The sequence below is a fragment of the Cyprinodon tularosa genome, unplaced genomic scaffold, assembly GCF_016077235.1.
Source record: "Cyprinodon tularosa strain WSP-4 unplaced genomic scaffold, ASM1607723v1 ctg437, whole genome shotgun sequence".
Taxonomy (NCBI): domain Eukaryota; kingdom Metazoa; phylum Chordata; class Actinopteri; order Cyprinodontiformes; family Cyprinodontidae; genus Cyprinodon; species Cyprinodon tularosa.
The window spans coordinates 218,865-338,465 of record NW_024039160.1 but is presented as its reverse complement, the minus strand read 5'-3'; the positions used below and the strand labels follow the sequence as shown (position 1 = coordinate 338,465).

At 38.4% G+C, this 119,601-nt stretch overlaps 3 protein-coding genes across 5 annotated transcripts; 1 reads left to right on the top strand and 2 right to left on the bottom strand.

Annotated features, from left to right (window-relative positions):
• Nucleotides 1–9,896: 9,896 nt before the first annotated feature.
• Nucleotides 9,897–31,078, bottom strand: adipor2 (adiponectin receptor 2). The gene is made up of 9 exons (XM_038299830.1): nucleotides 30,937–31,078; nucleotides 20,677–20,748; nucleotides 19,656–19,942; nucleotides 14,607–14,783; nucleotides 13,643–13,814; nucleotides 12,434–12,620; nucleotides 12,158–12,345; nucleotides 11,870–12,063; nucleotides 9,897–11,778 (listed from the first exon to the last, which is right to left on the bottom strand). Exons 3-9 carry the CDS (start codon nucleotides 19,743–19,745, stop codon nucleotides 11,650–11,652), a joined length of 1,137 nt encoding a protein of 378 aa, XP_038155758.1. The 5' UTR covers nucleotides 19,746–19,942; nucleotides 20,677–20,748; nucleotides 30,937–31,078; the 3' UTR covers nucleotides 9,897–11,649.
• Nucleotides 31,079–51,033: 19,955 nt separating this feature from the next.
• wnt5b (wingless-type MMTV integration site family, member 5b) lies at nucleotides 51,034–114,702 on the bottom strand. 3 transcript variants are annotated; one of them, XM_038299840.1, is made up of 7 exons: nucleotides 114,625–114,702; nucleotides 71,396–71,559; nucleotides 70,696–70,783; nucleotides 70,425–70,584; nucleotides 63,518–63,810; nucleotides 52,761–52,919; nucleotides 51,034–52,298 (listed from the first exon to the last, which is right to left on the bottom strand). In XM_038299840.1, the coding sequence occupies exons 2-7, from the start codon at nucleotides 71,509–71,511 to the stop codon at nucleotides 51,999–52,001; spliced, it is 1,116 nt and encodes a 371-aa protein (XP_038155768.1). In that variant the 5' UTR covers nucleotides 71,512–71,559; nucleotides 114,625–114,702; the 3' UTR covers nucleotides 51,034–51,998. The 3 variants fall into 3 exon arrangements, with proteins under 3 accessions (XP_038155768.1, XP_038155767.1, XP_038155766.1); XM_038299839.1 differs by having other exon boundaries at nucleotides 71,396–71,562; nucleotides 114,625–114,698; XM_038299838.1 differs by lacking the exon at nucleotides 114,625–114,702 and having other exon boundaries at nucleotides 71,396–72,042.
• On the top strand, nucleotides 101,369–105,056 carry fbxl14b (F-box and leucine-rich repeat protein 14b). Its single transcript, XM_038299837.1, has one exon. The coding sequence runs from the start codon at nucleotides 102,049–102,051 to the stop codon at nucleotides 103,249–103,251; it is 1,203 nt and encodes a 400-aa protein (XP_038155765.1). The 5' UTR covers nucleotides 101,369–102,048; the 3' UTR covers nucleotides 103,252–105,056.
• Nucleotides 114,703–119,601: the final 4,899 nt, after the last annotated feature.

Below are 119,601 nucleotides of genomic sequence, written 5' to 3'. Positions count from 1 at the left end.
GAAGAATTAAACCAGGATTAATCTAGCATTTAATGAGCCTATTTCGTGTCTGTAACAAACACAGAGGCTAAACAACTGAGCCAGAAAAATCACCGAGCTGAGAATTTACCTCTACAAACCAGACGAGATGTTTAGCAGGATATTTACAACATTGTCCCTACTTCATCATGTAAACAGATGATCCATCAGCAGCAGCCCCATAACTTCAACCCCCCAGCCCCCTCCCTGTCTCAGTGACAGGTGAGCAACACTGTCTTCAGGGACAGGCCAGTTAGCATGAATACAGTCTGTGGGAATTTCCCTCTTATTACCGTTCCAAAAATGTAAATCAAACTTTTTATGTATATATAAAAATTGAAAAAGTTTTTTTTTTATATAATGCTACCTTTAAAATTAATCGCCTCAAGTTTTTCAACACTGTAACCCAGACAGCTGAAGTGCAGCAGCCTGTATTAAAATCTGTGTCAACATTAAAATATATTCAGATTAAATTACAACCATTAAAGCCATCTATAAATGTTGATCATTCTCATGAGCAGCCTGAAGCAGCCACACCAAAAATACATGTTTTCAAATGGCAACAGTATGGCTTTAAGAAACACACAAAAAAAAAAAAAAAAAAATGGGGTGGTCTTGGTCGTCTTTTTTAGACCAAGCAGAGGGGGAAAAAAATGTGGAATCACTCAATTCTGAGGAAAAAATTAGGGAATCACCCTATAATTCCCCAAAACTAAAACCTGCATCAAATTAGACATGATTGTTATTCAGGACATGAATCCCAGCTCCAACACCAGAGATGTCCATTGAGAAAAAGAAGAGGATTAATAAACTCTTAAAAAAGAGTAAATCATCACGAAATGTTGCAAAAGATGTTGGTTCTTCCCAGTTAAAATCTGGGCCAACCACAAACGACAAAGACATGAAAGCATCAAGACAGAAAACTTAAAGCAATATGTTTAAAATCCAAAAACGCACAAATGAGGGTGGAATGGGAGGAAACTGGAGTCAATGTCTGTGACCGAACTGTTAGAAAACGCCTGAAGGAAATGGAATTTACATACAGAAAAGCTAAACGAAAGCCATCAATGACACCTGAAGAGAAAGAACAAGGTTACAATAGCCTAGTGGTGGACATGGATGAAAGTCATATTCAGTGATGAATCTCCAATCTGCATTGGACAAGGTGATGATGCTGGAGCTTTTGTCTGTTGCTGTTCCAATGAGACATATAAAGATGTCTGCCTGAAGAGGAAACGCAAATTTCCACAGCCATAGATGATACGGGGCTGCATGTCAGGTAAAGACACTGCAGAGATGGCTGTTATTACATCTTCCATAAATGTACAAGTTTACATTGAGATTTTGAACGTTTTTCTTATCCCATCAATTGAAAGGATGTTTGGGGATGATTGAATATTTTTTTAAGATGATAATGCATCTTGCCATAGAGCAAAAACTGTGAAAACATGCCTTGAAATAAAGACATAAGGTCCATCTCACGGCCTGCAAATAGCCTGGATTTTAATCCGAAAAAAAAAAAATTGGATTAAAGTTGAAGAAAGTGGTCAGAGACAGAACGCTCCAACCTGCAGAGCTGATCTGGCGACAGCAATCAGAGAAAGTTGGAGCCAGATTGATGAAGAGTTCTGTTTGTCAATCATTAAGTTCATGCCTAAGAGACAGCAAGGCGTTCTAAAAGCAGGTGGTGATGCAACAACTTACCACTAATGTGTTGGAGCGTTCCATTTTTTTCCCTCAGAATTGAGTGATTCCATTTTATTTTTCCGTTTGCTTGGTCTAAAAAAGTAACCGTTAGTGACCACATTTATTTTTAAATGTCTTTTAGTTTTTCCTAAAGCCAGACAGTCGCCATTTTAAATGACTTTAGTTTTGTGTCATATCTATGATCTGCTTTTTTTCTACAAAATTAAACAACTGAATGAAAATCCTCCGAAGCCAGTAATTCCATAAATTGCTAGGGTTTGTAATTTTCAGCTTTACCATTTAAGTACCGTATTTTCCAGACTATAAGTTGCTGCCGCAGGTGCGTCTTATACTCTGGAGCGACTTATGTGTGAAATTATTAAAAAATTATTATATCATTTCACATGTTATTTTCACACTAAACCACAAGAGGGGGCGCTAAGCTTGTGAATATAATTTCAACATTGTGAGTTAACTTATAAAAAACAACTGAGAAGGGCTTAACAAAAATGGCACCAAAAAGAAAATCCTATTCTGCACAATACAAACTGCAAGTAGAAAAATATGCAGCCAAAAAGCAGCAGAAAGAAAGTTTGGATTTAGTGGATTTGTTTAAAAATGACACAGAGGATAAAGATTTCATTGGATTAAGTTATTTGGAGAGACAGGATGGTTTGATAAACTTGTTTGCGTGTTATTTATGCTATGGTGATCTGTACATTCTCAGTTCGTTGTTTATATGTCATGTAACGTTAGAATACCGCACATTATTCAGCCTGTTGTTGCCTCTATTCTATTTTTATTTTAGATTGCCTTTCATGACGACATGTCTGTTCTTGGTGTTGGATTTTATCAAATACATTTCTTTGATAAAATCCAACTTTATTGTGCATTTTATGGCTGGTGCGACTTGTACTCTGCAGCGACTTATAATCCAGAAAATACGGTACTTCTTTTTTTTAAAAAGCATTTAATATTAAGCACCCCTTTGTTTTTACTCTCTTCATTTAATCCAACCTTTCATTTATCCTGTTCTTTTCCCCCTTTCTGCATTTTTCCCCTTTCTGTATTTCTAGCCCATCATGCAAATGAGGACGGGGTGATCTTAACGGGGCAGCTTCTGCCTTGGTGGGAAAGACTGCGTACTCTTCATGCTACCAGGCCAGCCAAAGTCGCGTCAAAGATGGCTGCCCTCCGTGAGGTTTTCAGTTAGCTGAGCTGAGACATTTAGCAGCTTTATTGGAAAACAGGAATTACATTTCTGATTTATTTGTAGTGTGGATGCTCTGACAGAACATGTGTTTCTGTTACCTGCATACATCGACATCTTTAGCTGCATGTTCTCCATCATCCCAACAGAAACTGCAGCCTCTGCTTCAGAAGCGCGCATTCAGCAGGAGGTATTTCAGTCTCCATCTCATTTCTGATGAGATAAAAATAAAAATAGATTAATGCAAAATCAGATTTCCATTCATTTGATTCATTAGGACCTGGGCTTGTTTTACGGGGTCATTACACATGATCCAGCTGCTGATTTCCATCCATTTGTTTCTAATCTCTCAATCTTGTCAAAATGCTATTAAACAAGTACCTTAATAATTGTACGTTTCCACATCGATTATTTTGAACCGTTGAATATTATGGGCCTGATCTTGAGGTTTCCCCGCCTTAAAACCCATGCCACCTTGTTTGTAAGCACAAAGTAGAGCTTCAAAAAAGGTGCAAAGAGATTACGGTGCACAATCTAATGGGCACAACCACAACGCAGCAATCAGTACACAACGGACCATTGACCCAGAAGCTGTGTTTGTCGTAGGGGATTTAAATCATTCAAATTTAAAGTCAGTACTACCAAAATTTCACCAGCATGTTCACTGCCACACCAGAGGAAACAAAACTTTAGACCACGTTTACACAAACAAGGCTGGAGCCTACGTTGCGACACCCCTCCCCCACCTGGTACAGTCAGGTGGGGGGAACAGGAAGATGCGACTCCTATTGAAGACACGCAATTCTGCCTTCAGATCAGGAGATGCACAAGCCTATAGCACAGCCAGAGCAAATCTGAAAAGGGGCATCAAAGAGGCCAAGTACTGCTACGAGCTTAAGATAGAGGGACACTTTTCCAATGCTGACCCCCAACGCATGTGGTAGGGAATTAAGGCCATCAGTGACTACAAACCCAGTCATCCCACCTCTGCAGCCACTGATGTCAATTTCCTGAACGAGCTGAATGACTTTTATGCTCGCTTTGAAAGAGACAACAGTGAAACTGCCACCAAGCTGAAATCCTCAGCCGACCACTTGCCAATCTCACACTCAACCCCAGACGTCTGCAATGCACTGAGCAGGATAAGCATGCACAAGGCAGCTGGACCAGATAACATCCCTGGACGTGTACTCAGGGCATCTGCGGAGCAGCTCGCTGGGGTTTTTACAGACATTTCCAACCTGTCTCTTGCCCAAGCAGCTGTACCAACATGCTTCAAACGCACTTCCATTGTGCCAGTGCCAAAACACTCCAGCCCAAGGTGCCTTAACGACTACCGCACTGTAGCACTCACACCAGTCATAAAGAAGTGTTTTGAGCGGCATGCGACTGCAAGCCCGTGTACGCGTCTAATTCCAACATCAAGTTTGCAGATGACACCACGGTGATTGGTCTCATCAGCAACAACGATGAGTCTGCTTATAGGGAGGAGATCAAGCAATTGGCCACATGGTGCACTGAAAATAACCAGCTCCTCAACACCACCAAAACGAAGGAGCTCATCATAGACTTCAGGAAAGATTCAACAGGCAACCACGATACCATCCACATCAATGGAATAGCTGTTGAACGTGTCTCCAGTTTCAAGTTTCTGGGGACCCACATCTCAGCCAACATGTCCTGGTCATCCAACCCCCTTCTGACTGGTCAAGAAGGCTCATCAGCGCCTCTTCTTCCTAAGAACACTAAGGAACAATCAGCTTCCCTCAACTATCCTGGAGAACTTCTATCGCTGTGCAATAGAAAGCATCCTAACCAACTGTGTAAGCGCAAGGCACTGCAGCGGGTGGCGAAAGCCGCCCAGCACATCACTGGAACTTCACTACCCAACATTGAACACATCCAGAAGAAACGCTGCCTACATCAAGCCCGCAGAGTTCTTAAGGACTCATCCAACAAACTGTTTTCTCTCCTACCCTCCGGCAGGTGTTTCAGGTGCCTCCAGACCAGAACCAGCAGACTAAAGAACAGCTTTTTCCCCAGAGCTGTCTCTTTACTGAACTCTAACCCTCACTGATGGACTATACTCTCCTTCCTCACACCTTCCACCATTTTTCTATTTACCGTATTTTCACGACCATAAGGCGCACCGTACTAAAAGGCGCACTCTCAGTTATGTGTCCCATTTCTGTATTTAACACACACATAAGGCGCACCGGACTATAGGGCGCGTTTTTTATATACAGGTACATGTCCTCTACTACCTTTAAATACCTCTACTGCGTATTTAAAAATAACAGCGGGGGCAAAACTGAGTATGACTGTGCTTTATTCATGTATTTATTACAAAGTATTAATCAAACCTGGCAGCTGGCCGTGAGACAGACACATCACAGATGACAGAGCTGTGATCACTCCTAAATTAACTTAAAATCCTGAAACCTGCCGACGGAATATGTTCGCTTTTATTACCGGTATCCTGGTGCCTGCAGTTTAAATTGTTTAGATGAAAAACACCTGCCAGCCGCCGTGGTGAGGCTGCTGTTGAAGGGATTTACTGTCGGTGCACCGCTGGTATGTGGGGGTCTGAGTGCCTCCGACAGAAATAGTATAGGCACGATAATAATCTGGATGAACTGACTGCAATTATTAAGTTTTCAGGTGGTCTTTCTCACTTAAAAACATATTAAAACTACTTTATTCCCACTGATCACAGCAAATATAGCTGCAAGATTTAGATTATTTAGATGAGAAAACACCTGCCAGCCACCGCGCTGAAGAGGAGGAGACCCGGCCCAGAGGCTGCTGTTATATTAAGTTTTCAGGTAGAAAAATAAAAGGGAGCAAAACTGAGTATGATTGTGCTTTATTAATGTATTTATTACAAAGTATTAATCAAACCCATCAAAGTCATCATCCTCTGTTTCTGAATAAAACAGCTGCGCTAAATCAGACGTGCCAATTTCCCCTTCTTCGCTGTCAGAGTCATTTTCCGTGCAGCGCAGCTCCTCAGAAATAATGCCGGCTTTGAACAACTAAGGGAGCTTGAACAACTAAGCTTGAACAACTAGAGCCAGCAGACACGTTAGTCCAAGCATCTACAATCCATCCGCAAACTGTGGCGTAATCTGCCCGGCGCTGCCTTCTTATCCTGAAACTGTGGTCTCCGTCGGTCATCCATCGCTCCCACGCCGCTCGCAGCCTTACTTTGAACGGCCGCTTCACACCGATGTCGAGCGGTTGAAGTTCCTTTGTCAGACCCCCGGGATAACGGCGAGCACAGCGTTTATTTGATTCACCTTTTTTTCACATCGGCTGTGAGATGGGCACGCAGCGATGGTGATGCGTGGAAAAAAGCACCTGGTCTCCTCACATACACCTGCCTGCATCATCTCCTCATCCATCCAGCCTTTTTCATTTGCGTTAATATCATATGTCATCAGAGCGCTGTGTCTGTCTCGCTGTCAGCTCCCAGATCAGCTTCTCTGATTGGTTGATGCGGCGCGTCCAGCAGCAAAACTTCAATTTTTCCATCTCGAGCAGCAGCAGCGCGACGCGCTGCGCCTGCTGCTCAAAACGCGCTGCGGGACCTTTTGCTGCACCTATACGCGCGTCAACCATTGACTTTGCATGTAAACTCGCTGCTTCTGCTGCACCTGCTGCGTCCGGTTCACACCGATGTCGAGCGGTTGAACAGCGAGCACAGCGTTAATTTGTTTCCCCATGTTTTTCACATCAGCTGTGAGATGGGCACGCATGGAGTTACATATTAACAGCGATGGTGAGGAGTGGAAAAAAAACACCTGGTCTCCTTACATTCAGCCACTCTTTCATCATCTCCTCAATGAGGTGGTCTCAAAAGTCGCAGTTACAACACACATAGGGCGCACCGCACCAAAGGGCGCACCGCACATTTTGAGGGGAAAAAAAGACGTTTAAGTGCGCCTTATAGTCGTGAAAATACGGTAGTTGTTTTACAAGACTGTAATGTTCACCTGCACTCCTGACTGTTACTATTGTAACAACTGTTTACATGCATCTTGCACTACTCACCTTGACTGAACATTGATTTGCACTGCTGACTGCTTATATTTGCACTGCCAACTGTTTATTCACAGTACCAATTGTTTACATATACATTTGCAATAACGTACTTTAACTGTAATATGCATTTACCTTCCACTGCACTTTAATTTAGATAGCTTCTGTCCAAACTTTATTTATTTATTTTATAGTAAAACCCATCTCTATATATGCTATTGTACATAACTGTAAAAACCCTTTTATAGTAATATCCACCTGTATATTAAATTTGGTACATATCCAGCTGTAAATTTAGTTCATAACACTAGTTATCTATATATTATATTCATTATTTATAATAGTATTCATCTCTATACTCATTCAGTAGAAACCCATGTCCTGTATTTATGGAACCATTATTTATCCTGCACTTGCTGCTATTGCACTTCTGGTTAGACCTAAACTGCATTTCGTTACCTTGTACCTGTACCTGTGCAATGACAATAAAGTTTAATCTAATCTAATCTAATCTAATTTTGCATGTGTGCCTTCAACAATATGCAAATATGAACATTTTTATTTCATCTAGGTGCAAAGAGATTTCTTTTTTTTTTTTTATCTGAAACTCAACTGCTGTTGGAAAAAACATCAGTGGAGAAAAAAACATGAATAGTCACAAAGTAATGCAACAGAATGGCGGACAGTCTTAATAAAGTTGAACCAAATTTAAATATTGTCAGGTGTATGATTAACAAAATATTACATCCATCAGAGAACACCATCACAGAGCTGTAGAGGGCCTCAAAGTACAAATCTATTTTTTTCTAGTTCAAAATGATTTCACTTTTAATCCATTTGTTTCTAATGCTCCTGTGCCTCTATAACATGATATGCTTTTTTCAGCTCCACTGGGGTTTATATAAAAGTCCTTAATTTGTCAGGTTTGGCACACAAGCCTTGGGTTTGACTTGAGTGCTCTAAACATGTTATATTTTTTATTGTCTTTTACAGTTAGTTTAAATCCTTGGTAAATGAAAAGCTAACAATAAAACAATTATAATTAGGACAAACTGTAGACTTTTTTTCAGTAAAGAAATATTTATAAAAAGTATATTCTGTACCCCTATAGCCTTGTATAAATACTGTGATTAAAAAATAACTAATTTTGGTGAAAAAGTTGTAGATATGACCTAAGGCTGAACAATTTCTCAATTTAATCAATTATTCAAAGTTTTATGAAGTTTTCAATTTGGAAATCCTGGATTTTTTCTTTCCTCCCGGGCTTCCATAGCTCAGAGTGACATTGATCCATTGCTTTACTCGAATGTTATAAGTGCACATCAATGAACATAAAATGGACTGATGCCACTCAAAGCTATGGAAGCCCATGGAGTGATCTGGAGGAAAAAAATAAAAATAAAATCATAACATAAACATTAAATTTAATTACTCAATAAAAATAAATTACTCATCAAGCCATAATCAGAACTGATAAACCAGATTACAGTATAATAATACCAGTGCTAACATTTATATTAGTTATGTTTACTGTTTGCTACATATGTTTGAAAGCTTGAAACAGGATTGTTTTAGTTTAGCCATACAGAATTCTGAAACTGTACCTTAATCTGACAGCAGATGGCGCTGCTGCCTTCATGTGGCTTAATTTGCTCTCAAAGCACCACACCCTGACACATAGATGATCTTAAAAGTCCATCAGTGAGCTGGCTGGTATCTTTTATGCTCACGAAAATTAAGGAGTTTGTTTTGTTTTCTGACAAGTGGGGTTTAAAATACAGACTGTCAACTATTCTGAAAGCTGTTATGTGAAAATGTTCCAATCAATGTCCTCCATTGTCCATATTGTTACAATATATTAAAATATTGCTACAAAATTATTGTAGTTGTAAAACCAGTGTGGTTACAAGGGATAAAAAAGTAGCAAACCAAAATTAATCATATTATACAGTCGTCATTTGTGCTTAGTTTTGCTCCTCTAAAGAAGCAGTCGCTTGTAAATTTAGCTAACGGCTCGATTAGCTTAATGCTAACTACACCAGGTGCACCGGGTCAACTGCTAACCCAATTAACATAAAATAAATACCTTTTTGGTAAAAGCAACAACGACATACATCCTAAATTCGAAGCATTTAAGGCTCTACAAATACAACTAACGCTAAAAACGCCTAAAAACACTAAATAAGGAAACACTCACCTGGGCCGTTGACTGAGACGCCATCATGGTTCTTACAGCTGTGATTCCGTTATTGACCAAGTGGTGGCGCCCTACTGTCCAACTACTCTACCCATTTGAGGGATTCTCGCGAGAATAAACGGGATCCAACGCGAGTAGAATGGGGAGATCAATATAAATAAGGATTAAATATTACTGAACTTAAATATTACAACTGAAATGACATGTTAGAAACCTATGTTGCAGGAAAGAAACATTGATTGGTCTTCCTGCCTGTAAGTTAAATACGGTATATATATTTTTATTTATCTTGTAAAGAGTGCAGATGCAGAAAAAAGTTTAACTGTTTTTCCTTCAAAATATTTATTCTTTGGTTCTCAAACCTGTGAGCTCCAATCAATATATTCTTGCTGAACACAAACATTTCAGAGCAGCTTCAAAGTGTCCTGCATTGATAGAGAAATATGTTAATTTTGTATGAATAGATTTGGGGGATGGCTAAAAATGGATGAATAGATTGATCTTTTGATGGATTACTGAGCTTTGAAATGACAAATGAGTGGGCATATGGAAGGATGGGATGATGGATGGTGACAGCCACATGACTTGATTAAAGAGTAGATACACAAGACAGGAACATTTGTAATGGGATAGAACATCTGAAAAAAATATATATCTATATATATCTATATCTATCTATCTCTATATCTATATATATTTGCATATTGTACTTCATAGTGATCCATAACAGAAAGACAAAAGGAGTCCAAACAACCTTTTTTATTAGAACCATACAGCAGATATAAAGGTCTATTGCAAATCAAACACTCCCATCAGAATGGAATATGTGCTTTAACAGACAGTATGCTCTCTGCAAGAGAAATAAATTAAGATAGATAAAACAAATAGAAAGTGAAAGTAGGAAAACAATGAAACAAAGCAAGATCATTTTCCTTTGTCACAAAATATATCATGAAAATAAGTGAAAGCAGATCATTCAACTTGCCAATTAAGAACTCGAAGGTCTAAATTTCAAAACAAAAGCAGAAAGAGTCCAGAAAAAAAGAAGCCCAGAATAGATCTTATGCAGAAGTAAAAATTTGGTTTTACCTGAAAAAATTCCCCTTTTATCAATCACAAAGTGTAGTCTACGTATCTGAGTCTAGCCCTTAGATAAACTTTAGTCACAATGTGGTTAAGAAAACAAATACTGTATTTAAAGCCTGCATTAAAGCCATAATAGCAGTGGATAAATAAAAGGCAGAAACAGTGGATTAACCAAAAGCATTTTCAAGAGAAAACCTTCCTCAACCTTTATCTGAAGCAAGACTGGAGGACTAAAAGAAACTATATATTTAAGAAGACTGCAGTTTGATCACAATTATATATATAAAAAATAGATATGATCAAGGCATTGCTTATAAAAATATGTGGAGGAGGTTTAATAGGTTTTTAATAAATCATTTGGGGGGGGGGGGTATAGAAAAAATAAATGTATAAGGTTAGAACAGAAATTATATTTACTTTATATAGACAATTTAACAGTATTTGGACCAATTAAAGCCGCTACATATAAAGATTAAGATTTTATTTGTTGCTGTTAGGCTTGTATTTCTAATTCAAGCTTTTGGATCAGCGCTTGTGGCTTAGACAGATTTTTAGTGGTGTTCTTGTCTATGAGATGTGGCCCTTTAACAGTTGAAAAGAAAAATAAAGAAAAAATATTTTGCAAGTTTTTCTGCAAATCTGCACCAATGAATGAAAACGAAATCCCACCACCGGCGTATTTTTCTCCCCGCCACTGTACGACTACACTACGCTCCTCTTCTTTAGTCAACAACTAATGTATTATTTATTCATCTTTTATAACATGTTTTTTTTGGATTTCTTAAAATAAATTTCATACAAATCTATAACCCCATGTTTAGAAATCTTATTTACATTTTTTTTTTTATTAAAAGAGACTATGAACCTCTTCTCCCATCTTCACTTAAAAAGCTTAAACAGAAAAACCTGAAAGCATTTTTCACTCAATTGTTTTCAATTTATCCTCATCAGAAAGTGAGTCAGAAAACAGCATTCACCAATGTAAGAGAGAAAAAACAAACTACACCCAAAATATTTGTGAAATTGGTTCATTAATCCAAGAATCAGGTGACCAATGCAAACACAAAGAGGAGGTTTGAACTTCCTGACCCTTTCCGATCCAAAAAGGAGTCTTCAATATGCTTAATGGAACAGACTGCCATAGAACAAGTGTTTGAACCCTAGAAACAGAGCCAGAAGTGGTTTGTGAGGAAAAAACTGACAGAAACGAGAGCAGACTCTTGTTTATCAAATAAATAGCGCCCCCTGCAGGTAATCCTATCCACAACAGGGCAAGCCACTGTGGTCTTCGGTTGTAGTAGTGAGATCTGTGTTGGGTTCAGTCTGAAGAGCGAGTGGGCTTCTATGCATATCATTTCAGCCAGTGTTGCCTCGCGTACTGAATGAGTGTCAGACAGTGTTTGTGGGTCTGTTAAAGATTGCCATCCTCGGTGCAGCCGCCTCCTGCTGTGTACCGAAATTCCTGCAGGTTGGAGACGCCGTGAAAATGGACAAAAGCCCCGGCGACCACCAGGATGTGGAACAGCTGATGGGAGTGAAACTGTGACAGAGAGAGGCGAAGAATAAAAGTTGTGTTTGACAAAGCAAGGAGACACTGAAATCCTAATTCAACACAGTAAACAGACACTCACCCAGATGTCACACTTGCCAGGGAAGAACCTCTCTGGAATGCGAGCGGCATACAAACAGGCGCCGGTGATGTAGAGCGTCGCCATGAGCAGCAGCCAGCCCATCTGACCGATAGTGGTGGCTTTGATCAGACCCTCGCTGATGACAAAGTGAAGGGTGGGAACCACGCCGCTCAGACCCAAACCCACAAACACTCCTAAGCAAAGAAACAATTTCCAAACTGAATCACCTTGGAAACGACCCGATTACATCCATGGACATACCTTGCAGGAGCACAACACTCTGTTTACCTGCTCTGACTGCTCTATACTGTGGCGTAGAGAAGAAGTCGCATTGTGATACTATGATGGCAGCCAGTCCCAGGACACACACAACAATCAGGTAGATGAAGCAGGGCTGAGGCGAACAGTAGAAGGAGTAGTACAACCAGGGGACAAAGGAGCCCATGATCAGGAAGGCAATCCCACTGTAGTCCAATCTATACAGAAAAACATAAGCCAGACATTAGAGCCTTTTCCAGCCTTTACTTGCACTGATGCAAAACATCCGACAGTCGAGTCTCTTACTTGGAAAAGATTTTGGACACGCCCTCTGAGTGACAGTAGACTGTGTGGAAGAGCCAGGAGAAGGAGAGGCAGAGGATGGCTCCGAGAAAAAACATCCCAATCACTACCTTCTCCTGGACAGGAGCCACGAAAGACATGTTGGGTCTGAACATGTACATGAGACCCAGGCAGAGGAAGAACAGGCAGCCTGCAGGAGAAAAGAGAGGATTAACGAATGAGGGGAGAGGTCCACAACAAGATCTCTAGTTCAACACTCCTTGTCTTTTAAAATGGATTCTACTTGTTTTTCATTAAAGCTATAATATTGTATATAATATATACATATATATATTTTAGTATTTGAATTGAAAAGCAAATTTTTTATTTCATGCAATATGTCTGCATCTGGCTGCTACAGCAGGGACTCATGTCATGGTAAGAGCTTTCAGAAGCTTCATCAAAAAATAGAATCCAATCATTTTTTTCTTCCACTCAACTTTCCGCTAATAAGTACAACTCTTAAATTTGCTTCTTTAGAAATCTGTTTTCATGCCAGGTTAATGACCATCTGCTAGAAAATGTTGAACCGGTAGCTTTTCCAATTATTATTGAGACCAGAGGGTAAAGTTGCATAATCAAAAATAGTTGTTTTTTTATGCAACGCTTTAATACTCTTAACAACGGAGCTTTGGGTTTTAATCAGCTGTAGGCTTCAAAGATCAAATTTCACAGAAATATTCCACTTTGCATGCGATGGATATATATAGATGATATAAACCTTATAGTTTACGGAAATGAGCAAACATTTATAATTAAGGAGAGCTTTTTTTCTGCAAATTTTAGATGCATTACTGTTAGAAAAGAGATGCATATAAAAGTTGCAGGAGGACTGAATTGAAGGGTACAATAAATCACATCACTAGGGGGAGAGGAGAGCTCCAGAAAGTTGTTTTGCATAAATATTGGACTAAAGTGAAATCCTTGGAATATTGTCACACATGCTTTCAACTCTTTTTAGTTAGCTTGGTAGCCGTTTTATAACAAGAACTGTGTTTTGCAAACAGATTACAGAACAGGCTGTCTAAGTATGAGGATTAAAGAATAAAATAGGGGAAACTTTCTATTTCAGTCCTTATTGTGCTTTAAGCTTATTGTTTTTAATGCATTCTCTGGAAACAAAGATAAGGTTCATGTTTGGATCATAGATTGAGGTTAGGATTAGAGATTGACCTAGCAGATGTGTCCAAATGTTCCCCGTCTCCGTGTGGATTCTAAAGATGCTCTTAAAGCAGGCGCGGAATGAAGGCATTGGTGGTCTGTGGCCGTGGAGCAGGAAGTCGTTGTCTTTCAGCCAATCAGGGAGCACGTCGTGAGGGATAACACGCCACCGACCCTCCCACATCTGTTTGGTGAATAAAAAATTACATGTTTTAATCAACTTTTCCCCCCAGAAGGCAGTTAATGAATAAGACTAAAATGCTGTTTTGTGGGAAACTGGGTACAGCACAGGAAACTAAAGCTGGGTATAATATCTCCAGCGAAGGTTTCAGCATCACATTATCAGATTAGATGTTGCCCAACATAAACAAATGAAGTGAAGCATGAAATTGGAAACATGGCAGACAGAGAGAGGGGTCTCTCCCTGCATCCCTCAGATTAATTCTAGAGATTTACGAGCTGCTGGCTGTGAAAACTTTTATAGATTCACAAAACTCCATCAATATCATCTATAAGTCCGAGCACTTAGAAAAATACTGACGTCATCCAAATGTTGCCTCATTGCAACCACACTAGATGGTAAATAGATTAATAATTATCTACAGCTGCATAAAAAGCACACAATGTCCTGCTACTGTAACTAAGCAGCAATGCATTTTCAGCTCCTCTGTGTGGATTACACCAAAGAAGCAGATTAAACACCAAATTATGCTGCAACTATTACAAGAAAATCATATTTCATTTGTTGGCCTTATTGGGTAATCTTCCATTTTGGCCAATGTCCAAATATGATCTGTTAGACCTGCCATTTACAGCCTGGAGAACCTGAAAGAAGTTTACTTTAGGGCATAAGGTCATTCTAATCTTTATGGTTTTATTGGCTGTTTTTACTGTGTGGCTTTATTTAGTAAAACTACAGCCATCATAACCAGGTAGGAGCATAGAAGAAGAAATGACATAATAAATGTTTTTCTACCTTGTGAACAAACTCTTCCATCCTCTCCATGGCGTGATGGGCCTGCAGCAACGGACTCATTCCCATGAAGCCTTCATCGCTGCTCCTCTCATCCTCGGTCTGATCCTTCTCCTCTCCCTCTCTTCCCCTTTCATCCTCTTCAGTTATCCGTTTCTCTTCCTGGCACTCTGCGGACGACTGAAAGCCAGGAAAATTATGTTATGACAATGGATTTAGTCTTTGACCTACAGAGTTTTAATATATATAGTTTCAATCAAATGTTTTGTTTTTGCTGCTGCTTCTCTTCTAACAATGTAATTTATTAATAAGAGGCTCAACAATCACACGGTGTGGATTTAGTCTAAAAAATCTCTATGCACAGCTGGCTGGTGATAAACATGCAGTCATAACTAGCATATAAACAAACATTGGAACCAAACTCTGACCCATAAGAAGTAATACGCAGGCTGAAACAGCGACGCTTCATGTGGAATCAGTGGAAAATAATTCTAAGGAATGATGCATAAACGACTTTTCATAGCTTTAATCATCCAAAGCTCCCACGACAGACGATACTTTCTTAAGAATGAAGATGAACTGAAAAATCCCCCCTTCTGTTGTTCCTATCGCTCCAAAGGAGGAAGGAAAATGTGGAAATTTGGGAAAAAAGCAATGAGACACCGAAAGACAAAAAGACAGTAATCAGAATGTTGCCTGAACTACAAAACTAATAGTTTTTTTTATTTATTTATATAAAAATCCACTGGAAAAAGCTGATTTTGTCTGTTTTTAGAAGAATGGCTCCTCTAATCAAATGTACTTCTCAGTTCCTGTGGTTTACGGTTTTCTTACATCTGCCATCCATAAAGACTTATTTTAAGCCATCTGCAAAAAAAAAAAAAATATGTAGGACTGAATAAACAGCTCTAAAGTGCTTTTTCATAAATTTATAGTATCAAAGACAATGTAGGGGAGGCAGGAGATGGTAATTACGGGGGTAAGCGTAGCTGTCCATTACTCAGGCCTGTTGTTTCAGTCACCTCCTTTAAATCCACACTCAAAACATTTTACATATTAGCATATCTATTTTTATTTGCAATGAACTCTAACATGGAGCAGAATTATCTCTGGAAGCGGAGGGAGATTTTCAACTTAGCTCTGGACACTCGTAAATGTCTAAAGTTATTCTTATAAAGGTTGCAGATAATAATGTTGCCAATCATTGATGCTTACGCCCTCTGATTTGAGTTGGTCCATAACGCAAAATATTTATGTTGATGACATTAAACCACATTCACATGCAACAAGTGAGTTAACCTATATTAACCTCAGGGATACAGACCATAAGGCTTGGGAGTCACATTTCGCTTCGTTTTAAAGTATCTGCATGTCCGGCCAAAGATTCGACCCACCCCCCCTGGAAGCACCAAGGTTGGCCGCTCATCAAACTTACGCAGTTGTTCCTTACATTGAGTTACTGTCATACTTTAGCAGAAAGCCTTTCCAATTTTTTCCCAGAATTCATTTCATGGAAATTACACCTGAGACACACGGCTAAAGCTTCTAGGAAAGCTTGCTTCTTTTCCTTATATCTAAAGCACATCACTTGCACAGCGCCTTCTGACTTCACAAAATAAAACAGCCTTGATAAACATTTCATTTAAAAAAATAATATAGAATAAAGAACAATTTTTTTTTTAAATCCACAACACTTTACCTGACAAAAACACATTTATATTAAAAATATCAGTTTTTTAAAAGGTTTAGGATACCATCCATCCATAAGGTCTTTAAAAAATAAAAATTAAGTCTATGGAGAGTTTAAGAGAGTTTGAGCTAACTATTCTTCTTGTGCATTGTTTCCATTAACACCACTGCCAAGTCATTTCTACTGAAGCAATATTTAGGGCGTGTGTGCGCACAGATGCTCCAAAAATGTCTGATACAGAGGTAAACGGACTTATCGGTGAAATGCAGGCACACCCTAAGCTAAATTACACAGCGCAATCATTACGCTACTCTATTAGTTTTATTTGAGTAATTTTCCATTGAGGGAGGAAGAGGAAAAGTAGGACAGGACAAAAAGTTTACACCCCTACACTAATCTAAATATTTGTTTCTGTGACAACATAATAAATCTGTTATCTTATTGAGGTTAGATGTACTTTTTTTTTTCCATGGAGGTTGATGATGTAATACTAGAAATTTATGCAAATGTTATTCTAAAACAGAGCTGGTTACCAGATGATGTGTTTACCAAAATGAGTCACACTGGTATAATCAACTTGGTAAGTTTAAGAAAGTTTTAACAAAATTAAAATAAAAAAGCAGTTTGGGGTTTCCATACATAAACATTTTCTTCACTCTCCACATACATATAAGCAGATAAATCTGTCTAAATTGATAAGCAGAGATCAGAAGTCTTCATTCTGAGAAGTAAATCTGGACGTTTTTCTTCAAGGTAACAGAAAAGGCGACTTCTCCTCGACCACAGAAAGCATATATCCAGCTCCACTGAGACTCATTAGCTCCATGATGTTCTTTCTGGTCAATCTCACCTGATTAATGACTAGTTTTATGCAAACACACCTCTAATACACTCGCATTATGAAGTTTATACTGTTCTAGAATTAAATCATGAGTCAGCAGTAGAAGTATGTGATGGGAGGAAAAAATAACTTTAGGAAGCTTCAGAAAAATGCAGCTGAGGGCAGGTTTTAGGAAGCAGTGCAAGCTAACAGGAACACAGAGAGTCTGAGGGTATAACGAGCCAAAGAGGGAAGAGCTCACCCCTGCACACATTAACCTCTGGTCAGGATGGAGGGATTCACCATGTGACTTACACATGTTCACAACTGTCTTGGGATTTTAGAAAAAAGAAACCATGACCCTCAGAAACAGCATGTTCTACAGATAAACTGGAGGAGACTTTGTTTCCCGTTTTGAGCAGGACAGAAGAATCTACATCAGACCTACTTTAATATTTTTAATTTGGAGGACTAAAATCTGCCAATTTACTGTGTTGAATTCCTGAACAACAGGCGGGAATATGTGATTATGCAACAACACAGCTAATTTTCTATCTATTGCATCATAGTGTTTCACCAAGTTTCAACACCTTGCAGCTAACAACAAGATCGCTGTAAGAAACAAGATCCAATATCGTTTTTATTTACTTATCTTAACAAAAACCGAGTTCTGTCCACAAACTTTTGCAAAAAGATTTTAGTACAAGTGTTTAGGTTTACCTAAAAGGTTTTAGATAACACAACAAAACCTGAAATAAAATACAAATGGGCAAACAACGAGGTGAGTAAGTCTTTAAAAGATATGGCTATAGCTCTATTAATTAAAATTTTCATCTTATTTACTAAGTGCATAAAGCTCTGGTATTATAAGTTTAACCCCATTTTTCAGTTTTAGTCACTTTGCACACATGGAAAGTACAAATATCTACCCAATAACACGCTGTGCCATTTTTAACACCCGTTATATCCACATCCCCTTTAATCAGTGTTGTGCAACACAAATCGCTTTGAAGGACTAAAGTTTAGGGTAAGCTACTAGCAAGTTGTTTTTTAGAAGGAGGTATGTTGTAATAGTTGGATATTTCTGTTAGATTAAATAAAACAAGATTACAGGAAGCGTTTTCATAAAGCGAGCAGAGGAAAAGAGAAGTGTAACAGATAAAATTAAATGGTAAACAGGATGTGGAGTACCAGCCTTAAAGCTTCACCACAGGCACACAGACAGACATCACTCTGTAATACAAGGCTGAAATGAGGCTCTGTGATGGCTTCAGACACTCTGCCTTCTGGTGACTCCTTATGCCTTCTCGGGTGTCCGTGTCGTCTTACAGCAGGTAAAAAGGTTAAACCCTAACCCCACGGCGTCTAAAATGAACACAAGGGTTGCCTCAGAGGAAGTCTGTCTGGTACATTTAACTAATTCAGGAGTCTGCCTTCATGAGACGATATCATTAGCACTTCCCTAAGCGATGAAGCTGTTTATGGTCAAAACAAAAAGAAAACATTTATAAAGAATAAGGCCAGGACAGATGGGGGGAAAATAAAAAACACAGAAAGAAAGGACCCGACTTGAAATTTCAGGCAGAGCCAGCTTCATAATGATGCAGCCCCAATTACTATAGCAGTGTGACTCATCCTGAAGGCTGTAGAGCCTTGAAATGGAGCGGCTGTCGATAAGTGGAGGTGGTAAAAACCTTGGACAGAGAGGCTCCTGATCAGAGCAAACAGTTCTCATTTCAAGAAGCTGCTTGTAAAACAAACTGTACCATAATCCCTTATCTTTCAGCAACTATACCTCTATAAAAATATCTACAACCTTGTTAAGTTTCCAGGGATTTCAGTCGCATCTCTTTGTATTTTAGATATAAAAATATATATTTATACATTTAAGTTATTATACCACTTTTAATATTTATTTATTAGTTTTGTAGGGATTAGCCTTTTTAATTAACTTCTAAGGCATATTTAATGGTGACCAAGAAAAATAAGCTTCAGCAAATAAAATCTCCCTTTCAACTATAATTAACATCTTTTGCACTTTTTTTACACTTCTTGAAATAAAGTGTGCACGGACTCAAAGTTTATGCGTTTCTGTAAAGAAATGATAAAGCAAAGTTATTTGAACTCTGCTGTGAACTTTAACATCACATGGCTAAAAGATTACAACAGATGAAAACAACTATAGGATTAAAATTTATTTAAAAGGAGGCACCAAAATCCTCCTTAAAACATAATTTAAAGTCATTCTCTAAATGGCTCTTTAGAAGCAATATTTTCTTACAGGAGTTTTGAACATCGTCACTTCTACATTTCTGGACTTTTAAAATAAAATTTCCTTTAGTGAGAATGCGCAATGATGTTTAATTCTGTTAGCTAGCAGGTCGGCTACGTGCCTAATGAGTCGTCTTTCATTATTAACGTTAGGAGGTGAGGTCTGGTTTTGTTTTACACTCTGACCTAGTAAGCCCACACCATACCACATGCCTCTGAACAAAACCCCAAAGCCCCTGATAGCATGTTAACAGGTGCGTCCTGTACTCACCCCGTGGCGCTCGGGGCACTCTGTGGTGCTGAGGTGATTAGTTGAAGAGCCTGAGGTCGGGGGCATCTCTCCTTTCTCCCGTGGACTCATGGGACCTGCAGGTGAGCAGTTGGTGGCGTTTTCTATGAGGTTAGAGTTTCTGTGTCGCAGCACAAAGGCTGGGCCCTCGGCCCTGTTTGTCTCTCCTTCGTCCAGCTTGAAAGGCTGGACCGTCTTCTACAGTAAAACCTGAAGGATCTCAACTGGACGAGAAGACTGAGGCGTGCAGAAGGAATCTGTGGCACAACCTCAAACATTAAAAGATATTTCAGTGCAAGTTAAACACAAACTAAACATCTCAAATTTGAAACCAGTACTTTTAATATAAACCATTGTGGATTTTTTGTGACAGATCAACACAAAATGGTGCATTGATGTGAACCTGGAGGAAAATTAGCCGCTTTATAGAAATATCTCTGGTTGCGGCTACAGCTGAAGCTTTTGAGTTCTGTGTTTATGAGCTTTGCATAACTAGAGAAATTTTGCTTGTTTTTCAGAAAATAACTGAACCATGGTAAAACTGGATGAAGATCATCTGTAAACATCATATTTCCTGTGTCACCACAGATTAAAGTTTTAATGAATAAATAAACTTTTATCTAAACACTTTAATTTCAGCTCTGCCTAAAGTATATGTAAACAGGAAGCTCTCTACTAAAATAAGGAGCATTACTTTTTGTAATGCTGCCCTATAACTGCTGTGAATAAGGTTCCCTGTTACATAATACTGCCACCACCATGTTTTACTGATGGGATGAGTGTCATATGGTGTGTACGGTGTCCTAGTGGGATGGATTAACTAATAGCTTGATTTCTGCAGATAATTTTATTTAGCTTTATTAGAATAAAGGGATGTGAAAACAAATATAAATAGGTGCTACATGTTTTAGCTTTCTATTGATGAAACATTTTTAAAACCATGCATTACTAGCTGAAAACAAAGTTTTTTTTAGAAGAATCACACTTTGTGAACATTGAATACCTTGACTTCTTTGAACTTGAAGATGGGTTTAAGTTCAGACTTTAAGGGACCAAGCTGGAGAGAAGCTGCACTCTGGGTAGAAATTGGAGAGGGAGAAAAAAGGTTTTAGTCCAAATTCATTCCCAAAAATATTACCATTTAAAGCCAACTTAGAAATGTGAAGACAAACCAAATACCAAATAGGGTAGAGAGCATTTATTAATGAAAGCAAACTGTGCAGACGAAAAACTCATTACTGAATTTAAATCTAAAATATTTTTTTTTATTCTTAGCAAGTCAAACATATCACTTAGTGCATTGAGGGGCTGTATTAATAGCCTAAAGGCTGCATTTAAAGTCTGCAGAAAATTACAAGCTGCCAAGTTGCTCTTGTGGTGAGCTGTTTCACAACGAGAGGCATCAAGGACAGCAACAACACATTCACATACAGGAAGTACAACTATTCCCTGGTGATGTATTGTTTGCAGTGTTAACTGTTAAGAGTCGCCATGGTAAAAAGCTGTGACCCAGTTCTAACCCATCTAAGCTTGTGAAGGGGTACAATAATTAACAGTAAACCCCTAAACTTGTGAAGAATTCTCCAAAAAGTCAATGTTTATTACACTTTTTACAGCTTACATCTAAAGCTTGGCTCTCCTTCCTCACTGTAGCAATGAACAGCTTTATTTGCCCCACAACACATACAGCAGGGATTATACACTGTGGGAATAATAAGTCCTTAGGTAAACAACAGAGTTAGTTCCAAACATTACAGATCTAAAGGATAGATAAGAGAAGATAGTAACACGTACGACTGCTAAAATGTTTTACAGATGAAATGAACCTGTGATGTTATCCAATAAGAAGACTATTTAAGATTAACTGATATGTTGAAATCAAGCATCTGTGCACTCAGGGATGTCTTATCGATCTGTGCCTGTTCTTTTCCTGAGGCCCAGATGTTATCAGAAATAGCCGGTGCGCTTTACTTTGGTGGCTGCACACTCATTTCCTGTCAAGATGAAAAGTTTCCCTTGAAAGCTACTTTTGATGTGTATTTTTGAAGCTGTAGTTCAGCTCCCAGGAGGATAGTGTCACATGTTCTGACTGTGAAACGCACAAATATTCAATATGAAAATAAATACAAACTAAGTAAAAAGGTCTGCATGAGGGGAAAAGCTAAATAACAGAGGCCTAGTCAGCACTTAACTAACAATTTCACTCACATTTAGCTTTCAACACACATTGTAAACTTCTGTTTAAAAAGTTTAATGTTATGAAACTGTTACACTGAGAAAAAGAACAGTACAGACTGGTCTGACCCCAGACAGAGATAAAAAAGGACTTATTTGACGGAACATAAGATATGGAAAGAACACAAAGCAACAACTCCTTCACACACCCAAACCATAACCGGCTTCCAAGTATCTGAACCGCCTCCCAAGTTGTTTTAGCCCTGAGACCAGCTGACACATTATGTCTGTCCACAACAGGATGCAGAATGAGTCATCCAACAGTTTGCTGCTTGGTAGCGATGATCACAGAGGCTCCCAGACGAACAACCAGCTTGACTTTTTCACTGCCAATGCCCCATTTAAGGATCGGTTTCATGTCTCGATTAAGAAACAGTAATTTCCGTCTTTCCCTGCTGGCTGGAACAGGTCCCACTGTACCTCCAAGCTACTGCTCATACATAATGTAAATAAACCATATTATTTTTTTCATAAACATTCTTAAATAAAGTTTAAAAGGTAACCCATTCAGTCATACTTAAGGCATAAATCGCCATAGTTTTAATAATTAAAAGCAGACAAACATAAATAGTTCATCAAATTTATAAATTAATGGCATTTTTAAACTGCATTACAAAATGAAAATTAAAAACATAATGAAGCTCAAGCTTAAATATTACTTCTAGTGAGGAGGTTTGAGGTGAAATCTTACTGCATAACAAACATGGATGAGATTGCAGCCCTGAAATGTCTAAATACACCTAAATCTTAAGCTTATTTCAATACAAGGAACATAGGATGGAAGAATAACACAGGTATTTATGTGCAAGATGTCTCTGATTTTGCCCTTACGGTCTATTCTTAGTACTTTGTCACAAAACTAATTTTATTTGCTATGCCTGTTCCTGCTTGTTTTCTGTCTGACGTACCAAATTCAAAGCATTTTGCTGCTATCCACTTAGAAGAACAGACAGGAACCCACCCCCCACTGTAACAAAGCAGTTTTAAAGCATTCAGGTTGAGCAGATCACAAAGAACTCATGTGAAATGTTGCACGCCATTGCATTACATGCTACATTTATTGCACCTAAAACTGATATATTTTTATTTAGAAAAAAATAAATCTTGATAAGCACATTTTACAAAACCTTAATATAATAACCAGCATGCATGCACACTCACATGTCATATATAGCAGCAGAGCAGCTGACACTGCAACTAAGTAATGTGGAGCCATTTACTGGTGTAGAGTAGCAACTCACCGCAGAAATCAATCACTGTAACCAGCACCAACTTCACAGAACTTAAATGAAAAACTGTTGAAAACTGAATAAAAGGATCAATACAGAATGATTTGTACTTCTATTTCCCATGTATGAAAATAAACTCGCTGTGAAGAGATCACAGCTGAAGAAAAGGGGATATAAAACACAGAAAAATTGTTAAGGTCTCTTCTGCCTCAACATTTAAAGGAGAAGTTCGGTTTTTTACACTACGTACTCCGACGTCGAGGTGCTAACGTCTCTGTTAAACACTTTAAAAAACTCTGAAAATGGAATACGAAAGGTGGATTCTTGATTCTCGACGTCGGAGTACACAGAGTGAAGCGAAAAGACTACAACTGTGTAAACAGGCCCCATTTCCGTTTCCGGTGGCAGCGGAATATTGACTATTCCTACAGAACTCAATGGGATTTACAAAATGCTAAATAAAACACTACAGGAACGTTTTTTCTTCACGAAACTTTTTTTGGAACGTCATTGAACAGCGCTGACGACACGGTGAGTAGCATATTTTAAAAAAAGAACGTTTAAGGTTGTTTTAAGGACATTATCGGACATGCTCTATGCTAGCCATTCTAAAGCAGCCAGGGGTTGATTCTAAATGAGCCAAAAAGCAGAGACAGGACCAATTGTCAAAATTTTGGTGTCCTTCATTCGATTTCATCCTGGACACTACAGAAAATGGGCTTAAAGTGTAAAAAACCGAACTTCTCCTTTAAGTGCAGTTGGAAATTAAGAGTGTCAGGCAGCAATCATTTACTTGAAAATATGCATTAGTAAGAAATAAGCAAACAGAAGGCAAACCAAGTCATAACAACCTTGCAAAAATGTTTGAGCTAACAAATGAGTCATGTAAGAAAAAAAGAGGAAGTTTGGCGAACAGAAGTAGGTCAAATATTTACATGGGCATAAAAAAAAAATGGAAAAAACGTAAATAACGGGAACAGTTTTACAACAAATTCAAAGCTTTAACTTTGCTGGATGGCAGCAGGAAAATGTAGGTTCACTGTAATGACACACAAACATGTAGGTCACAGACAATTTGAAAGTAAGGGTTGTTTTCTTTACTCTCACTCAGTAGGAAGTTAATGTGGGACAAAGGTCAAGCTGTAACACAGCAGTACTTTAGTGGCAGGTCTATGTACTGCAGATACCATAACTGACAGATGGGCTTTTTTTACTTTTAACTAACTGGGTGATGATTAGGAATCCTTCATGTCAAATTAATTAAATATTACGATTAAAAAGAAAAAGGAAAAAGATAAAAACATAATGTAATCCAGATGTCTGTTTCAGGTGAAATTTTACCAAGCAGCAAATTACAACACCAGAATTTCCCCATTGTAGGACAATAAAGGGATTTTCTATTCTATTGAAGGTTCTCCACTAGAAGATAAACAAAGCTACAGAATACGCATCAACTTTACAGCTGAGCAGGTTTAATGAAAGAAAGAAAGATAAAAACAAAAAGTGGTTCATTAAAATAACACTGTACTAAAAAAAATCATCTAAAAGCTGCAATGAATTTCAGATTTGGTATAAACCAAAGAAAAGCAAATATGGGTCACCTTTTAAACAATACATCCCAGTGACCACGGCAATTAATCTTAAATATGGAGATCTATTAAAATCGGACAAAGCATTCCCCAAAACCTGAATGCCTTTTTTGTATCTGCTTTTTTTTTTTTTTTTTCGTTTCTGAGTGTCCAACGGCATGAAATTTCCCCCTCCAAGTGAGCAGGCTGTATGATTCATTTCATCAGACATGGCCTGCTGCCTGCCATTTTCTACGTCATCACTCTCTCCATCTAACACAGCCACTCACCAAAATGTGTAACACCACATACAAACATATTTCCTGGAATTTCTCTACTACATGCCCAGTGCTCAGCCTTTTTTATTTACAACATTACAGACACAGAGGAAGAAACAAGAAGAGGTTATAGTCACCTCATTGCACATTTTTTGCTCTAATGACTATTTTCTTAAAACATCACCAGGTTATGACGTTCTGTTTTTCCCTGTCCTGTTATTCAAGTTATACAAGCTAAACAGATGCTCAAACAACCGGCCAGCAACGCCACGTACCAAACAGGTTACACAAGCCCAACTGCTCAAATTCATCAACATGAACTGACAATCGTCACCACCTTCTCTCCTTTTGCACTAATGTCTTGCAAGCAAGATTTTTTTTACTGTTGAAGATTTGAAGTAAAAAAGTAAAACTAAGTCATTATCACTGAGTTTATGAAGGAAAGATAAATTACTGCACTAATCAGTGCAGCAAAGCTGATAACCAAAGAAGAACGGCAAGAACGTCAGGAACGTTAACCTCGAACTGGAAAGGTCGGACCCGCAGGTAGCTGACACAAGAAAAAACAAGCTTACAAATATGCAATGACTTCAGCTTTTATTTGCAAATTCATTTCAAAATGCAACCAAGATATATAAAAAAAAAAAAATACCAATCTGAAGGTTGGGAATTTGCAAGATTCATATTTATTTCCTAATATTGATTTTCCTATAAGACCTTTAATTAAGGCGTGCTGAAAATAATGCCAGGTCTCAGTTTGATCCACTGAGACAAAAGAGTAAAAAAAGCTCATCACAGGTTGGAGCCAAACAAGCTAAAAAAGGCTAGTTCTGATCTCTGACTGATTGATTGCTAGATTTCTACCCAAACCGGTTACAACAACACAGGCACATTGACCTTTGCCTGTGACACAAAGCTTTCACCATCATTAGATCATAACTTTAAATATACACTATATTGCCAAAAGTATTTGCTCACCTGCCTTGACTCACATATGAGCTTAAGTGACATCCCGTTCCTAATCCATAGGGTTCAATATGACGTCGGTCCACCCTTTGCAGCTAGAACAGCTTCAACTCTTCTGGGAAGGCTGTCCACAAGGTTTAGGAGTGTGTTTATGGGAATTTTTGACCATTCTTCCAGAAGCGCATTTGTGAGGTTGCACACTGATGTTGGACGAGAAGGCCTGGCTCTCAGTCTCCGCTCTAATTCATCCCAAAGGTGTTCTATCGGGTTGAGGTCAGGACTCTGTGCAGGCCAGTCAAGTTCATCCACACCAGACTCTGTCATCCATGTCTTTATGGACCTTGCTTTGTGCACTGGTGCACAGTCATGTTGGAAGAGGAAGGGGCCAGCTCCAAACTGTTCCCACAAAGTTGGGAGCATGGAATTGTCCAAAATGTCTTGGGATGCTGAAGCATTCAGAGTTCCTTTCACTGGAACTAAGGGGCCAAGCCCAGCTCCTGAAAAACAACCCTACACCATAATCCCCTCTCCAACAAACTTTACACTTGGCACAATGCAGTCAGACAAGTACCGTTCTCCTGGCAACCGCCAAACCCAGACCCGTCCATCAGATTGCCAGATGGAGAAGCGCGATTCGTCACTCCAGAGAACGCGTCTCCACTGCTCTAGAGTCCAGTGGCGGCGTGCTTTACACCACCGCATCCGACGCTTTGCATTGCACTTGGTGATGTATGGCTTGGATGCAGCTGCTCGACCATGGAAACCCATTCCATGAAGCTCTCTGCGCACTGTTCTTGAGCTAATCTGAAGGCCACATGAAGTTTGGAGGTCTGTAGTGATTGACTCTGCAGAAAGTTGGCGACCTCTTCGCACTATGCGCGTCAGCATCCGCTGACCCCGCTCCGTCAGTTTACGTGGCCTACCACTTCGTGGCTGAGTTGCTGTCGTTCCCAAACACTTCCATTTTCTTATAATACAGCTGACAGTTGACTGTGGAATATTTAGGAGCGAGGAAATTTCACGACTGGATTTGTTGCACAGGTGGCATCCTATCACAGTTCCACGCTGGAATTCACTGAGCTCCTGAGAGCGACCCATTCTTTCACAAATGTTTGTAAAAACAGTCTGCATGCCTAGGTGCTTGAATTTATACACCTGTGGCCATGGAAGTGATTGGAACACCTGATTCCAATAATTTGGATGGGTGAGCAAATACTTTTGGCAATATAGTGTAGATATAGATAAAAATTCTGACATCATGTTTTGGACAGTGATCTTTGAACATCCCTGATAACTGGAGCCACGGTTCTGTTGGGATTTATTACTTTGAACTCTCACAATTTCCTCCAAATAGTTCCAGTAAACTACAAATATACTACTTTGAGCCCAGTTATTTTTTTTAAAGACAAAGAGCTTTGGAGTCTAGTTAATCTGTAATGGTTTTCCCCTTGCAAAATTTAAATGTTCATTTTGCCTTCTGTAAAGTTTGGCTGCTTTCAGATAAGGAAATGAAACCTACCATTGGTTAATTTGATTTTCTCGAACCCTCTTTAAAAACCCCTGTGGATTAGCTGTAACATATGCTTTGCAGACTTAATTGCCGGTTCTGGTCATTATGCTTTTTGCTGTGTGTTCCTGTGGTTGGGGCTTTCAGACAGGCCTTCCTTAAATGCAGTGATCTAAACCTGCTGCTTAAAGCCACATGAATAGTTTGACTGTTCAATATGACCGAGACACAAGCAGTTAAACACAGGGAACAGAGAAAACTCCATCCAAACTATAATATTACCAAAAATCCCATTTCAACCTCTTTCCACACAAAGCTGCAGGTGTGGTTGGTTATCACCAATAATGGCTAGTTTTGGCCTAATTTTAACTGAACCCTCTTGTGGGTGGGGTTAATCTTTCAAGTAAAAGAATGCTGTATAATTTAAGTGCAGCGCCGACTAGTTCTACAGAGCAAAGTGGGTGTCCCCTGGTGTCCTGATACAGCAGGAACATTCTCATCCAGCTGCCAGGAGTCTTATGATTGAGAGCTAAACAAAGAGGGACAGTGTGACGCGGGCATCAAACACAAAAACACACTCGTTCTCTGTCTCCCTCGACACAAAGCACAGTTATTACCAGAAATAGATTTCTGATAGGCATAGGTAAGAGCGTGGAAATGTTTTAAGGAGTTAAGACAAAAAGAGCAGCTCTAACCTACTAGAAAAGAAAAAAGGAAATTAATAGAGAAGTTTTCCAATAATTTCCTCCCTCTGTTGGAGTCTATTAAGTATATTTCTTTATTTTAATATACAACTCCCTTTTTTAAATAGTTGGTAAACACAATCTTTGATTAAAAAACAAAAATGGATTTAAAGAAAAACTGTAAATACCAACATGTATGAGCTTTGGTCTCACATTTAGTAATAATAATCTTAATATCAAATTAATTTCACTAGAGATGATGAACTTTAAACAACTTATGGCCACAGAAATGAAGTAATTCTAATCACATAAGGCATTTATGAATTTTTTTTGTAGCGCAAATTATTTTAAATACCTTTACTCTTTTCAAACACTGAGTACCTGGTATAAAGCGAACACATAAGGTGTTACTAGCTATAAATTACTATTTATAGCTAATTAAAAAAACAACTCCAACTCAGCATGAAACCAAACCACTACTGACAGAGACAGCACGAAACAGCAGACCACAGCAAGGTTGGTGATCTGTCCCACCTCCTGGTGTAAAAGCCAAATGAAGTAGCTTCAAAGCACTAGGCGGTAATCCAAAAGTGGGTCAAATGAAAATAAGTGGTCTCAAGATAAAAAGAACATAAAGCTATTAAAAATAAATATTTCTTTAATGTGTGCAGAGTGAAACTCAGTAAACCCACAATATTAAGAAGATTTTAAGAGAACCTAATTATGGGTTTTCTACATCCTAACAAGAGGGTGAAATTTAGTGTCTGAATTAGCTCCCCCAGTGTTTTCGAATATGAAAACTTTTGTTGATTAATAGATTTTCTAATTAACATGAAACACTATGAAATATCAGGATATAGTTTTCAATCAGAAAAACTAATTCAAAAATTAACCAGATATCGATTAACACATTCAAAATTGTGTTTTATTCAATACCCAAAGTATATAGCTGTTATATGTTTTAATTACTAAGTGTTAGCAAATAATACATAAAAAAATATTTAAAACATTGTAGATTAAAATCAATCAAATTCAATCATTTAACCTCTAAAGGTGTCTATGGGTTAAGATCATTACTGTACCAGTGGATAAAGTATTAAACTTATAATAAGCTTATTCATCTAGGCTTATGTAAGTGTTGTGTCTGTATACAGTCATTTACACCACATCAGGTTTTTAAGGGTAAATCTGTTTAAACAAAAGGCAAAAACACTCAAACAGCTAAAAATCTGAGCATTGTTGGGGGCAAGAAATAAAAGTGTAAAAGATCAGTAGTGTATAAAAAATAAACAGCAGCTATTCTTCATAGTAATGGATCAAGTATTCTTTGAGCTATTTTTATCTGTTCTCCTGGCTTGCACGCTTTAAAGGACTGACACCGTTACATATCAACTTCACTAGAAAGCTTTACTTTATAATACAAAAAACAGTGACTTTGAGGATAGGATCGCATCATCATGATAGCATCATTACATTTACTAAAAAATGTTGGTGTTTCGTGTCAACAATCCTTCAACAACACATAAATCACTACAGAACTCAAAATGTTGCAGCGGTCCATATTTTTAACTTGCATGTTCTGGCGCATTTCTCTTATGTGTCTCTATTTCTATTATTTCTTTTCTGCAAAAATGTACATAGCTGTATAATGGTTATTTATTCTCCAGGTGCACATTTTTTTATACTGTTGAAACACTTTACAGTGCAGTATTTCATTGTTTATTTTATTGTTTATCTTTATCTCTTCACTATTATGTTATTCTTATTCATTTTTCTAAGGTCCATATTTGTGTGACCCTTTCTTCCCTATAATCTTTTTGCTGCTGTAAACACCAGAACTTCCCATTGATGGACAATAAAGGGATGTTCTATTCTACTCTGTGTAACATACTGTCTGTTTTGATGCATATCATCCTAGCTTATAGTAGTGATGTATTTTAAAATAAAACTATTAAAACAAAATACCGTTATATCCTCAGTATTGCCTGCCACCCACTTTTGCAGACTTAAGTAAACATGAAACATGTATGGAAAGCTTGCATATACAAATTAAATCAGCTGCTTCTTGTCACTTAGTAACTCACTTTTGACTACAAAAGAATAGAAAATTATTGTATTTTGTAAAAAACACCAAAATGAGGGAATAAATCAATAGTCAGAGCTCATAGTCCCCAGGAATCAACACTGCAGAGCAAGACAAAGAAAAGCCAAACTCCAGCCAGTCTACCTTCCACTGACAGCACAAACTTTTACCTATTTAATCAAAAGACATCGACAAAAATACGTTTTTTTCTTAGCATATCCTATCACAAAAAATAAAAAAAAATTTGTATATATATATATATATATATATATATATATGTCTAAAAAAAATAAATAATGCAGCGGACATATTGCAGCTCTTCGTCAGGCTTCGATGATGGTTTGTTTACACCGAGCTAGCGAGCTGGCTAGTCCGCTATCAGCAGCTGCCACGTCCAAGAAAAGCGAAAAAAACTATTTTAGACAAGCGGCATTTTTCTTGACAGCCATCCTCACCCCACTCTACGACTTTCAACATGCCAAATAATATATTCAAACGCCCAACTATGTCTCGTAAAGACAAAGAAAGGCTGGGCTAGCAGCGTTTAACTCCTGTTGTTTTGACAGACAGAATTAGCTGGATAGCTAAGCTGCTACCCAGGGAAACGCTAACCGTTAAATTAAGGAAAGTAAAGGGGGATATTTAACAGCTTTTAATAAAACAGAACAACAACACTGATAACAAACTATGAAAAACGTGACTGTTAATATTCACCTGCTCCGAATGTGCGAGGAGGTATCAGTGCTCTGGGTGATGTTAAATAGTTGACAGAGTTGTAACTGCCAACGAGCACCTCTCCAGCCCGAACGCTTACTAAACGAGCTCTCTTCCAGAGCACACACTCACCTACAGAAGGGAGGCGCCTAATCGTTGACGTTGCTCGCATGACCACAAAATATCCAATCGGATCCCTCTGTGTAAAAACTAACCAATCAGCGACTACCAGGAACAAGTATTTCTTGTTCTATTGTAGTTTTTCACCAAAGCTTCTTGTAAAGGCAGAAATTCAAAATCAAAACACAAACGCGTAAAATAATGATTTTAAACGACCGTATTAACTATATTCTTATATAGTTGGGGAAAAAATAAGTCATGTAAAATTATGTTTTTATAAAACACGTTGTAATGAGAAAAACATTTTATTTTAGACTTAGACAGGTTTATTTTGTTATTTTGTATACACGAGTGTATACAAAAAGAAATTTCGTTTAAAACAGCTCTAGACAATTTCATTTTTTAAAGTGCAGCCTTGAAAACAGTAATAAATACATAAAAAAACAGTAATATAAACATATGACTGTATATTTACAGTTCTAACATATTTTTTATTATTTTATATATATATATATATTATTATATTATTATTTTATTATTTATGATTAACTGATGTCAAAAAAGTATAATCTTTCATAAAATAAACATGATTTTAAAGAGAATATGTCATGATTTTTCAACATGTGGATCTATTAAATCTTTTTAAGCAGCTTGAATCTTGTTAGCGTTATAAATTATACATCTTATCAAACTGGATTTTCTTCAGCTATACTTCACAAAAACTACCACTCTAAAACTATCTGTTTTTCTAACTGCTTTGAGAGATTGGCTGCATATATCTGACATATGTGCCTGTGTGCACTCAGTAAACAGGAATCTAACCAGTAAATACACAGCTAAATCATCTCGCCTGCCACCTCTACAACCCTGGTTTAGGCAACACATGCAGATGTGTGCGAGTTTCATGCCAGAACACACATAATCCCACGCCCAAATGCAGTACAATTACAGGCGGCAGTCACTAAATGATTGTGCAATGAATTGTGATGCAAAGCTCTGGCAGCTGGTGTGATGCTACAAAGTTTTACTTAACTGGCTCACCAGTTTCACCTCTAAACAAGCTAAGCAAGTTCTCTTCTGAATACTCAACTGTTCTCTAAATTGACTTTTTAGTTTTAGAGATGACAAATGTTTATTTATTCCTGTTGATAACGCTATACATCATGGTTGTATTACGGTAGCTGTATGTGACTAACATTATTACTGACTGTAGGACTTCAAAATGGACCTTTACCAATAAGGCATTTTTCTGCTTCAGTCTAATAAGTTTAAGGCCTCTTTATCTTAATGGACGGAGCCTTATGGCTTAAAGACGTCAAAAACCTGACATATTGCCCCCAATCTAGGGAAATTGCAGAAGAGAGTGGTTTAATGAAGTCCCCAAACTGTAGCAGATCTAAGAGCCAATATTCTGAAATGAAGAAAACTGGGAGCAGCATTGAAACATTCTAGGAGACGCCAATCTAGCAAGTTTACTCTAGCAAGTTTAAGTGCATCAGAGACTCATCCAGAAGATAAATTGGAACCCAAAACAACATCTAAAGCACTGCAGGCTTCATTTACCATAGCTAAGATCAAGAAAATGAATGGCCAAATTGATATCTGTTTGAGGGGCAAAAACATTATTTAAAAGACTACAAAGGCATGTTATGTTTCTAGAAGAAGTTGTGTGAATTCCAAAATATATGAAGGAAAATCCTCAGTGGGAGTGACAAGACAAAAGTAGAACTTTATGAAAAGTGTAGACTCTTTTTAACAAGACGGAAAAAAAACATCATATACTGACAGTTAAACATGCTAATGAGATAGTATAGGGGGTTCTTAAGTGCTTCAAAACCTTGACAATTTGCCTTAGCTAAGGAAACTTCAGATTAAGATGGAAAATCTTTAATGGAGTTCAAGCCCACCTTGTTATGAGCAGGATGCTAATATGCCGGTCTTTTTAAAGGGTTTGTTTGAAGTGGCCTAGTTAATGTCTGGACCTAATTGTGACTGGAATGCTGTGTCCAATGTGGCTTAATTTAAACAACAAATCCACAAAGAAAATCAAACCAGAATTTTTGCCAACTGATACAAGATGATCTGAGCCTATTTTAAAAAAAAATAATGAGATTTCTTTTTATTGCATTTTATAAAAGACATGTATATCCCATTGGCATGGAACAGGGGCGCAGATAGGTTTTTGAAACTGTGGGGGACAGTTACTATAGGGCTTGGTCATCGTGACGTAAGCACTTCGCGTCGCCGCCATGTTGAATGCGTCTTTTACAGCAGCTCAGACTACTGCCTATGACTACCGCGTACTGTACTCCCTCTCAGCCGTGTTTTAATTTGATTAATTTCACCTTAACTTGATTTCAACCATGGTAAACCGTTGCTGTATTGTGGGCTGTAACAGCTCAACACATGATCGCCATGGAAACATAGAAAATGGGTTAACTTTCCACCGCTTTCCTGACTGGAGGCGTAACCATGGAGACCAAGCGTCAGAGATAAAGAGTCGTCGGCTAGCTTGGATCGCGGCTGTAAGACGACCGAACATAACTTTCCACAGTATTCCGATGTCAATGAGAGTGTGTTCCCTGCATTTTCATTCTGGTAAGTTAAAGATGCACGGTTTTATTTTATAGCCTACAGTGTTTCTTTCCTTCAAAGTTGGGATCTTTTACGGGAAAATAATCAAATCAGCAGCGGGAAAAGGCTCAAATACGCGAGAAACCCGGAGGGTTTGCAGTTAACGTTACTAAATACACCTTTGAAACACATAGCAGCTAGTTAAAAGTACATTACATGCGTGAGTGGTTGTTAGCCTTAGCGGTTAGCAGTTGCTAAACTAGCAGGTTCCAGAGCCCCTCTGATCACAGCTTACCTTCGTACGGATTACTGTGTTCCCACTGTTTGCTGGCTTTATGATCTGCAGCTCCTGAACCCATCCATTCATGAACTGCACATGAGACTCCAGGGACTTGTAGCTTGGGAACTGTTTTGAAGTATAGGCGCTCACTCATTGGTGCTCCACTCATTGTTTGGAACTTTATATGGATCCAAATGATTAACAATGCTGATTTTGTCACCATACCGGTCCCTGGCTTCTCTATTTAATGTGTCCCGGTAAATTCCAGATCCTTTTCGGGATTTTAACATCTTTTTTCTCTCTACTTCTGTCTCTTCTTTCAACAACAACGTTGTGTCAGAGCTATGCTTACGTTTGCGTAGCAGTCAATATGGCTGCGACGTCCCACAATGCAACGTGGATCCTGAGCCCTATTACTGGCTATTACTCAGCTATGACAACCCATCAATCTTAATTGCCCATCATTGCAAGAAAATAAGATGTATTGGTACCAAGTACTCACCAAACATGCCACATGACGTGTGAAAAAAAAAAGGTTTTATTTAAACATGGACTGACTTTAAGTGCAGGCTGTAAACACACAGAAACACGAACAGCAAAGCCTACATATATACAAAAACAAATTTGTAAATAAGTACTTTACATGGCTTTTCAATAAATGGCCTCAAATGAAGAAAGTTGTGTGTCTACTTTGTCAAGGACTCTGTAGAACTCCACTTTGTGGTACTCCACAGCAGATTCTGGCCTGTGTGCAGGTGCTGGCCCAGAATATCTCTTTGGGGGCCTATGTGTTAGAGACAGCTTCTCAGCCATATCCACTGCTTCCTTAAAGACTGCCTCAAAGTGGGCTGGCTTTCTTTTGTCCCGTAATCTCTCTTGGACAACTGAGACTGCAGAGACCATGCCCTCCAATGTCTGGGTGCTTTTTTGGAGCGATGTATTCAGCACTTCCAGTTCGCTCATTACATCTAAGGCCAGTGAGCCCCAGTAGCCCCAATTTCAGTAAAATCTCAGGCTTTTAAATGTTGTAAAATCACCCATAAGTTTTAGGTGTTTTAGTCCTTTATAATTAAATTTATACATTCAAAAAACATAAGGAAGTTATTATCAACGTCTCACTCTACTTTACAGCTTTGTATTAACATTGCTTTAATGTGTGTTATTGTGTACAGCTGGGGATGTTAAGGGCCATGTTAATTATAGATTAAATAATTTACTGTTCTGTAGTTTAAGCAATTGTCATATTTGTAACATCACTAGTCTTTCCTGTGACATGCACCTTTTATTTATTTATATATACACACACACACATTATATATATATATATATATATATATATATATATATATATATATATATATATATATATATATATATATATATATATATATATGAGAGAGAGATTCTTTCCTACGAGTTACAGTGACATAGACAAACTTGAAGATACATGACATCCTCAAATTTCTATTCTATTAAAATTTCTGTATCTGTATAATGGGTCTGTTCTATATGTTGTCTTCTCAATTCAGAAGGCCCCATGCCTGTCTTTGCCTAGGGCCCAAAATTTCCAAAATCCGCCCCTGTGTAGTGGAATTTGTCTAGCTTTGAAGTTCGTTTTTCTCATGATTCAACCTGTAACAACCTAAACCATTTGGCTTGGCATAAATACGGATTCAAGTAGCCTACTGTAGCCTACATATTTCTGAAAGACCCCCAACAACTCCAGAAAAAGTCGGAACAGTCGATTTAATTATAAATAAATAAATGCCAGTCGATTCCCCCTGCCTCCCGCCTTATGACATTGGCACCTCTCTTCACGCTATTCTCACTGACCGTCTCCACTCTTTTTTCCACGGCGACATCGAACAGACAACCAAAAAAATGCAAGGTGATATGATACCGCAATGAACAGTTTACTTACAGTTGGTGCTTTTCGAAAAAAGGATGCAATTGTTTTCTGTTTTTTCGGTTTGGCTGGCCTCATGTTGATGTCCGGACTCCGGAATTGGGAACTGTCCCGCCACTACTGTCTGTCTGAGTAACCATGGAAACCAGGCTCGAGACGTAAATGCCAGAGACAGGATAACTTTTAGATTTGAATCTCTACGACGCAGGCAGCCTGCAGTTAAACAAAACGATTGCCCGTCTATGATCTGACTGTTTTATGTTGTTTTTGCAAAGCAGTAAATTAGAAAAAGCTTTTTGATTTTCTGTGAGTTTCGCCATATGTTTTTTTTTTTTTTTTATAAAAGTGGGGGGGACGGATTGAGGGTCATTCGAATCTGTGTACGTCAGAACACCCCTGACGTACACGCTATCTGCGCCCTTGGCATGGAAGTAAATAGGTAATGGGTTTGTTATGAAAATTGATCTAAGCTCTCATTTTGGTTATTTAGTTTCTGATGACCTAAAACATTTAGATGTGACAAAAGAGCATAAAAAAGAAGAAATGTGTGTGTTGGGCAAGTATTTTTTTCAGTAATGAAAGTGCAGAAGTTATCGTTGCAACAGGAAGGCCACTATGCTTAAAAAAGATTTAATCTTGACCCGGGCAGCAGACGTGGAAAACATTTTTTTGTCTCACTTTGACAAAGTTCAAACTCACTGGTCGAGAATAGAGACTGACACGGGAGTGGATTTTCACTCCTGTCCTGTCCCACTCCTGCAGAAAAAAATGGTGTCCCGTCCCGATCCCGGGCCAGAGTAGAAATGTAAATCCTGTCCCGTCCCACTCCCATCCCGCTCCCATTCAGAATGACTCCCGCTCCTGCACCACTCCCATTCTTGTTGTTTTTGAGCGCTGGTGAAAAACTCAGAGCGGAAGTTACTATTGGTTTGCTCCCGCTCCCGTCTGCTCCCGTTAATGTTTAATCCTGTACCGTCCCAATCCCGTGATCGTTACTAATACTGACTCCCATCCCACGGGAATCCCACGGGAATCCCGTGACCCGTGGGATTCCCGAAAAAATGTCAGTCTCTAGTCGAGAACCAAATGCACTGAATTTATTGATTTTCTTTGGTAACATTAAATCTTTATAAACTCCACTGCTCCTCTCTTCCTGGAACTAACTGAAAAAAACAAACACAAACCTTATTCCTGCTGTCAGAAAAACACACACATCAACATTTGACTGTATTTGCTTGAAATGCTTTCTCCACTTGAATGTCCTGTTTTTCTTAATATTGTCAAAGTGCATTTTTGATGCAACCGTCTCCCCTTTGTGAAAACATAAAAAAAATGCTGACATGGTCGAAAGGCCTTCAGTGAACTCAGGGTTGGCAAAACCAGTTTGTTTGCACAACCTTAATGTCTCATTGCAAAACCCTTTTGAAAATAAAATCCAAAAAAGTTTGGAAACCACATTTTTTTCCCTTCCCACTTCACATTTATGCTAAATTCTAACAAAAGACTCAGAAGTTTGAAGATACAATACAATGATAATCATAAGATGCATTAAATTATTAATATAAAAAAAAGAATCCCCAGAGAAATCAAGTCTTTCTAAAATATAATAGTATATTTGAGGAAAGGCCATCTGCTGTAAGATGAGAAGGAAAGGTTACAAGTTTAGAAATCACATTTACTACACTAACAAATGAAATAGTCTGCAGAGTTCAGTAACTCTGATAATGAAAACAAAGACATTTGATATGAATGATTTAATCTCTGCAGTGAAATTCTGAAAACATTTAAAAATAATTGGATTGAGCTAAATCAGTTCTGGTGATAATCCCCAAAAATCCGCTAATTAATTATTTCCTTTTAACAGAAATGATCTGTGGGGGATTGAGATTCAGCACAAACTATAATGTGGATTACCATAGGTATTCATCCCTGTCCAGGTTTGTAAAAAAAATGTAAAAAAAGAAAATCATCTAATTATTTTTAGAGACCATTTGAAAGACCATTTGGAACCATTTTAAATCTCTCGCCACCATGCTCACTCAATGATAACGTTTTTACAGGACATCATCCATAGTTTTTCTATTTTTTTTTCATAACTCAAGTTGTTTGAATATTTTTACTGTTCTTTGCTCTAATTTTAAGGGAGCAGCTTTTTTTTTTTTCTTGCAAGCATTTCCTGATTAATGAAGATCTACACACATTAGTCATCCTGAAATGGTGGGAACTCAGATGTAAAATTAAACTTTGAAACTAAATAGTCTTTGTTTGTCTTTATTTTATTGGTGTGTTCGCAAATAATTCTGGCACCGGCATTTTTGTTCAAAGTGTGAGATTTTATAGCAGTAATTTAATAAAGGCATATTAAATGTCCTAATTGTTTCAATCATCAGAGTTCATGAAGTTAAATTGCATCCTTAGATTGGTAAATTTTATTTCTAAAAAGTTCAACTTTCTGTCGGGAGGAGATTCATTAGGCAAAAAGCATCATGAGGAGAAAATTTTCTATTTAAACTATATTTGTTTACATTTTTACTGCAACTTTCTTTTATTTTACCATCAATTTTATAAGTATCTCATTATGTTGATTCTTCTTTTTATCTTTTCATATTTTTAATAATGTATTTACCATTATTCACCGCAATTTACTTTACCGTCTGTTTAGATTTTTCATGTACATCACTTTGAATTGTCTTGCAACTGAAAGTTGTAGAGATTTTAAAGCAGTTGCAGGTTATAAAGCAAGAACTCTAGATTTTCAGCTTTATTAGTGGAAAGTGTTCAGTCTTCCCTGTTGGAAAGGTTATAGTGACTGTAGGATCTACCAAGATGTAGCTGTTCACCTAAACCAGGGGTGTCAAACGGGTTCCAGAAAGGGCCGTGTGGCTGCAGGTTTTCTTTCCAACCAAGCAGTAGCACACCAGACTCCATTCATCTCATCAAGTCATCATGTTCAGATTGGACTCACTTGATGAGATGAATGGAGTCTGGTGTGCTACTGCTTGGTTGGAAAGAAAACCTGCAGCCACACGGCCCTTTCTGGAACCAGTTTCACACCCCTGACTTAAACTAACAAGCCTCGTGGTAACGCTGGAGGAGCTGCACGAATCCATGGTGGTGTGAAGAAAGAAAGAGATCACGGCAGTGGAGGGCTAACTGTATGCTATTTTGGTAAATTACTTCCCTTAAAGACAGGCATAGTGTTGAAGGCATCTTGTTATGGGGAGGATTTTTCAAAGCCAAGGGGGAGGAAATTAAAATCAGTGAAGCAACTTTGCAAAAAAAGTGATCATTTCCAATAACTAAAATATTCAGTTTACTTATAAAGGTAAAAAAGTATTAAAGCCCATTTGGGGACCTTTATAAACAGATTGAAGGTTTGTTGATGTTAATGTAGCTCAGTTCGGAGTCAAATTGTCCCCTAAATCAAATGTTTCCTACTCCCCCCACCAAACATGAAGACGAGCTGGATCGGGTAATTTTCCATTAGCCAGCTGCTGTGTTTGTTAGGGTGTGAGACTGCTTCCAGGATGGTGTTCTCACAGCACAGGCAGGTTACAACCAGTATGCCACACCTGAAAAAAGAGCCACCCTTACAATTTATTAAACTTTAAACAGGTTTTATTTTATTTTATTTTTCTATGCATCTAACGGCTCTTTTTGAGGTTAGGTAACATGTTTTTTTTTTTTTGCTGAGAAAGCAAAAATATTGAGTCCTCACATATGAAGACACGAAGAGCTGAAACAGTGAAGCTATATTCATTCCCAGCCTTGTTAAATAAGACACACAGCGTGGTCACTGAAACCATGATAGGATCAGCCTTGAATATTTAAAAATTAGGTCACTAAACCATGACCTATATTCAACATGCTTACCTGCATGCAGCAGACATGCAGGTACATAGGACGTAATGTTACCACATTCTTTAGCATGCCTGGAAAAACAAAAAAAGCCCCACAGAAAATCCGTTTCTGTCTATGCTAAGTGGAATGCTGTGCAAGTAAGTAATTTCTTTTTAAATCACTGTTGACACTTTGGGTCTCTGAATCAATAAAATGTCTAATTCCATTTATTGAGTAGTATGACCTCATTAATTGGTTTGTGCTAAATACTTAAAGCATCACTTTCTTTCAGCTCTCCCTAAAAGTTATTCAATGCATCACCAGTCTTTAATTTCCAGTTTTTCATTTCTTTTATCAGGATGAGTTTTAGCTGATTAGGAAAGCTTTATTGCATTTCTAAAATATACAAACCCCTAAACTTTTCCATATTCTTTTTTATTACAAATCCAAACTGGATTGCATGAAACTGAATTGCAGTTCGTTTGTTTTATTCTGTGGAGCTGAGTTAGCAAGCGGTGTCAGCAAAAAGCCTGTCATTTCTCTACAAACTAAAATTTAAGCCTCGCAGCTTATATGACCTTAAGACCTGAAGTTTTATGACCAGTTATATTTGTTTTATGTTTAAATGAAAAAGAAAAAGAAACCTTTATATCTAACTTTAGGTTAAAGGACAAAAAAAAAAGATAATTTGTGACATTTTCTTTTCTAAAAAAGTTATACCTATTTAAGAAAAAAACAGAGAAAAACCATCATTTATTGAAAAGATGAAGCTAAGGTATTCCATGCACAGGAAAATGTGGACTACACCGCCAAATGCATGGACAACTGTGCAGGACCTGAAGCCAAAAACAAGCTGGAGACATCTGACCAACACAGAGAAGTGTATGATTGTGATATGTGGTTAGAGGAAATATGGTTGCAGCTTGCAAAAATATACAACACATACTGTTTTATTACTACTTCTATACACTTTATTTGTTGATTGTATGGTTGATTATTTCAGGGTTTATATAGGAATGAATAACTAAAATGTAATGCTTTTTAATGCTCTTAGAAATAATTTTAAAGCCACCAACAGGTACCCGTCGACAGGCTGCATCCATGTCCCAAATTCCTCATTTTCCAGCCACTTTTGTTGAAATGTACTTTTTTCCCCCAATTCTCCAGCTTTTTCTCCGACTCAAGCTTCTTTTCTGAACATACAGCTTTGTGATCAACTGGAAGCAGTTCCAAGCAAATATATCGTGATATAATATGTCTGACGAAATTAAAAACCAGAATTAAAAGGGTTTTAAATGGAACTAATTGCAGGGAAATGACTGAAGAAAACTCTTTAGAAGTTGCTAAGACTTGAGAGCGGATTGCAAATTCCCTTTCAGCAGATATTCAATACAGCCCGAGGAATTAAGGGGAGGGTCACTGAAACCATTGTTTAGCTTCCACTACAGTTATAAATTAATTTGTATAGTAAATAAAATAAAAAAGCAATAAAGTAATTACATTTCTGCTTGATAAAATGCTAAACAAATAAAAAGGTTACATCATTATGGGACATAGATTATTTTCTGAACAAGAAGGCACACCTGCTGCTAAACGCTGTCATGGACACATTCAGTGAAATTAAAATAACATTTTTTTTTACCCTTTTATCCACATATTAAAAAGGTCTATATGACTGATGAACAGGACTGGAGAAATCAATTAAGATGTAAAGAAATGACAGACATCGACGATGACCTTCCAAATCAGAGTGCACTTACCCCATCTGAACAGCCATCCCCAGAAGATTAGATATTCAGCGACTCAACGATCCATTCTGCTTCTACCACAGCTTTTAGAAAGCATATGGATGAATGGGCTTAAGTGGCTGAACATTTGTGTTCGACTATGCCTTCGAATCCTGTTTGTGTTCGAAGCAGCTGAATCAGAAACAAGTTTGGAATCTGGCATGTTGTGTTTTACAGGATTTATGGTGCTTGAAAAAGGGAATGGTTTCCTCACCTTAGCTAATCTAGATCAGACAGATTTCACACAGCATCTGTTGGCTAATCTACAAACATTGTGCAAAATCCCTTTAATACCATTTTCTTTTAATAGTGTTTAAATGTAAAGGAAATGCTCCCTCTTAACATGATAAATGTCCTTTAAAACAGTGGGTACTGATCTGTAAATGCATATATATTTGCTCGGGTTCTATTATCGTTTCAGAAGAAAAAGCAGCTCTTACTCCTGCTTGTACAGAAAACAGCTTGTAGGGATAATAGTGTCATTGCTCAATGTCAAGGAAAGCAAAAACAAGAGAACGAGAAAATAAATACTGTATATATACCAGCAAAAGTGTTTAAATCTAATGATTCCTCCCTGTATTCTGGCATATAGCAACCAAAAGCTTTAGTAGTTACTCACACTGATGTAAAAGCAATGCAATGGCCTCTATTCAACCCTAAAAAGTCAGCACTATGATGGTTTAAGGCAAATATTGCAGAAACGAAACAAGTGTACATAAAAAAAAAAATAATAATTAACATAAAATAACAGCTTTAGGTCTAGTACAGTTTATCATGGAAGAAAAGTACTCGTTAAAATCTGACCTTTTTTAGACATTAAATTGATAACAAACTTTGATTTATACGAAAAAAAAAGTTTAACCAATGCAATTTTTCAATAGATTTTTTTTAGTTCTTTAAATTCACCAACAAAAATTTTACCTGTAAAAATGTATTGCAGCAATTCACATTAAAGAAATCAGCTGCAAAAATTCAACCGCATAAAATCAGCCTTAAAAAAAGTTGTCAGCAGAAATTCACCTCCATAAATTCAAATGTAAAGAAAAAATATATTCAACAATTTAAATGAATTTTTTTCTGGTGAATTTAAAGTAAAACTTCAAATACATAATTGCATAGGTTAAAAATGTATTATAAATGTCTAAAAAATGTCTGACTCTATTTAGACCAGCGGCGTAGGAAGCGGGGGGGACATGTCCCCCCCAATATAAAAGCCAGGTGGATATGTCCCCCCCAAAAATTGTACCGCAAAATATTAGATTTTGACATTTTTTTAACTAGCGTGCTTTTATTTTGAAGGCGCAGCATAGCGTTACGTCACTGTACTCCCCCTCCCCTCTCTGAACTGCTGAGTGTTTGAGCACTCAGTCAGCAGGGAGGGAAACGGCGACACAGAAATCAGAAACTTGTGAAAGAGGTAAAATAGTCTGTCGGGATGCTGCTATGAATATTTCCCATTTATAACGTTTTGTTTTTAGTTCACTTTCATATATAGAAACTGAATCTTTTTGGTTTAGTCATCTTAGTCTTGTACGGAAGAGGATTAGGGCCACTGAAAAAAGTTAACTGATTTTTACATTTTTTTTTTTTAGTTTAACATGGGGAAAAAAGTCAGAATTCTGACTTTTCTCAGAATTCTGACTTTTTTCTTCTGACTTTTTTCTCAGAATTCTGACTTTAATCTCAGAATTCTGACTTTTTTCTCAGAAATCTGACAGATGATTAATATTTCTAATCAATTTACAGTGTTTTTATTTTTTTTCGGGGGGTACTTATACAGATACATAAAAACAAGTAGGTCTAACTAAAAAATAACCAGAATATATGTTTAGAGTAAAGATTGACTAGTGTTTACACAAGCACACAATTTCAAATCTGCTGAGCTTGCTGTGCAAGAAAATGTAAAATATACGTATAAAGAAATATAACAGGAAGTACTGCTAAAACAAACTAAATGTTAAATAATGTAGATATTGGTTTAAAAAATTCTTCAGATTTGGAAATTTGGAAGGAATACATAATTTTGAAATTAATCAACAAATCTGGTAAAAAAAAAAAAAAAAAAAAGATATAAAAAATAAAAGTTGCACTTTTTTACTTGAGGAATTTGTTGAATAACTTCATAATTATGAGTTTAACTAGTTGGAGGTAATGCTACACTTCTCTGCTTCCTGTCCTGCTCATAAAAGGTAAACCCGCCATCCATTTTCTACATTATTTGGAAAACACAACACAAATGTAATATAACAAAAGTATGTTTAAAAACAAACATGTTAGCATCCAGCCATAGCCATGTCTGTTTTAGAGACTAGCTCTCTTCTGCTCCTCTATTAATGAGGGGACCCCTCAGGCACGTAAAAAGTTGCCTAATTCCGTCATTTTCCACCAATGTGTCACTGGCCACCTCAAACAACTCACATCTTTGTCAGTAAAGCTGAGTGCTCCACATCTCTTCCTTCATGGTGACCATCTACATTAAGATCCAAAATTCTGAGATTAAAGTCAGAATTCTGAGAAAAAAAAGTCAGAATTCTGACCTTTTTCCTGTATTAAACTGAAATGAAATTTAAAAATCACTTAACTTTTTTTTTTTTTTCAGTGGCCCTAATCCTCTTCCGTAGTCTTGGGATGATCACTCATCCAATATTTAACTGCTAACTTTCTCTAGACGTTTGCTACGCTAGCCAAAATGTTTTTTTTTTTATATATCTCATTTCAGTACAATGCCACCACCAACTAAAAGGCTGAAACAGCAGTAGGACTTACTCAGATTTTTTTAAAAAGAGAAACGTCAGTGTGAGTTACAGTCACCTAACACAACTTGTGTTGAAATTAGCCCGATCTGGGCGTGCGTTTAACGAGGATTTTTTTATTTTTTGCGTGGTTTTGATTCGCCGAAATTGACAGATGTTATACCTGCCCCGCTCCGGATCGTTAGTTAAAACCACAGGGAGAATTAATTTTAATTCTTAGCAGCGGCGGTCGCATTGGTTGTGCAGCAGTCCACTGCACAACCACTAATTAACCAACTAATTAACTTCTGCACCTTTATTTCCTCAAATAAACTGCTGGCTCCTCTTTTTAGACGATAAACAGATTAACACAACATTGACAACGCTGTAGTTTTCTCTGTTCTGTACTGCAAACTGGAATTAAAGGCGCCATTTCTACCAAAGGTCTTGACAGACTGGCGACCTGTCTAGGGTGGACCCCGCACCAGCACCTCCCGACCCCACTAAGGGACAGGGTGTACAGAAAATGGAAGGATGGATGGATTTCTACCAAAGGTTGATAATGCGTTTTTGAACCAGATGCTTCAAAGCGCCATGTCCATAATTCTTCACCACACTGTCAGCTCCCTCTGTCAGTCAACCTATATAAATTCATTTTTGACCATTATTGCAAGTTTGACAAAATAAAACATATCAAATTTTGCACATGTGTGGCTTAGTGAATTGTTTTTAATCAAACTGAAATACAGGTGCTGGTCATAAAATTAGAATATCATGAAAAAGTAGATTGATTTCAGTAATTCCATTTAAATTGTGAAACTTGTATATTATATTCATACATTACATACAAACTCATATATTTCAGATGTTTATTTTGTTTAATTTTGATGATTACAAATGACAACAAATGAAAATCTCAAATTCATCATATCAGAAAATTAGAATATTGTGAAAAGGTTCAAAATTGATGGCCCCTGGTGCCACACTCTAATCAGCTAATTAACTCAAACCACCTGCAAAAGCCTTTAAATGGTCTTTCAGTCTAGTTCTATAGGCTACACAATCATGGGGAAGACTGCTGACTTGACAGTTGTCCAAAAGACGACCATCGACACCTTGCACAAGGAGGGCAAGACACAAAAGGTCATCGCTAAAGAGGCTGGCTGTTCACAGAGCTCAGTGTCCAAGCACATTAATAGAGAGGCGAAGGGAAGGAAAAGATGTGGTCGAAAAAAGTGTACAAGCAAGAGAGATAACCGCACCCTGGAGAGGATTGTGAAACAAAACCCATTCAAAAATGTGGGGGAGATTCACAAAGAGTGGACTGCAGCTGGAGTGAGTGCTTCAAGAACCACCACACACAGACGTATGAAAGACATGGGTTTCTGCTGTCGCATTCCTTGTGTCAAGCCACTCTTGAACCACAGACAGCGTCAGAAGCGTCTTGCCTGGGCTAAAGAGAAACAGGACTGGACTGCTGGTGAGTGGTCCAAAGTCATGTTCTCTGATGAAAGTAAATTTTGCATTTCCTTTGGAAATCAAGGTCCCAGAGTCTGGAGGAAAAGAAGAGAGGCACTTCATCCACGTTGCTTGAAGTCCAGTGTAAAGTTTCCACAGTCAGTGATGGTTTGGGGTGCCATGTCATCTGCTGGTGTTGGTCCATTGTGTTTTCTGAGGTCCAGGGTCAACGCAGCCACATACCAGGAAGTTTTAGAGCACTTCATGCTTCCTGCAGCTGACCAACTTTTTGGAGATGCAGATTTCATTTTCCAACAGGACTTGGCACCTGCACACAGTGCCAAAGCTACCAGTACCTGGTTGAAGGACCATGGTATCCCTGTTCTTAATTGGCCAGCAAACTCTCCTGACCTTAACCCCATAGAAAATCTATAGGGTATTGTGAAGAAGAAGATGCAATACACCAGACCCAACAATTCAGAAGAGCTAAAAGCCACTATTAGAGCAACCTGGGCTATCATAACACCTGAGCAGTGCCACAGACTGATCGACTCCATGCCACGCCGCATTGCTGCAGTAATACAGGCCAAAGGAGGCCCAACTAAATACTGAGTGCTGTACATGCTCATACTTTTCATGTTCATACTTTTCAGTTGGCCAACATTTCTATAAATCCTTTGTTTTTATTGGTCTTCAGTAATATTCTAATTTTCTGATATGATGAATTTGAGATTTTCATTTGTTGTCATTTGTAATCATCAAAATTAAACAAAATAAACATCTGAAATATATGAGTTTGTATGTAATGTATGAATATAATATACAAGTTTCACTTTTTAAATGGAATTACTGAAATCAATCTACTTTTTCATGATATTCTAATTTTATGACCAGCACCTGTATTTGATTTTCTAGTGTGATGCAGACACTAAATATGCTAAGGGTTGAAGCCCTTGAAAGACACCTCCCTTTGCTTAATAAAAGACTCCAGTCATTTTGTTTGGTGATATGCTCACATCTTATGAACAAATGCATTATGTAAATTTTAAATGCATTATTTTAGGAAGACACATTTATAAAGGAATAAAGTAAAAGATTAAATAGCCTTTTTTTTAAGTAGCGTACTTAAGATATGTTTCTGTTGAATACGAATCTCAGATTTCCGACATGTGTCCCCCCCAATAGTAAACATATTCCTACGCCCTTGATTTAGACTATATTTGTTCCATAGTTTACATGCAAAAAAAACTTTTATACGATTTTTTTTTTACATAATAAAGTGGAAGACATTAATTTTTTTTTCACAAATACCATTTCCTGAATTATCATCCCCCTTTCTCTATACTGTTACTTTACTGCAACTATCTTGGGTTTTAAATCCCAACTCTGGCTTTTTCTGCATGGTTAGCATGTCCTTCCCATGCATGCAAAAAATGGGTTCTCTTTGGGTATCCCAGGTTTCCCCCACATTCCAGAAACATTGTTTTTTAGCTTCTCTTAGGTGCGTTTGTCTCCCTGCGATGTTTGGCAAAGCCTGCTTGATGTGGGCATCAGCTCAATTCACCACCTATGACTGATACATACTTTTAAAGTCACACTATAACATTAGATATTATAACCTTAAAGGGCTAGTGGAGAATCTTTGCTAATTGAAAAGACCCGCCCTCTCCACTTTAAAAAATACATGCACAACCCTGTACCTGCTCCCGAGAGGGAACACCTAGTAATCGTAGGCGAAAGCATGCATGAGCACATTTCTCCTTGTGCAGGCTCTGTTTAAAAGTTGCATCGCTCATAAAAGCTTACTTTACAAAAAAAGATTTGCAATTTTTCCACTATGTCAGACTCACCAGGGGTAAGGGAAAATGGGGACGAACATGTAGGACAGCCTTACCACTTATTTAATTCTCCACTATACCTTTAACCAAAAAAGAAAAAAAAAAAAAAGAAAAAAATCATTGCAGCTTAAAGCTACAGTGTGTAATAATTACAGGGATATAAAGTCAGAAATGTAATATATTATACATAACTATGTTATTTATCATCATCTACGAGCTCAGCCTCTTAACCTTAATATTTGTGTTGCCTTAGAATTCGTTATTTATAATTACATAGGAGCGGGTCTCGCAGCCATGGAGGCAGACATCTTTGCGCTACGGCAGCGCAGAGCCAACAAACTAGCGATTGCGAGATCGCCCATTACGCTCGAAAGTAACTACGGCAAGTTGAGAGATTGAGAGATGAACTGAGACGGTACTGAACAATAGATGGCAGTATTAAAATTATCTATGTAAACAAACCTCATCACTTGAGAAGGTAGGTGATGCGGACGTCGTGGAAGACATTTTGTCCCGTAACGCTCGCCGTACTGTTGGGGGGGAGAAGCGGTGGGGGGGAGATGTTCATGTTGCTGCGGTCTGCAGTCTGACCGCTAGATGTCGCTGAAAATTACACACTGTAGCTTTAAGGTATAAAAGGGTGGAAACTTCAGAGATCGTTTTTCAGTTTGTGAATTCCAAGCTGGCAGTCCTTTGAAAACAGATGGCTGTCAGAAAAGAAGGATCGGAGTAACCTAAGGTTACACTTTCACTTATCTGATCCTTATTACCTTCTAACCTCTACCTTCTATTACCGTTATAGATAATCAGTTATAGATATGAGTGATTATTGTGTTTCCAGCTCCACTGAGCCATGAGGGTTTGTCCACGGTGACAGATGACCCCAGACATGCAGTGTCCTCTGTAAGGTGGGGAGGATTATTCAGACTCAGAGCTCTAGGTCACTTGTCTAATCCCATTACCTGCACGCAGCTTCGACTAATGGGATTGCTAGTAGGGTCAGGGTTCTGACCTGATTAGCCTTGACATTCAGTGCTAAACATTGAAAATAGTTGTTGAATAAAACTGCATGGGCGTTTTTATGAAGTTAAAGAGACAACTAAAAATTAACTTGATATTTTAAAGAATAAAGGTTAGGGATCTGAAGGGTTTACATGCGGATAATCGATGGAGTGGGACAGGAATGTAGAATAAACAAGGAGTTTATAGACAGAGACAAGCTGTTTGGCCATCTGTTGGAATCAAAGGTCTTCAGGGGAAAAGGCTGAGAAAATAATGGGGAAAGCTGAAAGTGGTTTAATCAGAAAACTCTGAGGAAAACTTTTATATTTAAATAAAAAATATATATATTAAATTAAAAAAATTATAAATAGATACACCTTCTTGCACATTGAATCAACTTTGGAGACCAAATAATCCGCTCTAGATCAACATATGTTAAAATGGTTTGTTTACAGGTACAATGTAATTTACATGTGAACTTCTCTATCCGTTAAGTACATGTTTAGTACATGTTCAGTACTAGCTCTAATGCAAGAGCAGATTGTACTTCTTATGGAAGCTCAGGTTCTTCAGCGTTTGCAGCAAGCTTCTGCATATCCAAGTCCATGATGCCATCATTAGCTCAGGAAGCAGCATCAGAGAACTTCTCTAGATCTCCTGGGGATATTTTTTTACCACATGCGATTTTTCATAAATTAAAAAACAGGGACACCTTTGAGCAACTGTGGTACAACAACATTCCTTCATTCAGAGGCTTCTCCAGCTCTGCTGTAAGACAGACCACTACAGAACACACTTCCTACCATCAGCATAGACAAAAGGTCACTGAAGAAATCCCTACAATATGAGTCACAACATTTAATTTCCTTAAGGTTAAAAAACTGAACTGAAATAACCACTGATTTTAGTCTAATTCCATTTGGGTATTTCATCTCTTAAAAAATAAGACAGATCATCATATTTTATCTCACCACAATAATTCTGTCAAATTCCCTTCAGATACATATTGAGGTAAATAGCCATTTAATTACAATAGATTAGAGATGATAGAAAACTGATAATAGTAAGGCCTGATAATAGTAAGGACAGATGATTGGGCCAATGGATGGATAGAATAAAGGAGCCTGACAGATGGAACCAAATTTTAGATAATGTAATAGGGAACAATTTCAGCAAAAACTGATAAAAAGCTATCTTTCAATTTACTTTGTTTTTTTCCACCTCTTACTCAACCGAACATTTCTGTACAGAGTTACACCCTTCACTTTGTTTTTGTTTTTCCAGAGCAGGAATTATTTTTTAAAGGAAAAAAAAGAAGCCACCAGATAAAGGCTTATCTGTAGAGGAGGGAACATGTTGGCCTGGATGAGACTCCAGTAGAAACTGCAGCAAAAAAAAGCCTCTCTTTCAAAATCTACTTTATCAAAAGAATACACAGTGATATGCATGTATAAAACATAGAAAACATCACAAGCTTATAAACACTAACAAAATATAATTTCTTATTGACTTGCTCTTGAAAGTAGCGTGTACAAAGTTTGAGTCCTGTTCTGTTCGTCTTGCACTTATTTTCCACGGCATGTTCAGTCCTCTTCAGCCCACAACTTGCATCACAAACAGAGTTACCAAATGTCGCAGGCAGTCGACAAAACACTCAACACCTTTTGTAAAACGAAAAGGTCCAGGTTACACCGAACGTGTCTCTTTGCACATTTTCATTAAGGCAGATCACACATATTAGTCACTCTAATGGAAGTTTTGTTCACTGAAGGTTATGGAGCTGGGCGGCAAACTGCTTATTTAAACAGCAACAATGTCAAGACGGCTGCAAGCAGCAGGCCTCATTAACCTGCTCACAGGATCATTTGTCAGGTAACAAACAGGGGAGTGCATCCTGTCCTTTTAAGCATGATTATTACTATTTTGCAGATGTTGCTTCAAATGACCCTTAAAAAACCACACTGGAGAAAAAATTGGATACATCTTGTTTTTTGCAGTGCCTTGCAAAAATAGTCAATATCCTTATTCACATCACAGCTACAAATTATAGTGTATTTTATCAGGATTTTATCTAATAAATCAACATAAGGTGGAACATAACTATGAAGAGAAAGATAATGTGGTGTTCTATTTTGTTCTCAAATAAAAAGCAAACCCAGTACACCTGCTGTAAGTAAAACCCAATAAAACAAATTAGATTTCCATCCTCTAATGGTAGATGGAGTCCATCTGTGCATAATTTAATCTGACTACAAAGCGACTGTTCCTTAAAAGCCTCAGAGGTTGGTCATAGACAGACATTAGTGAACAAGCAGCATGAGGAAGAAGACTGCAGACAGATTAAGGTAGAGTTGTGAAGTTTAAAGCAGATTTAGCTTCTAAATCCATCATATAAGCCTTGAACATCATACAGAGCTCTGTTTAATCAATTATTAACATCAGTAGGGAATGATGACGGTGTGGAGATGCTGTTCTTTAGCCAGGACAAAATAAACTGGTTATGCTCTGTCTCCAGTTGGACATAATATCAGAATTTGAAAGAAAATGTTTTTTAGAAGCCAGAAGACTTCAGACTGGTCTGTGCATTCACCTCCAAAGACAACAACCCTAAAGATAAACAAAGAGATAAAATGGAGCGGTTTAGATAAAAAAAAAAGAACTATGTAAACAGCAAAGACTAAATCAAGGATTAGATCAAACTGTATCTTAAAAAATTATTTGGATACTTTAAAATTAATGTTTCAAATATTCTTCATCCAGTCTGATTGAAAAGAAAATGTTTTTCTGTCTCCAAATGTTCAAGGCTGGTGGATCCACACCCTCTAGTGGACATTCTTGAATACATATAACATATACATATAACAGCAGTATCAAATCCACATATCCAAAACTCCTTGTACCAAATATTGCAGCAAAAATATTGAAACCATCTTTTCAATGCATAGTTATGCTCTACTTTCTGTTTGTCTCATAAATTTGACTACTTCCATCTTAATTTGATTGGGTGTGAATACTTTAACAAGGCACCAAAGGTTAATTTCTATGACGTTGAATTGTTCTCTTCCCGATGGCTGTATTTTAGGCCGTTTCTTTGCTCCTGCTGTGAAGATGGGAGTGCCTATGGTGATGTTAGCAGTGCTCTTGCATTTAGAAAGCAGCGGGCAAAGAGAGGAGTCAGGCTGCTTTAAAGTTAGAAACAAATTGAAGTCTCTTTAAATTAAAATGTATAAGTTGTAGATTTATTTTTCATTTACTTATATATTTATTTAATCTCTTCAGCTCACAGGTCTGTGTCCCACTGCAAGGCTTCAAGCTTGGTCCTTTTTTTTCCCCGACTCCTTTCTTCCTCACTTGTGCATCGTTTGTGCTCTTTTGTTCTTTCATCCTTCCAATCAGGAGTGTTGTCAGGATAATGGACATCTTTTTTTTTAATACACCAGTCCATCAATCAGCTCTTTATATTAAAAAGGACATCATCAATCTCCAACATTTTCTCCCTTCTTTAGGCCAGAGCTCCCCCGCATGTTATTTGCATACAAACTGGTCCACGAGCGTCGTGCAACGCTTGCATTTGACGTAGCAGCACCAGTGGAATTTGCAGTGGCAGCGCTCGTGCTTGTAGGTCTTGAACTGGTCGTACCCTCTGCCGCAGCACATCAGCTCGCAGCCATCCATGCCCTCTGAGGTTTTGTTGCAGTAACGCCCATGCGTTCCTAGCGAGCCCGTGGTCTCGTTTCGGAGGCAGTAGTCGGGGCTTGTGTCAATGTAGACCATGTCCTCAGGTGTTGGGTTGTTGAAGCGCTTGTCTTTGAGCTCTAGCTTTCCCTGGCGGGACAAAATGGAAGAAGTTTGAGAAAGAAACTTGGACAAGTCTGTTTCAGGAAAACTTACATTGGTCCAGATTTTAAATAAAATATCTATTGTTCATTAATTTTTGGGTATTGTTTCTCAGTTCAGAAACAACCTGTCAGAAGTTGAAACTTTCAAGGACTTAGACATCCAGTTATTTAAAAGGAGATGTATGTTTCACACATATTTCTATACATTAATCTTTATGTAAATGTAGGACCCATCATGAATTATTGTATTATTTCACATAATTAATTTCTACATCAGAAGAATAAAGCTTAACGAATGAGCTGATTATTCACCTCAGTGCCATAAAGCATGGGATCAGTTGGAATTTAACCACAGCCTCTTATACAAAAACTATCTAATAAAAAAGTTAGCGTATATAAACGGTACAATCTTAAGGTATTTTTGGTAACTACATATTGCACAGTTTACCTTGCGTCCGATCTGCATGGCTGCAGCACTGTCGTATTTCTCTTTTAGAAATTCTCCGACTCGTCTGAAATCTGCCAGCTGAAGCCAACAGGTTTTCAAACTGCAGGAACCGGAGACTCCATGACACTTACAGGCAACATGGGCTTGGTTGTAGACCGCCTGATGAAAGACAGATATACATAAACATTAAAACTAAAACCTGTATAATATGCTGATGAAGGTTCTCAGTCATCCAGGTCAAAGTCATTCCGTAAAAATTCAAAAAATATCCACTGGACTTGGTTTTCAAGATTTGAAGACGTTTCGCCACCTCTCCAAGAAGCTTTCTCAATTCAAATGTCTGGATCCGCAGTGAGTTTGAGTCTTATATAGACAACGCCTTGTATCGCTTGGAAACAAGCAATGGTAACCGATGAATGGGTCGTTAGTTCCATCGTTAGCCTGTAATATCTGAACCTGTCTATGATTCTAGGGGTTGGTCGTTAAAGGGGGGATTGCCATTAAGGGGGGGGATTGTCTCCTGTAATACCTGAAACCTGTCTATGACTTGTTCCTCTGTGATGGGGTGGGGGGTTTGGTGATATCTGGAAGGGATCATGTCTATGATTGAATTGTATGTTTTTGGAAGCTGGAATCTGAGTCCACCACCTCTGTTTAAAGTTGGTTTTTCTCTCTTAACATAGATGGCTTCCTTCACGCCCCTCTCAAACCACCTATTTTCTTTATCCAGAATATGGACATTCTGGTCCTCAAAAGAATGTCCTTTGTCCACAAGGTGTAGGTGTACTGCGGAGTCTTGTCCAGAGGCGGCCGCTCTTCTGTGTTGGGCCATGCGTCTGTGGAGAGGTTGTTTTGTTTCGCCAATATAAAGATCAGAGCATTCCTCGCTGCACTGAACAGCATATACCATTCCGCTCATATTCGGTCTGGGGGTTTTATCTTTAGGATGCACTAGCCTCTGTTTAAGGGTTTGGTTTGGCTTGAAATGTACTGGGATCTTGTGTTTGGAGAAAATCCTCTTGAGCTTTTCAGACACTCCAGCAACATAAGGGATTGTGATGTTTTTGCGTTTAATTTTCCCATCGCTGTCTTCTGTTGCGTGTCTTTTGGATTTCCTTGCTGATTTGATAAAAGCCCAGTTTGGATATCCACAGTTTCGGAGAGCATCTTTGATGTGTTTCTGTTCTTTTTGCTTCCCATCTGTTTTAGTAGGGACATGTTCTGCCCGGTGTTGTAAGGTCCTGATGACTGAGAGTTTGTGTTCCAGTGGGTGGTGTGAGTCAAAAAGAAGATACTGGTCTGTGTGAGTAGGTTTCCTATACACTTCAATGTTTAGGCTTCCATCCCCTTCCATGCTCACCAGACAGTCCAGAAAGGGTAGTTTGTTGTCCTTGGCATCCTCTCTGGTGAATTTGATGTTACGGTCAACAGAGTTGATGTGTTTGGTGAAAGCTTCCACTTCCTCTAGCTGGATTTTGACGAAAGTGTCATCCACGTATCTAAACCAGTGGCTTGGTGGTATTCCATTGAAAGTGTCTAAAGCTCTCTTTTCCATTTCTTCCATGTAAAGGTTGGCTACAATTGGTGATACTGGAGATCCCATTGCGCAGCCATGCTTCTGTCTGTAAAAATTACCTCTGAATTTGAAATAGGTTGTGGAAAGACAAAGGCCCAGTAGTGTGCAGATCTGGTCCGGAGTGAAATTAGTCCTGTTGTTTAAATCACTATCTTGTTCAAGACGTGTCCTGACTGTTTCCACTGCCTCTGTTATAGGTATGCATGTGAAAAGTGAAGTAACATCAAACGATACCAGGGTTTCTCCTGGAGCCATTCTTAAATGTTTGGCTTTGTTGGCAAGGTCTTTGGAGTTTTCTATGTGATGTGGTGTGTTCCCCACCAAGGGGGCTAAGATATTAGTAAGCTGTTTAGCAATTCCACTCCGGACCAGATCTGCACACTACTGGGCCTTTGTCTTTCCACAACCTATTTCAAAATTCAGAGGTAATTTTTACAGACAGAAGCATGGCTGCGCAATGGGATCTCCAGTATCACCAATTGTAGCCAACCTTTACATGGAAGAAATGGAAAAGAGAGCTTTAGACACTTTCAATGGAATACCACCAAGCCACTGGTTTAGATACGTGGATGACACTTTCGTCAAAATCCAGCTAGAGGACGTGGAAGCTTTCACCAAACACATCAACTCTGTTGACCGTAACATCAAATTCACCAGAGAGGATGCCAAGGACAACAAACTACCCTTTCTGGACTGTCTGGTGAGCATGGAAGGGGATGGAAGCCTAAACATTGAAGTGTATAGGAAACCTACTCACACAGAGCAGTATCTTCTTTTTGACTCACACCACCCACTGGAACACAAACTCTCAGTCATCAGGACCTTACAACACCGGGCAGAACATGTCCCTACTAAAATAGATGGGAAGCAAAAAGAACAGAAACACATCAAAGATGCTCTCCGAAACTGTGGATATCCAAACTGGGCTTTTATCAAATCAGCAAGGAAATCCAAAAGACACGCAACAGAAGACAGCGATGGGAAAATTAAACGCAAAAACATCACAATCCCTTATGTTGCTGGAGTGTCTGAAAAGCTCAAGAGGATTTTCTCCAAACACAAGATCCCAGTACATTTCAAGCCAAACCAAACCCTTAAACAGAGGCTAGTGCATCCTAAAGATAAAACCCCCAGACCGAATATGAGCGGAGTGGTATATGCTGTTCAGTGCAGCGAGGAATGCTCTGATCTTTATATTGGCGAAACAAAACAACCTCTCCACAGACGCATGGCCCAACACAGAAGAGCGGCCGCCTCTGGACAAGACTCCGCAGTACACCTACACCTTGTGGACAAAGGACATTCTTTTGAGGACCAGAATGTCCATATTCTGGATAAAGAAAATAGGTGGTTTGAGAGGGGCGTGAAGGAAGCCATCTATGTTAAGAGAGAAAAACCAACTTTAAACAGAGGTGGTGGACTCAGATTCCAGCTTCCAAAAACATACAATTCAATCATAGACATGATCCCTTCCAGATATCACCAAACCCCCCACCCCATCACAGAGGAACAAGTCATAGACAGGTTTCAGGTATTACAGGAGACAATCCCCCCCCTTAATGGCAATCCCCCCTTTAACGACCGACCCCTAGAATCATAGACAGGTTCAGATATTACAGGCTAACGATGGAACTAACGACCCATTCATCGGTTACCATTGCTTGTTTCCAAGCGATACAAGGCGTTGTCTATATAAGACTCAAACTCACTGCGGATCCAGACATTTGAATTGAGAAAGCTTCCTGGAGAGGTGGCGAAACGTCTTCAAATCTTGAAAACCAAGTCCAGTGGATATTTTTTGAATTTTTACGGAATAACCTGTATAATAATGATAGTTATTATACAGGTTATTTAATAGCAGTCTGCTACCATCTAGTGGTTAAAATGACTAATTACAGGACTTCTACTATTCCACAGAATGTTCCTGACTGTACCACTGTCATAATTTGTGGTACATTTCTTCAAACAGCTCTGATGGATAAGCGATTGGCAACCATTACCATATCTTTTTATATAAATAAATAAATATATATATATATATATATATATATATATATATATATATATATATATAAATAAATAAATAAATAAATATATATATATATATATATATATATATATATATATATATATATATATATATATATATATATATATATATATATATATATATATATATATATATATATATATATATATATATTTATTTTTTTTAATTAAAATTATATTTATTCCAACCTGGAAAATTTTACTTTTCTATATTAGCCATGTTGCATGCAAAATCTTCAATGTATTTTATGGGATTTTATGTAATACTACATCAAGTTATTTAATTTAGTTTAAAAAAAAAAGCAAAAAAACAGCTTAAACATGGTGACAAATTTAATCCATATAGAGTGGTGTACTTTTGTTACCTTGTTTATTTATTAAAACTAAAATATTTTAACCATTTTATTTCCAAATACGAATCTGATTACATGACTTATGTCTAAATAAATCTTAATGCTCAACACCTCTGAGAAACTTTGGACAGCCTTCCTGTAGATCTTGAACAGACGATCCACACAACCAGTGTGTCAGTGTCAGGAAGCAGTGTCCTTTCTATAGTTTGTAAGAAATATCAAATTATCTAGATTTCTTTGAACAATAGATTTAGAGATGTATTTCCAGAAAGAAAAAGAAAAAAAAGAGCACCAAAAGCTGGAGATCTTCATCCCCATCAGGGTTAACAGTGGTTGCTTTTTCGACTTGTGCTCTTCTTGCTTAGTATGTTAATTTAAGTGGACGGTTACATCTTGGTAAGTTTGCAAATGGCCAGTTGTTCATATTTTGGTCGTATTAAGGGGTTTTGATGGAAAAGGGTACCTCCACACTTTTCACTGATCCCCCTAAATACCGAAGGTATCAGGGTTGTAAACAGAAATAAAAAAACAGTCTAACAACTTTTCTCCACTTCACATTATCCATTCTGAACATGTGGATTTGTTTAAAACAAAAAAACAGAACAGGAAATAGAAGATTTATGATCTCTGCAGCAGTAAACCCCGCAGCTTTACCAGGTCACAAAAACAACTTTTAATAAACAAGACGCATAAAAACACCTCCATCCAAAACACCTACATAAATTACATGCTCTCCTTTATGGAGCCTTGCACTGTGTTTTGGATGCACATCAATGCCAAAGAGACGCAGTGCCACACACTTACTTAATGAATCATTTACCTCCGATTCCTAATTTCCCTTGACGCAAATGAAACCAATCATTCTACCTCCTCATGTTGCCTGATCTCAATTACCTTCTCACCTCCGTTAACCTCTGCATCCCAAACTCCCCTGACCCCTGTGTCTCACCTCCCACCCCCTGCTCTCAATCCTCCATTTTACTACCCAGCAGGCATAGCACTCGGCACCCTGCAATCCTGTGATCTGACCCCCGCGACCCCCTTAGACAGGCAAGGGAAACAAGGGGACAATGGCATTTGTTTTTAAGGCTACACACTTAAGAGGGTTTCACTTGAAGATATAACGACAACTTATTCCTTCTGTGATCTCATGCATTCAAAAACCTTTATCACCAAATATTAGCTGCCAGGAACCCCATTTTGTCCAATCAGGGCATGCATTTGTTTGTCTAACACCACAGTGAGGTATTTGGTGGGTTATGCCTGCTGGGCACAGTGACTCTGGACCTTCATGGCCAGTCATCCATGGAGGAGACATGCTCTCTGTGTCAAGCACAATAGGTTTTTCTCAGTCAGGGTTAGAGTGAGCATTTGTGTGCATGTGTGTGTGCTTGCTCGTCTCTGAAACAGACAGAAATGGAGAACACAGGGACCCTTTTGTGGAAGGATAAGCTGTGAATACAGTGAGAAGTTAAGAAAAAAACAAACATGTTAATGCTTCGCTGACGTTGCCGTTAGTCTGATTGCTTTTTGAAAAAAAATAAATCAGGCGATTAAATTGCAGTTTTTTTGTCAAATCACCTAATTTTTCCGTTTGCTGGCTAGAAAACAACTAAACACTAGGACATTGTATTTTAAAGGAGCAGAACTTGAGATTTAGTGCCATCTAGTGGTAAAGTGAAACACCTAAGTGTAAACAAACCATTCACTGGTTCAATCCAAATAAAGCAAATTGTAGCTCCTGGCTCCTCGTCCTTCATCTCTTGTGGGTTAAACAGTAAGGACACTATTGTGGGTAGGAAAGGAACTTTGGACTCTTGTACCGTATCTAGACAGGCTTTAGCCCTCTGAACGATATATGTGATGGAAACCCTCATGGATGATGCTTGTCAAATTGGGAATAAAGCCTTTAGAATAGAACAAAACACTCAAGTCACACAAATGTAGTAAATAGCTGATGTTCTTCATTATATAACCCTAAACTGTGGAGGTGTGTTCATTTGCAAAGGTCACATTAAATGCACTCTGTTTTGTTTGAACTCCTAGTTGGAAATAAAAAACAAACTCCTGCTGTTCCAACACTTCTACAGTCCTTAAAGGAATAGTACACCCAAAACATGATTAGCCTTCATTTTCTACTCACCCCCATGCTGAACAACACTCTGGAGTACTTTTTTGATATCTCAAATGCATCTGGAGATCTGGGAGGCTTCTTGTTGTCTGCTGACATTCAAATAATGGAGGTGCCCAGCGCCCGAGACAGAAAGGTCCATAAAAGTCCACAAAAAACGTGTCAATATTCCTCCATACTGCTCGTCCAATGTATTCCAAGTGTCCTGAGTGGGTAGCATCCAGAATTTACTCGAAACGAAGTAATTTAGAATGTTTTTAGAGCATAAACAGTAGTGTATAGGATTTCCTGAAAGCGCGCACATGCGCGTTCACGACGCTACGGAAGCCGGCACACCAAACCAGATGAAAGTGCGCATTCAGCGTCTGCTCTTCCAATAATGCAAGCGTAGAAGAAGAAATGTGCTGTTTACCTGTGCAAAGAAAGAAACAACGAAAGAAAAATATCTGAGGACTTCAGTGTTGAGGAAGAGCATGAGTTCTTTGCCGAGCTGAATGCGCTGGTTTGGTCTGCCGGCTTCCGTAGCGTTGTGAGCGCGTATATGCGCGCTTTCAGGAAATCCTATACACTACTGTTTATGCTCTAAAAACATTCTAAATGACTTCGTTTCGAGTAAATTCTGGATGCTACCCAATCAGGATACTTGGAATACATTGGACGAGCAGTATGGAGGAATATTGACACGTTTTTTGTGGACTTTTATGGACCTTTCTGCCTCGGTCACCATAGACCTCCATTATTTGAATGTCAGCAGACAGCAAGAAGCCTCCCAGATCTCCAGATGCATTTGAGATATCAAAAAAGTACTCCAGAGTGTTGTTCAGCATGGGGGTGAGTGGAAAATGAAGGCTAATCATGTTTTGGGTGTACTATTCCTTTAACAGAAACATATATACAGCATGTATGTTTATCTGGTGTGTTTTGATCAAGTGCTTTTCTAAATTTCTAAAAAACACTTTAAATCTGTGGTTGATATATAAAAAAAAATATATGCTGAGTTTTACAAACATTAAAATATCCCAGATTTTTCTACCTTCAGTCTAATTGTATTATTATTCGGAACGAGTCTTTCATTATCCCTGCTAAAAAAATGCTTTCCACAGCATGATGCTACCACCACCATGTGTCACAGTATGGTTTATTTATGGCAGTGGACAGTGTCAGCGTGAAACCATATATGTTTTCATGGCACTATATCTCCAAACGCATTAAATCTTAAGCATCTTTAAATGTGGCTGTGCATATACAGGTGCTGGTCATAAAATTAGAATATCATGAAAAAGTAGATTGATTTCAGTAATTCCATCTAAAAAGTGAAACTTGTATATTATATTCATACATTACATACAAACTCATATATTTCAGATGTTTTTTTTGTTTAATTTTGATGATTACAAATGACAACAAATGAAAATCCCAAATTCATCATATCAGAAAATTAGAATATTGTGAAAAGGTTCAAAATTGATGGCCCCTGGTGCCACACTCTAATCAGCTAATTAACTCAAACCACCTGCAAAAGCCTTTAAATGGTCTTTCAGTCTAGTTCTATAGGCTACACAATCATGGGGAAGACTGCTGACTTGACAGTTGTCCAAAAGACGACCATCGACACCTTGCACAAGGAGGGCAAGACACAAAAGGTAATCGCTAAAGAGGCTGGCTGTTCACAGAGCTCAGTGTCCAAGCACATTAATAGAGAGGCGAAGGGAAGGAAAAGATGTGGTCGAAAAAAGTGTACAAGCAAGAGAGATAACCGCACCCTGGAGAGGATTGTGAAACAAAACCCCTTCAAAAATGTGGGGGAGATTCACAAAGAGTGGACTGCAGCTGGAGTGAGTGCTTCAAGAACCACCACACACAGACGTATGAAAGACATGGGTTTCTGCTGTCGCATTCCTTGTGTCAAGCCACTCTTGAACCACAGACAGCGTCAGAAGCGTCTTGCCTGGGCTAAAGAGAAACAGGACTGGACTGCTGGTGAGTGGTCCAAAGTCATGTTCTCTGATGAAAGTAAATTTTGCATTTCCTTTGGAAATCAAGGTCCCAGAGTCTGGAGGAAAAGAAGAGAGGCACTTCATCCACGTTGCTTGAAGTCCAGTGTAAAGTTTCCACAGTCAGTGATGGTTTGGGGTGCCATGTCATCTGCTGGTGTTGGTCCATTGTGTTTTCTGAGGTCCAGGGTCAACGCAGCCACATACCAGGAAGTTTTAGAGCACTTCATGCTTCCTGCAGCTGACCAACTTTTTGGAGATGCAGATTTCATTTTCCAACAGGACTTGGCACCTGCACACAGTGCCAAAGCTACCAGTACCTGGTTGAAGGACCATGGTATCCCTGTTCTTAATTGGCCAGCAAACTCTCCTGACCTTAACCCCATAGAAAATCTATGGGGTATTGTGAAGAAGAAGATGCAATACACCAGACCCAACAATTCAGAAGAGCTAAAAGCCACTATTAGAGCAACCTGGGCTATCATAACACCTGAGCAGTGCCACAGACTGATCGACTCCATGCCACGCCGCATTGCTGCAGTAATACAGGCCAAAGGAGGCCCAACTAAATACTGAGTGCTGTACATGCTCATACTTTTCATGTTCATACTTTTCAGTTGGCCAACATTTCTATAAATCCTTTGTTTTTATTGGTCTTCAGTAATATTCTAATTTTCTGATATGATGAATTTGAGATTTTCATTTGTTGTCATTTGTAATCATCAAAATTAAACAAAATAAACATCTGAAATATATGAGTTTGTATGTAATGTATGAATATAATATACAAGTTTCACTTTTTAAATGGAATTACTGAAATCAATCTACTTTTTCATGATATTCTAATTTTATGACCAGCACCTGTAAGCGGCAATCTGCAGTGGCAATTTTAGACCTTGATATATCGAAATGACTAGGAGCACAATTCTGACTGTTTTTTAAAAATCTATTCTAACCAAAAAAAAAAAGGTATGTTAAAACTTATTTTGAGTTTAAATACAGTAAAGTTGGCCTATAAGGTGAAACAACTGTCAGTTTTACCTTTTAGTCAAAAAGGTTCCACATTTACATACTGGCAGAGTCTCTTATCCATGAGACTTTGCTTGTTCTCCTCTAGTACCTCAACTTTTTCTTAAATCAAATACATGCAACTTACTCATTGGTTTTCTTTAAATGTTCTATAGTTTGGTTAAGCTAGTATAGAAAATGGATGGATGGATTAAAAAACACTAGAATGTGTTGTGCATCTTCCCAGCTCAGAGTTGCACTTTTCTTGGCAAATCAAACAAAGTTTGAGGTTGGTCTCATAAAAGTCTGAAATTAGCATGATTTACAGAAGGCATACTTGGATGTTGTGGCTATGCTCTTCGCACATGTTTTTTATCTGCATGTTCTCTGCAGGAGACCATTTGTTTACGTGTAATCTTGTCAGAACAGAGTTGCCAACAGAATTCGCACTCAAACCTCTACAATTCAGGAACGCCATTTCACCTGAACGGATTCCCAGCTGGGAGCAACACATCTGTCTGCATCAGTTTGAGTCCACCTTCTCTGTTATAAATATTAAACTGGCAACATGTGCATTTGATTATGTGAATATTTTTTGACAAAGTTTTACTTTTTGTTCTGCATCTGTCTCCACATCCCAGCAAACACTAAGGATCACGTTGTTCACTGTGCACACAAATAAAAAGAATATACATACACACACACACAGTGGCAGACCCCTGCGTCCGTCACAAAAACTCTGTGGTTCGCCTTGTTCAGCCAAGCAAGACAAATCCCACTTAGGACAAACCAGCGTGTCTTTGGAAGAAAGACAGAAAGGAGGGATTGGGAGGAGGAGAGAAACAGTCTTCCTCCCCACCTTTTCATCTCTTCTCTTCCATTTCGGTGGACAAACGAAAATGAGAGCGAAGGATCAAACAGCAGAAGGGAGGAAAAGTTATTTCAAAAGACGGTGCACATATGAAAGGATGCGTTAATACAAAGCCGTGGCAGTATATCTTTCTCCTCATACTTTCTTCTATTGCCCCAACGGGGCCGTCAGCAGAAACACAAGCTCTCCAGACCCTCACCTTTGACCTCTGACACACACAAACCTGGGCTCACTGTCTCTCACACAAATCAAACAGAGCATTCATGCATATACACAAACAGCATCTCTGTCCTGTAAACAGCTTAAACAAAGCTGTGCTGGAGATAAGCAGCCTGCACCCAAACAGGCTAGCCAACCTTTTCTGAGTTAAGTGTTTTTTCTCATTTAAATATATGTAGATTCTTGCAAACATGGCATGAGATGGACTTTCATTGTCATATTTCAATAATGTCTACGTCCACTTTGTTGCATCTGTCCATGTTTATCTCTGCATTCATGTGCGTCTGTGTGTTAAAAGGCTGGAATGTGCCTTGACCTGTGCGACCCAGCTAAACTCCAAGGGCGTTAGCAGTTGTACCATTTGCAGGCTCCCAATAAATAACCTACACACACACACTCACAGAAACACTGCTTGGGAAGGCCACATCAACTTTGACACACATTCCTAACAGACATACAGATATAGTATGTGGGTAAAAAGAGGAAAACCACATTTCCCCCCATTGAAGCTCCTACAGCAGAACAAAAACTGAGGGTATTTATTGTTTGGTCATACCAGCCTCCCAGCTTCGTTGTTGTGCAGGTTCATGAGGATTCGTGCGTTCTCTTTTGACCCGCGTGGGTAATTCTTCTCCCGTTCCTTGGCATCGACAAATTCCCTGGCGAACCTGTAGCCGTAATGCACGTTGTCGCCGCAGCCTCCCCACAGCCAGTCACGTGGCAGTTCTCGGGGCCGGGCGGCACGGCTGCAGCCGCAGGTGGAGAGCTCGCCCTCGCGGCATGCCCGGCTGATGGCGTTGACGACACCGGCGGCACTGATGGCGTAGGTAAATGCTGTCTCCCTTGAGCCTTATGGAGAAGAAAAACACAAGATTTTCAGATTGAAATTAATGTTAAATCATTTTATCATTTAGTGTACATGCTCAGTATTTTTTATTTATTTGGCACAGGGGTGGCAGCATTATCCTGAGGGGATGCTATATATGTGGAAATATGATTATGTGGGAAAAGCTGAGGGGTGGGATTCGCATTCACAAAACACGTTTATCAAATACTCTTCAATCATCTAGTGCAAAATGACTGGCATATATGTCCACACTTACAACAGGGTAACACTAGAATATAGCTGGGAAATGAGGCTCTAATATTGCTGCAGATTAAACTTGTTCTACATGTGCACATGTACAAATAAAAATGAAATTCTTTAAGCTGTCTTCTTGGTTTACCTGGTCAGGCCTGGATATTGATCATTTTATTCAAGAGGTGATTTCCAGTTATTTAATGCATCTTTTATTCATCTCAATTTGAAAAGCACAACAAAAACAACATTTTTAAAAATGCATCTGATAAACTCGTAACCCTGAAATTAACAGTAGATGTTTGGTTATAGAAAACCTAGAAAATAACAGATTAGGAGGAGAATATGTAAATTGATTTGAAGTCCACCAGTTAAAAGACTTTAATTTGTTTTCCTGTGCTTTTATTCAATATGCTGAGAAGAATATAATTCAGAGACCTTACAAGTCCTAAAAGTAAAAAAGCACCAACATATAAACAAATGATTATTTTTGATAGAAAACTTGGTGTGATCTAAGCATTTTTGAATAATATCTGTAATGTTGAAATTGTACCTAAAAATCTTCATTTAAGTCCAATTGTTTGAGGCAAACTGGACAATATGGGACCAAATGGCTGCTGAAGATGGATATAATTCATTATGCTTCTTGCCAAGCCTCATAATTTACATCTTTTTCCAGATTCCTCCAGTTTGGGCCAGTACTTCTCAGCATTAATACTTTGATATAAAAAAATAATGTAACCAATACATAATTCAAGAAAAAGGAAAATGTTTGCTGATTTTTAAACAGTTTTTTTGTGTGTTCTGACTGCTCCAGTAGCTCAAAGCCTTAGTTTCCTTGTATACCATTAACCTGTTATTAGACATGTTTCATCTGAAATCATACCTATCAAGATCTATTACCCTATATCCTAAAAAAAAGAAAATGTCATTAAAGCATTGCAGTTTTGTGATGCACTTCCAAATAAAAAAGATGTTTACAGCACTTTGATTCTCCTGCTACTGAAAAAAGGAGATACACATTTCAACCCTGGACGACACTGCAAAAAAATTGAAATCTGAGTAAATTATTCGTAAATTAAGTGCATTTTTCTTTAACTGAGCAGGTAAGTGAGAAACTTTGCCAATGAAACAAGACAATTTACATTTAAAATAAGAATAAACTGGAGTCTCTTATTTCTCTCATTATGCACAATGTCTATTATGGATAATATCTATATATCTTATTGTAAGGGTAAAAAAATCTCATAACAATAGAAGATCATCTCTTTTACCTACTCAAATTAAGGGTAAAAACACTTTTTCATCCAAACTCACCTTATGGGAAAGCCTAGATGCAGTATTTGCTGAGGGGAAAACATCCAGCAATAAATCTCCTTGTCAATCCACATAGTTCTTTGTTTTGGATGCTAAAGAAGATGCCACTAGGGTCAAAAAAGATAATCTGTCTGTAGTAAACAGGCCCATCTTACACCCTAATGGCAGCCCAGCTATTACAACACTAAGCAAAGGCTTAAACAGAACCATATCACCAGCAGATCCAGATAGTAGCTTGGACACCATTAGGTCACCTATGTCTCCAGGAGAAGGTTGGCAACCATCAAGATTTGTTCCAACCATCACAACATCCAAATATAAATGTAAAACTTACAACTGCCTGAAACTTAACTGACCTACAATATAATTCTGAGGAGGAAATAAAAGATGGCTGCCGATTGCCACATAATCAGAAAAAAAAAATTGTTGGCATCTCCACACTATAAATCATGCTACGGTTATCTGGTATAATAATTCTAAAGGTCATTAAAATATAATAAGTACTATTTCTTGGGGAGTTTAAGTTCAACATTTGCTAACAAATGGCAATTTTTCATTGGAACTTGTTTAGACGTCAACATCAATGATTGATGTCTCTATGAGCCATTTATCAACAAGACGGATGACTGAAAAGGAGGAGGAACAATCAGTTATGAAGAGAAAACATCAAGCGATTTGGACAAGGACGTCCCTGATCAAGATGAATGCTTGGTATATGAACACAACTTTTCATCATGGTGTAATAACATAACTACACTTTCTTGAAAATGATGTGATGTGTGACCCTTCACCTTTCATCATCCGTGATTAGGAGAAATATGCAGAAGTTGTCAGGTAAAACTGTATACCTTTTATAAGTATTTTGGGTTATTTTTCTAAACCTCTAACTCTGCTATAAGCTGCTCAGCAGCTTTCTTTTTGATCCATCTGCTGGTTAGCCATTTGTGCTGTATTTTCTATCAAATTTGAGAGTTTTACAGATAAACTCCATTACCTACAGTAACAGGGTACCTTCTGAGGACAACTAATATTTGATTTTTAATAAAGATCCAAATCACAGGCGTAACTTTCTGAAGGACTGGTTTGGGCATGTCCCCACCAATAATTTCTGCTTTTTCCCCCTTTCCGCTGATTTACATTAGCCAACAGTAACTGGGGTTGGGTGCAGCCGTCTGTATTCAGAGCGTTTTCAGTCCGTGTTTCCATCTCGCTCTCCCGCTGCTCTCAATTCCCACCTCTCGGTGAACTTCATCAGATCTGTCGCTTTGGGACCATAATATTATTTGGTGTCGCAATTTTCTGCGTACAGAGTAGCTACGAGGATGAGAAGAGAAACCGGGTATGGCAAGCCGTTTAAACATAAAGCTCTCAGTGAATTTTCACTGACAGCTACTCCGATATATGTTAAGTAAAAGTTAGGAGACTGGTTGGTTAAAAAAATTTGAGATGACACCGAAAAATCCGTTAGTTACACATACAGACCTTTTCAGCTAAAAATGGCAGCAGATGTACATTTATACGAGTTAAAAAAGCTGGGCTTCTCAGGAACATACTCAGAGTTACAGATTAAAATTAACACATATCTGTTGATTTCTTATTGAACAGAGAATCAGACTGCAGAGCTTCTAGAGATCCTGAAAATTATTTTCTCAGGCATCATTATATTGGTAGACAGGTTCATAAATCTGTTTTTTAGCAGAGCAGAGACACAATTAGGGACAGCTGCAGATTTAAGGGTGAAACAGATTTTCTGGGATGTGCGACATACAATAAAATACATCTCCAAGTTTACAAGAAAAAATATGCAACGCTATAATAAAATTCAACATATAATTTTGTCTTTTGTATTTCAACGAGACTCAGAAATAGCTGCAACCCAGAGACAGCCAGACTCACAGGACACAGACTGAAAATTAAAGTATAAGAAACCTACAAGAATTAAAGCCCAAATAATACAAACCAGTGTATAAATAATTTTTGAAATATAAGGTTCAATATATAGACTTTGGCTGTCAATGACACATGGGACAAATTTCTAAATTTGATTTTGCTGCTTGTGAATAATCACTGATGCGGTCATACACTGATAATCACTGATGCAGCTTAAAGGGAAGCCATGCATGGGTGGATTGATGGAAGTGAAGCTGTGTCCATACTAGGGATGCAGGATATATTGATGTTGGCATTGGTATCGGCTGGTATTTGTCATTTTTTATACATTAATGTTTTTGAGCCCTTTATAAAATAATGCACGATAGGCTGGCATCTGTTTATAACTATAAATACCACAAATGTATTGTGGTTCTCTTGTGTTCTCAACAATAGTGAAGCATTCAATATACATATGTTTGAGCTCATTTTTGCAAAATATAAACCCTATTGAAAGCGTTCGGATTGATTAGGTGTAGGTCCATCAGCCACCACCCTTAGGGCGTCCCCACCAGCTTTTATCGTAAAGTTACAGCCTTCATGCCATTGCATTCCCGCAAAAAATAATTCTTTACTTATTTATAATTTATCTTAAAATTATTTATATATGAAAAACAGTTTGAATATAAATATCATGAATCCTTATTGCCTTTTTTGTAGTTTTCGTTTTTTTTATTTAAGGTGCATAAGGACTGAAAGATATGAGAAAATCTTCTGCTGTCTTTAAAAAAGGTCACGGCAGACAACACACTACTTATAACCAACTTTGAGTAAAAGGTAACAATATTAAACTTACAATGAAATATTTATACTTCATATTTATAAGCAATTATAATTTGTAATTTCATCGTCTCATTTTTACACTGAAAAAAAGAGGGGCTCCACACTAGACAATTAATTATGCAACAGAAAACATGTTTGGAATACAACAAAGATCTATGTGTACTTGTGGTGCCCCAAAACTTATGTCGCCTATCATGGTGCGCCTTTATGCTTCTACTATAATAAGCATCTATTTGGCAGTACTTTAACTGCTCTTTTAATGTAACTATTTAGTGTTTAGGGAGCGTCATCACAGATCCTTCCTCGAAGCAGCTGTAAGACTTTATAACCATCACAGATCCCAACAACCTCAATAAGTTTTTACATTCATGCTGATTTTGCACAGTTTCTACATTAGTTAATTAAAATAACATGCTGCTGTCATTTTGCATATCTCTGATCCTGCTGCTATTTTCAAATATCAATGACTGTAAAAATGTCCATAGCGGATATTGGTTATTCATTGTCCAGATGCACAGTTTTATATTGTTAAAACACTTTACAGTGCAGTATTTTATTGTTTATCTTTCAACTTTTCACTATTATCTTATTCTTAAACATTTTTCTTAGGTCCAAATTTGTGTGACATTTTTTTCTATAATCTTTTTGCTGCTGTAAACAACAGAATTTCCCCATTGTGGGGGAAAAAAGGATTTTCTATTCTAATATTATTATTTAACCAGTTTACTTGAAAGCAGGTCAGTAGTGAGCTATTTTTATAGATCACCTATGGCCCCACGGTGCGCTTTTATAACACAGCAGACTGGAATAAACACCAGCCAGCCAGACAGCCAGGTATGCATGAAACAAACCGAGGCGTGTGAGCCTTTTTTTATTATTCGCTGCACTTTTAAAGAAACAGTTTCCCCCGTCAGGTTTATGGGACTGTGGAGAGTCGACTTCAAATAGCAGGTCCGGATCTGCCGGCTCGATGTTAGCTCATCAGCGCATTTCAAAAGAAGAGCCGCGGGACAATGGGCTGCCCTCACACCTCCGTCTAAACCTGGAGGACAGACCACCGTCAATCCGGAGGGAGAGAGAGGCGCAGCTCTGACTGACTGAGCGCCTGCAGCGGATTTCACACCTACTTGTTGATTAGACCATCCCGTCATCGCCACCTCGGAATTTAGACGCGCTGGATGCGGATCCAGGACTGAAACTTACTGATTACTAAAGAAACTCTTTCATTACGCGCGTCTTTACGCGCGCGCTGCGCTGATCATCTGATTACTGCGCTCGCGCCAAAGTTAAACGATGAAATGAAAGTTACATTTCAACTTTGTTGGCCTACTAGACATTTATTTATTATTATTTTTTTTATTGCTCTGGTATGATGGAAGGTGTAAACATTTGGTCTATTTGTGCTCAATCCTATCATTTGTGGCCTTTCCTCAATAGTTTTGTTGCTATAACATTTTTATGTATTCTTTATACATTTTCTATCGGCATTTTTATAAAAGAAAAAAAAAGAAAAAAAAAACAGGCAAACAAAAACTACTCGCTGTAATTTGATGGATTAAAAGAAGTTTGGAATAAATGCTTGTTAGGTTTGATGAAGTCTAGGGTTTCAATGGCATACAAAACAATCCAAAAGTTAATATTTCAATGTTCACCTTTAAAGACCATTTTCCTGAGTAAAATAATTTGTGCACAAAATAATGCACAAAAAAGACTTATCTAAATATAGATTTTGGAATGGCATTTAAATAAAAAAATAAAAAAACAACACTAATAAATAAGACAAATATATTGGAAATGACTGGATTCTTTATGAACAATATTCATTTTATTTATTGCAAGCTTGTTCATAAAGTGGCCCTTTCCCCACACATTCCCTGAGATATCTTCAACTTTCTATCGAAAGAATGAAGTTGGCATAAGATTCTCACTGCATGCAACACTATTGGAGTTCCATGGCATTATAGAAGGTTATTTAAGAAAATTATATAAGCTATATTCTTTAAAAGTGAGAAGGGCAGCTCTGCCAAGCTCTATGTGTTATACTGCTTGTTAATTGTTCAGATTACTTTCTGTTGAATCTTCTTTGAAAGGAATACATTGTGGGAATTTTAAAGTTTCAAAACTACATCACTTCCCCAATGTGTGTCAACATTGGGGAAATGGTGCAGTTTTGAAACTTTAAAATTCTGGTACTCCGAAGTAGATATCTAGAAAAATTAAGCATTTAAAAATATATATTTATGTTTTGGCTTTTTTTTAAAAAGAAACAAATGCATTTATATTTAACTTCTTCAAAACACCAGTCAAACATGTCTGTTGCTTTGAAATTTCCCATTCACACAACATGAGAACTCACCAATGTGCATGACCCGCCCAAACACAGATGTGTTGTCCACAGTGCTGCAGTTCCACCTCCTCTGCCTGAACTGGTACTGGCACTCTTTGATTCCTGTTCTCGCTCCATCCCCGATGAAGCTCATATGATCTTGGTACAGCTGGCACAGCTTCCTCTGACTCTGCAGGGCCACACAGAAACAACGACAAAGATTAGCAGAGATTAGCTGCTTAATGGCTCGACGCTTTGAGTGGTCCCAGTGGGGAGATTCCCATGGTCTGGGGACATTTACCTGCGAAAGGCCAGAGAGCTGACTGCAGAGAGGCTGAGCGCCAATGATGTACATCTCAGGTCGCTGGATTGGGGTCAGACCTAGAGACCTGAGAGATGCAGAGGATACATTTAAATCTGATTAAATAGGGAATCCAGTCAATCTATCTGTGCAACAGAGCACAGAAGTCAGACACTGGTTTTATAGGGACAAGTGGGCTATAAAACAAAAATAAATAGACTCCTGTGGAGAACATCTCTACCGCCTCTATCTTTATGGCTCCTTAGATCCTCCCCAGAAAAAAAAGCTCTTGGCCCCTCAGTAAATAAAACAAACTACCAAGCTTTCATATTGTTTCCAGATTCAGCAGCTCATGCATGTCAGTGATGTTCTGCATCACAGAGACACAAACGTCCATCCAATCCAATGCTGTGCAGGACAGGAGCAAGTGTTGATAATTTAGCGTGTTGAGGGCACGGGCTTTGCCATTTGGGGGACAGCCAGGATAAATATTGTGACAGAGCCTTCACATTTGTCCCATCAAAGCCAGCACCCAACACCAAGAGGGGGAAAAAACCTTAAAGAACAAAAACAAATGGATCTGGAAAACAAATGGATTTGGAACATGTTGTGATGATGCGCAATGTATGCGTAAAACAAACAATGGTTAAATGGCGTTTAAAACATTTTTCAAACTATATGTCAGAGATCAGTCGCTCACCACCATGAGTTTGCCTCCACCATCCGAAGCTGGGAGCTGCAGGCGAGGAGGACCGCCAACTGGAGCAGATGTGGGGCGGCTCCGGTTCGTCTCCTCAGGACGGGGCTGTTGTCCATAATTGCCCGCCGCGGCACCGCGGAGCAGCCAGTGCGGGGCAAAGTGCTCTGCTGAGACATGGGCGAAAGGATTCACCACGCGTCCTGATTAGTTTCCAAAGAGGGGAGCTAAATGGAAACTCTGCAGGTCCGGATCCAGCTCAGCAAACTTAGATATGAACAAAGTTTTCCTTTTATAACCAAACTCCTCCTGCATTAAATTATCCTTATTTTCAATAAAAGTGTATCCCAGGGTGTCAAGCAATCGGATTCCAGTCTGAAGTCACACTGAGGAAAACAAAACATCCAGAAATCCACCTTCCTCCCTTTTACGCAGATCAAAACATTGTGCGTAAAACGGTTCACAGATTATTCCAGTTTTGCGTAAAGCTTCTCTTCTTCGCGGACAGATGAAACAAGCCACATAGTGACATGTAGATTTCTGTTGTCTCGTTTAGACAATGAAATATAAATATACTTATTGACAATGATATCGAAACCTGGACTAAAGCAGCGGAGTGACTAATTCTTGTCCCGCTGCAGCTGCTTTAAAACCATCTCTCCTATTTCTTGTTTAAGTTTACACTCCTCCTCTTTTTCGCACCCAGATTTCAGGTCGGAACCGCCTCCCCCCTCCTGTCACCACGTGAGGAGATCAGATGAACAACTGGTAAGAAGCCCTCACCTCACATTAGGCATCACATCTATCAAATGTCTACTACAGAGTCCATATTACCCAATTTTGGTCCCCATACATAGAAAAAATGTGAATAATCAGGATATTTTCCAGAACAAATAATTGAAAGGGAAAATGTATTTCAGATATTAACAAATGTAAAATGTTTGTCATATTAGTTTATCCTCATTAGCAGCTATTGTAATGTTCCTCCAGACAGTGGTAGCATACTCAGATGTCTCCTTGCTCCTTTTCATAGTTAATGCACTGGAAAAAATCAAAATCTAGATGGGTTATTTTTTCTTAAAATAAGTGCATTTGTTCTTGGATTGACGAGGTAAAAGAGACATTTTGCCAATGGAACAAGACAATTTACACTTAAAATAAGAACACACCATTGCATTGTCTTATTTCAAGTGCATCTTATCTAATTATCTTATTATAAGAGTAAAAATACTCATTCCATTGGAAAACCATCTCATTTACCTGCTCAAATTAAAGGGGAACAGCATTTTTTTTTTATATTGGGCCCTTGATTTTATGTTAATACATCATGTTTTACTCACCCATATGAGTTTTGTGTCAGTTGGAGCTGTTCTGAAGATATTCGGTTTTGTTATATCCAAATAACGTCTTCCTTTGGGCAACGACTTGAAGGCACAAACTAAACTGTTTATAATTTATTATTTATGGTACGCCAGCATTCACAACATGTAGGTGAATCACTGTTCCCCAGACATCTGTGGTTATTTTTTTTAAAAACAAAGCAGGCTGTGTATGATGTCATCCCCGCACCAGACTGGAGATGTGACAGGCAGCCCGGGCCACAGTCGGATACGCTGTACCCCTTATATTCGTTCGGCTAGCTAATCTGAATCGTTCAATTCCAATTCGAGAGTGAGATCATCTGTGGTAGCAGCATTAGACATCTTCCAGGCATGTGAGTAAAACTAGCAGCAGTTCAGCGGACAGGAAGAATGAACAGTAGCCGGCGCGCACGGATGACGTCATACACGCACCGGTTTGTTTTTAAAATATATAAATATAAAAAATATAACCGTGGATGTCTGGGGGACAGTGATTCGCCTACATGTTATGAATGCTGGCGTACCATAAAGAATAAATTATGAACAGTTCAGTTTGTGCTTTCAACTCGTTGCCCATACGAAGAAGTTACTTGGATATAACCTAACGGAATATCTTCAGAACCGTTCCAAATGACTCAAAACTCATATGGGTGAGTAGAACATGATGTAATAACGTAAAATCAAGGGGCCAATGTAAAAAAAACGGTGTTCCCCTTTAAGTGTAAATACACTTGATTTAAGAAAATTTTACTTATTTCAAGATCGTTTTTTTCCCCCAGTGTGGTGACATCTAAAACGTTTCAGAGCAAAGATCACAGAACACAAATGAATGCCAGACACTTGAATACTCATGATGACTCATTTACTGGAGTGCAGAATAATAATTTTAACAGTAATATTTTGCAGAGCTTTAATAAAGGCACATTTTCTCTTTAACATAATATAGTTTTAACATCAAAGGAAATATATACATGAGTTCAAAACTAACACCTTAGTATTTTTAATTAGAAATACAATCGGAAAAGTGTTGGGAACACATATGTATTTAGGTCCCTTTAATCTGATGCAGGGCCATGTTGAGTGGTTAATTTCACACTTTATAATTATGCACATCTTTTCATTGGATTGATTGCATAAAATCCAGAAGAAATACTTTTCAGTTAACGGCTGTAGCACAACAACATGTAAAAAATGTTCAAGGTGCAGGAAGATTTTTTCAGGCACTTAAGATAATAGAGGGTGGCCTAAGGTGCTTGAAATGCAGTCGCTGATCAAAAATAGTGTATTGATCCCAAATGGAATAAATAATGCAGCATAATCAGTGATTAATTAGATCAATCATCCATCCATCCGTCCATCCATGGGGGTAGAATCTTATTGCTGAACTTCACCCAGCCTTTGTAGAAAGTTCACGTGGGTCAGATTCCTTTTATTAGCTGAAGTGAATAATTTGTTTGAGTAAAAGGGCGAGTGCCTCAAAAATCTCCTAATCCTTTCCTTCTTTGGAGTTTGAAATAAAAAGACACACACATTCATACACACACAGTTAATAATAGGGACATATTACCCTGCACATTCACAGACAGACGGTGAGGAAAAAAAAAGAATGTGTGTTGAAGCGAGCTCTTCAATTCATAAGCGGGTCTATAAGACAAACTGCAGGCGGGTCGGTGGGTGGTGAACCTGCAGAGCGGCTCTTTCATCCGACTCAGTGCTTCTCTATAAAGGCTACCTCCATTGGCCAAAGGAGGACTTGAATGGGAGGCCCCTAAAATCTAGAGAAACTGATCAAACCTTCATAAAGCGCCGTTGGTAATGAGCTCCTCTGGGGTGTTTTGCTCAGAAAGGAACAAACAGCACTTTACAAATGGCCATATTTTATCCTCTTTTGTTGTGTTGTTGGAAACCAAAAAAATAGTCTGCCCTAAATGTTTTTCTACTAACTTGTTAACACTGTTTTGGGTTTATATAGGCCTATTACATTAGTAAAACATAAAATAATAAACAGTGTATTGTGGTGTCACCAGTCTATGTCTTCCGTTACACTGAAACAGGTTTAAACACATTAAGAGTAATGTTGGTGATGAGCTTATTTTCTTGTGTTGATGCATTCCCGTCGCAGAATGTTTGGGAAAAGGAAATAGCTTCCATGATGGCACCAATTCCATCTGGGAAAAGATTAATGATAACCTGAGTTTGTTCCAAACTTTCAGAAATAACTCAGAAGGATTCTGTAGAAAATGTTTGGATTTACTGATAATTTATAATTTACTAATAACTGTTGAATTTCATAGCAGTCTGTTATTTAAAACACATTCATTTTGAAAAGCATCTATTTGACCCATGCTCTCTGAAATGTGGATGATTGCTTTATTAGAGTTACATGTTCACTACCTGGATCTGATATTTTAGGGCATTTATTCCTTTATTTAGAGCTAAGGACATTATTTAAATTACATGTGAAAAGGATAATTATTATCAGGCAGATAATTGGTGCATGTAAAACTGTTGGTTTACCACAAATCTTTGCGCATTTTACAATAATCATATATGAGCTCAGAGCAAAACATTATTGTTGATTGGAAGGAAATTTCATCATCTGAAAAGCATTGCAAATACATGGCATGCGATACTCAATCTCCTTCACTCTACCCTAAATATAATCTACTGAAAACATTTAATATCTTCTTGAGCTTATTCATTATTTGATGAGTTTGAATTAACTTCAAACTTTCGAAATCATGATTGTCGACCCAAACTGGCAGGCCAGGCAAAAAGTGCATTCATCAGGAAAGCAATCAAGTGGTTTATGATAACTTTAAAGGAATTGTAGAGACACCTGTCTTGCGTGGGACACAAGTATCACATGAAATAACACATTCTGGCCAGATAAGACACACCACCACTTTTTGTCCTACACCTGAAGGTCCATGTTAAATGTACCTCAGGCATAAGTCGGTCGTTTAGGGCCTCTGTCCTACAGGGTTTAGAGGTTTCTCAGCTTCAGCTCAGCTGATTATGATTATCGCAGTTCAGCAAATGCCTGTTAAAAAGTTATAAACGGAGATCAGCTGTGCTGAAGCAGGGAAACCTCAGAAACCTGCAGGACAGCGGCCTTCGAGAACCAAGTTTTGGCATGCCTTCTCTACCTGGACCAAACTAGCCTCACAGTGAAACATGGTGGCAGCATCATCACTCAGCGGAACTGATTACAAAAGCAGGTTACACTTTTCAGGTTTTATTTGTAAAAAGAAAAATTTTAAACCATTTTCCTTCAGAACCTGTTATGAACCGCTTGGTGTTTTTGAATTACATTAAATCCCTGTGAAATATATCTAGACTGAAGAGAAATTATAAAGGAGACAACGTCCAAAAATACACTTTAAGTAATCCTACATTATAATAAGGAAAATAAATGGCCATCTACTGCTACTTTCTTTAACAATTTCTGCTTCCTTTTTATCTACTTTAGGCTCAAAATTCACAAACCTAAATTTTATTAGTAACTTTTTAAAGTAAGATGGATTCAATCATCAAATATGAACATAAAGAGCTAGCAATAAAGGATTTATTTTGAACACTACCTGCGATGTTCCTGTTAAGACACTAAGAGGAGCAGTTGAGCTGCAGAAATTATTTCAGCTGAGGAATTGAGGCTAAAGAGAGGCAGGGTGGGGTGAGGGCACAGAGGTGCAACATGGGCAAAGTTGGGAGGAGAAGAAATGGGAGGAGAGAAAGCAGAGGGTGAGAGAGGGAGGGAGTGTCAAAGTAAAGGATCCATAGCAGCAGAAAGGGGTGGAAGTAGTAGAAAGGACGGCACATCCCTGGAGGATATGAGCAATAGGCCTGCAACAGGGAGCAATGTCTGAGAAAGTCGGCAGCTACTCTCTGGATTAACACCAGCTTCGCTTTTTATTGCCTCCAATACCAGACTGGAGCAGCAGAAGTGGCCCACTTGCCCCCTGCAGGGAAACCAGCTGCAGACGGCTAACTGGTGACCCGAGGGAGCTGATGGTGCCAGAAAGCAAAGTATTAATTCTGGGAAGTGAATGTTGCTTTAAAATTGAGTGGTTCCACAATAGTTAAGGTGAAAGTTTTGTTAGAGGAGACATATAGTGTAAAGTCATAACTGATCAGTTTTTTTTAGATAATTGTACAATAAAAAGCTGAAGTAATCAGATTGAGCACTTTTATCAATTTTCTTTAAATGGTAGCTGTTTGTGATCTTTTCTGAAAAGGTCAATGAGTATAAAAGACCTCTACATCTCCTGAGTATTTCTGGGTTGTGCATTGGAATAAATTGCTCAAACTGTACAAGTGTTATTTCTTTCAACTCTAAGAATGCAACCATTTTCTGAAGGCTAAAGTAGCAAAAATGCCATTTCAATAATTTAGTCAATTAAGTGGCTAGGCTTACCGAAAGGAAGAAGATGCACAAGGATAACCGCTTCGTTACAGTATTCTTATGCAAAAAATGTAGTTTTAAAAATCATAGATTAAATACACTTTATATCCATTCTAACCAAGTTTTCAGCTGTTTTTGTAAAACTAATGTGCTAAAAATGCATCTCTAGGTCTGCCAAACTGGTAGAAATGTACCACAGTTCAGTTTAATGCATTTACAGTTTTCTTTAATGTGTTACTAGTGGCTTGTTGTAGTATTTTGGTCATATAGCCCTTTCTTTACTATGTTCTCTTCCTGTTTTCTTATTGTTCAAAGACTAATTCTGAATGCAAGAAAAACTGCAGATCCAAGCTCATGCTTCTAGATCTGGATATTACTGCAGACAATGCAGTAAAATTGACGACGCTTGTAGAATTGGGACGACAGCCTTCTGTAAAAAACTACAAAAAGCAGAAGTTACACAATTGAAGATAACTACTGAAGTTCTGCATTATGAAACCCAAAACATATGGAGTTGCACACAACTCACTGAGTGAATGTGAATAAATAATTTTTTTATTTTTTTTAAACTCCATGAGATGGGCTGTGCCTACAAGTTATATCACTCAAAGCATTATAGGAAACCATACAGCTCCTATGTAGCCGATAGGAACATTGGGAGGTCCCTGTCCAAACAGGGCTACCAGTAGGACCCAAACTATTAATAGGAAGTATCCTGCTTCCTCTTCCAAGCTCCTGTCTTACTGCCAGCGCTGTTCAGACAGCACTTATAATGGCGACTTCCACTTTGGCTTAATTCTCCCTACCATTTCATGCTAGAGTCTCCTGTTGGTTGAAATCTCTTATATTGTGTTCTGTTGGGGCAGAGCTTATTCGTTTCTGCTCTGTTTACTTCCCGTTTTGCCTTTTGTTCTTATTTATTTCTCTCTGGTTCTTTCCTTTGCTTACTCTCTCAGCTGCTTCCAATCTGCTCGTTAGTCACAGCTGTTTCTTTTTTCCTCTCATCAGTTCTCCTCAGCGTATATTCCCTTTTGGTTCTTTAATCACTGCTGGTTTATCTTGATGATGCCGCTTAGTTTGTCCAGCGTTAATTTTCCCTTCCCTCCTAGGTTAAAATGCTCCTGGCTTGGTTTTCGATTAATTACGTTTTATCATCTTTGGGTTCACATTTTCGGACCTTGCAAACACAAATGTTTGGTATTATAAAAAAAATATGTTTTTTTTCAAACTCTGCCTTTCTTCTGGCTGCTTTTGTGTCATCCACACCACTATCCTTTTTATGGGGGCAGCTGTTTTTGCAGAAGAAGTATTGACTTGGCTTAGATTATCGATAGTTTAATGATACACATGAGCTGTAGAATGGATAAATCCGGAGCTCAGGTTTATAATGAATCTAATTACCCACTCTTGCTAATATTCAGATACATTTTCATATAGACAGATTTTTCTTGAGCACTTAGAAAAAAATCACTATAATAGAAACGTACAATGATAAATCTCACATAGAATACCTAGACTTGATCACCACTGAAATAAAATATTTTGCCGGATGAGCAATGAATGCTCTCTTTGCGACAGGATTCTAGGTAGATCTTCATCCAGGTGTCACACTATTTGATCCAAAGAAATTATCCAGGCTTCCTCAGGGAGAGAAATTAAATAAGTGTCTATTGGAACAAAAGGCCTGAAAAAAACAGACCTTACTCCTCTATTCTGCTATTAAAGCACAAATCATGAGTGTCACCGTTTTAAATGCATTCTAAAGACAATAAACACGTGTTCTGCAACAATCTGCCAAATGCAGCTGCCTGCACGGGAATTTATGTCTCAAATCATCCTCTCTCACACACCCTGTGGGACATGCAGACAAAGTTGGAAGTATCTCTGAAGAAGCTTTAGGCTTTAAATCTTTCTCTGTTTTTCTCTGGACATATGTGGTTACATGCACAACCACACAGCTTGTTTCATTCATCCTCCATCGCTTCTTTCCACCTTGTTTCTCCATATCTTTCTCTCCCACCTTGGTAACACTTGTCCTCCCCTCCATATTCCTCTGTCCATCTCCCTCCTCCTTGTCTCCATCCATCCTTATGTCAGCTGGCAGAAGATGAGTCATGCCTCTAACTGGGAGGCTAAAACTCTCCCTCTTTCCCTCTAAATATATCCCCTCTGTACTTCTCTATGTCTCTTTTTCACACTTCTCTCTGCGTTGTCTCACCATCTGTTTCTCTACAGCTTTCTGCTTTGTTAAATCGCTCCAATGACTTCCTTTATTTAATACTTCACTTTGTCTGACAGTTTAAAATACAAGTTATTACATATCTTGCGCTTACATTTTTTTTAATCTCAATTTCATCATTCTGTTGCATATCCTTAAATATATGTAAAATCAATTAGGCCTTCTATAACGTGGTAGAATTTTAGCCACTGTTTTATATGAAGTAGAATAACTGAAATAAACTCCAACTCTAACAAAAACTAATTGATTTCTATTAATTAAAACAACATCATTGCTAAGATCTCTCTTTAAAATAAAATAATAATAATTTACTTTTTCTGCAAGTTAATTTAGAAGCCACTCTTAATGTGTAATGTTAGATAGTTTTACATAATCTACAAACCCTTTGGAGAGATGAAGTGATTATTTAATATCCTGGTGTTATATCGGGGTTATGTTAGGAAACCTGGTGCCAACTTAAATGTTAAAGATATAGGAGGATTTTTTTCCCCCCCGGGTGGATCATCAAAATAAGAGGTCCTCCTAATTGTCAATCATTTTAGTGATATGTTTACGCAACGCTGTCCTACGTGCTTGTCCTCTGTTAGCTGCCTGGTGAGCTACGGTTTCAGACAGTCATTGAAGGCCACTTTTCTCACAGCGGTTCATGGAAAATGGCCGAGGGTTGTAAGAGAAAAAGTGTCTACGAAGTGTATGAGAAGAAGAATAAGGCCTCAGACAAGAGAAACAAGACTAGAGTTTTTATGGGAGATTCTTTTATGCGATGACGTAGACTGAAAGCACAGGTCAGGCTTCCCATTGATGCCTCGGTTGCAAAGTTTCTGTTCGACCGGTGAAGTTTGGCATCTTATTTGGAGAAATCCATTTCACATCACAGCTAGTAAAAGTTATCTACCTATATTGTAACTTTCTAGAGAAGATAAGTTTATTTATTTTGTAATTTGCATCATTAGTAGTTATACAAAGGCCACAGATCCTTATTTACCCTGAAAACGCATCCAAATTTCCACTGTAGAACACACACACATAAAAGCATGTCCTGATTTTTTTTTTTTTTAATATACCAGTAGTCTAATTGTGGAGAAACTTGATGTAAATATGGGTGAGATGAGATCCATCAGAGCGATCGTCTTATGATCCCACACATCCTCGAGGAGAAATAGCTTCGTGCATGCTCTCACACGAGCTTAACAGGTGTTCCCTCTCTGGAGCGGGTACAGGGTTGTGCATGTGCATTTTTATTTTAAATTCCCGAAAATCCTCCACTATACTTTAAGCTATGTGATCCTGCTAGAAAATGACATAGTGCATCATATGCTGCTCTATCCAAGAAATAGGGCTCTCAGCTAGAAAGAGGTGAGCTCGCCTCCAAATTGTACATTCACTGAATGTTGAGAAGCCAACGGGAGATGTGCTGACAGATTACATTTCAACTGAAAATGTAATTCTTATTCTGTCAGTGATAAGTTGTGGTATTGCATCTAACGATGTGGAGGAGGATCAGAGGGAGAGTAAAAAACAAAACAGAAAACTACACAGCTAATAGGGCAAATTACATACATTTACAAATGTGGTATTTGCAATGAAGCAACAACCAAATATTCTTCTGTAGAAAGCAGACTGCTCTTAGTATGAAGGGTCAGTGTCACTGAATGTTTGTTCTTTTGTATGTGCAAAAAGTGTAACAGATATAATTGTAGTTCTTTTAAGTTCATAGGCAGATAAAACAATAAACAGATAAGATAAGGGCCTGTAGTAGGAGAGAAAGATGAACAAAAAGAAGATAGATAACCATGGTAATGAATTAACTTTAAAGTTTTCAGAAAAAATTATATAAAAAAATAATAATAAAAAAAGAGCTTCAAACAAAATATAGGGGGGAAAAAATCATAATGTTCCTACAATTTTAGTTGAAAAAAAATTAGATTGTTAATTGTTGTTTAAATAGCCCCTACTTATTTATCCAGGCCGAGAAACTGAATATTTCAGAGAAAATTTATTTTGTTTTGTTTTGCACTGGACTGGAAGCTGCGACAGAGACCGATTCCCTAATGGTGCGGCCCAGGGAGAAACATCCACAGCTGGGTCATATTCCCTGATTTCCCCATGCTCTGCAGTTCTGAGCAGCACTGGCCTCCTGATGCCTTCCCGAGAGAAATTAACAAACACTCAGATAAATCTAAACAGACAAATTACAACTCTGTGCCTCACTCAGCTTTTTCCTAATAGTTATTAAAAATAAGGTTAAATTTTTTTTTTCCCCCATTGGGTATATATTACTAAGAAGCGTTTTGTGTTAAATTAAGAGAAAGACATAAAAATCTGCAGTTTGGAAATATTAAATGAGGGAATTAGAAGACAAATCTTGACTGGTTTGATCTGATTTGATTCACACTCTTACCTAGGAATGTGAAATAAACTTTGCTCTGTGCCAAGTAAAAAAAATAACTGCATGTATCTCTAAGGATATTAAATATCCTTATTTTTCGGTGCTCAATCCTGCCCCTAGTCACTGCCTGTTTTAAATTAACTTTAAAACTATGAAGGCATATTCAACTTTATTGAACTGCAACAACATAACATTAACATTTCACTGATTTTAGGAGTAAGAAGGCATCAGCATGTCAGCTGTCTTGTGTAAATTGCTGTCCTTTTTACTCTCCTTTTCTGTAACCTAACATAAATAGAAAAACTATGGCAGGAACTAAAAAACCCAGCAACAAATATGAAGAAAATGATGTAGCAGAAAATCTGTCCTGTGTAATACAGTAATCAAGTTAAAAGGCCAAAAATAAAACCAACATACGACAAAAAAAAAAGAAAGTATTTTACACTGAAGTAAGTCAGTCAGTCATCATTGCAAAATTTAAAACAATTTATCTTGGGAGAACAAAATAAACTTGTCAGGCTTTACTTATTTACTAGTAAAATAGTTCACTGAACTATATCAAACTAAACAAAATCTACTGTAAGATTAACGTCACAAAAAGAACAGTTGGTATTTTCTACTACAATACTTAACACTTGGAGTATGGTACCAACAGAATGAAGAAACATTACCAAATATTATCTAAAATCGGCTTTGCAAGATTATGTATAATTTTAAATAATTTTTGTCTTTAACAAAATGATAGAAATGTGCTTAGTATCATCAACCTGCCAGAGACTGGAGATATTGGATCAGTTCGAATTTATGTGATGCGTCCTATGAAGGCCAGATTCGTAGGCCGAATACATCATAGCACGACGTCAAGGTCTGGTCGGATTTCAAGACTCCTCGTTATGCCGTCTACAAACGTGTCCTTTTTGCCCAATTTGAAGGATGGGTCCAGTGTATCCTCCCTATCCTTGGTTATCCCATGATGCATTGCGAGACCAAGCAAGCCAGCTGCTCCATGATCAGAGGAAATGGTACTTGGCTCCGAACAGTGGTGAATATTAGAAGTTCAGTTTAATATAATACAAGTAAGTGAATAGTTCTGCCAAAATGAATGAAAATAGTTGTTTTAATGGTTAGTGAGTCAGATATGTGGCGTTAATGCTTGATTTAGCTAAAGGTTTTTATCTGTGACTGTGTAGATAGGTTTGGCTAATATTCAAGGACATATTATAAAATATCTATGATATGATTTTTTTTTTAAATTGCTATTTTGCACAATTTGCTTAACTAAGTATTTTTTTGTTGTTGAATATAAGATATTTTGCAGATATATTTTTATACATACATTGTTTAGATTTACTTTTATCTTCATACCCCTTTTATAGAATACACTGCATGAAAAGTGGGATTTTCGTCAATATGCGGCACTGTAGATTGTCGTGGAACTTCAGGTTAGCGGCAGTTTACGGCAATTTGCAGGCTTCGTCGAAAACTCCCGTAAATTGTCAGAAATTGACGTGGACTCTCTTAGGCAGTGTTCCCCCCATGCCTCCCCCCCATGGAATTCTAGGGGAGGCTTTAACATGTAAATGAACATGCTGTGAGCTATACAAATGCAAACCAGGGTTGCAGGGGGGGTTTTACCCCAAGTGACATCTTTCTGAGGAAGAAAGTCTCTGATACAAAGAGATCAGGCTTAGTATAGCCTCTCACATTTTAGCTTGAATTGATTTATTTAATTAAAGTATAGAGACCAAAACAGATCTTTAGCTGACAGAGCAATACATTTAGAGCAGTAATTATTTTAAAAAAAATTTGCATTTAAGATAAAAAATAAAATATTGTCTGTCAATATGCTCAATTCACAATTACTTAAGTGGAAAAGTTTCAAGAAATGAGTCTGAGATGATTCACTTTATAACATGGCGCATTATCCTGTTGGAAGTAGCCATCAGAAGATTGGTACACTGTGGTCATACGGTCTGGCCAGGTCAACATCCGCAATTGCAATTGCACCAAACAGGAAAAAGAACATCGACAAATTCCGGTTCGTCAAATTAAAATATAGCAGCAACAGATCGGTGACTAGAAATTATAGCACAATTCTTATATATATATAAAAAAAAAAAAACTAACACCGTTTATTTAAATGATTGGATCCAAACTATTGGTTATTCACCAACGAGGAAGCAGATTTCTCATCTCCATCAAAATATTTATTTTATACCGAGGGACTTAAACTTTAATCAAATCCATTCAAAAGAAACTTCTTATTACAGGAATGAAAAGAGATGCTGAGTTTGGAAGTAGTGAACAAGTTCATTAAAAAAAAAGCAGTTTTGAATTATCCTTATCCCCGTTACAAAAATCTACAAAAATATAAATATATATTTGGGCAGAAACTGAACATGTGCTGGATGATGGTGGGATTTTTTTAATATGTCATATTAAATTAAGCGCTCACAGGGTTCATACAGGAATGAGTGACTCTAATTTAATGCTATTTTAATGCTATTTTTTAATTATTTTTATTGATCCGCGGACACCCTGGTTCATCTCGCGCATGCTCTGTACGATCTCCAAGAAACCTCATTGATTTACATGACAGACAAGTACTCCGTACGTGAGCGGGGCGGAGCGCTGACGGAGTATGTGGAATCTGGGAGTAAAGGAGGACAAATACACGTCCGGCTGGGTGCAGCGCCGGACATCGGACAGTGCAATGAAAATCCGGACTGTCCGCCCTAAAGCCGGACATCTGGCCACCCTAAAACTCCTCTTGGACGCGATGGCGACTCTGCATCGAACAAGACGAACTCAAAGAAGAGATGCTAGCGGTAAATATATGTTCGATTACTGCCTGCTAAGCTAAAAGCGGCCTAGCCTGAGCTATGGCTAATAGCAGCCTAGCTATTAGCCTATCTAGCCTAGCCTTGCAAGAACAAGCTTTATTAAAGTGCATTTTTTGTGATTTACAGGAAGCAGTACGCCGTCTTAACAACTCGGAGACTAATTGCAGGCGCTATGAACCGGAGCAAGGGTAAGATTTAAAGAATATGCTTTCATTCTGCGGTAAAAGGTAATGGATACCGATCATAGCTTTACATTTTGTTTTCACAGACCTCCTATTTGCTCGGAGCCATAATCAGCAAGTCCAGATTTGCACGATGATGATAAAGACGACATTGTGTGTAAGTGACTTGTTTTAATGTTTTCTCCTTCCTTGTTACTGTGACTTGCGTTTGATTTTTTATTTATACCGCTCTCATTTAATTGTTTTCCAGCTGCCTGTAAGACGTATTTTCAGACGGTACGCAGGAGCTTCAGATATACGCTGCCAGCCAACACGCTGCGTGCGGAGGCTATCTGCTCGGAGTCGGGCCAGAAGAAAGAGGGTAAGACTTTATTTGGTGACTATGTTTCAGGTGCATTGATAGATGTGTTGTGTCCATACGCAGTGCGCTGATTCATTGTTTTTTTTTTTCAGCTGCTGAAAGCGAGGCAGAGTGTGCTAGCAGATGAGGAAGTGGAACTCTGGAAGTCCGCCTTCCTCGGCGGTGTCTCTGGATGGATTGTACGGTCGCCGCCATTTCGTAGGCCGGATCTCACTGAACTCTGTGTTAAGCTGCAGTCCCGGTTAGAAGCGATGCCGAAGTACAGGGCCACGCACAGTAGGCGTCTGCACATCGGACCTGCCTCGGAGGGAATGCTGCCTGTTACCTCCAACCCCGAGGAAGCAAACGGACCGTTCACGGAGTTTTAATTTTTAGAAACGCATGTGTTTGGATACGCGTTGTATATAGTTGTGTGTGTTTTAATAAAGCTCTTTCTTTGCATAAACAGCTTCCTGGCAAATGTTCATTTCCTGTATAAATTCATTCATGTCCTTGATGGTAGCATAATAATTGTGTAGAAGTGTAGGATAACATAAATACACACCATATGAATGAATAAATATATGAATGAATAAATAAATATAAATATATATATATATATGAATAAATATATATATGTAAATATATATATATGCCAACCAATCACGAGCGACTTTACTTGTTTAAAAAGAAGCGGTTCCGTCCAATACTCAGTAAGAAAATTAAAGCCTGGCGTGGCCACGTGTGGTTTTGCTGCCAATCACGAGCGATTTCATTTGTTTGAGAATAGTGGTTTCAGCCAATACTGAGAAGGTTATTCAAGCCAGACCTGGCCAGCCGCGCGGGTTTGCTGCATTCATATGCTAATTAGGGCCATTAGTACAGCTGATCGCTCTCCACATACGTCACGGTACGTTTCCGACAATTTGTGGCACGACAAACGCGGACAAGCACGGGTTGCAAATTGTCGGAAACTGACGAAAATCAGGCAGATCTGCGGGAGTTTACGGGGGTTTACGGGGACGAAAATCTCACTTTTCATGCAGTGATAGAATACAATATCTTTATTGTCCCACAATGGGGAAATTTACAGCAGCAAAAAGATTATTGAAAAAAAATGGTCACACAAATGTGGACCTTAGAAAAATGATCATCTTAATGGTTCCTTGCATTCAACTGTCTAGCTCCACCCAGTTTCATCATGGTCCACCTGTGTCACCTGCTCCAGTCTCTAATTAACTTGCTTGCTCCCAGTCATCAGTGCCAGATAATTTGAGCCTTTGGTGAGAGTTCTCTAGCAGACCTCCTGCCTTCGACCTGGATTTCCCTTGAGTACCTCTTTGGATCTCTGATATTCTGGCCTGGACTCCTGTGAACCTCTTCGACACAGCCTTTGGCTTCACCTTCTGGAAAGTCCCGCCTTCCTTCGTTAGCTCAGATCGGCTGGTCATCCAGTTCTGCAGAGTCTGGAATTCTCGGGCCGTGTTCGTTGCATGCTGTTGGCAGCCATTCAGCTGGAATCCACTCCTTCCTCAGTCCATGACCAGAGGAGGGAGTGGACTTTCAAGATCAGGTTAGTGACTCAAGCATTGGTAATCATCCTCCATCAGATTTACGTGGTCACTAACCTGAGTTTTCTCTCTGCAGATGTTCTTGCCTTAGACGCCCTAGCGGCTGAACTGCAGATTCAACATTTAAAAAAAATTAAAGATTGAGAAATCCGCCAGTCTGTTTGCCTTGAATACGTGGTCCTTTGTTCGCCTTGACAAATAAAGCATATTTGGCACATTAAAGTGCTGACAGTGATAATACGTGTACTTTGTCCTTTATTATATATATAAATAAATAAATAAATAGTCATGTTAATGTTTTTTTTTTATTTTTTTATTTATGCAACCTTTTTATCCAAAATATTTTGTTTTCACTTGTATACGGATACACAATAGGAAAATAAAACCGATGTTAGAGGTACAGAAACCTCCAATTTTGTTGATTTTGAGGGAAGTGAGCCACAATCTGGTAGCAGTGTGGTCAGACGGTACAAACTTTTTTTTGCTAGTGTATTTCCTAATTTTTTTTGTTTATTATACAGATATTTTCCACTGTTTTTACCAAAGATTGTTTGAAAATTTTCTAATTGTTGTCTAATCCATGCTATATTATTCCAGTTCAAGCACAAAAATGTTAGAGTGGTGAAAAACATTAAAATATTGAAATGATCAATACACCTTTTATTTACTGCTCAATTACTTATGTATTGCATTTATCACATGTCATTAGGAATTAGAGTTAAGAAAATATTTCCACAAGTTATTTTAGACAGATTTCTATAAAAAGCTGCTTTTAGTATCTGAATAACAGCCACGGGCAGAGAACCAAAGCACTGTGAGCACAAGCTAAATTTGGATGTAACCCATCTCTGGTTTGAAATCTTGTTGATGTGAACCGCTGCAGTGAGTAAAGCACTTGCTGGCAGTTTATCAGCCAATGCTGAGTAATATTGTGCTTTATATTTAGGTTGATGTTTCACCTCTTTGTTTAAGCTATATCTCTTAAAAGCTTAGAACTAAATTAGGTTAGTCCACCACTTACTCATGAGATATCAGCCTGACAACCTAACCTGAAGATCTGTCAGAATCCAAAATAATAATGAGCAGATTTTGGTTAAATTGTTGGATTATAATGCATCTTGGCAAAGGTCTCAGCAACTGCTGATGGTCTCTCCTCATTAAATATGGATCATGCAAAAGTTTTTTTTTAAACCTTGAAATTTTTTGACATCTTTTCACATTTCAAATGCTACTTCTATGCGTTTTGCACTAGTCAGGGATAATAGGAAGATGAGCCAGGTGCAATGTTGTGATGTATGCCCACTTTTTCTGTTTTTGCATGTATGTCATACTTAGATATTTCAAACAATCAGATTTTTTTACATTTTAGATGAAGGTATCCAGAGTATGAAAGTGATAATGATTTTACACATTAGGTGAAAAATATCCAAACAAACCTGTCCTCATGTGATTAAGTAAAATGCTCCATAAAAGCTAGCAGAAGTTCTCCCGACATTAGGCGAAAGAAATGCAATTAAGCATTTGTAGCTACTGGGAATCAGTCACAGCCTTTGCCATGAAGATAAAAATGGAGCAGAGATCCACAGTTTCCGCTGTTCATCCTCAAATGGATCCACTTGTGATAAATTCATTCGTGATAAGGAATGGCACACACTTTTCTATGCAAGGTACAACAGATAGCAGTGCATGCCAGAGATCAAACACAAAGCATGAAGTCTAAGGAATTGTCTCTAGACCTCCAAGATTAACATTGTCTTGAGACACAAATTTTGGGGGAAAATCCATAAAAACCTATAATGTTGCACATTGGCTTTAACCATTAATGGAGATGTTTAGAACCACCATGTGGGAGAAGGGCCTTAATCTGGGAGGTGACCAAGAACCCAATAATCACTCTTTCAGAGCTCCAGCATTTCTCTGTGGCAGCCCACCTAAGGTTTGCCAAGAGGCTCCTGAAGGACTCTTAGAGCATGAGTCTCATCAACTCTTCATCTGATGAGACAAGAGAAAAAAAAAAACATATTTCACCTTGTCACAATGGGGTATTGTTTGTAGTATTTAGAAGAAATGTACAATTTGAATTACCAATTGAAATAAAGCTGGAAGATAATTGAATGTGAGCAAAGTGCAGCAATGTGAATACTTTACTGATGCACTGCAAATAGGGAAGACTTTTCCCTCGGGGGTGGTAATCCGCTGTTGCAATTTTTTTCCAGAGAGTTAATTTCTGTTGCTCTGTACTTGTGACAGCCCAATGACAATAAAAACGCTGGGGAAAAATATATATTTTAATAATAATTGAAATTTATTTATCTCACATTGGAGAAATTTAGCTCAGCATTTAACCCATCCCCTTGGGGAGCAGTGGGTAGGCATTGTGGGGCACCTGGGTAGCAGTGTGGGGTTAAGGGTCTTTGCTCAGAAACCCAGAGTGGCCGTCTGTGGGAGTGGGGCTCAAACTCAGAACCTCAGGATTCCAAGCTGTTGTTGCCATGTGGCCAAGTTGCTCAGTAGGATGAGTTCTCAAAGCAAAGTTGTAGTTTCTTCGTGATAACAGATTAAATCTTAAACCTCTATTCCTAAGTGAAGGTGTGAGGAGAAACAAGACACTCCTGTGTTCTTTTTGGTTTGTTTTTAAATAAGAAATAATCGAAAAAGCTGTCCTTTCTTTTTTGTGGCTGATGTTTGTCAAAAGTGGTGTGGATTCTGTAGCAGGTGGTTCTACGCATCAATGCATCAGGTGGTTTTTGAAAGTTACAAGGTTCTTTAAAATTACTCTGAAAATTAGACAAATGTACTAATATTTCCAATTTAATTTGTTTTTTAAATAACTAAGTACTAACTTATATGCATGTAATTTTGAATACTTAAGTATTTTGAAAAAGTGAGTACTTCAATACTTTAACTTGAGTAGCAGTTTGATCAAGTTACTTTTACTTGTAGTTAGGATTTCAATCTGAAAAAGTCAAACGAAGAGAAAAGACGAATAGGCGAAATTTATTGATACAATTACTTTGTCTTTGGCGCTCAGACCTTGGCAGGAAATATAGCGCTAAATTTTGATAGATATGCATGAACAGGAGCAAAGAATGGGGCTGTTTCCGCCTCCAAGCCTGAAACTGGTGGTGGAGAGGAGATGGATGAAGTTGCTCAGTCTGTAGACTGCTGCTTAGCGAGACGGTATGCTGAGTGGACTGCATGAGCTGATTCTACAGCTTCACTCAGGGACCTGGAAGTTGGAAGTTGAGTTGGATAACACCGGTTGAGAGAACCTGTCCATGATGAGGAAAAACTCCCCATTTGGAAGAAACCTCTGGCAGAACCAGTCTTAACATGGCGGTCTTCTGTCAGACCTGTTGAGATGAGACAGGGAACGCAGTAAGAGTCCGGGAGGAATGACACTCTGATGAAGCTTTAGCTACAATGGTGGAGGAGGGGGTCGAGGTCCATAAAAGTTTTTCTGCCTGCTTAATTACCAAGAGGAGATGTTCTTTTGAGAGATGCAAGAGACTCCAGGTCATTTTGGTCAGCGGTGGTTTTTATTCTGAAGCTCCCATGGATCCATTTTTTGCCCAGTCCCTTAGTGAATATTTATTACTGAGGCAGGTGTGGGTTGCAGTGCTTTAGATGCAGTTTACATTTATTTTCAGAAGTCCTAGATGAATTGCTGGTGCAAACTTGAATAAACTTTGGTAGGTTCTCCACTCTTTTTCGTTTTCTCCATTTGTCCTTATTTGGCCATTTTCACTGCTATTTTCACTTAGATCCATACACAATACATATATATTGTTTTCTTATTATTTAACAAGAGGGATAAATATATTACCATGTAGGGCCTGTTTGGTTTGAATAGCTTCTTTCCCTTCATACATGAAATCATAATTTTTTTAAACATATTTTTGTATTTATTAATAATCTTTGTCTGATACCAACATCTATTTAAATTAAACATTTATTTGTAAATAATAATAAAATTTCTAAAGAGGTGAAGAATCTTTGAGCGCTCAGTACTTCTCTCTAAGTCCTTGTTTTCTGCCTTCAGAGAGACAAACTGCACAGTCAGGCCAGCAAACATGCAACAAACCCCACACCCACAACGATATGCGGCCTTTTCATGCCAGCTGAAGAAGGAGCGCTTTGAGAAATGCCAAAATGCTGAGTATTGTGGGAGAGAGTGTGCAAGCCTGAAAAATCTCCAATGTCAGACTGCAGAGCTGGCAGAAACAGTGAGCATCACTGTGGACACTCTCTCTCACACAGACACACACCTAGGCAGGCCGTGTGGTGCAAAAACAGAAGGGTGGCTGCATTGTGTAACACATCAACACAGGCTATGAGGCAGTGTAGCGAGTCGGATGCACAGCCAAGCTGTCCGATCCGAGAGGGGAAGAAAGTGAACATAAGGTAAAAGAAAAAGACAGGTTAGAGAGGTTGGGAGAAGAAACAGCTGGTTTAATGACATTACCTCTTACGCCTGCAACTTTTCATGCAATTCTGTCAACTAAAATGTCTTTTTAAAAATGTTCTTTTAAATTACAAATATAAGAATATTTGCCCTGTGTCACAAAACAACTGCTCTTGTACTTTTATGAGCCTCTGAAGGTGTTGCATCAGCTATTTCTGCCCAGTAACACCTAATCAACCTGGCCACTAATAAAAATGATCTAAATGGTGTGAAGGGAGCCATTCTCTCAAAATTAGAGGCCTCTTTTAAATATGCTGGAGGAATCAGTTGGTTTTGGAGATTTAACACATAAACTGTCTAAAATGTTTTTCCATACAGCCTCTTAACAGTTTAATGGTAGCTATGATATAATGGGGAATTTCCAAAATCTTAAAATCATTTATGTTAAATCCCCTTTATTGATTTACTGAGGGGTTCTGGCCTTTGTTTTGTTAACTTTGGCATATATGACTACAGCATCTGTAACTGGTATCATCAAAGGTAGGAACATGTATTTGCCACCAGATGTTTTTGTTGCATTTAAATTAGGATCTGTTTGGAAATTCAAACAGTAACAACCAAAATACTCAAAATCAAATTAATACACAAAATTACATTCTTGACTACAAATGAAACTATTCATGTGCCTTTAACTTTTCATGTTTTTGTTGCATTACAATGAAAAAAGGTAGAATTATTTTTTAGAATATACCAACACAACATATAGCTTAAATTTAAATATAAGGAAATATATATTGGTTTCTGCATTATTTTCAAACTATTTCCATGAAAACAAAAGCATTTAACATTCAACCCTCCACAGTAAATACTCAGTATGACAACTTAACTGCAATCTAGTCCATAAATACAGAAGAGCTTGTCCATATTACTTTGGAAAATAGGTAAAGCTCAGTCAGATTCTCAGTGTTGCCTCAGCATCTCTGTTGGAATTAGGCTTGGACTTCCCATCAACTCAAATCATGATGCTGCAACAACCATATTTCCCCATAGTGGAATTGCATTTTGCATGCATACAAAAAAGTTCAGTACGTTCTCATCTTAGCAGATCACATTTGTCCACATCTTTGCTCTCCCTTTCACTTAGATTCTAGCAAATTAAAATATATTTCTTCATATATTGACTTGCAATGTTTCTTAAAAGCCAAATTTGTGAACTGTAAAAAGAATTGTGGTCCTCCTGTCAGTAGATTTTCCCAGCCAAGCAAGTGATCTCTTTAACCTGCTCCTCAAAGTTTTTTCTCTCCTTATTAATGATTTTCTTTGCCTGCCAGTCAAAACTACAAGACAATTTTCTTTAACAAATATACAACATGTTGCTCTACCAAAAAAAACCCCACAAAAAAACAGCAAAAATAAATTGAGTTGCTTGTAATGTTAAAAAACTGACAAAGGTCAACAGGCACATAACACCTTTACAAGGCACTGAATCACAGGCTTATTTGATGTACCTCTTGATTTTTCCAACTGAAATTGTTCCAGGGAAAGAACAGGATAGATACTAGAGGTGGTTCTGCACCAGTTTGTAAATAACATTTAAGACAAGAGTATTTTTACAAGGAGAGAGAGAGTTACATAACATACATGTACTGATAGAGTTAATCTTCAAGGGCAAAATCAACACAAAGATCAGTTTTCAGTGTGGTACAGGTGAAGCCCTGGTGGAGCGAGGAAACACCTGAGGGAACATTAAATATTCATTGAATACAGTGTACAGTAAGCAGGCCATCCGAGTCATTGCATCTGCCTGCTCTGCCTCTTCTCTGCCATTTGCGTACGTGCGATTCTGTTTGTCTGCTTGTAAAGGAGAAGAAAGAGAATCTACAGAGTCATGGTAATATCCATTCGGGAAGGTGCCGACCTTCGGGGGGGGAACGTGTTGACACATGGCGACGTAACCTTGGCAACCAGCAATCGCTGCGGGTGCAGATGAAGCGAGTTGTCGACACGAGCAATTATCCTGTTGGAGCCCTCCTCTGAATTATCAAACACAGACGCAAAGTTACACAAGCCTCAAAAAAATATGAGCTGATAAGAGGCTGAAAGCAAAGAATAAAAGCATATTACAGAGAGAAACTTTAGGGATGGTCTACACATCAAAAACCCACACCTACTAAATCTGGGGATCTTGATCTCACCTCAGTTTGACATCCCTGACCTTTTTTTCACCCTTCAAGCCTGATTTTGAAACCTACATTTAATACACCACTGCCTCTTCCCCTGACCCCTTCTCTCACTTTTCCCCTCCTCTCCTTTGCCACATCCATCCATCCCACTCCATCCCCTCTTTCTCACTCAGTGTGAGTGCTAAGCAGAGGCCCAGCGGGTTTTCTAAGAGGGCTGTGACACAACCCAGCAGGGCACTGACACACACACGGCTGCAATGTGAGGCAGACAGAGGGAGACTGAAAAACAGAAAGAAATGCATGCTGCGCAGCCACATAAACACACCAATGCACACACCACTCACATATAGAGGCTGGGTATGGGGAAGGGAACCTATGGCTTCACATTTTACCACCTTAAAACTACAGATGTCAATATATCCTATGGGGATTTCAAGACTCGGATCAACACAATGAAAACCTTCCATTGCAGCGGCCAGGTTTAAGCTCTGTAGATCCCATTTAACTCTGCTGAGGTCAGACTTTACGATTCAACAATCAGAAAGAGAGATTGCTTAAAAAATATGCATCCAATGGAGTTAAAATTCTGATAATCCAAAATTTTGGGGGAAAATGTTCTAAATAACAATTTAACTTTATTGATCTCACATTGGAAAAAGGTACCTCTGCATTTAACCCATAACCTGGTGGAGCAGTTAGCTGCCTTTGTGTGGCGCCCAGGGTGCAATCGGGGATTAAGGGTCTTGCTCCGAGACCCAGAGTGGCAGTCTGTGGGAGTGGGGCTCGAACTCAGAACCTCAGGATTCCAAGCTCGATGCCCTAAACACTAGACCGTCACTCCCCTTTATTTTTGCCACTAATAGTGACAAACATAATGAGTGATAATGATATCTGCTACAAACATGAATTCTTTTAATGCAGACGATTCTAAAAAGACATGAAAAAATCTTGAAGAATGTCCAGTTCAGCAAAGAGGACTGAGCCACTGATTCCCCACTAAAGTGGCTCAAGAAAATAACTCTTTACATACAGACCTGTGTTATGTTAGCCTTCTCTACATTAATAAACATAATCAAGTTTAAAAAACAGCATTTTATGTTTTCCAATGTGGGATGTTGTACATTTCTGAAATGTATTTGATGATCATAAAAACCTTAGTGTGAAAGCAAAGCAAAAACAAGATACCGTATCTAAAAATGGAGCAAATACTTTTTCTTTTGCACTTGTATATTATATAGGAAAAATTTTACACAGCACATCGTAATCAAAGCAAAAAATACCCACTGTAAAACAGGGAGGTTGCAGTATCATGCTGTGGGCATGTTTTTCTACAGCAGGGAGTGTAATTATATTCAATAAAGTATAATTTTCCTTCCACTCAAACATGAAGTTCAGAAGGTATGAGAGTTATTTTGTAAGTTACTATAGAAGCGATTCTGAATTATTTATTTCTAACATAGAAAGCTGAGACCTGAAAGTTGAGAACCTAGTATCCAGTTTAATTTGATCAGTTAAAATTCCAGTCATGTGATAATTTTAGTTTTTAAATCAAGCAAGCTAACCTATAAAGTCTGCTGTTTAAATCTAAACTCTTTGGACCCAGGGTGCAGACCAGGAAGCAGAGTTGTAGTTTAACACACATTTCTGCAGCTTCTCTACTGTTACCCACTCTTTACTCCATCCAGACAGTGTCTTGCCCACGACCAAAATCTAATAAATTAGCAAAGATTCCCAAAGGAGTAAATCATGATAATCTAATTAAAATCAAAATAACTCCAATTGGGGAAAAAGTTAAAACAATTAAATGCGGTCTGTTTAACATAAGATCGCTTTCCTCTAAAAGTCTACTAGTTAATGACTTGATTTGTGATAATCACATTGACTTGTTTTGCCTTACAGAAACCTGGCTGCAGCAAGAGGATTATGTGAGCATAAATGAGGCAACTCCTTCAAGCTATTTAAATTTTCACATCCCCAGAAGTTCTGGGCGAGGAGGAGGAGTAGCAACAATCTTCCAGTCTGACTTACTGATTACTCCCAAAACAATTAATACCTACAACTCTTTTGAACATTTAACCCTTAATTTCCCTGATCCAAATTTCAAGGCAAGAAAACCTCTTCTTTTTGTAACTTTGTATCGTCCACCAGGTCCTTACTCTGAATTTTTAGATGAGTTTTCAGAGTTCCTTTCTGATTTGGTATTAAATACTGACAGGGTCATCATAGTGGGAGATTTTAACATCCATGCTGACATTGAAGGCGATAGCTTAAGAGCAGCCTTTAATGCTATCTTAGACACTGTTGGCTTTGTTCAAAATGTGAATAGTCCCACGCATTCTCATCTTCATACTTTGGATCTTGTGCTGACATACGGCATAGAATGTGAAGAAATAACAGTATTTCCTCACAACCCTGTCCTCTCTGACCACTTTCTAATAACCTTCAGGATTACTTTAACAGAGTTCTCCTCCCCCAAAAGAAGGTTCAATTTTAGTAGATCTTTATCAGATAGTGCAGTTAAAAATTTTAAAGAATCTGCTTCACTTTCTCTCTCCTCTGTGTCACTGAGCAGTGCTGCAGAGTGCAAAAGCTTAGCTTATTCCCCTTCACAGGTTGATGATTTTGTTGATGGGGTTGCTAGTTCTCTGCGTATTGCCTTAGACAACGCAGCTCCTTTGAAAATGAAAACCGTTAAAAATAGAAAGCTTGCTCCTTGGTTTAATGCAGAGCTGCGTACTTTGAAGCAAAATGCTAGGAAACTGGAGAGAAAATATCGCTCCACAGGCCTGCGAGAGTCCTTCCTAGTCTGGAAAAATGGTTTACTGCTGTATAAGAGGACCCTTTGTAAAGCAAGAGCAGCATACTTCTCCTCATTAATAGAGGAGAATAAGAATAATCCTAGATTTCTTTTTAATACAGTTGCCAAACTCACCCAGAGCCATAGCTCTGTTGAACCGTCCATTCCACCTGCTCTTAGCAGCAATGATTTTATGGGATTCTTTATAAATAAGATTGATCTTATTAAAAATAAGATCATAAGCACTCCTCTATCCGCGATTGTACCTGAGGTAGTCATGGAATCTGAACCGGGTTTAGACTGCTTTGATCCAGTTGAACTCTCTGAATTAGCAAAATTATTGTCTTCATCTAAGCCTTCAACTTGTATGTTAGATCCAGTTCCAACCAGGTTATTTAAGGAGGTATTCCCTTTGATCTCCTCCTCCATTTTAGATGTGATTAATCTATCTCTGTTACAGGGATATGTACCTAAAGCTTTTAAGGTTGCTGTAATTAAACCTCTGCTTAAGAAACCGTCTCTTGACCCAGATGACTTGGTCAATTATAGACCTATATCCAATCTTCCTTTCTTATCCAAAATTCTTGAGAAAGTAGTTGCCAAACAAGTTTGCGATCACTTACACCATAATGAACTTTTTGAAGAGTTTCAGTCTGGCTTTAGAGCTCATCATAGCACTGAAACAGCTCTGGTGAAAGTCACTAATGATATTCTCATGGCCTCAGATAATGGACTTGTATCTGTGCTCGTCCTGTTGGATCTTAGTGCTGCATTTGATACAGTTGACCATAATATTCTTTTAGAAAGACTTGAATATTTTGTTGGAATTAAAGGAACAGCACTAGACTGGTTTAAATCTTATCTATCTGATCGAATTCAGTTTGTTCATGTTAATGATAGATCTTCAACACGCTCAAAGGTTACCTGTGGAGTACCACAGGGATCAGTGCTAGGACCAATTCTCTTTACTTTATACATGCTCCCAATTGGTAGAATTATTAGACAGCATGGGATTAATTTCCACTGTTATGCTGATGATACCCAGCTATATCTGTCTATAAATCCAGATGAAGCTAACCCATTACATAGATTACAGGCATGTCTTGAAGACATAAAAACCTGGATGACTCTTAACTTTCTGCTTCTGAATGCAGATAAAACAGAAGTTATAGTCTTTGGACCAGAGTCTCTGAAAAAGAAACTGATTAGCCAGTCACTTCATTTGGATGGGATTAAACTGATTTCAGATAATAAAGTAAAAAATCTTGGTGTTATTTTTGATCAGGACCTGTCATTTAAATCCCATATCAAAGAGGTTTCTAGAATTTCCTTCTTTCATCTGAGGAACATTGCAAAAATTAGAAATATCCTGTCCAGGGGTGATGCTGAGAAACTAGTCCATGCATTTGTTACTTCAAGGCTGGACTATTGTAATTCTTTACTATCAGGAAGTCCACAAACTGTAGTTAAAAGCCTTCAGCTGATCCAAAATGCTGCAGCCAGGGTTCTGATGAAAATTAAAAAGAGAGATCATATCTCGCCTATCCTGGCTTCTCTTCATTGGCTTCCTGTTAAATCAAGAATAGAATTTAAAATCCTCCTTCTCACATATAAAGCCTTAAATGGCCAAGCACCATCTTATATCAGAGATCTGATTGTTCCTTATGTTCCTAACAGAGCACTTCGCTCTCAATCTGCAGGTTTACTAGTGGTTCCTAGAATTTCTAAAAGTAGAATGGGAGGCAGATCTTTTAGTTATCAGGCTCCTCTCCTGTGGAACCAACTACCAGTTTTAGTCCGTGAGGCAGACACCCTGTCTACTTTTAAGGCTAGGCTTAAAACTTTCCTTTTTGATAAAGCTTATAGTTAGGGTGGCTCAGGTTATCCTGAGCTATCTCTATAGTTATGCTGCTGAGCTATCTCTATAGTTATGCTGCTATAGGCTTAGACATTTGGAGGACATAGGGACCCCCATTTCACCATTCTGCTTCATTCTCTCTCTGTTCTCCTATTCTGCAGAATCTGTTAGTTCAATCTCTAACCTTCTGCTCTCTCTGCTTTTCCTCAGAGTAGCTTTGCCTCGTCTGTTCCTGTTTGGCTGTGACGTCATCCTGGAAAGAAACATCAGCTGTGCTGCTTCCATCAACACCCTTGTTTATAGATGTTGGAGATCGGCCTGTTTTCCAGTGTGGTCCTGTTTCTCTGGCCGTGACTGAGTGGATGTGCTCTCTTCGTCCTCTGGCATGGGAGCTGCCTTGGAGCTCGTCTGCCTGGCTGTGTGTTTCCTGGACGGGGCCGCCTTTTACAGCTGCTTTTTGTATCTCTGTTTCTGTCTCCTTGAACCCCAGTCGGCCTCAGCAGATGGCCGCTCACACTGAGCCTGGTTCTGCTGGAGGTTTCTTCCTGTTAAAAGGGAGTTTTTCCTCTCCACTGTCGCTACAAGCATGCTTAGTGTGGGGGATTGTATTTGAGTCAATGAGTCAATGCAATCAGCTGGTTTTCCTTAGATAGAAAACTTTGTATCAATTTGACTGTATGATCTGGTTGAACTGTAAAGTGCCTTGAGATGACATGTGTTGTGAATTTGGCGCTATATAAATAAACTGAACTGAAAAACTGAACTGAACTTTTACAGACCATTCATGTCAGGCAAAACACGTCATGCCTGTTTAAATCTATGAAGGTACATCCAACAGACCAGAATCAACCACAGTCCGAGCATCTTGTGCTGGGAGCCGGAGTGACTCTCTCACCCAAGGTGTTTGCTCCGTCATTATAAAGCTTGGTATTCATGTCAGGACTGCTATTTTGAAAATGCATGACGCACTCTGCCCCTGAATAGCAAGGACGTAGGTGTTGCCAGCCATGAGGGACAGTGCAGTTAGCTGCTTTGTTTTCGCCCTTGATGAAAGTGCAGAATATAACTCATGAGAGTGATAAATCCCTAATGGTCTTTACACTCCAAGAAGAGATTTTTTTTTTTTTACTTTAAATATCTTCTTCTAAACTGATCTATTATGCAACATTAGAAATCTATTAATAGGTCATTTTCAAAATAGCATAAAAGGATTAAAAATAGGCTGCACGGGCTAATGAATACTTTCAGTGCTAAATAAGGAAGACATTATTTGGTGCCATTTTCAAAATTATGTTATGCTGGGATTTGAATTACAGTAACAAGGTAAAGATTGGTCGGAATTCATTAATATTTCAGCTTTCGACCGTTATTTTTATTTATTTTTTAGAATATCAGGAATTACGGAGCCCAAAAAATAGGTTTCTAGATGCCAGGTGAGAGAACAGCGATGCTTAATTCACTTTTATGTGCAACAGTCTGAATGAATACATGGAGAGCTTTTGTTTTTATAAACATAGATGTCACTGTCTTCCTTCAACAGTTATGGTTGTTATAAAATTAGGATCTTTCAGTATTGCTTGGTTTTATAATTTTCCACATAAATTTGTAAAAAGTTACAGATATGAGTTTTTATAAATTAAACAATGAGACGCTAATCTTTCTATTATGTTTCATCTTAATACAATTAAATATCATTCATAGTTTAATTAATAAATAAAAATAATTCAATTTGAAAAGTGACTCTTTTATAGATTTATTACAAAGTGATCTAGACCGTTTACTTTTAACTACATTTAGAAAATAACAGTATAGGACTATAAAAATGAAAGAATATATTCTAATAAACTGGCCACAATAGGTTATTTCTAAAGAAGCTAACTGTTTAGGAAGTGATGACTCCAAACATCAATAGAAAGTGGAAGTAAAAACTGTGGAGGAACAAGGTGCAAAATCAACAGAGATGGTTGCAGTTTTGAGATGTTTTTAAAGCAAAGGCACAGAATCCAAGTTTGCAATTATTTAGACCCGTCTACCATGACATTTATAGAGTCTGTCATGCCTCCCTCTGCTGATGAGCTTAAAAATACTCATTCCATTGTCAAATCATCTCCTTTATCTACTCAAATTAAGGGTACACTTGATTTAAGATATTTTTTTTTTTACTTATTTTTACTTATTTCTAGATCTTTTTTGCAGTGTAGTTGAGGCTCCCTATGTTGAGCAGTCACTATGCTGCCAGTCTGCAAGTTTTGGATTCAATCCCAGCAGTATGTGCATGCTAGTCTGGGCAAGGCACTTATTTGTGTGTGCTTATGAGGGCTATTAGCCAAATATTGTAAAGTGCTATAGAAGAAAAACATTCACCTGGGTTTTATTATTTGTATGTTCCAAAAAGAATTAGGAAACAATCCTAAAACCGGTGCAAATGCACAGAGGTTTAAGTGTTTTTATGCATCTTCAGCAAGAATGTGAATGTTGATAGATTTGAACTGTAGCTTGAATAACTCCACATTATTTAGATATAATGCATAACAGCTTATGGCCTGTAATACTTTTATTCTGTTTTGAAGTTCCTTAAACAAAATAAATTATTTGAGGGTCTTGCGGCTGAAAAAAACTCATAAAAAATCTTACTTTTTTGAATTCTGATTTATTGTTTATTCGTCTTTTCACCTGTCAGTAACTTAAAGACAAATAAAAAACAATTGAAATAAAATGTATGGGTGAGGGGATTATGAAGAAATAGATTTATGGATAAACCTCTATTCAAGATGTCCCATTCAGTAATTTTCAAAATATATTCTTTCTCCCCTTATAGTTATCGAAACTTTAAAAAATAAGAATAAAACTCAATGTTTTTATAGTCTTTGCAACTTTATCTGATTTTATTCTATCAGGCAAAGCCTCAGACTAGGACTGAAACAAAGAACCTATGTCTGTTTTTAGGCCGTTTGGTTGAATTCCTCAAAGCAACGATACAAATAAGAAATGTGGAGGAAAACCGATTTTTACAATAAATACACAGTTAAAAAGCCGACTGTCCGGTTGACGCTTCTCAGTTTCCTGTGTGGTCCGTTTGAAGGGTTAAACCCCAAAGTGAACTGAATTGTAAGAAGTTGGTTTCCAAGGGAAACTGTTCGCACCGTTCCAGCTGAGGCGGGACAAACCAACTGCTTCACAGGGAGGGGATAGGGGTGCTCGGTCCTAAATACAAAATAAACTCACACTCTGGCGATTAGAAAATACACTAAATATTGTTCAGATTAAATACTAACATTTATTAAGCAAATATAGTAGTTTTTAGATATGTAAAGCAATTTTGAGGAGTGAATGTGAGCATCGTTTCTACTGTCGACCCCTCCGGTGTTGCCAGAGTACCGGGTTTCCTGCCAAGTCGGTTTGAAAAGAGCAGACAAAGGCTTTGAGCTCAGGACGCCCCTCTCTGCCTCTCACTCTGCCCACAAAGCCAGCATAAACTCCCATCTTTTCCGCTTTCCTCTCCCCCCTCCACTCTGTCATGGAGCTGCCCCGTAACCAGCGGCGCTAAGACTCCCGCTTCGGCGCTTTACTTCCTCCTTCTGAAATGTACGACCGTCTGGATCCCCGCTCGGCCGCCGGAGGAAGGCTTTCTGTGGGTAAAATACGAGGAAGCGTCGTCTGAGAGAAGAGGGAGAGAGGGGGGACGGATTGACGCTTTTTCCTCCTCTCCTTCCCGTCGCCCCCTTTTTTCCCCCGGCTCCTTTATTTTTGGCGGATAGCCGAGGGTTCAAGCCGGAATTAACGTTTTTCTGTCCGTTTTGCTTTAAAAATATCCATTTGAATCCTGCTGCGCAATCAGAGCGGATCACGTGGCACCAGAGAGAGTTGGATCGATTTTGCACAGTTTGGATTGAAAGTAGGAGTTAAAAAAAACCCCAACAAAAAACAAGAGTAGCACCAGACTCATCTTTTTCTACTTTTTTGGGGGGGAGTAACTGGGACTGCTGTTACTTTTGCATCATTCCAAGTCCAGAAGGTGTTGTTTTTTTTTCAGCCTTGGAGGTCAGGGGTATTGCTTCTTATATGCCTGGGTTTTGAAAAACAATGGAGACGCACATTTCGTGCCTCTTCCCAGAAATTTTGGCCATGATCTTCAGCTACCTGGATGTGAGGGACAAAGGCAGGGTGGCCCAAGTATGCATCGCTTGGAGGGACGCATCCTACCACAAGTCAGTGTGGAGGGGGGTAGAAGCCAAGCTGCATCTCCGCAGAGCAAATCCCTCCTTGTTCCCAAGCCTCCAAGCCAGGGGGATCCGGAGAGTCCAGATCCTGTCCCTGCGCCGCAGCCTCAGCTATGTCATCCAGGGGATGCCCAACATAGAGTCCCTCAACCTGTCTGGCTGCTACAACTTAACAGATAATGGGCTGGGACATGCATTTGTCCAGGAGATCCCGTCACTTAGGGTTCTGAACCTAAGTCTCTGCAAGCAGATAACAGACTCCAGTCTGGGTCGGATCGCCCAGTATCTAAAGAACCTGGAGGTGCTGGAGCTCGGTGGCTGCAGCAACATCACAAACACCGGGCTTCTGTTGATAGCCTGGGGCCTCCACAGACTAAAGAGCCTCAATCTGAGGTCCTGCAGGCATGTCTCAGATGTGGGGATTGGACATTTGGCGGGCATGACCCGAAGTGCAGCGGAGGGCTGCTTAAGCCTGGAGTACCTCACCCTCCAAGACTGTCAGAAGCTGACAGACCTGTCACTCAAACACATCTCCAAGGGGCTGACCAAGCTGCGGGTGCTGAATTTAAGCTTCTGTGGGGGGATCTCGGACGCCGGGATGATCCACCTGTCCCACATGACCTCCCTCTGGAGCCTCAATCTGCGCTCCTGCGACAACATCAGCGACACGGGAACTATGCACCTTGCCATGGGCACCCTTAGACTCTCCGGGCTGGATGTCTCCTTCTGTGACAAGATCGGGGACCAGACTCTGGCATACATAGCTCAGGGACTGTACCAGCTCAAGTCCCTGTCCCTGTGCTCCTGTCACATCTCAGACGACGGGATAAACCGGATGGTGAGGCAGATGCACGAACTGAGGACCCTGAACATTGGTCAGTGCGTGCGCATCACAGACAAAGGGCTGGAGCTCATAGCTGACCACCTGACCCAGTTGGTGGGCATTGACCTGTATGGATGTACCAAGATCACCAAGAGGGGACTGGAGCGAATCACGCAGCTCCCCTGCCTTAAAGTGTTGAACCTGGGACTCTGGCAGATGACAGAAAGTGAGAAAGTCAGGTGATTAGGAGTGTTTTGGTGTGTGCGTGCGCGTGTTTGGGTTTTATTTTTGGGTGGATAGGGGTCACCAGGAGCAGGAGTCGGGTTGAATAGCAGAGGTGATTTTCTTTTATTAAAAAAAAAAAAAGGAAACCCCTCCCTGAAAGCTCCTGTGGAAGGTGAGCCTCTTCCGTTAGACCAGATCATTCTTTCTTTTCAGCTTTTTAACTTTCCATTCTGTTTGCCCACATCTTAAATATAAAACTTAATATCTTCCAAGTAGAAATCACTTAAAAGGTTGTTTTGAGATGTTAACTAATTAGAGTTACAATATCCCAAGAAATCTGACCTGAGCTGCAGCAGCTTAAGTTGTAATATTTAATTTTCTCATCAAATTTTAAATTATTTACATCCATACATCAAAAATCTTTTTTTAATATTCAAAGCGAAGAAAGGTTGTCCAAACTTAGATTTATTTTTGCTACGAGTCCAGATTTGACGACTAATTTCCGCTACAGCCATCACGCCTAATAAACGTTTGGCTACCTCGTATGTGGTTGCTTTTCAAAAGGATGTATACAGAAGAAGACAGAGGAAAGCTGAGAAACGAGAGACTGGTAGAAAATGTGCCTAAAGGGACTGGAGCTGCCCCCTCCCCCATTCCTCCCTCCCTCCCTCCCTCCCTTCTTCCATGAGAAGAGCCAGTGAAAGGAGACCAGTACGCAATCTGACTACCTTTGTTAATTTAACCCTATAAACAGCTCCTGTTTTCTGTGGAGTTCAGTCCAAATTTGCTTCACGAAAAAAATTCCCCAAATCATACATGGAGCAAAAAGGTTTCTTATTGTGTGTTTGTTTCATTCTTTCAAGGATAAAGTCCAACTTTAATGTCCTTTTTGGCAGGATTATGAGCATACCTCCCCCTGGCAAAAATACCTATAATTGTTTAATATAAATAGGCATGGGCCGGTATAAGATTCTAGTACATTTAAAAACAAATACGAGACACTTCTTTAAATAAAAAAAGTACAGCAACAAATATCCGTATTATATTAAAATCATACAACTATGAACGACATGTATAGATGTAGAGCAAACAGATGTACTGATCAGAGAAAGAAATTGGCAGATTTCTACTCGATCCTTGGATTAAATATAGAATATAAATAAAAAAGAAACTAAGAACTTGATGCTTCAATAAAAGTATTTGTACTTTAATCGACTTTAGTTATTTAAAATTTGCATCAATGTTGGGGACCTTACCAAGCTTTAGTTGGTAAAAAATATTTGATGATTTTTATTTTATTTCAGTCTTTAAATAAAATAATTGGCAGGTTAGGCCACAAATTTCAATGATGAGAGATCAGAATTTGCGAATAAAAGCCTGATCGTCTCATCATTTAGAGAAACCTACTAATAGTCAGCACCATAGATGGCGCTAGTAGAGTTTCTACACCATGACAGGGTTTGTTTGTAACTACAAATATTCCTCAATGGTCATTTTATAATTATTTTAAAGTCAAAGTAAATAGTAGGACGTGAAAACTGTAATTGGCAGGTCAAGCCTTTAACCTAATCAGAGTTCAGTATCGTCCTGTAGAAACTTTAATCAGTGCATCCGATAAAAGGTTTTTTTCATGGCTGTTGATTATTTATAGCTTCATTGCCATTAAAAGGCAGTTTATTTCCCAAAAGAAAAATGTGTCCTACAAAGAGAAATTTATGTGTTTTTTCAGCCAGCTGATGGGCAGTCTGCATTAAAAGGTGATGCAGGGACGGTGTTGCATTACTGTGTGCGCTATTTGGCCAAATGTTTTTAAAATTGGGGGGGGGGGGGGGGGAATTATTGTAAATGACATTTTTGCGGTTTTGAGCCGACCCATGCCTAACGACGACACAGAGAAGGGTCCATTAACTGTTATGTTACACCTTGTAGGTATTTCTGTAAGGGACGCTGGTGGAGATGAGTGTTCAGAGTACTTCAAATTGAAGTGTTTTCTATTTCTTACCCTTTATTAATCGCAGCTAATCAGGGTTTGTCTTGTGCTCTTATTTTCCCACATTAGCATGGACGCATTCATATTCATGTTGCCCTTACTGGTGCAGTTTGTGTGTTTTTTCCCCCCCTCATTCGTACCCTGATCATCTCTGAATAAAAGTACCCTTCAAATCAATCCTCAGACAGGCTTAGAATAAATAGCAAATCGATTATTTTTCCTTCCTTTCTCCCTCGAGTTTTGGGTTTGCAATGAGCAGAATATACATCTTCTTTTTCTCATCTCACCGTCCCTCCTTTCCAAAAAACACATGCAGATTTAGACTGTACACACATGCACACGCGCACACTGACGCCAGTGTGTGCGCATTTTTTATTGTAATGCAATGACCTGCTAGAAGATGAATATAAACGGACGTGCGTCCTGCTGAAGAAGCTCTGTGTGTGTGGGTGTCTTTGACAATGAAGAGATGTACTGTATATTATGTGTTTGTAAAGAAAAAGAATGCAGAATCCCAAATGAAATTGTTTTATATTCTTACGGTTAAAAACATTAAAAGATATTTATATAATTAATGAATCAGTGGTGTGGATTATTTGTGTGTTTTAAATTCCTCCTCAATGAGCTCTTCTACACTTCATAACAATATGGCCTTTTATTATTTTAATGCACTATTCCAAATAGCTGCCCACATATTTAGAACCATTGTCCTGCTCATCTAAAGGGCTTGAACAAAAGCAAAAAAAAATCTTTGTTTTATTATTTATGAGGAGGCTCAAAATGGATGCTTGCCGTCTTGATTTGGCTGCAGTGCCTGTGTAATTAATTATCACCATGTTGTTTATTATAGACCGTTCTGCATTGCTGATTTCTTTTTTTTGAAGCTTCAAAGTCTAGTTATTTGCAGATGGATCCAGAAGGTACAAAGTAGGAAAAAATAAAAGCACATTAACGGTAGTGTTTAATAAAGTAAAGTTTCCCAGATGTTTTTGTTTTAACCTTTTAGGGGGTTGTGGTGCTTTGTTTGAATTGTTCAAGCAGCGTCTTTGCAGCTACATGCAAGTTTTCTCTGACTGCTTTCCATCAGGACATGGCCTGTGTGTAAAGTGACACATACCACAGTTAAACAGGGCTTGCCAGGCCTGCTCAGCTGCCATTGTCTGCTTTTAGAAGTTAGCAACATAGGTTTTTGGGCTTTTTTTCTTGCTTTTCTCCTTCTCTTGTTCAGTCACGCATACCAGATCCCAGACCAGGCAGGGGACCTTACCAGCACCGCCACACATCCCCCCGCCTCACACACACACACACACACACACACACACCACACACAGTCTTCCTTTTAGCATTCCACACCACCATTCAAAGCATTTAAGCATTCTCTCCCTCCTGACTCTCTGTCCATGGGGATTTGAGGATAAAGGCCAACAAGAGGGATTGTTGACCACAGGGACATACAGAAAATGTCAATGTTGGCTGTTTTTAAAGTTGCTTCTTTTTTTTCTTTTTTTTTTAAGTATTTTGGTATTGTGCAATAGCACTGCAACAAAACTGACTTTTTATATTCAAAAACGAGCTGAAAGATTTGAGTGCATACTTTTGTCTCTATGGCAAAATGAGTTTCTATTTTATTTTGTCAAACAGCTCTGAAGTAAAATATGTTTAGAATAATCATTCATGCACTTCTTTTCTTTCCACATATGAGCTTAAAAATGTGATTTTAGGATTTATGCAACGGTATATCATGCACTTTATTCAACCCCTTTTGCAGAGATAGCCTTGAATAATGATAAATAAAAGGGCATTAAAGCTGTTTTATAGTGTATTTTTCCAACAATAATTGTCGCCAGGACTCATCTTTTATTGCTCTGTACAAAAAAAAAAGTAGTTGTAGTTATATTGGAGGCAGAGCTTTCTTCCCGTCAAAAGTTTCCCTCTAATAAGATATCAAAAGGTTTTGCCTCATAATGGCAACCCAAACTTACGTCAAATTCATGTGTATAAAAGCAGTTTACAAACCAGGCAACAGAAGAACAAACTGTAGCTAGAACAGCTGCAATCCATTCATTAGATGAATAGCAAGCAGGGAGGTATACAAGATAAAACGACTGTTTCTTATCATATGACATTTGGTGCACAGACCCTCTCCCGATGGATACAGGAGACAGGGAGGTCACGTTGGGTATTGCTGCAGAAAAGCTTCTGCAGGATGAAATGTAGACTCACAAAGATACAATCAGCTGCATTCAAATGATAATGGGATACTTTATTAATCCCCGCAGGGAGAATCCCTCTTTGTGTCCACTACCCTCCTCAAAGAGGTCAGAGGTCAGGGACTGGCTTCAGAGCACCTCTGCATGAGCTGCTGTGGGAGCTGGGTGACTTGCTCAAGGACACATTAGCAGGGAGTAAGGTTGCCAGGGTTCACTTTATTTTAGTTTGAGAGTCATGTGCATGTGATGCAGTCCACCTTTAGGCATCATCTTTTTTAACCAGTAAATGGAGTTCTTAGTGAAGTTACAGCCTGAATTTACATTTAGAATAGAGACAATTGAAGGTAAATCTAGCCTGGAGTGTTTTTAGATTTTATAACATTAATGCAAACACTAGGTGCACTATGAATTGTTTTAAAGTGCATGGGTGCTACCAGTCTGTGGACAAAGAGTGCCTAATATTCCAAATATAGCACTCCCAATTTACACTTTTGTCCAAAGTTAAACTAAATGGTGCATGTAAATGTAAAACTTCTTTGCATTAGAGGTCCCATTTTTTATTTCAAAAATCACATCATTTTTAAGTGACAAAAAAAAAACTGCGGACAAAAGGGGAGTAAAGACTGTAATACTCATCTGCTGATATTCATCTTCTGTAAACTAAAAAACACTTGAGTGGAATAACTATTTTTAATTAACACACATGCAACAACTAAACTAAACATTTACATATGTTTGATATAGCCAATCTTTTATGTTTACCCACCAACTCTAGAGAAGTAATATACATTGATGTATATAATATAATTCCATCTGTTAATATCTTTCAAAGTACTTGCTGGTAAAAAAAGACACTGCTTGACTGAATGATTTAATTACAACTACAGCACTAACTACCATGTAATCATATCACGGAATTAACCAACTTAATAGAACATAAAGGTAAAGCCAAAGAAAAGGTGGCGATGGTTTGGAAAATATTTTACCATAATGAAAAATACCCTTTAGTCTAGATAGAGTCTTCTGAATCTTATTGCAGATTGAAGTCCCGGCAGCAAGGGTATGTTTGTAAAACCATTTATTCATATTTTATACTTCTTAGCCTGAGAAATAGGCTGAAGATTCAGCATTTAGGAGCAGATTTTTAATATTTGCAAAGCATGTATTTAAATGGTCCTTTATTAATAATGAATACATTAACCGAGAGTAAAAACGAATGGAGAGATAACATATCATAGAAAAGGACCACCCTAAAAGCATCAAGTGCCGACTGTCCTCTGAGAAACCGCTTCTGTATTTATCTGGGCATGTGGCAGCCTGCTATCAGTTTCAAGTCCTCAGGTTAATTATCAATATATTATAGACTTGCATATAAAAACAACAACAAAAACCGTTTGACCAAAACAGGTTTAAAAATTATCTTACAATTGTTGCTGGATGGGTTAAAAGTTACTAAACCTGCCGATCTGAGAGGAACCACAGAGTCACTGAACAGCCTGAGCTCTCTGAAAGTTATAACAAAATTTGACATAAAGTGGATCATATTCCACTTTTAAAGAATGTGGCATTGAATTAATCTAATAGGAGATCTGTCCAAAATATAAATTCCTCAAACACATATAATCCTTAGAAAGCTGACAGCTGTTGATGTTGCTAAGAAAGCAGGTTGCTGCAACTTAATGGGAGAAAAACAGAATAAACTATCTGCAGTTAGCATAGTAAACTAGCCCCATTCGCCAGTGGCCAAAATTATTTTTGCCTGCAAGTGGTCTAGCCTCGATCAATGCCTCAGGCCCTAGAACTGGCGGGCCAATCACAACGCAGAGATGCGTTTTGAACTTTAGGATGCAAAGCGGGCGGGGGTTTGAGGGCGTGACGACAAAGCTGCACAACGTTAAAGAAAGCACAAGGAAGATGGCAACAACTATTAAACAATTCTCATTTGACTCAGCCTTGGAATCAGTTTTGGAAGGATTAGACTTGGGGTTTTTGTTGAAATGTGAGCAGGAAGAGGCTCTACACTCATTAATTTTTATGAAGGACTCCCCCACCAGCTTTCTGTCGCGCTTACTACGTCACAGCGTTGGCCAATAGGCACAGACATGGTTTGAAAAACAACGGGTTGTTCTCATCAACAATCTTCCAATGTCTCATTCATCGGGGCCAGACTAAATCACATATTTAATCTCACATTTAGTCTGGTTTATCAGGCTAATCTGCAGCATGAAATTGAAGAAAAACTCTAATCAGATAGCTCAATCAGCCCCAACAACTCAGATGTTAATATTTTATTTGGGCTTAAATCATAACATTTTAAATTGACATATCACAGTTTGTAAATGTTAGTACCTTCCACAGACATTTGCAACAAGATCTGATAAAGTTAGCATTTGTTTTTATTAAGATCTTGCCACACTTTGATGTACTTATTTCAGTGGTTGTGTCCAGGGCAACCATAACATTGGTCTCCTGCCACCTCCATGGTTCAGCATGGAGATGCAGAGTTCAGAGTGACCTGCTGTGTCAGTTTTTCCACCATGAATAGTGCTTTGCATACACGCACAACGCTACAGTGGGTGCTCTGCGATAAAATCTCTCCTTTTCAAGCCTGGTCATTCTTTATTAACCACAGACTGATATAAACTGTTGTTTATCAGGTCATTTCAGAAGGGAACTGGTTGCTTTCGATTCAATAATGGTATCTGAGTAAATTTAAGTTAACAATGTTTCCACATTTCAATTATATAGTATTTTATGTAGTTCAATCAGATACAATCCAACAGGAGAATAATGAGGTTTGAGGCTGTAACATAGTATTTAGAAAATGTAAGATGAATTAGCAATACTTTAAGACACTGCATGATAGATTTGTGATCTGGCATTTGTGATTGGCATCTAGAAGCCTGCACAATGTCCAGCCTGACAGTTTCATTTTTCTCACAGCCTCAGGGACGCTTCTGGAAAATTTCAAGGCTGGAACACATGAAAGTACAGTGCATGCTAATGTTGTACCTAAAAAGAGACAAATCGTTTTAGTTTCTAGTCCTTGTCTTTAGATGTTTTTGCAAAGTTAAATTAGCTCAGTCTGCTTAACAGAGGAATCAAGCCACTCTGACTTTTTTTTTATGGAGCTCACAGAGGCTACCGCTCTGCTGATCATGACCTCTGATCACCGAGCAACATGATGGTTGAAATTGGTGCATTCTGTTTAAGAAGACAAATAACCCTTTTTCCCTTCATAGTCTGAGAGTGAATCAGGTTAAAGTTGTGTTTTAGGTCAGTTAGGAATACCAAACATTATTTCTATTTTATATGAACAAATGATTTGATATAATTCTTTATCACTTTTCCAGAGTCAAATATTTCCACACACATGTACTAGGCCTTTAAACAATTTGGAAAAGTCCAGCTGATGATTAGGTGGCGATTTAAACTATTTGATTGAATAATTAATTCTAATGTATTGAAAATATTAGGTCAACCCCTCAAACCCTGTCTCTTGTGCAACATCTTTATTAATTAAAATAAATTGTAACCTGAACCAAACTTACAAACTGTTAAGCTCAACGGTAGCCGGATCGTGTTGCACGTTTTGCAACAGTTAGATTGGAGTACCGGAGTAGTAGGTTTTTGTTTTAGATTATGAACAAATCAGGTTTTATCTGCTATCTGCTATGTTTGACTCATTCTTTGGGTATGATATTTGGATGTTTCTATGACTGACAGTTCAGATAACTTCATTTAAACACTTTGAGCCAACTGGTTTAGATCGAGACCTACATTTCTGCTGCATATTTATGCCTTGCTGGTAAAGTCTTTTTTTATTTTATAAGAGCTGCCTTTGCGTTTGAACTTTGGTTTGTGTGAACGAGAGCGTTCAGCCTGCAAGTTGTAAAAGTTGAGCTGTGACTTGTCACGTTGTGCTCAAAACATTATATCCTGTCAGGCAGCGAGGAACGGCAATATATACATGTGTGAGTGTGTTTTACTGCTGTCATTAAAAGGAATGGTTCACCAATAAAAGGGGAACTGGGGTTCTTCACAACAAAGCAGCAGAGGGTATTAGCAGCACGCTGTTACTGGCCTCCCCCACATGCCTCTGTCTTCAGCTGCAACAACTCCCAGTCTGTTTCTCTTTTCTGCCACTCTGTCTTTCTGGCCTGCATCAGACGCTCTGTCCCTCGTTTTTACCTCCCATCTCACAAACTTCTTTCTTCTAGTCTTCCTCTCCTCCTCTGCTCTTTATTCCCTCTTTCTGTAACTGTAACTCCCACATATTCCCATCTCTCTCCCTTTCTGATTTTGACCTTTTTTGTCTCTTCTTTTAAAATTTTTTCCAAAAGATTGTTCGACTTTCAGCCTCTCTCTCCAGAACCATTTCCACCAACCCTCCCTCCTTCCCCATTTCTGCGGCACCTGGTGTTAAGGTGTCACTGAGGTACAGTAGACGGCTCTTTGAAGTCCCAGGGGCCCTCGGGGGGTTGTGTACGGGTGCGCTCTTGTGCGTCAGTAAACTTTTTTTCTTCTTTGCTGACGGGAACATTTGGCTTTGCCTTTGATTTGGGAAACATTCTTTGTTTGAGAGCCTGTTACATGTTCTTTTGTACACTTTTTCAACATTCTTGAAAAATATGTGATCTTCAGAACCTAAAACTTCAATTTTCATATTTGTCATAGTTTCTGTAATAAACTGAGGTTAATAATTGGTAATCAACCTCTTCAGAATTAAGTCAAAAACTGACCTTTCCTTTAGTTTTTATTAATTTATTCACACAAGGTTAATTAACAGTGCCCATTACAATTTGTGGCACCCTCAGTAAAGGTGTGTGGCAAAGCCTGAAAATGGATTGCTTTTAATTAGAGATTTATTGGAATTTAACTGATGATTATGTTAGTTCTGTAACAATGAAATACTGGTTCCAGTGATTACGGATCTGTGCTGGTTTAAAGATTTTCCACAGTTTTCAATTCAGTTTATTAATATAGCGCCAGACAACACGTCATCTAAAGGCACTTTACAGTTCACCAGATCATACAGTCAAATTGATTCAAAGTTTTCTATCTAAGGAAAACCAGTTGATTGCATCGACTCATTGAATCGAATACAATCTCTCACACTAAGCATGCTTGTAGCGACAGTGGAGAGGAAAAACTTCCTTTTAACAGGAAGAAACCTCCAGCAGAACCAGGCTCAGTGTGAGCGGCCATCTGCCAAGGCCAACTGGGGTTCAAGGAGACAGAAGCAGAGATACCAAAAGCAAGTTTTCACGACCAGCATGCAGCTTAAGGTAACACATTGCCAACCCCCTCCCCCACTAGTTGCTCCTCATTGCCATTTCTATAAAAACTTAAAGGAGAAGTTCACTTTTTAACACTTTAAGCCCATTTTCTGTAGTGTCCAGGATGAAATCGAATGATCGACACCAAAATTTTGACAATTGCTCCTGTCTCTGCTTTTTGGCTCATTTAGAATCCCCCCCTGGCTGCTTCAGAACAGCTTCCATAGTGCATGTCCGATAATGTCCTTAAAACAACCTTAAACGTTCTTTTTTTAAAATATGCTACTCACCGGGTCGTCAGCGCTGTTCAATGACGTTCCAAAAAAAGTTTTGTGAAGAAAAAACGTTCCTGTAGTGTTTTATTTAGCATTTTGTAAATCCCATTGAGTTCTGTTGGAATAGTCAATATTCCCCTGCCACCGGAAACGGAAATGGGGCCTGTTTACACAGTTGTAGTCTTTTCGCTTCACTCTGTGTACTCCGACGTCGAGAATCAAGAATCCACCTTTCGTATTCCATTTTCAGAGTTTTTTAAAGTGTTTAACAGAGACGTTAGCACCTCGACGTCGGAGTACACAGAGTGAAGCGAAAAGACTACAACTGTGTAAACAGGCCCCATTTCCGTTTCCGGTGGCAGGGGAATATTGACTATTCCAACAGAACTCAATGGGATTTACAAAATGCTAAATAAAACACTACAGGAACGTTTTTTCTTTACGAAACTTTTTTTGGAACGTCATTGAACAGCGCTGACGACCCGGTGAGTAGCATATTTTAAAAAAAGAACGTTTAAGGTTGTTTTAAGGACATTATCGGACATGCACAATGGAAGCTGTTCTGAAGCAGCCAGGGGGATTCTGCATGAGCCAAAAAGCAGAGACAGGACCAATTGTCAAAATTTTGGTGTCGATCATTCGATTTCATCCTGGACAATACAGAAAATGGGCTTAAAGTGTTAAAAAGTGAACTTCTCCTTTAAGGCGAAACAGCCTCAGTGTAAGGTGGTTTACTTTAGGCAAGCTATGAATGGAATCTATGGTAAAGAGCTGACTGCAAGTTTGGTAAGTGTGTAGATAAGGAAATAAAACATCAAAAATATGCTTCAGAAAAGGATACACAACATAAATGTTTTCAAAAACCCTCCTCAGTATGTTGCCTTTCTTGTGTTTGAAAGCTCTATAAAGACTGAATAAAAGATGTAACACTAACTGTAATAAGAAAGATTTATATTATTTCAGCAGGTGTGGAAAAAGATGCCAATTTCCCTATTTGGATAATGGCAATTTGATCATTTCGCATGTTTTTATTGTTCAAGTTCATCACAGAGAACCTCACACCAACAAAGGAGCTGAACAAAAGGTTTTTTAATCTTCATTTTGCTAAGCTCTACTGATTTCTACCCTGTCAGATACTATTGTGCTTTAGAGCTTTTCGTTTTTTTTTTAAATGGAGTTATCTGGATAAAGCTAAATGCTTGTTCAGCTTTAAGGTAAGGCAGAAATGATTTGAGGCCATAAAGGGTAGAAAATTCTTTCATCCGACCAGATATGATCAGAAATTTTGTCTTTATGATGATTGATTCCAATTAACGATGTAAATGCATGAAAAAAAACACATTTCAGTCTTGTAGTTACTAATAGCTGATAACAACAGTTACTAATAGCTGATAACAAGTCCGTAAAATGATCACAGTCTAATTGCTGGATGAGATTCTAACATGTATACTTGCAAATACTGTAAACACTAAACCAGAGGTTTGTCTTTTAATGATTGTATCCGCATTAGAGGCTTTACATTTTGTTATTGTTGCAAATTGTAAGTAAATTAAGAAATAAATTAGTGACAAGGAGAACAAAAATTTCAGTATTTGAGATTTAAGTGAAAAGGCAAGTGAAGGAGTATTCTAACTTACTGGGTCAATGCTGGGGGTGGAGACTGTGGGGGCAACACCTCTGTCCTAAACTCTGCTATAGTCAGCACCAAACCTACAGAGGGAAAAAAAGAAGGCACGTCAGAGAAAAATATGTCAGAAAACCAGTGAAATGTGTTAAAGACTAAAAAAAAGTACAGAGGGGAAGAAAAAAAAAGACGCTGATGGTGAGAAAAAGAAGCAGAATGAGAGAGGAATTTGTGAGTCACTGTTTAACTGTGGGCTGCAAGAAGTCGGCTAGCCATGTTAAAATACTGTCTGACTGCACACACCCACACACCAAAACTCTTCTATTAGAAATAAAAAAAACTGAGGTTTAACAATAGCTGGCACATAAACATAGTATTTATGCAAAACCTTTGCCTCTCTACTGCTTTAATACCCAGCTGGACAAGCTAATTATCTTCAGTTAGACATTTTGGGCAAACACACACACACCTCTTTCACATTTTCTGAGGGTAATGAGCTGTTTTCAATGTTCGTTAGAAATGCAAAATGTCTGACTTCAACTGGAAGGAATATGAACAGAAATAAATGACCATTGTTGATTTAGGTGGAATATTTATAGATATAATTGCACAACATATTTATTTCCTCATCTATCTATCTATATAAAACACAGACTCCTTGGAGATCTTACGAACAGTAAATAAGATACACTCTTTACAATTATGTCAGAGTGAAGAGACTGAATTGGCTGCAGTCTTTTCATGTTAATGTGCCGTTTTCCTGCATTTAAAGGTATAATGGAGGATTTCCCCAAGTTTTTGAAAAGACCCACCCTCTCCACTTTAATTAAAAAAAAAAATAAATAAATGCACATGCACAACCCTGTACCTGCTCCCGAGAGGGAACACCTACAAAACACATGCGGAAGCATGTACAAGCCCATTTCTCCTCGCTTATATTCCAGAAGAAGATTTGCAATTTTTCCACTGTCAGACTCAGCACAGATAAGTGAAAATGGGGACGAGCATGTAGGATGGCGTAAGGCAAGGCAAGGCAAATTTATTTGTATAGCACAATTCAGTACAAAGACAATGCAAAGTGCTTTACATGATTAAAATATAGCAAAATAAAACAGAATCAAAGCAAGTAGGGAAAAAAAAAGTAATGTAAACAAATCACCAGAATGATTGACAATACCATTAAATAAAATAATTATTACAAAGGAGCAAAAAAAGAACCCTTTGTAAAAGTTCAGTCTGTGCAGAAGCTAAGCAAGCCCTATAATATGTTGTGATTGAGAAAATTGGTATTTATAGCCAAAACAGTATCCTTACTTGGAGAGAAACCGTTACATGTAAGGGCAGCAGTGCTTTAGGCTGCACAACAAACAGCAAAAAGCAAATATAAAAGGAAATCTGTGGTTATAATATTATAGAAGTAGTGATTTTGGATGTTCTGGCATGTGTGGTGCCTGATGCTCATTAGGTCACATTTTGTTTCCCTTTTTGCTTTACAGACTGATTTGTTGTTTAGGAATAGTGATGTGGGTAGATATTACTTTGCATGCTGAGTATTAGCCTTTTTATTCAGGAATGGTGTTAATTATCAGACTGGCTGGGATTAATATATTTTCATTGCAGGACAATAATTTAGAATTAAAATGTGAATGTCCTTGGTAAATTATATAACAACCTGGGGTGTTACAATAGGACACTGAGAATTATGCAGCATGTGTTGCAGACTTCTCCATATTCCCACTTCAAACTCAATAAAGAGCATCCGAAAACAGAAGGATAGAGAAAGAGGGAGAAAGTGGGAGTGGAGAAAGACATGAGCGTTCTTTTCAACTTTTTTGTCTCGCTGTGAAACCACGTGCAGCCCTGACAGAAATGTGACAGAACTGTGATGCCAAAAACCACCAAACTCACTCACATTCTAATTTGTCAGGAGAGTCTGTGTCTCGGTAGCGTGGGAGGTGCATTGTGCTTGTGTGTGCTTGTCTTCCTGTTCACGTGTGATTGAAGGTGCATGTGCATAATGCATGCGCTTGCAAGTTTGCATGCCTGCCTCTCTCCATCTTCCTGTCAGCTGAACTTGTCATTCAAGAATCAATAAAGAGAAACTTTTCTCCTCCTGCTGCAGTTTGTTTCCAATTTCTCACAATCTTTTTAAACTGTGCAGTGTGTTTACAACCAATATTTGACAAGAAATAAGGACATTCTATAATGTCAACCAGAATATTTCTGGGCTTTTTCAACAATATTTAGAAATCACAAGGCAATCTTTACCTTAATGTTTGTACAACCAAATGGTTTTAAAAGCATGACTTGCATTACCTTCAATACAGAAATGTTTCAGACCAATGAAATGCAGTGACATGTAAGAAGTCAATGCATCATCCAATGTTTGGAAGGCTGAAGATAAAAAAACAAAAAACATGGCTGCACCGGTAGGGATGGGAATCGAACACCGGTTCCTGTTCAAAACCGGTTCTGTGTGTTCCAATTCCATGGCACCGTTTGGCAGCATGCCTATCGATTCTCTTATCAATTCCAGGCAGCACCAGAGCCTAGGGCTCGCAAGTTATGCACACGGCATTCAGTAAGCAAGTACATTGTGACCAGGCCTAAGTCTAGAAAAGCAAGATATAAAATTGTGTCCCAATTGTTAAACTGATCGAAAGTTTGGCTTCATTTTAATAGAGTGACCAGACCCGGCCCCGGACATGTCCTACTTTTCAGACCTAAAAAAAAATGTCCAGGGGGAATTTCAAAATCCTCCGGGATATTTTGTCGACTACAGTGCAGCATGTAGTCGAAACAGGGAATCAGCACGGGGGACAGAGCAACCGAATCTGACCCGGTAACAGTAGCCTAAGCAACAGCGGCCCCGTGCTTCCCCCCGCCTGCCTTACCGGTCCCCAGCCCCCCCTCCTCCGGCTGAGAACGGGCGTCTCATGGCTCTCTGTTAAAGTCAGGTCCATTCAGCGGCCCAGCAGTCAAAAAAAAAAAAAAAAGTGTCCTTTTCAGAAATCCAAATCTGGTCACCCTACATTTTAAGGAAGAGAAAGATGGCAACAAGGCACTTTGCATTAATTGCAAAGTGGCAATTACAACCACGGGAGGAAATACATCCAACATGCAGAAACACCTGTGCACACAACATGAATGCTGTGTTTTTCAATCCTGCCGGACAGAAGCTAAAGTTACAACCAGCATGGAAGGCAACTCTGGTGGTAAGTAGCTAGTTTTATATCACTGTGCTTAATGTGGTTCCTACTAAATCATATGCCATTTCTGGAAATAAATCAATTTCATACCTCTCTTTGGAGTTATTAAGGGAGTGTGCCTTTCTCGTTTATCCAGCCCTTCATTGCCAACATGTTTAATTAGAACTACTGGTAGCTGGAATTATTACAGGATTCTAGTTATTGCAACGGATGTAACGAAACATGCAACGAAGTTGCTCCGCAGTTCAACGAGCGAGAGAAAGGTGATGCTCATTTATTTAAATCAAGGAGAGATTAGTTTATTTCCCAAAACTGTACAATAATGCTTTTTCATTAAATGGATGCCTTCTCCATTAGATTTAGATGACTGTGACAAGAATCGATAAGAGAATCGAATCGTTTCACAAAATCGATAAGGGAATCTGAAACGTGAAAATCTTATCAATTCTCAACACTATGCACCGGTTTCATTTGAAATATCCTCCATTTCTTTTGAAAAATTGGTTAAAAAAATGTATTTGTTGCTTGGTGGATGAGAAAATGTTTGTGCTTTCCTCTCGACCAGATTTGGTGAGAGTTTGATTTATCAGTTAACTCCACTAGCTGTAAAACTAATACAAAATGTGATTGTTCACAGCTGGTACTGCTGCTGTAATTGGCTGAAAACCTGACATGAGAAGCAGGTACCCAGTCTGCTCGAAGAATTGTACTTAATGTCCCTCTCTCTTGCGAGGCTTCCCAGATAGATACCATGTAGAATTCAAATTGAAATTCATGGTATCAATCTGGTTTATGCCAGGTTACCAGGATGGTACACCAGGATCTGATTTGCAGACCTGAAACACTAGAAGCTCACAGCGCCAGTGGATCACCAGCTTCCTCACTGAAAGTAGCATTAGAGAGCATCCTCAGTCGTACCAGCTCCTCTTCTCTCTGTAGTAAAATGACTGCAACTCACTGGACCAGTCAGCAAAACTCCTGAATCTGCATACAGACAGTAGGCACATCAGCCTGGAGATTAACCAAGAAAGACCATGGGTCTGATGGTGGACTTTCAGAGAAACCATGACACCATTTCCCTTTACGTTTCTCAAAAATACCGTCCTTACTGTGGATCACTTCTGGTTCATAGAACCACCGTTTTCTCACACAAACAATGTGGAAAAGGTCCAGCAGAGCCTGAACTAGCTGTTGCTATATTCTGGCTCATTCACTAATAACAACTAGAAAAAATAAAGAACAATTAGCTCAGATTTTCACAAACATATTGGCACTAATTCAACCATGTCTTTCATTTTAGACAAAAAAACAAATACAAAAAAACAAAACAAAAAACAACCCCCCCCCCAAAAAGGTTTATATGCATATTTATATAAATATATATAAATATGATTATCTCCTTTCTTAAATTGCATTTCAAATCTATCACTGAGAGCAAAGCGGAAACACACTCTGGTTCCTTGTGTGTATGCACAAACTTAGACAAAGAAGGTTCTGATGATTCGTATGCGAGAATACAAACTTAACCAAAAAAAAAAAAAAATCAAATAAAAAAACAGAGTAAAAAAATTACAAATGTTAAAAAACAAAACAGATTCTATTCATTTAAATTAAAAGGGCAATTTTGCTAATCTTTGCTAGTAATGAAAAATATGAAAAGAATATGGATACTGAAAGGCACAACAGTAATCCATACAAAAATAGGAAAGCCCTTTTAATTACACATAGAAATAAAAATGGTGAGAAAATCCCTTTTAATGTGTAACCTCATGTTTTTAGGC

Bases quoted from the DNA above. Each gene is read 5' to 3' on its own strand.
- adipor2 (XM_038299830.1), bottom strand. From the start codon at position 19,745: ATGAGTCCACGGGAGAAAGGAGAGATGCCCCCGACCTCAGGCTCTTCA. The intron at 13,815-14,606 runs GTAGAAAAACAT...TTCACCAAACAG, and splicing joins TGGAAGAGTTTGTTCACAAG to ATGTGGGAGGGTCGGTGGCG. The intron at 12,346-12,433 runs GTAAGAGACTCG...TTTTCTGTATAG, and splicing joins GTGTCCAAAATCTTTTCCAA to ATTGGACTACAGTGGGATTG.
- wnt5b (XM_038299838.1), bottom strand. From the start codon at position 71,571: ATGTCTCAGCAGAGCACTTTGCCCCGCACTGGCTGCTCCGCGGTGCCG. The intron at 70,784-71,395 runs GTGAGCGACTGA...TGCATCTCTCAG, and splicing joins GTGGAGGCAAACTCATGGTG to GTCTCTAGGTCTGACCCCAA. The intron at 63,811-70,424 runs GTGAGTTCTCAT...CTTCTCCATAAG, and splicing joins TGGGCGGGTCATGCACATTG to GCTCAAGGGAGACAGCATTT.
- fbxl14b (XM_038299837.1), top strand. From the start codon at position 102,049: ATGGAGACGCACATTTCGTGCCTCTTCCCAGAAATTTTGGCCATGATC.